At 44.1% G+C, this 111,948-nt stretch overlaps 2 protein-coding genes across 13 annotated transcripts; both read left to right on the forward strand.

Moving 5' to 3' along the window:
* The first annotated feature begins 3,945 nt into the window (after positions 1-3,945).
* On the forward strand, positions 3,946-67,185 carry ACAP2 (ArfGAP with coiled-coil, ankyrin repeat and PH domains 2). 11 transcript variants are annotated; one of them, XM_071437728.1, is made up of 26 exons: positions 3,946-4,127; positions 20,960-21,017; positions 23,476-23,595; positions 24,243-24,296; positions 27,791-27,849; positions 28,340-28,523; positions 30,718-30,762; positions 31,806-31,901; positions 36,065-36,139; positions 37,489-37,500; positions 42,712-42,824; positions 46,345-46,365; positions 49,465-49,516; positions 50,787-50,887; positions 52,100-52,205; positions 52,630-52,838; positions 53,054-53,123; positions 54,331-54,425; positions 55,704-55,888; positions 56,225-56,329; positions 56,713-56,805; positions 58,005-58,189; positions 58,517-58,626; positions 59,007-59,117; positions 59,352-59,413; positions 63,344-67,185. In XM_071437728.1, the coding sequence occupies exons 1-26, from the start codon at positions 4,075-4,077 to the stop codon at positions 63,445-63,447; spliced, it is 2,478 nt and encodes an 825-aa protein (XP_071293829.1). In that variant the 5' UTR covers positions 3,946-4,074; the 3' UTR covers positions 63,448-67,185. The 11 variants fall into 11 exon arrangements, with proteins under 11 accessions (XP_071293829.1, XP_071293835.1, XP_071293839.1 ...); XM_071437727.1 differs by having other exon boundaries at positions 3,947-4,127; positions 58,002-58,189; XM_071437736.1 differs by lacking the exon at positions 3,946-4,127 and adding an exon at positions 5,668-5,752 and having other exon boundaries at positions 58,002-58,189.
* A 40-nt stretch (positions 67,186-67,225) lies between these two features.
* XXYLT1 (xyloside xylosyltransferase 1) lies at positions 67,226-99,968 on the forward strand. Of its 2 annotated transcripts, none has more exons than XM_071437739.1 (4): positions 67,226-67,665; positions 73,216-73,363; positions 86,275-86,407; positions 98,644-99,968. In XM_071437739.1, exons 1-4 carry the CDS (start codon positions 67,270-67,272, stop codon positions 99,038-99,040), a joined length of 1,074 nt encoding a protein of 357 aa, XP_071293840.1. In that variant the 5' UTR covers positions 67,226-67,269; the 3' UTR covers positions 99,041-99,968. The 2 variants fall into 2 exon arrangements, with proteins under 2 accessions (XP_071293840.1, XP_071293841.1); XM_071437740.1 differs by lacking the exon at positions 67,226-67,665 and adding an exon at positions 67,833-72,782.
* The last annotated feature ends 11,980 nt before the right edge of the window (positions 99,969-111,948 follow it).

A 111,948-nucleotide genomic window follows, 5' to 3' on the forward strand; every position in this document is an offset into this window, starting at 1 on the left:
ACAGAAATGATTCATTAGAATTCAGCTGCCAAAGATACCTGTGAGCTGTGCTGTGTTTTGTAGTGTGCCTTTCCCAACAATCTCCTCTCCTTAGTAGGTAACAGGGTAGTCAGTTTTGGGTTAGTTAATCTTTTAACTTCTTGAATTGAGATTAATAGGGTCTTTTCACAAGAAAGAGTTGAACTGGTGATTCTGGCCAGTGTGGTAATGCTAGTTTTTCAACATGCAGAGTGCTGTTTCTTCTTGTATCAAATGTGGTCACTTGCAGAGAGTAAACAGGGGCAAAGGGTAAGCATTTAGATACTTGTGACTCGTCAAGTCACTTACTGTAGCTTTCAAATTGGCTCCTAAGAATAGGATTTCAAAACTTTAGGTTTGTACCTTTTATAAACCAGCTTGCAGTGTTAAGAGTGTTGGCCTGCGTGCACTGAGCTCTATTTCAGGCTGAGCAGCTGCTGGCCTGGCCCGCCCCAGCTGGGCACTGAACTCCTGCTGAGAGTGTGGCCGTGCTCAGCAAAGCAGTGTGGCTGTCAGACTGAGCGTGGACACGGTTAGCAGTGTGCGCAGGTACAGCAGTGTGCTCTGTGAGCTGTGCAACAGATCACTTGTACTTTGTGCTAAGTACCCACGGGTACTTCACACCTGCGATTAAGGTAGCTCTTACCCAAGCCAATGTCCTGCCCTCCTTAAGCCCCCACTTTCTTGTGTCCAAGGCCATTTGGTGCTCACCAGGGCTTCTTTGTACCTTACAAGGTCTAGAAAGCATTTTGTTTAATAAACAAACTTTGCTTACTTCCAATAAAGACCTTTCCTGTAATGGCTTCCAAAATCCTCAATAAAATTAGTATGAAGCTTTGAGGGAGGTACACAAATGCATGAACATGGTTTTAAATGAACCACGTAATGTATAGTAGGTCCCTTTATCACTCAGGTGATTTTGAGCTGCTTGGGTGATCTCCCTTTTTCTGTGCCACTAAGCACCTAAATTCCAAGTCTGATGCTATTTTGAAACTTGATTTAGTTTGGGGTTTTTTAAAGGCTTTGTTCTCTGCATTTTCCTCAGTGCATGCAAAAATTCTGTTCACGGTGCTTCTTTGTCTTCCTCAACAGAAGTGCAACCCAATGCCCTTGACACTGCTTCTAACTGAAAGGCTGGTTTACTTGGTTTTCTGTGCTTACCTTGATGCATTTTAAAAGCTAAATCAGGCAAGTTTTACTTTGCAGTAGCTCCAGAAACTCCATATAGTTTTTTTTTTACAAAGGGATGTCTGATTTCCCTCTGCTTGAGAAATACCAGCTAGAGTTCCCTGCTGAATGGGGACAAGAGAAGAAATGTGTTTTCTCTTTTTGCATTTGATGAGGACTTAGCTTGCTTGCACATCTTAATCTTTAGGTGCACATGGTAAATGCTCATGTGTACAATTCAGAGTGGTGTAAAGAGGAAACAAACACAGCGCCTACTTATGTGGACAATGAGCTCCACAGCACCATAATTGTGAATCTTCTTGCACAGGTTTAAGTCCTCAAGCTGTATCCTGTTTAGAGAAAGCATTTTCAATATGCTTCCATTAGGAAGATCACTTACAAATAAGAGCCTTAACTCATGTGCATAGATTTTATGTTTTCTGTCCATAGTTGCTTTCCCACCAACTTGTACAATTCATGGAAACTGCAGATACTTTTTCCACAGCTCACTGTCTCATGTGAAACTTGTACATCTTATCAGAACTCTTTGTTTCTGTAACATGCTTTTTTTGTGGTATTATGATGCCACCTCACTAATGTAATTATTTTGTTTGAAACCAGTGTTAAGTGTCACAACATAAATAAAACCATTGTTTTCATTACTGCCTTATGACACTAATACTAATCTAATGTTTGGCTTCTTGGAGCTCTTCAGAAGAAACTGGCAGCTAAAATTTGCAGGTGTGTTCATAGATAAATTCTTAAACCAATATTGCAATTTCCTCATGACTCATTCATTGTAACTTTGATGTAAATTGGTTTGTTCACACAGATTTTCTGGCTTGCCTAGACCTGAGAGTAGATCTAGTAACCTAAGTAATGAACTTGAGATAGTACCACAGAAAAGGTTGCATTTTTCAAGGTGTTTTTCTTTGTGTGTTTTAATATTTAAGCACAACTGATGTATCTCTTCATGGTCAACACTAAGTCATCACTCACTAGCATGGAGTAATGGAAAATGACTAAGAGCAGCTACTTCTTAGGAGGTAAAACTCTTCCTCAAAACAGACCTGGGCTCTTTTCAGTTACATACTTCAGTTGAAAAGTAAATTTAACAACATAAATGCAGCCTCAGTAATACAAATATTAACATGCTGCTTTTCCTGAGTGGGTGTACCTTGAATGCCTAATCAAAATACAGGTAGTTTGGCTAGTTTTGGTGAGGGACAGCTCACAAAAATATAGTAGTTAAATCTGTGTAACTTGTAGTTTGTTCTGACATTTCACAGTCTTAGGAAAAAAAAACCCCTGACATTCTAAATCACAACTGACTGAACCAACAAGTGTCCCTCTGCTTCTGTGAAAGGACACCTTAACTGAGGGCGGGACAGTAAGGGTACAGGAGGCATTCAGCTTTTTGGAAAGAACTTCTGTTTCCCTCCTTCCATGTTTATCATCGCAGCACTGAAAGGAAGTGGGGAGAGAGAATGGGAAGAATATGAAAAAACAAAAGAGATAAAAACAAGGGGTGAAACTTAGTGCAGATGCTGGGGTGTGAAAGCTGCAGGGGGAAGGTGGTCTCGCTGGAAGCAGGTATGGCAGCTCCTCAAGCTCCAGGAGGAGGCAAGAGTGAACATCCTCTACTTCTGTCAGCTTCTCAGCATCGTCCCTGTGACCGCGGGATGGAGCCTGTGACCTGTGACCGCTTCATCTTTGACAAGTTTAACTTGGATAGCAACTTCTACTTCTCTGTCGCTTCTTTTGAGGAGGAGTGGGGCTGCGTGGTGCTCCTATCCGTCAGTTTTACATCTGGGAACATTAACACCTAACTAGTTAAAGATCTTTTTCTGTATTCTCTTAAATGAACAGAATGTTCAATGTACAATGTTTTGCTGTCCTTCACTGCAAACTGGAGAATGCAACATGGTCCTGTTCACTCTACTTCAAAATATGATCTGCTCTAGTTCAAAAAGTATTCTCGGACAAAGGTTTGGTAAGAAACCCAAGCATGCACACTTGATAGTCCTTGACAGGAAAACCTGCGGTTTGCGTTTCTCCTTCAAAGACTCCTTTGAGTCTCCCCGGCGAGCTATTTCCTCTATCTAGAAGTGAATCCCACCGGAGAGCACCGGGGCTGGCTCTCTCTCCCCGCTGGTGGCACCCTCAGCAGGACCCGTGCCCGTCCCGCCGCCCCCTGCGCGGCGCTGGCTCGCTGGGGCCGGGGCTGAGGGCGGAGCCGCCTGAAGGAAGCCGCCGCTCTCCACCCGGTACAACTGCTCCGGGGCCCGCCCGGGCCTTCCCGCGCGTGTCTCAGCCGCGAGGGAGCCATCCCCCGTTTAATGAAGAGCTGAGATTTAAAAACACCAAGCAGGTACCGGGCTGAGCGGGGCCCGGCGCCACCCGGCCTGCCCCGCCCCACGCAGCGTCACGGCGACGAACGCCGGGCCGGGCTGTGGCCGTGGCGATCCGGGCAGCCGCGGAGACGGAGCTGCCGATTGGAGCGGCCGCCTGCCCATTGGTGGTCCCGGCTGTCACTCTGAGCTCGCTGGGGCGGGAGCAATCGCTGCGGTGCCGGCGGTTGGCTGCGCCGTCTGAGCGGCCGCGCTCATTGGGCGTTCTGCCTACTGAGCCCTCCCCTCTCGCGTTGTGATTGGTCGGCGTGCCCCCCGCTCTCGCGGGCGGTCGCTGCTGGCTGCCCGGGCCGTCAGTCGCGCCCGGGCGGGGCGGGCACAGGGCGCTCCGGCCGCCGCCCCCGCCCCGAGTACCGCCCCCGCCCCGCCCCGTCCCGCCCCGCCCGCCGGCCCTGGCCCGGTCTCGCCTCGCCCCGGGTTCGCCGCGCCACCACCGCCAGCAGCCGCAGCAGCGGAGGCAGCGGCGCGCCCCGCCACCATGAAGGTGACCGTGGACTTCGAGGAGTGCCTGAAGGACTCGCCGCGCTTCAGGTGCCGCCGAGAAGGGCCGGGCCGGGGTCGTGCCGGGGGACAGGAAGCGGGGCCGGGTGTGTGCGGGGCGGGCCGGGCTGTGCGGGCGCTGGGGGTGACAGGTGTGACGAGCTGCGGGCAGCCGGCCTTGGGTGGAGGGGCAGGCAGGGGCTGTGTGGGTGCTGCCGTGGTGTGGGGGCTCTGAGGAGGAAGGGGAGGGCGGTGTGGGAAGTGCAAGGAAGAGGGGCAGCGTGTGCGGGGCTGGGTGTGCGGGGCTGGGTGGGCAGCTTGCAGGGCTGGGCTCCTGCGGAGGCACCGCCGTGAGCAGTGAGCACTGAGCACTGCTGGGGTCACGCCTTGGAGGAGATGGGGGTGAATGGTGGCGGTGCAGGGAATGCTGGTCAGCCCAGCAATGTCAGCTGAGACTCGGGCTCAGGAGGGTGAACTCTTTGGTGGTCTGTCCTCGGTTCTTCAGAGTTGTGCTCACACTTCAGTTCCCAGCGTCTCCTGCCTGCGTTCGGTGTGGCCACTGCTGGGGTGCCAGCAGCAAACAAGCTCAGTATCGTCTTACTTCCTGTTGTCAGAGCAAGGCACGCACTCCTTTGTTTTTCCCCAGTCGAGTGACCAGTTGTCTATCATTGCTGTAGGGTTATTTCTGCTTATGTCAGGCAACATTTCCCTCAGTCTTCCCTTATGTTTTTACCCATTCTATATATGTATTTTACACCGTTGTATCTAATCAACATAATCGTGCCTCTCTTTGGGATGTGTGGCTGGTGTGTGCTTACATTCACCCAGTTTCTGTGCCTGGTATTACCCTGCTAGATGGTGGACACACAAACAGCTCCATGACGTGATGTGTCACTGCTGTGCCTGTCCTGTCCCATGCCAAGCTCATATCTCAAGCGCCTGTGGCTCTGTGGTGAGCTCTGGATGTTGAGGGAAATAGTGCTGCTCTTCCTCTGCTCTCTGGCCGTATGTTCACGCCTCCTCTTTGTATCAGCTTTAGCAATCCTGTGGTATCTGGGATGTAGAGGAAGTTGGAGAAGGAAGGTTGGTTGAATGGCTTACCCTTGGCAGAAGTTGGAGTTCCTGTTCTTCCCTGCTTTGCTGCTGCCTCTGCTGCCAGTTTGTCGCTGGCTGCTTCTCCCACGGGTTTTTTGGTGGCTGTGACATGTGTTGTTGGATCCTTCAGTGAGCTGGGTGCCCTGGCAGAGGAGACTGGATGGTTCTCTGCCAGGTTAGTGAGTTGTGTCAGCGTCTCAGTGGGTGTGAAACCTACTAAGGCTTATGGGGAGTAGAGAGAGGAAACTTCACTGCCAGAAGCAAGGCTAGAGGAAGGCAGTGGAGAGTGAGACCTCCCTTAGGGCAGCAGGCAACTTTTACATTGGCTTAGCTGTTTCACAGAACTGTGTCCTGAGCTGGACATGCTTGCTAGTGTATATACATCTGAGAGAACTGTATTTAGTGTTGGTCCATCCCATTTGGTGGCAATGCAGTTGTAGATTGGCATAATTTAACAACAGAAATATACCAGTACTATTATTATTTAATTACTCATACCTGCTGAAGTACTAAATACACTCAAGCAAACAAGAAGTTGTGACTTAAATTTGTGAGCAGAAGTGTGCTGCTGTTTCTTCAAGGTAAGGCTACTAGTTCATTTGAATTTACTTTGTAGCATTCTCCTTTTGCCCCTCTTGATTCCTTTCCTTCGAGGAAAAGAAACTGGAGAAAACCCCTTGTTAGGGTGTTCTAGTACCTCATGGTCTTTCTCCCAGTCTGATACTACTACCTTTGAATAAATTGCAGAAAACCTTATGGTGTAATCACTTGATGCCATCAAAACATCCTTCCAACCTTTAACTGATAGGAAATTATTAAAATTGCTAGGCAGAATTCCTGTAGTATTTCTGAAAAAGTTCCATATCTTTCATTATTAGTCATCAATATTTGCTGTTATAATTTTGGTTATTCTTAATGTTCATATAAATTACCCAACCCAAAGAGTAGAAACCTTCTGATTGAAGGTTACTGCAGTGGTTTTATTGAGGGAGGATAGAGACACTAATGTAGAGCAAGGTTGTGACAGAGTCCTGTGTTCTTGCAGGGGGTGGTGTGGGCATAAAGCAGCTTCTTGCTCTGTGTTCTTGTAGCAAAGCTGAGCTGCAGCTTTCTCCTGACCTTGCTGAGCAGGAGGGTGTAGCCTCTGTCCTTCCTGTCAGTATACCTGTCAGAGCTGTTAAATAAAACTGTTGGGAGGTATGTAATGAATAAAAATGTCACAGGTTACTTTCTTATGGTTGTGGTGATAACTGGGAGGACACGGGTGAATCAGAGTTCCTGAGTCACTGAACCCCTGTTTTCATGGGGAACTATTTAAATCTTTCAAAACATGCTACTACAGGCAGCTTGAGCCACATGGCTTTCCTTGCTTATCTATTTCTTGTGAAGTTCATGTTGATATTTCTTGGCTTTGAGATTTAATTGGGCCCCAAATCACAACACCTAAGGTCTGTTTCCTTGCTTAAAGTGCTTGTGGAGGGATGGTGGTTTGTAGCTGTTGAGGTGCTGATATGTGATGTGATAATAATGACTATAAAGGTTCACATCAGAAGTATGAGTTATTTCATAGCAAGGCATACCAGGTTTTTTTTTTTCACTCTACAGTAGATGATAAAGAAATCTCTGAATTACAAAACCTGAAGCAATAATGGCTTATTGTATCACTAGATTTGTAAACTTAGAATATGCCAAATCAGTTTGTAGTTGGAGATTTGATGTTTAGAAACTGATTTTTGAGGTAGTGGGAAAGGCTATGAGTTCAGGCACACTTATGCCAATGTGTAGTCATGGTTTTTTTCTAAACTTGCTTTGAAAATAGTCTTGCTGAAATCACATGCTTTTCTGTCATGATCCCCTCTCCCAAAACATGGACACACCAAAGATCTGCTGAGGAAATGCGTTTGCAGTTCGTGTCAATGACTTCCCATCAAATGAAGAAGTTGGCTGAGGAGGGGTTTTGGAGCAGCCCTTGAACAATAAGAACTGAGCTGTGCTGGCAAGTTCTGTGTACATAATCATGCATTCCTGCAGTAGTTTTTAAATATGCAAATAGCATTGTGAAATAATTCTTTCTCCTTTAAACAATGAGAGTTTAAGTTTCAGAGTTTAATGGAACAGGCTTCTACGTTGCTGTTTCATTTTCATTTTTTCTTCTTCTACCTATAAAATGTTTTTTCTCAATGAGGTATCACTGTAGCAACCACATGAATCATTGGAACTAAATTACTAGAAAGGAAAAGCAATTTTAAGTGATGTGGAAATACAGCTGCTCTAAGTAGCAGTTAACAATTTTGATAAACAGCAAGTAATAGAAAAAGCAAAATTCAATTGCTCGTAATCTATGCAATTGTAGAACTCTCTTCAAAAACATTCAGGCTGATCCAGGCTTTTTATTAAAGCTGTGGTTTTGAGATCATTTCTTTGTCCTTATCTGTCACTGTTGCCAAAGTTTAAAATTTTTTGCATTTAAATTTCTATTCATTTCCTGAGACCCCAGCTGCAGAACAGATGATGGGTGAATGAGGTAGATCAAAATATAAATGAAACTGTTGTCAATTACCATTCTTAGTAAAAGTATTTTTGGGTAGTTTCTGGGTATAACTGTGGTTATAGTGTATTCCCTTCAAAGGGACTCATCTGAGGAGTCTTCCATTTTGCCTGAGCTACAGCCCTGCTCTGGGGGCAGGCCTGTGTGTGAGGCTGGCTTGGCACTGCAGTTCCCTGCTATGTGCTGGCTTTCTTCTCCTGTGGCTTTGGCCCTGCTCTGTCTGTGTGGGGCCAGCTGAGCTGCACCTCATGCTTATCCAGGGCATGCAGGTTGAAGAGGTCACTTGTCCCACTTTCTGGCTTTCTAGATTTATGATGTATTTTTTCTCACTTCTTTTGCACTGTGTAACCAATGGTTTGTCATTAAGCATCTGTTTCCCAAATAGTAGTAAACATTTTGTCACTTAAACTATGAGTAATATAAGAAAGTAACTTATTTAACCTATTTGGAGGTTCTCAGCAGTCAGAGAAATTATCAAAAGTGCCTAACCCATGTGCTTTGGTCTGCTCATTACCTTCTGGAGAAAATGTAAAGATAGGAACATCAGGAGAGTAATCCCTTCAGTTCCAGTGGGGAAGGGTGTTGGAGGGCAGCTGCTTCCTAACCTGCTGTGAGGAGCAACAAACCCCTGGTGTTCAGCCTGGGTTTATAGCTCAGCGGGGATGTGGCTCCTCTGCAATCACTGGGGCTGCTCCTGGGGGTGAACTCAGCCACATGGCAAGTGTGAAAAGGAATGAGACCAAGAACTCTGTGTACAAAATCTGGTTTGCTCAGACTTACCTAGCTGTTTTAGAACAAATTTCCAAAGAAGTGTTTGGTCTGGGCTTTCTGCCCTTGGTATTTGGGACTGAAAAGCAAGTTTGTAACGTGCTTGGCAGGGGAGGATGGAAACTATTGCAGAAGAATAGGAAAAAAGATACAATAAGTCAAAAGAAAAAGCTGCCAAGCATTTCCTTTTGAGTTTGCATTTAGCATATCTCATACTTACGTGGTTGTTAACGTTTATAATTTCCTGTATGAGACTGCAGAAGTTCACTTTTTGTAGCTGAAGTGACGTGGAGGACAGTCTAGGAGGGGTGTCGATAAGTTACACGTGTACAACATCCCTGTCCATGCTGCTGGGACTCTGGTGGAGTTAAACTTAGTTAAACTGATTCTGGGTTTCTAGTTCTGCACTTCTGTGGGGATTACAGTGACTGTCCTGTTCTACTCAGGCTCTAGTCAATGGATTTATTTTTAAATTTGTAACTATGCCTTTCAAATATACATTAAGGAAATGATTGGCCTAAAGAAAGGGAGATGCATTTGAGCACAGTGTGCAATGTCAGAGCATTTTTTTTGAGGGAAATTGTTCAGGAATAAAGAAGGTTTGTTGAAGATCACTCACAAATACATCTCCAAAAAATCTCTCACACTGCAATATCTGAAAATATCTGAAAAAACTTAGTAGTAAGTTGTTAACAATCCTTCCTAATGGAGATTAGAGAAATGTCCTGAAACCAGGATGTCTTCATTTGGTTAGTGCACCTGCATTTTTAAAATAATAAAAAGTTGGCTGGCACAATTATGAATAACAAAGGATAGAGTTATTAATGGTGATTCTTTTTCTTTATTGCTTGATTATGATTTATATTAACAAGAGCAAACTAAAAATCTTAACTACATCTCAAATTGCTAATAGGAACTTAAAATGTTAACTTCCTCAGTTTTGGTCTTTTTACATTTTTATCTGGTAATTTTTAAAAAACCCACAGTGAGAAGGGAGCTTATAGTGAAAGTAGTGACAAAATCTGCACATTATCATAACATTGCTCTAGCACAGCAGCAGGATGGTTGCTGGAGAACTGATGTTAATTAAGCCTGTACAACTGATCTTTAATGAGTACTTGCAGAATTAGAGGACAGCTTATTTATGTGTGTGTGCGATGGAACTGTAATTATACAAGTCCTTATGGCCTTTCAGGTTTTAAATATAGATTTGAAGAGGTTTGTTCTTTAGCCTGGAGTGTCTCCTTTATGTTGGCTAAGCACATCTTATGTAATTACATTAAGAACCGAAGTTATGGAGATGGCAGTTTTGTATTTTTTGGGAGGGGAGGAATAGTAATGTTAAAATCTCTGGAAAAGAAGATCAGTAAATAGAATATTCATTGGGAAGGTGGCAACTAGCAGATAGAAACCTGTGTCTTGGGCTAGATGGACTTTTTGGTGGCTCTGTTTTTTCACTGTACATATCTGTGAAACTGTTGGCCTCTGAATAGCAAATGTGCTGATTTCAGCAATGTTTGCAGCGTCCTGTGATCTCTTTTCAGGCTTAGCTTCTTGACAACCTTGCACTCAGAACCACATTATTTAGTCAGCATTTTCCCTATTCTTACTTTGTGCAGTGAACAATATGGCTTCAATTATTGCTAACTTTTTGCTACAGTAAATAATTCTAAAAATTTCCCAAAGCAAACTCTGTTCTTATAACCTGATTTTGGCAAAAATAGGAAACAAAAACGTCTAATTTCCATTGGCTACAGAAATTACTGTTTGCAGGCAAGAACCCTTTGCCTTAATCTTGATGCAGGCCTTACTGCCTGAATCAGTTTAGTATCTCAAGGTGATGCAAATGCAGAAGTGTCATGTTTACATAGGCAGGAAATAGAAGAATAAATTCTGAGTAATTCATGGTTTGGTTGTTTTTTTTTTTTTTTGCCTCTCACTTGTACATGCAGAATTCATTTTAAGAACACATGTAGAAGTTTTAAACTGTGTAAATGCATGTGTGATCTCTGAGAGCAGATACTGCTGGTTTTAGATTTAGATATTCCTGTGAGTTTAGGTAGTGATTTAGGTGCTTTGCCTTTTGTTAGTGGCAGATTTGTAACAAAAGTTAGGGCTGAAGTTGCTGTCTGCAATGGAGGACCATGGGGAGGACATGCACATTAGTGTGTGGATAAATAACTGTAATATTCTTTTAGTACATGCAGGAGTTTTCCATACTTCTGTGTGAGGCAGTGTAAATCCTGATTTTGTTGTCACTCTTTCACATGACTAAAAGATTAGATTATGAACATGAGAAATAGTAGATATTATCATTATGATCATAAACTGGACAGTTTAAGCAGTCCAGTAGACTCAAACATTGTTTTGCCTTCCTGATAATCTTTTCAAGAGGATTCCTTGTGTATGTGGAAGAATAAGGATTGTATGGTTAATGTTTATGAATATTAGAAGCAGCCAGGCCTCAGATCTAGAGTAAATCAGTTGTTGTTGTGATGCACTGACTGTGTGAGGAGAGATCTAATTTATGGAGTGATCTCATGTATACATTTTCAAATTGACAAGACACAGTGATAAACTAAGAAAATAATTTGTTGCAAAATAGTTCCTTCAAGTTCCCTTTATGAATGAGAGGAGATTTTGAACAGAGAAGAAGATGGCTGGTAAACTTATTGTTTAAGTGGCATGCTAGTGGCATGAGTCTTTCTGGAAATCAGGATTCCTTTTTGATGTTTTAAGTTATCTATTTGATATTTTAAGACTGCAGTATTCAGGGACAATACCCTTGGATAATTTTTGTAGTTTACATTTCAATATTAATGGACATTGAAATAGTTGTATTGTGCTTTTGGACAAGAATCTAACAGTAGGTGCATGTTCACAAACTACCTTTTCATTTCATGAGTTTGTGATCTATCTTCAGCAACAGTTGTTAAAAGGAAGACCTCTGCCTATGGTTTTGTCTTGATAAACATAAAGCAGAACTAGTGTGAATTTTCATGGTGTGATTTTGAAGTTTCCAAGTTGGATATAATGCAAAAGAATTTAAGTAGTGACATGTAGTGAAATGTCTTCAGTCTGCTAAAATTTAAAAAACCATATTCTATGCAAGACAATTGCAGATATCTATCTTTCTGTGTGCCAGATGTTAAGTAAGAACACATGCATATCAAAAACACATTTCTGTGCATTTGAAATATTCTAGTCTTCAGTTTTTAGTGATCTTGTAGTTATTATTAAAAATATGTATAACTTATGTAATGCCAGAGATCACTTAACAGATTTTAGTGTTCTAATATTCAGAATGACATTGTAGATGGAAATTTGAATTCAATCCTTTGGAACAAAGGAAAAGTGTGTTGTATTCAGAGTTCTGACCAAGAATGTTATCCCTTCTGTCTGTCAAAAAAAGAGATGTGGAATATGACCTGGGAGGTGGGGTTTGGGTTTCTGCTCCTGTGGACTCTACCCAGGGAGGCACTGAGCCTCTTCCGTCCCTGTCCTGTGGTCAGACAGGGATCCCTGTCCTTGGCACAGAGGTGGTGGCTGGTGTCAGTCTGTGCTGGAAGTCCTGTCCCATCCTCTGATGCCTTCCTAGATTCCAGGTCTCCAGTGACTCCCTTGCTGCCCAAGCCACTGCTCAGTGGGCACAAATGGGGCTCTGAATGTTGGTCATTTTTGGCATAAAAAGATGTAGTTTGTGTGGGGTTTGGGGGGTTTTGTTTTGAGTACTTTGTGTAAGTAATCAGACTCAGCATTTGACTGGATTCTTGTGATAAATTTCAATGTAAAGAACATGTGGTGTTACAAAAATGCTATTGGCTTTATAAAACATGCTGTTGTTATTATACTTTTGGGTTAAGATAACCCAAATAAGAACTCATGGATGAAGAAGAAATGTCGTGTACGTGCAGCAGTGTTGGGCCTTGTGTTCTTAACTGGCACTAACAAAAGGCACTGTAAAGACTCACAGGCCAACTGGAAATGTAGCTTATATCTTTCCTAGGCTTCATGTACCATCTAAGTTGGAGTTCCTATCTATAGAAAGTGTTTAGTAAATAATGACCTAGGCCCCTTCCTTAAACAGGAAAAGGAGAATGCATCTCATCTGCTGTGTACTATCCCTCCTCTTAAGCCAGATCTTAGGCTTAGGCTCCTTACAACTATTGATCTTCATTAGGATTTGATCCCAAGCAGCTCTTGATTTGTTTTAGCCATATGTGTCAGGATAAGGTGACCTGTGCCCTGGACATCAGGGCACAGGTCACCCTGTGACCTGTTTCTGCTCTGTCATTCCCAAAGGTGCTTTAGCTGACTAATTTGTGTATCTGTGCATAGATACCAGTGTTTGATCAGATAAGGCACACAGCAATAATAGAACAATTGCATGGCTCTGCCAGACAGGGCTGCTGTTAAGGATAAAGGATAAACTGTTCAAGACCACTGAGGAATCCGATGTTTCATTGAGGATGCAGCTTCTGGCTGAATTTGTGTGTTGCTAAGTTGGACTCTGTTTAAAAAGACTACACACATCTACACACCTACTCTGTGGGATTATTCCTCAAAAGAATCTACAGGATTATTCTTCAGAAGAATCTCCAGTTTGTGGAGAATGATTTTTAAAAGTACTCATTTAACTTTATTTCTTTTGTCTAGTGTCTGATTTTGAAGAATGTATCTGCCTATTTATTCTATCCTATTTGATTTATCCCAAGAGAATGATGAAAAATGACAAGGGGAAGCATTGAACGTGCCTACTGTTACAGAATATCCACTGAATTGTAAACATCAATCTTGAAAGATTTTGTTTGAAAATATTTGGAGTTGATCTGAAATGAAAAACCTTTAACATGTAATAATTAAAGGATAGGTAAGCTTCTGTTTGGTTGAAAAACAGCTTACCTGCAGTTAGCTTTGATAGATGAATGAAATCCCAGGGTCTTTAAAATCTCTTGATGACTAAAAGTAGTGGGAGAAAAGATACTAAATGTACCCAGAGAAGCTCCAGGGCTGTGGGTGTACTGCATGCATTTTGTAGTTTTTATATTATAAAGTTCCAAATGCCTTTTTTTTTTTAATAGTTTATCATCATTTGAAAGGGACAAGGAGGAAAGGCAACTGACCTTTCCAAATTTGAGAGCAGTAAATTTGAGGAAAACATGAATATACCATATTTCTCTATTGTCCTGTTTTAATGCTTATCCACTCTTTTGGTTTGAGATTGGATTAATTTGACTGAATGCTTCAGTGTGGAGACATAAAGGGCAAACAAACTGCTTTTTGCAGTATGGAGAAACAATAAAACTACAAAATAAAACTCTTAATTTACATGTAAAATGCACTTTAGGTTACTGAGTGGGAGATCCATATATGTATATTCACCTAATATCTAAATAAAAAATTCAGGTTCAGAATTTGTGTATTACAACAAAGCTGCAGCCTTCTCTCTGACTGCCAAAGAGAGCATTTGTACTGAAATATTCAACTTCTGAAATGGACAAAAAGGGTAAATACTTGCTGAAGACTTAGTCTTCATAGCAAATCTGAAACTTCCCTCAGGTTTCAGTAAAGAAGATCGACCTGATAAAAGTGGAATTGTAGACAGCTAATGGTCCTCAGCTCTTCTGAATCGTGGTGAGCTCTGGTTACAAAGACTTTGCCAGCTTATGCTGCTTTGTACACAGCAGTGCTCCTCTAACCATGGTGTAAGGTTTAAATTAGCAGCTAAGGGAGTTACAAAAAGAAAGGGACAGATGTTACCTAATGTTTCTGAAATGGAAGCAAACCCAAGATTCATGTTAAGATCATATGGTGTCTTTTTGTTTAATTGCACAGCACTCAGACCTTTAGTTGCCTGTAGTTTACTCGGGGTTTCCTGTGTTGGTGGTTGGGTGCTGCTGTATCAGTTCTGAGCATATTGATCCTGACAATGCTGTGCTGGGGCTATGGACTGATATTTACTCATTCTGCATTGGCTGCAGGTGAGGTACATAAGGGGTGTCTTTCCAAATCTTTCCAAATTAGGATCTTCACTGCTCTTCAGACTGTTATTACTTACAGCTTTTATAAGCAAAGTTGCCAGGACTCCTTAGCATCTGACTGGTAACTCCAGATCTTGAGGCTAACAGGGTGTGTTTGTTAGATGTCCTATCTTGTATCTTTTGCAGTTGGTTGCTTGATGGTTATATTTATGCTTCCACTTCCTGACCTTACTACATACTTGAGTTTTCAAATGTTGAAATCCTTCATTCCATCTGCCGCTTCTGTGTTCAAGATCCTGGGTAGTTGCTGAGATTTAAAAGATTAAAGCAGCTCTGTGATGTTGGCAACTTTTCAGCAGCAAGGCTTCTGTCCACCATCAGTTCCTTGAGCTCCTTTCTGCGGCCCTTTTTTTGTTGCAAGATCTTGATACTGTAGTCCTACTTCTTTATCTGATAGTAAATCCTCCTGAAAAGCTTTTGGCCCAGTCTTGGATGTTGAAATCACTAGTCAAGAGTTGTACAGGACATGTATTGTGATATGTTGCACTCTTCCCAACTTGCAGTGTAATCAACTTCTTTTCCATGAACCTTTCATGGTCACCATTGTGCCCCCATCTTGTTAACAGCTGTCTTCTGATGAACAAAACACTAAAGTTGAAAGATGAAGAAAATCCTGCTTCTTAGACTCTTTGTGGAGGAAAAAGGTTGCTGGTTTCCTGCTTAGGCTTACTGTCAGGCTCTCCTGGGATAGAAAAAGCTTAGGAGAAAAATATTAGGGGAAATCATTGGGAAAATAGCACTGTTAGGCATTTCTGACAATTTACTCCAAAAGAGTATTGAGAGGAAAAGTTTAAAAATTCAAGTAGGTCCAATAGGTAGCAGAGAAGTCCTTACAGTCTGTGTGATAGACTGGGTCATGTAGACTGTTAAATGCTAGTGCAAGTTTAGTGGTAATGTGTTTGGCTTCCAGACGTGGATGTTAAGGGCAATAGAAGTTGTTCCTTTTTGAAGACTGATTTGTTTATAATGTTCATTATCTTTGAGCTGTGTGTAGTCTAGCAGTAAGGAACAAATTAAGTGAAGTGTACATCTTTAAAGGATTTGTCCTACTTGTTATATTAGACCATATGAATTATTGAGGAGGAACTAAACCTTGTAGGTGCAGTGATACCTACAAGCAGACCTTTGCTTTAACAATTTTATTAATTCAATAAATACCCTTGCTTTACTTAATTTGATTATTTTCTAAGTCTTACTTGAGAGGAGTAGAGGAATGGTCCTTTTAATATTGAGGACTTGATTCCCGTGTCTCTGGGGAAATTTGAAATGCAGACAGTGTTTGCTGTGTACCTGAAAACTTGGCTTATTCATCAACATCATAATCTTCTGTTCAGGAAATGTATTTCCATATTTCAATCTCCCCAGGCTCATAGAAAATTTCTAGGATTTCAGGGTGGGGGTTCAACTTTCTGATTAAAAGTCCTACTATTCATGTAGGGCACATAGAAATTTTTTCAAGCTATTGATAAAATGTTGTGTGGCAATGACTGAAGAATTAATAATGAAGGGATTACTAGCATGAATGAGGAATTTTATCTTAGTGTGTCAGGAGAGTTCATCATCTGTTCCTCAGTATGGAGGGGCTCTGTGCCAGTGGGGAAAAAACTCTGCAGTGCCAAACCAGGACTTCAATGGGCTCTATGACAGGCTGCAACAGTGTTCTTTCTTCAGATCATATTTATGGTTATGACACATCTCATAATTGGTAAAACTCTACTTATATCTGTCCATGCTGTTATCCAAAGTTATTAGGCCTTATTGTTCCATGTATGCCTTCTTTGTTCCTCAGTAATGTCATGTTTCTTTTTAAGTCTCTGGTTGTCTGATGCCATAACATATGTACCAACTGTATTCCTTCTTGGCAAGCTGGTTAACGTGCCTCTGGACACCCTTGTAATATATGAAGGAAATGAAATGAAGTAGACAGTGATTGGAGGGAACCCTGAGAAGCTGGAGGGTAGGTCTGCCACCCAGCAGGACCTCAGCAAGGTAGGGGAAAGCACAGGTAGAAAGCTCCTGAAGTTTAACCCAGACAAATGTGAAGACTTGCTCTGAAAAGTACCAGCCCTGTGCAGCTGTGCTGGTGGACAGGGACCTTTGCAGCCTGTGACAGCCAATGGCCCTTGGTGAGCAGTGAAGAGTGGCAGTGTCCAGTGCCATTAGTCACAGTGCTGGGTGTGCTCCCCTGGCCTGAGGCTGCCCTCAGCTGCCTGTGGCTGTTTCTGAACTCAACTGGGGGCAGTTGCTTTGCATCTGAAGGGTGATCCCAAGGTGCAACTGCTGTGAGAGGAACGGGTGGCAGAGGAAGAGACAAACCAGACCAAGCAGCTGAGCAAGTGAAATATCTTCTGTGGTACACCTGCATTTTAATTTGCCTTTGCATCACACTACAGGTCACAGTAGTTCCTCTGATTAATGTCTACTGTCCTTTTTGCTACCTGACACCTGATATAGAGGAGGAGACATTCATGTAAATCATCAGGTTCATATTCTTATCTTGCAATTATGCATCTCATTTCCAGGTTTTCACACTCAGTAGTACCTTTTCTTTTTCAATCTGTCTTGAAGGTGTAGTGGATGGTGGCTGAAATGTAAGTTGTGCATTAAGGAGCTGTTCTGCACAGAATATGTGCAAGTAAGAGAGCTGTGTCTTTCTAAGATTTGAGGACAAGACTTTAGCAGTAGTTCCACTGAAACTGCAGTGGTAAAAATCCATTATTTCCATCTCATGAGTCCAAAGATATTAATGTATTCAAAAGCCCCAGAATGAATAGCAATTGATTTTGTGACATGTTCCTGTTCTTCTGAAAGTATATTCAATAAATGAATCAAAACTTTTCTCAGTTAAAAGAAAATAAATAAACACATGCTATTGGAAAATATTTTATTGTTGGGCTTTTATCATTCTGAATATTTTTATAGTGATGTATTACTTCCAGAATTAATAATTATTAGTCAGTTGCCCACAGCACCTTTGACCTCTCCAGTTTGTTGTTTCTCAGCATCTGATTTAGAGTGACCTCTGATTCCTGCCTCCTCATTTTCAGGAACACAATCTGAAAATGCAAGATAGAATATGATGAATGAATGAGCAAAAGACTAAAGTCAGGGTGTGGCTTGAATGGCAAATAGACTTTGTTTGAAGAGGAGCTAAATTTAAAAGCACTGGTGATCACCACTCTTCTGTGAGAGCAAACAAGCCCTGCAGACCCCTGTCCATAGCCATGGTGTATGTGGTGTTCTGGTCAGCAATATGTAGTGACCCTTTTTTTTTAGAGGAGAGTTTATCCATCATAGTTCTCTTTGATTCCTGGGATTTTTGTAGTACCTTAACCTGGAAGAAAGTCTTTCACTGATCACCTAAAAGGAGTGCAGTGATGGATGTCACAGTTCAGCTGTCCTTCACATACACTGGGCTGGGTAACTGGTGACATTCTCCTCATTTTAAAAGGCTGCAAAGTTAGGTCTTGAGTTTTCTTCCATTATCTCCTGTATTCCTCGTGCACTGCAGCTGTGCAGGAAGCTGTATCTAGCAAACTGAACTTTGTTTAGGGGGGTGGTGGAGGAGAGAAGTCACAGCAGAGGAAAGAAACACATTCCTGAGAGTCCTCATTACAGAGCATGAAGAGTATGGGAGACTGCTCATTTATAAAAGTTGTCCTCCACCCTTAAGCAGCTGTTCTGGTTTTGTGCATTGCCATGCAGTATTTGAACGTCTTGGGAAGCCACAGATGTTTGACTCATACACTGGACCTGATTTGATCCTTATTGCTATTGCTGGAGCCTTTGGCTGAGATCACTGTGACTGAAATCTTGCTCCCAGCTCCCACTTCACTAAGGAGCAACAGTTTTGTTACATGTCAGGTCTGGCACTTGATCCTCAGCTGTTTCACCACCACTTCCTGTGTTTATAGCTGGACAGTGGGGCTTGGCTGTGGACATGACATTTACCCAGAATTATGACAGTTTACTGTGAACTTTATGCCTGACACAGATGTTTTAGAGAGAAATGCACCTTTGCATTCTGCGGCTTCAAAAAGTATTAAATTAAGAAAAACAAGGGCAGCATGAACATAGCACGGCTCAGATCAGCTGTTTTTCATGTATTGCTAGTCCAGGATGAAACATGAAGACAATTTTTGTAACTAGGTGGTACATAATTGGATGTATATATCTATATTCTGATAGTGTGAGGGCATCCTCTCCATTGTTTTTGTGATTGTAATCCACTTTTGGACTAATACCTGTAAATATGTTTGCATGATAATAACAACTTCTACTAGATTTTATGTGGTGGAAACAGTAAAGTAGTCATTTCTATGCAAAGAAACGTAGAATTAAAGTGAGGTTTGGCTGGAACCATACAGCTGTTCAATCCATATCCAGCTGTAGGGCCCAGATATGCCATCCCTCTATCATATGGCAGTGGTGGGAAATAGCCCAGAGAACCAGCCTGGTGCCTCAGGGGCCTGTGGCATTTCAGACTTCTGTCCGCTTTGCTTTATACTTCTTTTTGCTTGATCTGCCCTTCATTGTTTCAGTTTTTAATGTTCTGCTGGTGCTTCTTCCATTTGAGCTTATTCTGTCTAAATTTTGCCTCTTGGAATAGAGGTTTAATTACTGAACAGATGTGTTGTCTTCATTCTGCCTGCTCTAACTGCCTTTATCTCTGTTCATTTTGAATCTTAGACTTTTAGCTCATTAAGTCCTGTGGAGCTCGAACTCAGTTTAAGACACAAAAAATAATGCTCTTATCAGATCTTGCTGCAGTTCTGTAAACAACTTCTTAATCGTGCTTTTATGTTAATGCCAAAGAAACAAATAAAAATTTGTTGCACTGTGATTATAAACAAACGAATACAAAATTGAAGTCTAAATATTGAGATGCTTTTCCTTCCTTTGGGTTTTGCGTTTTTTAAATTCTCTTTAATGCTTTCTGAAACAAGATTAACTAGAGGCTTAAGTGGAAATGATTTAGTTATGAAAGAAAATAAAGAAAGTAAAAGAGAAATTGATGTTGCCTGAAATCATTCATGGTCTGAAGCTAGTGAAGAGGGAGAAGCTAACATGTAGGTACAGGGATTGCTTGGATATAAAACCTAGGACATAACTGTGGGAATGCCTTGAGGTACAAGAATTGCAATGCAACTATGTGTAGTGAAATCTGCAAAAGCTGGGAATGTCATGCTCAGTTTTTGAGATCTGCAAGCAATTGGCAGCATTTTTCAGAACTGTTCTTGTAAAAAAACTGCTTTTCCTGAACTTGGGGCCTGATTCAGTCTTTTTTTTTTTTTTTTTTTTTTTTTTTTGTGTTCTTGGCTTGTACTCATGTGAACTAGAATGGAATTAGCAAGAGACAGTAAAGCTGTGGTTGTGTGTAGTCTCTCCTCAGTGGTATAAAGTTGGCTTAAGAAATCCCTGCTCCAAATCATTCTTCCCTGCCTATATAACTTTTTCCAGGAAGAGCTGGGTTTTTCTGTAGGACTGAAATGTGAAATGTCTGATCCAATTTTCCAAAAAGCAGTTCAGAAAAATTCCTATTACTTTTTTTTCCCCAAGGCAGGCTACTACTGGTAAACAGTGTGGCTCCATGAGCAGTTATGCTGGAATGACTGAAAGAATGGGCACCCTGTGATGGCACCAGGGGCTCTCCTTGACAGAAATGAGTCCATTTGGCTCTCAAGGCAACAGCCTGAATGAAGCAGCAATGTTCACAGACTCTGAACAAAGAGTCAAAGAGTCATCCATCCTCAGTCTCATGTTTTTTTCAGGTAGCAATAAGGAAGGAGGTGTCCAAAGAAACATGAGCTTAGAAGAAGGAAAAAAAAAAAAAATCTGTGCTTTAGCAATGCTCAATGAAAGCAGCTTTTATTGGCAAGTTAAATTTGACTGGCCTGGAAGATTTGACCAGTGTAGACCAGAGGTAAATGATCTAATCAAGTGTGCCATCTGAACTCCCTGCAGGGTAATTGGCACATGGCAAGTGCTGTATTTGTTCCTAATTTCATTGCAAGGTTTTTCATTAAATAGCTGCCTTATTTGCAGGTTTGAGCCAGGAGTTCACTAAAAGAGTTAAGAAAATTCCCTCCAACTTTCTTTCCTTTGTTGTTAGCTTCAAACATATAGACTATTGTCTATACAAGAAGAGAAGAAACCTATTTTGGTGTGATAGATATCAGGATTGATAAAATTTGATCTCAAATCTTTATCAATAGACCACATTTTAGCAGTGATGTAGTTTTTCTTCTTTGTACTGTCAAATTTCCTGCAATTCTTGTGGTTCTTTAAAATCTATGCTGTTTTATAGCTGAAATTTAAGTAAAACTGTGATGGCAATAAATGAGTTAAATGAATGCATGTCTGCCCCTTCTCCCCAGATTCAGAGTATTTTTGTGTAAAATTTTAAAAGAAAACCTCTTTTATACACGCAGGGCAGCTTTAGAAGAGGTAGAAGGAGATGTGACAGAGCTGGAACTGAAACTTGACAAGGTAAGCTTTTAATTGAACAACGTTTGTCTCAGAAACATCAGAAAGTGTGTTTCGGTTTTGTATTAAAGCTCACAGCTGGCAAGTGTCAGTGGCTGACCGAGCACCCTGCTCTGCAGAGGGGAGGGATCCAGGTGGAGCTCCCAGCTGGAGGCCAGGCTGGAGCAGAGCAGCACCGGGCAGCTGAACTCGCTCCTTCCCTGGGCGGGGGCCTCGCTTGTGCAATTCCCTCCTGAGTGGCCCTCGCTGAGCCCCTGTGACTCAGCCCGGGGAGCTGCTGCAAACTCCTTCAGCTCCCAGTGAGATAAAAGCCAGGGCTTGGTCATTGCTGCACCCAGAGCCTGCTGATCACAATGGCATGCACTGGGGACATCTGGGTACCCTCTGCTTTGGAGGTTTAAAATCCATGCTGTTTGTCACTGGTAATCTCAGGCACAGCAGCCAGGTGTGTATAAATGTATATATGTATGTATATATGTATATTGTATGTATGTATATCCTTCACTGTTGTGTGGAGGACTTGACTACTGTAAAATTCATCCTGCATTTTGTCATGCTTTGTGCATGTATATAAGAAAGTACATGTAGCATCTTTTCAGCCCCTTAATATCTGTTTATTGGTTTCCTCGCCTTTGGAAACTTTTGTTATTTCTTTGCTAGTGTTTTGAGAGTGGCTTATTTTTGGTTTTCATCTGTATAAAATTGCCTTTCCTTTGTGTTTGTGCTAAATGTTTTAAATTATTTTTATCTGTGTTTTCGCATGGCAGGCAGATGTCATTTGTTTACCTCCTTAACTGCTTTTTGAATACAACCTTTTTTTCCTGCAGCTGTTGAGTTGGCTGCAGAAAGCTGGAAACAAATATAGGATGGTGTCAAGCCTGAAGACTTGTTCTTTACTACTTGTAATAGTATTTCTAGTTTTTAGTAGCTAATAATCTAGCAACTTGCTCTTGCAAAATAAATTAGGATCCTTAATTTTGATTTGGTGTGAATCTTGGTGAAACTTTTGGGTATAACGCATATTTTTACTGTAGGGGTGTGGAATCTGTTTTGGTAGATCACCCATTGTGAGCATTTAAAGGATATGAAAAATCCAATCTGCAAGTTTGGCTTTTCCACCAGTCTTAAAGTTTTTGGGGAAAAGAATTCTCATATTTCTTAAATGGCATTATTCAGGGCCTTGTAGTACAATACTAAAGTTGAAAGCCAAGCTTCTTGTGTGAGCTGAATCAACTATGGCCTGAGGGTAATAATTTGTCTAGGCTTGGCTGGTAACTTTTTCTGATCAGTTGTTCATACTAAACTTGGTTTTATTGTCTCACAACTTTGACTTTGGGCTATATTGTATGCAGTGTTGTGCTCTCTGGAAGAAAGCAAGCCCAGTTCAGGCTTGTGAATTTATAAGCAAAGGTAAAGGAAAAAGGTTAATGTTGATAGTGGGTTTTTTTTCCTGTCTGTTGTTCAAGCAACTTGGACATTCATCAGAATGAGGAAGATCATTCTTAGCTTTATGTTTTCCCTAAGGATCTGAGTCAACATAAAAATTACTGGGTAACTAAGGCAGGAAGGATGCTTGGATGGTTTCTTTGCTCCAACATAGGACCAAGTGCTTCTGTGTTGCTTTTCATGATAATTTATTTACCATCCTTGAAAGATCTTTCAGAGATGAAAGTTCAGTCTTCTGGTTTTATTCTCAGCTTGGCTCAGGATGGGGGAGCTCAGTCATAATGCACCCCATCTCAGGAGAGCATCCTGGCAATTGCAGTAACCAATGGTCCTTACATTAATGGCCCAGTGCATAAATGGTTCAAGAAGGGGGAAAGCATCCATCACAAGATACTGAGGACCTTCTTATCAGACTGCAGTTCCATGAGGCCTGAGGTGCTGACTGAAGCAGTGAGTGGTAGGGGTGGAAAGCCATAGAGATTAGTCTGTGAGTGGAAACATGATTGATTTCACCTCCTGAGATGTAACCATGGCTCTTCAGCTGTGCTTTGTGCACAGAGCCTTTTGCTTTCCTGTTCCTGTATTCTGAGTGTCTCAGGATGAAACAACTGCTGTGGGTTTCGTTTTTGTTTGTTTTGTGGTGTTTTTCCTCAGAAACCACAATAACCTCATCATTTGCTTGGGTTATGTTTTAGCTGCTGTACTTTTTGCCTGTGTAAGACTCTCTTGAAATACGCACAACATGTCAGTTAGCAATAAAGCAAGTAAAAACTAATTTTAAAAGTTTATAGAGTGGTAGCTTTCCCAATAGCATATCTAATGACCTAGAGTAGTATTTTTATAGCTGTTACTACACAGTAGAAAGCTTTTCATAGAATCTGAGGGTGAGAATGTAACTTTTGAAATTTTTATTTTGTAGCCTTACTAAGCTCAGTGTTTTCATGTTTATATGATGGTGTAAAAACCAAATCAAAATAAGCCTTCTGCTTTCTCTCTATTTATATACTCATTTTAGCTGGTGAAGCTTTGTATTGCAATGATTGACACTGGGAAAGCATTTTGTACAGCAAACAAGCAATTCATGAATGGAATTCGAGACCTTGCACAATATTCCTGTAAAGATACATTGGTTGAGGTAAGTTTTTTGAGGTGAAAGTGGAGGGAGAGAAACATAACTTAAAAAAGGCACAACATAGCAGTTGGCAAAAGAAGTAGTTGAAGTTTATGGAATTATTTGCCTTTTTGCTCTTTTTCTTTGCTATCTCTTTTAGAGTGGGGGTTTCCCAGCTGTGGTGCACTGCAGGTGTCTGTGCTGTTTAGTTTCAGCAGTGACATGGGTCTGCCAAATTTCAGAAAAGGTGTTAGATTAGTGTGTGCACAGGTGATTGCAACACGTTAACCTGGTTTTTTGAGTCAGAGTATTAAAAATTATGTGGAAAATATTAGTTAGTGTCATATTAAATACTGTAAATTAATGTTTTAGAGTATGTGTGCTTTCGATATCTTTAGTCAATTTGAATTTTTCCTGCTTTTCTTCAGTTTGGTGCTTTATATACAGGTAGATAGAAGTAACAATTTTCATGCTTGTATCTTTAATAGATTTATTTGCCATTACGGCCATGCTCTCCTTCTAGCCTAGTGGTTTTAGTCTCATAATAGTGCTATAAGGAAAATGAATTTCCAAGTTATAAAAACTGAAAAGCTGTAAACCTCTGAACTGTTGCTTTTGTGCTGTGTTTTTAATAGGGCTTAATTTAAACCACTTTTATTTTCTCTTGACAGGCCAATTTGATGAAGTTCTCTGACACCTTACAGGAAATGATCAATTATCATAATGTGAGTAGTTCTAGCTGCAACATGGCACTGATAGCTCATCTTCAGTTATTTTTGATAAGAGATTAATGGTAAAGCCTTTCTTGTTGATAGTGTTTGCAAAGTAATGGTTTAAGCGGTGTTAAATAACTCTCATTTTATACTTATAATTATTTTAATAATGTTTTGTTTACAAGGTATTTATAAATATCCCCTTTTCTGCAGATTTCCATCTTGGTTTATTTTTCATTTGGAATTTGTAAGCTTTGGTGCTCTAAGACAGTAAATACTGGATAGTTTAATCTTTTTGAATCAAACTGATGGTAACAGTTATAGACTATGAGCTTTAGTGGTCTGAAATAATGATTGTCTTTTCCATAGTTGCTACTTTCTCCCCTATCCTTTATAAATACACAAAATGAAGCACCTATGATCTGCATATAGTTTTCTTTTTGGAAGGATAGCAGATTTAGGTAAGTGTGGAGAAAGGAGAAAATGCTAGGATTTAAGACTAATTGTAATTTTTAGCATGTCAGAGTTAATCAGAAACTTCAGTTTTCCCTGGGTTGAAAACTAATTTTATAATTTTGTTATTTTTTTCCTTTAAAGAGTTTGGTCTTGTATTCAGAAGTTTGTTCTTCTGTTTTTTTCCTCTTTCATTGGCCCAACTGCTCTTTGTTAATTTCCCAGCAATTTGCTGCAAACAAACTGAAGTGTCTCCAAAGTGCTGAAAATATGCAGGACACTTAAAATGTGGGTTTTTCATACCACTGGGAGTTTAAAAATTGACAAGATAGAATGGAATGGAAGTCTGCTAGCTTCAACTTAGCTTTCTAAAAGTGTCTGATTAGGCTTTTTTTGTTTTAAATGCATGCTTTTAGAATGGAAGGGAGGAAAAGCAAAGCAGGTTAATAGCATTGTGTTTGATTTTCTTTCCATTATACAGAGTGTACAATCTAATGAAAACTGTAAAGAAGGGAGTAAGTGAACAGTGGTTCTTGGGTTGGAGAGAGAAGGGAGGGCCAAGGTTCAAAGCAGCAGTTCTGGAGCAATTACTACTTTCATGTCAACGATTTCTGAAGAGTAGATGGAGCAGATAAACCCAGGCTGTCCCTCTTCATCACACATCTTGCTGCTGGAATCCCTCTTAACCATGTCTTTTATCTGTGGTTTGCTCTTTTGGACACCTCTGACATAGGTCCTCTGTTATTGCTGTTGTTATTCTACGTGATGGTACTTGCACTGCTTTGGTAAAATTTGGCATAGCACAACTCTTCCCTTTGGGCACTTTGAAGGCAGAAAGCAAAGAACAAACCATATTGAAGAAGATTTATTTTCAGATCTAAGTAGGACCCATCTAGCTTTGCCCTGCTTTTTTTTTCCCCTCCATGCCCTCGCTGTGCTCAGGCACAGTGAGAACAAAGTGGCTTTTACCAAAGGCACAAACATCAGGAGTGAGGCACAATTGCTCTGCCAGATGTGTTGTGGTTCTGCATTGCTTTTTGTGAATCTGCTGAGTTCAGCAGGGCTTCCTGGCTCAGAGTGACAGGTGTGTTGCTGACCAAGGTGACAGAGCCAGTAGGAGGGTGAAGCTAGAGGAAAAAGAGGAAAGGAAGGATGGAAGGGGTAGGAGATGCTCCCACTGAGTTCTGGATGACTGTCAGTTTTTTCGTGTGAGGCTTTGCTACAAATAAGGGCAGGGACCAGCCTAATGCAGCATCTTCCCTGATTCAGCAGTGGGGGAGTAGCTGGGACAGCTTATGGCAAATAGCAGCTTTCTTAGACTTGCAGTGTATGAAAGGTAGTATGTTGACAAGGTTGTAAATCTAATCAGATCATGGTCTGGGCACTTCTCTGGTTTTTTAGGGGAAATGATGTCTATGTGTTTTTCTGCCCAGCAAATTTTTTCTCTTCATTACTGTAAGCAGAATGCAAGGCTCATATTTCTGGGAGTCCTCTAAACATTTGAGTTCCCATCTGGTTTTATCTTTTGGTATTGATCTTGATTGGTGCACTCCCCAGGAACTGGCAAGCTTAAATGTCAGCAGTGGGAGTAGTCCCAGCCTGACTTCCAGTTTGTCAAGAAGTTCTTTATTCTAGTTGTCTGCTTTTCTGGTTTCCCAAAGTGGGAATACAAACAGGTTCTTCCATGTGCTACTGGTAGATACAATTCTGGTTGAAAGGGTCCTCAGGAGGTGTGGATGGTTTGACTGCCTGCCTAAATCAGGGTCAGATGTGAGGTTGGAGCAAGTTGCTTTGGTCTTGAAGAGCTCCTAGCATGGAGACTGGATGCAAGGTACAGTACCACTGCTAATGAGTGGCTTCAACTCAGTCATGCTTCCTTTCAGTGTTTCTAGAAAAGAGAGATGAGCTGGTAAAGTTTTTGCTGTCAGTATTTGGCATTACATAGCTTCCCATTTCCAAATCTTAATAAAGAGTCTGAGAACATTTAAGGAAAACATTTTTTGACCTTAAACTTTGAGGTTTTGGCTTGCTTTTTCAAGAAAATTCTTTAATATTTCAAGATCTTTACCTTTTATGAGAGATTCTGTTAAACTGGGCCAACTTTATTTTTGTGATGCTGCCTTGTGTATTTCTGTTATGTAGAATTGGAGGTGTAAAAGGGTTGAAAATTGAGGCAACGTTTTTTGTCTGCACAATAAGTGACAAAAGGATTTATCCAGTAGTCATTGACCTGTTCCATTCCATCCTAAAACTCAGAGGGCAGATGTGAAGCTGAAGGAATGTGTGTTTTCATTTTCCAGTTAGAATTTTTTGGGTCATAAGAGCACATTGAAATTCTCACATCCAGGTGTGCCTTGGCCTTAAAAACTTAACAAATATCTTCGACTTTACAATTCAAATGAATTTATTATATTTTGTGCCTCCAGCCTTCCCAAATCTCAAGATATTTTGGAACCATTGCTTAAATTACTTATTCTTAAAAAGAATCAGCCATTCCTTTTAGTAGTCCAACAGTGTGTGGTTTTTTACAAACATTCATGTAAAGGAGATGGTGCTGAATACTCATATATGCTGCATTTTCAGCATTAATTTCAATCCGTGGTTTTGGGGTTTTTGCCAGAAGTTAAGAGCATGTTCTTTCTGTGGTTTCGTTTGTCTTTTAATTGTTGATAAATTGTGAAAGTCTAAGAAAAAAAAGGCTCCTTAACATTCAAAGTTGTTTCTTCAGGAACATTACTGTACAATTAACATAAATAAGCTTCTATGAAACCAGGCATGTCAGGATGAGAGAAGCTCTTATGTCTCCTTATAACCACAGGCTTTAAGAAAAGAGTAGCAAAGGATGCTTGGTTTGAGTTATTTTCGTTATTTTCTCCCTCATCTTTTATTTATTTCAAAACTACTGTGAAGGGATTTATATTTTGATATTAGAGACACAGTGGTTTAATAATTACATTCTTGTGTAATTCTGCATAATTACCATTGGTATTTCTGAAATCAGAAGGTATGAATACCTCCAAGTTACTGACCTACATAATAATGTTTTCTTTCAGATTCTGTTTGACCAAATCCAAAGATCAATTAAAACACAGCTTCAGACTTTCGTTAAAGAGTAAGTTAATTTGCACTTGTAATGGGAAAATTATACATAAAATGGAATTTTAAAAATCTGATTTGAGTGGGTAAGTGAAACATCCTTCTTGTAAATTGCCACCCATAAATTGAGAAGTGTATATTAAGGCTTTGTCAAAAATCACCCCGAGTCACTGAGGCTTTAGATCCAGCTGCAGAAATGTTGCAATAGGATGAATTACTGATCTAATTACATATTGTAATTGTCTAAGCTTGGGGGACAAAGCTTTTCCCCAGTAGGCATTAGATGTGTTCAGTTACATTTCAATTTTGTCCTTCCCTTGGAAAAGAAAGACAAGAAGCTTCTGTCATAATTTGTGGATTTCCATTCGACCCACATGTATTGAAGAATATAAAATTTGAAATAGACACCAGCTATAGCAGTCCCAAGCTTGGTCTGTCTGGTGTAGCTTTAAACTCTTTTTCATGCTTTGGAATTAATTTGTCATCCATATTTCCTTTTTCCATAGAGATATTAGGAAATTTAAAGATGCAAAGAAACAGTTTGAAAAAGTGAGTGAAGAGAAGGAGAATGCTCTGGTGAAAAATGCCCAAGTTCAAAGGAATAAGCAACACGAGGTAGAGGAAGCAACCAATATTTTGACTGCAACTCGGAAGTGTTTTCGACACATAGCTCTGGATTATGTTCTTCAGGTAAGGACAGCAATGAAAGCTTTTCAAAACCATTTGTTACATATGGTTAGAGACATGTCCTTTACAATGTTAGAATTTCTTTTTGTAAGCTTCTTGGAAGCTGTGGAGATTCAGGGAAAAAGGAAGAACTTTATCTGCAAGTAATTTCTTTTTAAATAAAATCTGAGGAAAATTAATTGATGCATTCCTATTGCTTTAATGCTCTGGTATTCAGTGCCCTTGCTGCAGTGACACAGTTTAATTTTCAAGTTGAACATTAATTATGAAAAAACCCCAGTATATGCCTGATACTTAGCTAAATGTTTCATGAGTTAGATATGCTGCAGTTTCTTATATAGATAAAGTAAAAACTGTAATCTAGCCTAGGAAATGCAAATTACCTGAACAATTCTGATACAGGACGTTGGGTATTTCTGCAATTTTATCTGTATGCTTTGGGTTGTATTCAGCTTGTCTAGATGCCTCAGAGTTTGGGATTGTGCTGTAAGGGGAGTCAAGAACTTAACTATTCTTTATCTTTTTAGTGAAAATCTCCCATACGGTGTTGAGAGGTGTTCTTTGTCATGCTGCTTTCTATTCTTAAATACAGTAGTAAATCTTCTTTTAATACTTAAAATTCACCTGCTTCATACTTATCCACAACTACAGCAAAACAGGATTATTGCAACTCAGATGGTGTGAGGGGTTGGGGGCTCCCAAATAGGTCTGAGCTTCTCCTATGATCAAAAACAGAACAGCTATTTACAATTAAGCTGGTTTTATATTAGACATTATCATCTTGATTTGTGACAGTCCAGTCAGTTGTTTAAAGCTTAATTAACTTCTCTATAAATTGCATTATGAGTTGTAAAATGAAGTGGAGCCTATCAGCCTGGGCATGTTTTCAGACATGGTGGTCAGTGGTCAATTCTGAACTCCAGCTTTTTAAACACTAAGGTCATTTTGATGTTTAACAAGTGGTGTGAATTGTTCCCCACAGGATTATTTGTACTAGCACTAAATGGTGGGGGCAGCTGGCAGCCACTATTATAGGAGGCCAGTTCCTTGTGTGTGCTTTGAACTGCAGGTTGTTTTCCTCCTGGAATTTGTATGTTCAAAGTATGAGCAGTTCCTGGGATACAGATGCATTTAGAGTAACTGGGAACAGTTTCAGCATCTCTCAACGTGGACAGAAATCAATTCAGTTTTAGGAATTGTGTCTGCTTCAGTGATTCTTCTGGGAAAATGGCTTCACAACTATGGTCTCCTTGTAGCTAGATTTGCTCTAAACTGTAATTCAAAACCTTTGCTTTCCTTTTATTTTTCTTTGCCTCACAGGCTGAGGGTTTATTCTATACAAACAAATCTCAATTATTTTTGCTGCAGAAAGTTTTCCAAAATAATGACCACTTAAGTATAGAAGTAGAATCTGGTTTTGATTATAGCTGCAGCAAGTTTGTTTATTTTGCTGAAATTCTAAACTGACATAGATGTGTTAAATTACAAAATCAAGCCTGTTTCTGCTAAGTGGGTCTTTTAAAGTAAAATCTGTAGTTTGGATTTTTAAGATTGGATAAAGAAGATAGGGGAAGTAGGTGAATGTGAAAAATTGGTCATTTTTTTTCTATATAATGTGGAATGCCCTAAGTTCTAGGGCAACACCTTTAATCAGTGACTTCAGCTAGCTTAAAAGCCCAGGTATACCCAGGAAGTTACTTATTGAACCTATTACGTTCTTGCTTGCCTGGGACTATTTTTGGAATACTTAAATACTGTGAGTCTGAGAGGAAAAGTAACCCTGCTTCCATCCTTCACTCTGCCCTGGCAGCACTGCAACTTCTGCAAGGAGTTGGTGGGCTGGCTTGGCTCATCTGCTTGAAACATCTTGAATTCAATCTCTTGAAAATGAAAACCAATTTTCCTTGAAAGTTGTATTATATTACTTCTAGCAAGCAAGTGGTGTCCTGTATTTTCCCTACTGATATAAGAAAATTGTAACTATCACCATGAAGCTCAAGCTTTGCAAGTGTTCTCTGATTGCATCACTGATGTCATGACAGAACTAGAGTGCATCTTCTTTTAAAAGTATTTTGGGAAGTCTGATATTGAGCTGTCTTCTTCCAGTGTTTTAAGATTGGATGTGATTGTATGGGGAAAATTGAAAATAAAATAAGTTTGGAATGAAAGGAATTACTTGTTTGTTCTTTTCTCCTAGATCAATGTTCTTCAATCTAAAAGGAGAGCAGAAATCCTAAAATCGGTAAGATACACTTTATCCTCTGTATATCAAATATTTTAATCCATCTGAAATTAAAAATATGACCACAAAGCAGTATGTTAAAGATTTAGTCCTTTTATTGATCAGAATGTTATCAATACATTTGGCAGTTTGGTGACTGTCAGTTTGGCCTGTACTGTAGCTGGGCATGCATGTTTAACTGTTTTTGACAATCCTTCCAGTTCAGATTTGAACACTTGTAGGTTTTCACTACTCTTGATCTGTTGGTAATTGTTCCATGGTTAAAATCACTTTGTTTGCTGAGAATTCTGCTGTTTAGGTCCGATTTATTACTTTGTAAACAGTAAATGCTACTTATAATCTATTCTAAGATGAATTCTGTTCTTTCTAAGAACAGGGCAAATTTTAATATGAATAGTATGGTATCTGCTAAATTAATATAAAGCTATACCTGCATGCCAGTTTGCTTCACATTGAATTCCCTTTTCTACTTCACATCTCTGTTAAAAGTTTATTGAGATGGACAGTGACAAATTAAACAGTGCTGTTCTTTCAAATGTCTGAAGTTGCTCTCCCATAATTTTCTTAATCTCTTAAAAAGCAGAAACTTTACTTGGGTTGGTTTATAACTGCCTGCTATTCTGCTCCCAACTTGTTTTCTATTTTAAGGCCAGACAGTCTTTTCAGCTATTATGAGTTTGAATCATTAGTAAAATATTCTATAGCCCCTCTGTACCTTACATGTCCCAGTTAAAGAGAGATAACAAAAATTTCAGGTGACATGAATTAGAACTAGTTTTCTGCCATTAAGTAGATTTCTTTTGTTTTGCTCATGGAGCTAATGCTATCAACTGATTTCTGAAATTTTTGGCTTGGTTCTGTTCTTGCTTTACTTTGCACGTTTATTTTACAACATTGGAAGCTCTATGACTTATTGATGTAAAACTATCAGGACATGAGAGGAAATTAAACATGAAATTGTAGGTTATGTGAATTAAATGACATATTTATGTGATATGTGATACCATTTTTAGGAGAATAAATATTTACTTTGTTCCCTTTAGATGTTATCCTTTATGTATGCACATCTGGCTTTTTTCCATCAAGGCTATGATCTGTTTAGTGAACTTGAGCCCTACATGAAAGAGCTTGGTGCACAGGTAACAAATTATTTTAAAAATGCGTAACTATATGCTGAAATGGAAGAAATCTTTATATATGCCAGCATATCAGGTACTTCACAGATTTATTCAACAAAAGGGAGTTGTAGTATGATACAGGCAAAAAATAAAAAATATGCTGTAATGAAAGGAATGAAAATAGTTACAAACTGAAAGTTGTCTGTTTACTAAAATTAATGCTGCCTTTAGGATTTGTATACTAAGCATAGCCATGTACTGCTCTGTGAGGTACATTGTGATATTCAGGATACTGGATTATTTGGATTTCAGAATTTTTGTATATGACCCATGTTTATAAATATATCTAATAATCAAAAATAGATTAGACTGGTTTTTCTTCTACTCATATACTTTATTTACTGTATAAATTATGCAGTCTGTATAATTAAATTTTTATGTGTGTAAATATAACTTTGATGTTAGCAGCTTAGACCATAAAATGGAAGTATGATTTTAATAAGTAGTGCAAAATTTAGTTCCTGCATGGAATCCTTCTTACCCAGTTTTGTTGTTTAAGGACAGACAATTGACACTTCTGGGTTTTCAGCAGGGGACTCATGAAAAGCTTAGATGGACCACTGCCAACTGCACACAGGAGACATTGAAAATGGTTATGCAAATAGATTGGAACATACACTATTGAAATGAAGATCTGTCTGTGGTGCAGGAAGAAGACTCAGCAGTGTCTTGACTTGCTTTTCAGTGCAAGTTATATGGGCACTTTCTATTTGCCTGAGGACTTGCAACAAGTGCTCTGATATAAACCCCTCTATTGCCACTTCCCAAACAGATCTACAAAGGAGCTAACCAAATTTTTAAGTGTCTGTCCAGATAAAAAAGCAAATAAAAAGCAAACTTTTACAGCAAACTTTTACGTTCATCTTGAGTAGAAGCGTCATTGAATGTCATTCATTGAGTGGCATTGAATGAATAAGAGATTAAATTGTTCTGAGCCGTGCAGTGGAGCAGATGGGGAGCTGTAGAAAATAACTCCAACAATCCAATGGCTGAATAGTTATTTTTCTGCTAGACTAGGCCCCAGTTGGGTCTTAATTATGTGTGGAGACATGTCAGGTCTTGGTGTAATAGGGGCACCTGAACACTTCAGGTGGATGTTACTCTTCCATAGTTGTGCCCTTTATTCTTCAACACCCTTCTAGTTGGGCTGTAAGTGTTGAACTGTAGTGTCTGGCTGTGTAACACGTGTCCTGTGGAAGAGGAGATAGGGAAAGGAGACACAAACTATGGAGTTAATAGTGGCTTATGCCATCAGCCAGGCTTCAAAGTTTCCCTTTCATTGACGTGATTGGAGCAAGAAAACACAAGGTTATTTTTGAATGTCTGGTCATGCTTTTGCTTGATCTGGTAAGGAGCACTGTGTAGCATTCATTTTGGTGCTGGTATCATAGCAACTGAAGGAGTTAAATTTAGAAAATCCATAGCTAAGAATGTTTTAAATATATTGCAGTTGGAGCAAGATGGACTGAAGACCCTAAAGTTGTACAACTTGCGCAATTGTTCTTTTGTAGCAGACCTTGGCATTTAAATAATGGATATTTTTCATGACAGAAACAGATTTGTAAATAACTGTTGAAAGTTTTACCAGTTGATGGCTTTGCAGCTTGTACTGGTTGAAGCTTCTGCCTTTAACAAAGTATGTTGTGACATAACGGGGATTTGCTGGATTTTTGTGAAAATGCTGTTAGATTCCTTCTGTTGGTGAGTGAGTTTTCATTCCTAGGTGAATTTTGTGTATGATCTTAATTACAAGTGTTAGCAGCATCTGAAGTTATAAAATTCATCTTAAATAGTGCAGTTATAGCTTTGAATTATTTTTGTCTGTATTTTCAAAATAACTGTTTTATTGTGATGGAATAGGATTTAGCAATTTTGCTTTCTGGATACTTCAGGTCAGGGTAGGATGCCTTGGGAATCAGATCATTGTATGGGAATCTTTAATAGTGTGCAAGCATAATATGAGCTTTTGCATGGAAACTATGGTTTTTGGTTCTTTTCATATGAAATGTGGTGTTAGCTTAAAAAGAAAACATTTGAATTTTCATTGAGATGACTACTCAAAAAGCTAAGTATTTTAGTCTGACTTAATTCATCTCAGAATGCCAGTTAGAGCATTATGTTTATAAAAATACATTTACCAGTAAATACAGTCGTTTGAAAAACCTAATTTTCTGAAAATTACTCAGTAATGCTATAATGACTGGGATTTTGATAGTTTAGTTGTGATTTGCTACAGCTTTTGATAGTTATATGCTGTTGGTTTCTTCTAAGACAATTGATGTGCTGCTTACCTGAGTGAAAAGGAAGAAACTCTGGTTTGAGCTTGGAAACAGGAATGGTGCAATGCTGTCTTCATAGTAAAAAAAGTAACTGGTGGAATGAGCTGCTGTTAAGAGTTTTGTTTTGGCTGTGGTAAATGTACCCTCAAATGCTTGTATTCAAGGTAAATTAGAGGTTTGCCCTACCCTGAGTGACTGCCTTCTGTTTCATCTAATGGGGTAGAAGGAAGAATTTCTTGGGGTCCATTTGCAGAATCCAAGAAACTTGATCCCTATAAAATTTTGAACAGCACTTGACCCAGTTCTCATCTTTATCACCAGAGAAAGGGTTTCCCACAGGTTGTTGATACAAAACAATCTTTGAGCCCAGTCTGTTTTAGAGGCTTGTGTTATTTTTAAGTGCTAAAGCTGCATAGATGTGGCATTTGGACACTTCAGCCTTCAATGTGTTCCTGTTCACAAATACCTGTAAAGGTGTGCAAGTGCTGATACGGCCTTTTGAGCCAGAGGGCAAGACAGGGAGAGAAGAGTTAAAAAAAGTAACAGAGTACAGAATTGGATCCAGATGTTTCAGCCTTCTGATGGCTCCATAATTGTTGGAGAATGTCTAGCACAAGGGTGTAAGGGCCTGTTAGTGTCCCTTTTCTGTTATTTATATCGTGTCAAGCAGGGCAAGTAAAAGACTGGGGAACCAGCCAGAGTTGGCAGGGCCTGCCACTGTGGTTCTGAGAGCGGTGGCGGGGATGCTCTCTGTGGGTGGATCAGAGGATCTGTCAGTCACTGTGCCCTGTGCAGTGAGTGCCCCAGCTGGGAGCTGGTGCTCCTGCTGTTCTGGCTATGGGCTGCAGCAGAGGCAGCCCTGTCCCACAGCAGGGAGAGCCGCGGGCTGAGCCCTGCACACGGTGCTGCGTCTGCACCGCTGGCACGGCGCGCTCCGGCCAGGCAATGGCAGCCTTGTGGTACAGGCTCTAGGCTGGGCTTTCAGGCAACATCTGCTTCCCTGCTGCATTCCTAACTTAAACATGAAGGCCTGGATAAAACAAACAAACAACAAAACCAAGGGAATCAAAACTGTAAAACAAAAACAACCAAAACAAGCAACTAACCACAGAAGAAAACCCCTATCAAGCTTTCTCTTTCAGGGTATCTTAAATTTCCTCTTTTTTTTTTTTTTGTGATTGTAAAAGGAAATTTTTTTTGGCTAGTGTCCTTTTTATCATCAGAGACTTTGTAAGGATACTAACTTAAATATTCTCTGTGACAATCTCAGTTATGTTCAAAACCATATTTTTATTTCCAAAATTAATTTGATTGTCTCTACCTAAGATCTCAAGCAATCTTGCTCGAGTAGTGCTGGTCAGCTGATCAAAACTATTGACACAAAATCCTAATTGAGACAGTTCTCCCACTTTGTGGAGGGAAAAATCCATAGCATTTGCTCCTTCTAGTTTTTGCTGCTCCTGCCAGTGCTGCTGCATAGGCCAGCAAGAGCAGCTAAAGCATGAGTCATCCTCCTGGGAGACTGAGCACCAATGCGGTACAGAGTCGCATATGCTTGGCACCATGCTGTTCTTTGAGACAGTTCTTCTAATGCTTACAAGAAATGTACACCTTGGTAGAGGTTAATTCAGGGTGGCAGAGCAGTGCTTTAAACGAGGCTTCAGTGGTTATTCAAGGTAAACAATTTGTGACAAAGAAGTAATTATGCTATGCAAATAAAAGAAAAGTCTTGCAATGTCTAGACATAATGTGTTAGTTCTTTTTTTTTTTGTCAGCATTGTGAAATCTACTGAGCCAAATTTCTTATGATAATTGAAAGATCCAATTTTCTGTTTCTCTTTACAGCTGGATCAGTTGGCTGTAGATGCTGCGAAGGAGAAGAGAGATATGGAGCAAAAGCACTCCACTATTCAACAAAAGGTACTAAACAGAATGTAAAAGGCAGGCTGCACACACTTTTTTTTCTTATCTGTAGCATCTCTCCCCAGCATCTCTGCATCAGAACTGCAAGGGATGGTATTTTTAGTGCAGAGAGACAGACTGACATGTCATTAAGTGTAAGGTTGGATTGCAGATACTAATTTTGTGTTACTGAACAAAATATTATGCTTAGTTTTTACTGAAACATAAATAGAACAGTAGAATTTATTTGAATGCTGAGATTCTAACATTTCAGTAGAACTCCTAATTCCTATTACCTCTTGAATTGAATAAGTTGTACAGGTTTTTGTGTTTCCATGCTGTGTGTTTGTAGAAGAGGTGTATGTGCTGCACAGCCCTACAGCAATAAGTTTCACTTTGGACTGTTCCAAATCCAAGTGCAGTACTTGGAGCTTGTGTGGCAGCTGCTGTTGCATATGAAGAACAAAAGTAAACTTTTGTAAAGAGTTGGTTCAGCTGTGCACAGATATGGTATTGAGAACTTTTAATTGGTGTTTTGGGAAAGATTTGTGCAATAATTCTTTTTACTTCTTGAGAAAAATTTAGGTAATTCATGTTGGGGGAATGACTTCTGTTTGGATGTTTCAGAAGCTCTAGATCAGTATTGGTTTTGCAGATATAATGCTAGAAATTAAAAATATTTCCACTGAACTCTCTGGTAGTGAGCTACAGGCACTTTTGAAAGGGATTAGATACCAGTTTAAAGGTATTAATGCTACACTTCTTACTCTCATTCAAATATGTTCTGGATCTGTTCAAGTGGCATAAATTTTAAAAAGTCCACCCAATAGAAATGAAATCTGATAACTAAATAAATTCAGGAATGAAAACATTCTGAGATTGTAAATTGGGTAGCCTTAGTAGGAGCCAATATTAATACTCATGGGAAAAGAGAACATCTTGGGTTGCTGCAAACATTTTTATTGGTGCATCCTGTCATCCCTTTAGGAGTTGGTGGGAAGCATTAGGATTGCTGTGAAATTGAGCAGATGTGATGATGAGGGCAGAGCTGACATGCTGTGCTTAGAGTCAGGAGATAAATGCAGGCAAGGAAGGGGAAGAAAGGGGGGAATGGGAAAGATGGAGCTTGAGAATTAATGTTGAAGGTCAGAGTTTAAGTTTTTTGGGCTTAAAGGCTCAGTTTCAGGAATGGACAGTAATTGAGAGGTTCTCTGTTAAGAGAACAGTGGTGCTTGCTGAAGGACGTAAGTTATGAGCAATTATCTTTTAATTGGCCATAGAAATAATAACTAGTTACCATGAATTATGGTCACTGCTGTTGCCAATGGTATTTACAGTCTTTGTTTTTTCTTCAAATGCTGCTTAAGGCTGCTTTACAGGTAAACTATTTCTACTAGTTTCAATTATTACTGACACTTTTAAGCTTCATGAAACTTGATAAGCCATATCTGTGTGTAATATAAATATTCTTGATTTCTAGTAGGGAGTGACAAGCACAATAATGTTCCTTTTATTGTTGCTTACTTTAATTGACAATTTCATGCTGTCTCTAAAATATAATCAGGGCAATCAGAATGTACTGTATGTTGTCCTCTTAAGTTCTGTGTTTTGAGTTGTAAGTGTTGTCTCCTGTCCTTATCAGAGAAGTCACTGTCTCATTTTGTGCTGATAATGCCTAGACTGTGCTTTATTGGAGATTCTTCTTACAGCTTGTCCAATCATTTTCTTATTTCCTTATTCAAATCACGTTGTCTGTTTTTGTCTCATCCTACCTGCTTTTCCCAACTTTCACACCAAGTTAGCTTCCAGCTCATCAGGATTTCAGAACTGCCTTAGACTCTGGATCTTTTTATCACTACTTGTCATCTGGTCACCCTGTCCCAGATGGCAACTTTATTCCCCGTTCTCTTCTCATGTCTTGTCATGTTGTTTTCCACTATGTTCCCAAATCTTCCAGTGCCAAATCCTTCCATGTTTTTTAACAACTGAAACTTCTGAAGCTTATTGTGTTGAATATTCCATGAGGTATATATGTATTTAATATACTGAAGTTCTAATCTAATGCTTCAGAATGATGCCTTTCCTTCATTGTGTGGATAAAGAGCAGTTCCTTTTCTGAAATGTATAGGTAAGTGCATACGTGCACACACCTACCCACCTACTACCTGTGTTTGCATATATGTGCATATGCATGCAGAATAATTGCACTAATTAAATAATCCATCTCACTTTTCTGTATAATCATTGTCCTTAATTAGGCTGTTGATGGAGAGGCTATTAAAAGTGTCATGGAAGGGCTTGGTCACCAATATAGTGTGATTTCTTTTTTAGCAGAGCTGATAATCTGATTTACTTTTTTTAATTGCTTATAAGTTTTGTGGTCTATTTACTCAGCAAATGTGCAGGAAACATTTTCTTAACTTTATTTTTTTCAGTGCAAGAAAATATTTTTTCTGTATTAAACTGGAGCAACACATGCTGTGAATTAATCTAGAAATTTCATGATCATTCTGGGAAATTTTTGTAAGATATTTTTATAAGTAAAGATTAATATTAAAAGAGTGGTGTCACAGTGTCAATACATTAGACATGACTCTTGTTTCCTGAGCAGTTTGCAGCCCCGTGCTGTAGCAACACGTTTAATTAAGAAAATATTTTAAAAATCAGTTGCACCTGCAAACAGCTTCATGGTTTTTTGGTATTGTGTCAGACCTAATATTTTGTTCTAAAATGAAGATGATACAGGAAAAGTATTTGCATTGAACTTCAAAAAGTTTTTGTTGTATTCAAATTCCTTTTCCATTAAAGTAAAAATCTGCTTCCAAAGAAGTGCTCAGGAAACAGCTGGAGTGAGAATGATTTGAAAATTAACATATTGAGTAAACAAGGTGATAGGAAACCAGCTGCTACTACAATCACAAAGCAGGCAGAAACCAGAGCTGCTGTTGAGAAGTTGTGCAGACTAACTCCTGTCTCCAAAACCAGAGATGTGCTTGTATTTCAAGTGACTTGTTTGCTCAATGGCACTCTCACATTCTCTCACTCTGTCTTGGGCTGTAAACCGTGTTACTTGTGGTGTCTGTTGTTTCAAACCCTTCCTTGAGGGACTTTTCAGCTTAAGTGTGACAAATATCTCTTCCCAATGGAATGGAAATGGGAGCAGCTTTCTAAATGGGAGGTTTGCACAATTAGTGCCTCCTGTTTAGTGTATGCTGGCCTAATTTTTCAGGTTAGTGTTTTCTTTAGTACTTATGCTCTCCCAATTTCTGCCTTCTTAAAAAACTTTTAAAATGCTGAGTCTCTAAAGTAAAAAATAATTTGGGTTACACATTAAATGTTAAAATATAGTTCCTAAGATTTACTGGTAAAATGGTTTGATTGGCTTTCATGGCCTGATAGCAATTTTGAAAGTAAATCAAAAGCTCTGCTACTGAAAAGTAATGGGAGGTTTTGTTTTGGGGGAACAAGAAAATCATGCACAGAGAAACAGAAAACATGCTCTGAAATGAATCAAGGATGTGTGATGAATTGATACGTTCATACGAAAATGCATTCACTGAAACACTGTCAAGAATATTAAGTGTTCTGTGACACACCAGATTAGTATTATTTCTGGAGATGAAAGTTGTTTTTCCATTGCCAGCTGGTTTGCTGTACCCCATGGACATTTAAAGAAAAAGGGTGGAAAAAAAGGCATGAAAGCATGCTGTGTGCTTCACTTATATAACCCACTTCTACATGTTTCTCTTCCAGTAGCAGTCAACCGTGAAAAATCAGTGTCAGAATAGAAGCCATAGATGTTTATTCTTTCAAAACTGAATGAAATATGTGATGTAGCACTTCGGTGAAAATTACATAATACTGGCTAAATTTTCTTAGTTCTGGTTAGGTGAAATCTACTTTAGTCCTGACACCTAATTAGTTTAATTATGTTTAAAATGAAGGCTTTATCAGTTGTGTGCCTGCTGGCAGAATACACAATTCTGAATCACATACAGTGACTGAGTTTATTAACATGTGATTCTCTTATGCAGGACACTGGAAAGATATGGGTGGATTTTTCTCCACCCCAGATTATTTTTCATGATTCATTAAACTTTTCCATGCACCAAGATAAAAATAAACTATAATGTGACTGCTTTGCTCCTATTTTTTAAATTGTAGAATAGTAGAGACTAAGATCAGAACACAGCTGATTTCGGGGTTTTTTTCTACTTTTATCCATGGAATTGAAATGGGGCATTTTTTTTTTTCTGATTGTTTTTCCTAATCACAACTTTATCAATGAAGTTTTATGGATAAAGCACTTGGAAGCCTTATTCCCTCCCCCTTCCAGCTGGTAGTCTGCCATGTTCAGTTAAGGAGATATTTGACATTTGCCTCTATACTCTTAATGTCTTTTTCTGCTCTGTAAAAGTGGAATTCAATCAGGGAAGTAATTAAAAATGACACTAAATGCATTTCATGAGAAGGCTCAGTATTTTAGATAATTCTAAGTTAGAGTGTGGCATGGTAAATGATCCATATACACCTTCAAAGCATAGATCTGGAGTCATTGGAAAAGACAGCTGCATTTTCTGCAGCAGTTCTCCAGACCCAAAGGAAAATGTGATTACATAGTAGGTTGGACAAAAAAGACTGGGGAAATGTATGTTGTCTTCAACTAGACAAGGAGCTGCAGGCATCACTGAGGCAGGAAGATGCAACTCTTTAGCAGATTTCATTATGTTTGGGAGCTGGTAAGTTAGAGTAATTTATCAGTTTTTGGGGAATGTAGGGAATGTGACATCAGCATGTCTAAGTTTGTGCATAGTGGTTTTCTCTTTTTATTTTGAGAGCTTACATGAAGTCTTTTATGTTCAGCATGTTCAGATCTAGAAAACAGGCAGAAAATCAAAGTTATTAATTGCTGAATAATAAATTTAAAAAATTGATTTTGTTTTGGTTAAGAGTTCTTTTGTAACTAGTATGTTTATTCAGATCAGTGTATGGTAGTGATGTGATAGTTCCATTTCCTTTCAGAACTCTTGCATTGATCATCTGTCAATTCAATAGTAAAAATCTAGATTTAACATTTCAACATTAGGTAATCTATCCAGATTAGCAATAGATGAAAACAGTGAATAATTTTAAGGAATTTGTGCTGTTCTGAGTGGGAAGCTTAAAGGGCCCATTTTAATATTTGTAACCATTTCACTATCATGTGTAATTAACCTTGGATTGGACCAAACCATCTGCATGTACAAGAGTAAACATCATGTGTAGCACGAAAGTTGTTTGCATCCTGGGCTGTTACCTGGGGATAATGACCATGTTGGTGTTGAAGCTACTTTTTTTATATATATTTCTTGCCTCTTTTCCTTTATGTATAGACAAATTGTTAAGAAGCAAAGTACAAAGCAGAGACTTTCAGATATACTTATTACACAAAGCTGGTGTTTGCAATTTATGAAAAGTAACTACTGTAGGTTCAGGAAAATCATAATACAAAATGTTCTGTCTTTTTAGTATTTAATTTGTTTGGTTTTTTTCTTCTGAAATTTAATTTTCAGTAATGTGTCTCTTACACCCATATTAAGGGGAAGAAGCCATATGTTGCTAGTCTACTTTAAAGATATACATTTTAATAACAGTGAAATAAAATTACAGCATGTATATTTTTTTCATTGCTGGACAAAGTTGTAAAAATTATGTCATTCCATGTGTGCTTTTTCCTGCACCCTTAGTAGATGTTAGCCTCCCACTCTCTGAATATCTGAACTCTACCTCCCTGGAAAGAGCCCATGCTGTTCTCAATGAGATGTGAAAGCAAATGATCATCACATGTGTTATTACTTAGTCTAACTTACCTTTGCTAAAGATGAGATAATAAGATAAGCAGTCAGCTTTTCTAAAGCTCAGAAAGCTGCTATTAATTGTTATTAGCTGGATTTAGTTGTTATTAGGTTGATGGAAATGCATATTCCTTTGTCCTACTTGTAATTTTGTAATCTTATCCAAGATCATAAAGAAAAAATTACTGCTAAGGTCTTGTCATCAGTGCCAGCACCATGATTGCTTTACTCTAGAGTTAACTGATAGCATCATCTTTATTTCATTACTTGTCTTCAAAGTTCCTATGCAGCTCAGCTGTCAACATGACAGAGCTGAAGAAAATGCTAAAGCACGACTGACTTTATACATATCTGCAGCAGGCTGCAACTGTTTCTCAGTTTTGACTCCTAACTTTCATGGCTTCTTTTCCTCTGCTTTTCTATCCCCTTTCTTGGGAATATATGAGAGACCATTTGAGCAGACAGTTGAAGCATCAGATGCTCTGTCAGCAATGTTTGCCCTCTATTTGGCTGTAGAGTTCACCAATACCTGAATAAGAAATTCCCCTTGTTGCAGGTAAAGTAAAAATCTTCAGCATTCTCATTGCTTAAAATTGCTTTTTTTAAAAAAGCCATCAGGGGCTGAGAGTCGTGGTTTGACTAATATGTGTTGCGAGCAAAACCTTATTCCTAGGTATTTACTCTTTGACAACAGTACTGCTCATATTTGAAGTTTTGTTTGAACTGCAGTGTGTTTTTCTTGTTCCTTTGTACTAGGATTATTCCAGTGATGATACTAAACTAGAATACAATGTAGATGCAGCCAATGGCATTGTTATGGAAGGTTATTTATTCAAGCGAGCCAGCAATGCCTTCAAGACTTGGAACAGGTAATTATTCAGAACCTCTATTTGCTGCTAATAAAAATACTGCTTTTTAACCTGAATTCTCATCTGATTCATAATCTCTGTAACTTGAGTCCATAGTTTTGACAGAACCCTGGGGTGACTCTGTTAGTTAACTTAGAGATAACACTTCACAGCCATTTTTCCTTGTTTTCTGTACTAGTTGTTTGCAAACCTTTCCCTTGTGAAAGCATATGCTAGGAAAGTGTTAGAAGACAGAGTAAAATAGAAGTTGTATAACCACTGGAAGCAGGGAAACACAGTCAAGGACTCAAATAACTTTCAAATTATTTTTCCTGAAAGTTAAGCAATGTAGTTGTTATCCTTTAAAATTCCTGTCCTGTGCAATGACTTTTGCTTAGTAGTTTTGATGGCCCTTTTGGGAATTCAAAATATATTGTTAGTCATATATCCTTAACAATGTATATTTTACTACTATTTAAATATTTTTCTTCCTGAACAGGATTTCTTTTGCATTTCCAAGGGTGTGTGCTTTTTTCAAGGCACTATATATGCTGGAGCATTTACAGCACAGCTGGATACAGTTCTTGAGTTTTAGATGTAATTTGTTGTGATAAAGAGCTCTCTATTGTCCATGTTCTGTTATTTTTTCAGTGGTGCCTCTGTTAAACTATCTGCTGGGTTTCAAAGGACAGAATGTGCATTTGAGTGGGTGTTCCCTTCCAATATGAATTATTCTGTACTTTCTTGAGCATCTCAGCACACCACAAGCTTGTAAGAAATTGGGATCACTTCAGTTAAATCCATAGACTGATGCAAGGGCCACTGGTGTCAATAAAACTGTATCTATATTAGCAAGTCATGGGTAACTAGTACAAAGGATTTTGCTTTGGACTGATTCTGGTCTGGTCCTTTGGCCTGATTATTCATCTGTAATTGTGATGTACTTTCTGGGTTAGTTTCATGCAAGCAGAATTCAGAGTTCTCCAAGACAAATCTGTGAAGCATCAGAGGATGTGAAGGGAGAACACCAGGAGATGTGGGTCAAAAGCACCTTCCTGGTGTGAGGTAAAATGTCTGTGTTAGCATACTGAGAAAAATCTCAGTAATAGGGCAGGGATGGTCCTTTATTGGATTCCCAAGGAGCTGAAAGGTCCTTTTTGCCATTGCTGATGGTGAAACTCTGACTCTGGGTTCCCCTTTTGAATAGCAGGAAGGCCTTGCTCTGCAAGGGAGGTGACAGGAGGGAGCAGCACAGGAGTGTCTGCTTCCACATGCTCTCACTCCTAGGAGTAGTGTACATGCCTCTTACTTTCAGGTGGTTAGAGAGTTTGTGTTCAATTAAAACTAACTTCTGTATGTTGGTAATTTAAATGGACACAAAGTAAATAAGGAGAAGATGTAATTAAATCAAGATACACAAAGACATTCCTTCAGATTAAGTTACAGATTTGAACGATATAATAAAAAGCATATCCAAGCAATAATTTAAGAGGGCAAAGATAAACAGCTCATTAATGAGTCAGAGCTGCCTACCTTTATTACATAATTGATACTTGGTTATAGTTTATTCTTCTGTTTATCACAGGAGCATTCGATAAAGCAAAACCTTTAACCTTTTTAGTATTAGATTCTTGATAATTTATCTCACTGAGATAGACTAGTTGGATGCTTTTAGGCAAAAAAATGGGATTGGATATGCTGTCTATAAATAGTTCTGAAATTGAATCAATCATTTAAATTTTGTATTCCACGTGTTCACAAACCATTACTAATTGCTATTAAACTACTTTTATCATACAAAAATATACATTTAAGACCTTAATGAAGACAGTTTTTAATTTCTGAATCTAGCCCCCCATTTTTGCTATGTTTTAATAAAATAAAGAAGTATTTTTATTATTTCTGAATACATTTGTAATTGCTTGCTATACTGTAGGCACAGAAGTGGTCACTGCCTGTTTCCTATGATGGAAAGTTTTAGTTGTGTAGTGTTACAGTTTCAGCTGTGGGGAATTGTACTGATTGAAGTTTACCATAAACTAGAGATTAACTAGTGACTGGAAAAACCCTATAAAGTACAAGAAAGGATTTTGTTATTGCATTAAACTGTTTTGTGTGTAAAATTTTACAAAATATTGAACGAGGAAACGTTTAGAGCATTATGTGTTTTATTTTAGGGAATTCTGAGCTAATGTCAAGACAGACAAGATACTTCTAGTGTTCTTACAGATTAAGCAGTTTGCTCCTTTATTATATCCTCATCTTTGGGGAAGGTGGATGGAAAATCAACCAGCTGAAACAAAATTAGAAGAATTTGCCTAGATATACTGGAATTTTCTGCTGTTCTGAGCCAAAGGTGACAGCACTGCTCTTCCTTGCTGACTGCTAAATGCACTGTCAGTAGTAATATGTATTAAAATGGAGGCTTCTCTTTTACCCTCCTTGCTCTCAGTTGCGCTTATGTTGGTTCTAGACCTTTTTAAGAACTCCATCAAGGGTGAATTAAAGGCACCAAAACCCTTCCTAATAGCCCCTGTTAGCAGATACTTGGCAACATTAAAAGCATGAGAGATGAGGGTATGATAGGTTTTGTGTGGGTTTGACACAGCAGAGTGATTCTAGCTGACAAATGATAGAAATGTGATGCTTCTCTGTGCATGTCTTGGTCAGTGAATCCATGGACCCCACAGTGATATTATCCTGGGAAAAGTCTGATTGCTAGGGGAGAAAAAAAAAAAGAAGACTGTATAATACAGCCTTTTGAAGGGGGGCAAATCTGTTGTGGTGAATGAAAATTTGTTTCCAGTCCAAACTAATGTCTTGCTAGCATAATGAAATTTCTTCCTGCAGCACCTGGCAGCTCGTGTTTCATCGTCTCAAGACTTTAATTATTTGGGCTTTTACATCAAGTTTCCTGTTCGTGGGACAGGTCTGTGTGACACTGGCTTCAGAAACAAATAAATGTTTGAGCAGGCTGCAAAGTAAACCCCGAGCTGTTTGCAATTCAGTGTCACTGTTTTGAAAGAGATGGAGCTTTTGTAATCTCTTTTTGTTGTGACTAAAAGGACATAATGCACACAAGTATTGCAGATAATACAGTTTACTGCAATCAAAATTATATCCTTGTACTGCAAAGTCTTAGAATAACAGGTATGGACACCTGTGTTTAGAATGAATGTATGTCTGTCTGTTGGTAAATTATACACCTTATTGTACACCAGTTTTCTTAAGGCATCAGGGCAAGAGTCAGGTGCATTTATTATGGAGCAGTAGCTGGACAGCTCTTTTGGTTCCCAGAAATTCAAATGAAAAATAAGTCCATATCATAAAGAATAAACGTGTGTAGGGAGAAAAGCATTTGTCAGACCACTAGTATGTTCCAAATAGGTTTTAGATTGGGTGCAATAGATATTTTCCTTTTTAATTCTGCTGTATTTTCAGATCATGCTAATTCTTTTCTTATTTTGCTCATTTTGCATTTTTCATCCCTTTTCCTCCTTTCCTTTATGTTTTAATCCTACCCCATTTTTTCACATGACAGGAAAAAGCCAGATCACATCAGGTACCAACCAGCTTCTTTTATACCTTCCCAATGTTTCCTTGGCACGCACAAAGCTCTTCATTAACCCTGCATTTAATTTTGATTACTTGCAATGGATGTATAAGTGACTCAGTCTAAGAAAATAACAGAAGGATTCTGCCTGGGATGCCACTATACCTGCTGCTCAATTCCTTTAAAAGATTCAGAAATATTGAGCTGGGTTTTAGCTAAAAAAGGAATTAAAGCCAAGTTTCTGCACTCAAACTTCTGAGTATACAAGATCAATGTCTTGCCTTTTTCCAATTGAAGTTGATGAGATTTTTTTTTCTTATCAACTGCATTGGGAATAGACATGTACTTTTAAATGTTGTGCATTATTAATTACTCTGTTTTAATTGTGTGCTGCTAGCAACTAGAGGAGAAAACTGTTTCTGAGAATCATAAAGCACAATTCATTGTTTTATGTAAAACTCAAAATTTGTATTTTTTTCAGTATTACTCTCAGTTCTCAGAAACTAGAATTTTTTTTTCTTTAGATTTTTCATTGTTTCCTATTTAATAAATACAGTTTTGAATGGTGTAGGTGTACATGATGGAAAACATTCCGTTTTTAAACAGGAACAACTGTATTTAACCACTATGAAGTGAGGCAGTGTAAACTACTTTAATATTCCAAAGAATGTTCTCTCCTTCACCATGGTTCTCTCTTGCTTTTGACAGAATGATACATTTAAGGAAACTTTGGTAATAATACTTATTGCACACATGATGCCTGAAGATTTTCAATTTTTTTTTAGAACCTGATAGATGTGGGTTACTCTTTAGCAGCACCTTCAGTACAGAGATTGTACCTCAGAAGTTCCTGGATGATGCTGGTGCAGACCCCCAGCAGACTACAATAAAGTGAAGTTTGCTACAGTAAAGTGAAGAGTTTGTTGATGGTATTTGGTTAATGAGGAATAACTCCAAGTTCTTGGCCTGAATAAAACTGCTGTGGTGCTGACACCTTGGAGGGCCATCTGACACTTTGATCTTGTTAGGAAAAAATTAAAATGTATTTACCCTGACATCTACTTACAAGTTATCCAAAATTGTAAATTGTTGATCTCATTCAGTAAAAGTTTATTTTAGAAAAGCACCAAAACCTGCACCCTTTGTGGCTGGAGTGAAATTGTTTTTAACAGATTTAATGTCTCTACTAGGGAAAAAAAAAGGAACTGAAATACTTTCAAAACTTCTAGACTAGGTTTTAAAGATGGCACAAATTTGTGTTACAATTTGTGTGATCACTTATATCCAAGTGATGAGATTAGAGCTTGTTTACTGGAGTAACTCATGAAATATTTAGCTGTAGAACAAATGAAGCATCGCATTAATGAAGTTAATTGCACTCCTAAGGCTCTTACTAGGGATTATGCTCCATTGCTCGTTGTCTTGGGGCAAGGCTGCTTTTTTTTCCCCTTTACCACTCCCTTTATCACTTAGGCACTGCTTTTCATGTTGTTCTCTTTTGTGTTATGTTCACAAAAAGCACATGAAAAATGACATGAGTTTATTTCCTTTTCAAGTCTGCTTTTTTGTTAAGTTTCCTATATGAATATTAGCAATAACCTGCCTTATATTTGGGGCACACTTACTGCATCTGTAAATAGTTAGTAAAGATGATCCCTTTTCAATTGCAGTGACTAAAACTACTGCTGTTAATAAATTTAAAAAATCAAGAATGACAAGAGATCCTGTTGTTGCTTTTTAAATTAAATATATCTGCACAACATTTGAAAAGATTCTTAAAAGGTAGAATCTCATCTGTCTATGAAACACTAACCTTTCTAACAAATACTAGCTTTTCTGTTTGGGATCTAACATATTTTGTATATATTAATTTTTCTTAACCATCTTTGTGCACTTCTTTCCAGGAATGGCTTGTGGTGGTTGAATAAATACATGGGGCCCTCTTGTTACTAATTGTAGTAAACTGTAGCTTGAAGCTCAACAGCCTGTGGAGAATAACAAGATCTGTTGCAACACAATATTTTGTGTACTGTTACCACTCAAACGAACTGGTAGTTCAGGAAAAAGTGTTGTGTGGTAAAGGTGGGGTATTGGAGATGATTGAGGAATGATGCTGTGGTAAACACAGGTTTGCATTATAAGCCTGAACAAAACAAGGTGTAAATTTCACTGAATTGTCTTGTACATTCCTTTCATTTTTGTCAGTGAAAATGAAACTGTGATCATTGGTTTGCTTTTATTTTGTGCATCCCAGAAGAGCTAGAAAGGCATGGTTATGTCTACTGGGTTTGTTTTTTTTTCATTCAGTGGTCTGATAAAACATTTTTCGAGATCTGAGGGGTTTTTCACCCAAAGTGTGAGTGATTTTTCCATTCTCTGAGATGTATCCTATGTGAACAGTGAGTTTGACAAGGAAGGATACGGTTCAGAGGAGTTTTTAAGCATTATATTATCTTTTGGATTTTACAGGATGCCTTCGTTAAAGCATTTATTTGATTTATTTGATTTATTTGATTTTTCTTCAAAGCTGAGGCTTAATTTAGGATCCTACTTAAAAGGTTTTCGTTGTATTTTTTTTTTTTTTTTTTTTTTAGTTTTTATATGTAGTGTTTTTATTTCAGACATGCCCAATGTAGGATAGCATTACCATGGGATAGCAACACCAAAGCATTTTTTGTGCTTTAGTAAGTAGTTCTACTCCCAGAAATATTTCAGGATTAGTTTACACGGGTTTAAGTATTTCTGTTATTCAAGCTATCTGAATTTGTGTTATCAAACAACTACTTAAAATCATAACTTGCTGCTAAAATGCAGAAGGAAATGTTCTTTAAAATGAAAGTGTTTTGTGTGATAGCTTAACTAATGTTGTCATAACATGAATGTGTTTGTTTATGACTCAAATTATTTGAACCTTGCTTTCTTTTCTGTTTTGTCTCTGCTTTCCCTTTTTTCATTAATGTCATGAAATATTTGCCAAAATTGACCGCAGTATTACTTTCCTGAATTCTTTCATGCAGTCTCTTTGTAGACTGTATGTTAGCACATCTCAGTCACATAAGCACTGTAAAATCAGTTATGTATTCTCTGGATGTCTCTTCATTTGAATAGGCGCTGGTTCTCAATACAAAATAACCAACTTGTGTACCAGAAGAAATTTAAGGTAGGAGTTGAAAACTGGCTTGGGATAGTTTGGGGTTTGGGTGATGATTTTTCTGATTGATTGGGGAAACTGCTGATGTGAAGATCCTGTGTGATCTTCAACAACCTACTGCTTTCTTCTAAATTAGTTTCTCCCATTGTAAAATGAGACTTATAGCTACACTGACAGATTCTGAGATTCCTGTGCACTGATTGCACTCATACTTTATTTGCTGTGGGTTTTGTAACCTAGTTAGAGCTTTAAAAGTTGTCGGTCCCAAAAGGCTTGTGCTCACTTGCTGGCAGTCAAATATTCCATGCTGTTCTCTGAGCAGTTGTGTTTAACTCTTTCAGGACTTGCTCCTCCAGTTGCTTACTGATTCACACACCCAATTCAGCAATAGGGGAAAAAAGCATGAAAGCTCGTTACAAAGTAGTCAGGGCTGCTAAATACATGTATTTAGTATTGAAAATGTACAGTGGTTCAGCAGTCAATATCTGCCTTGCTGCTGGTGGAAAGTGCAGCTATTCTAGGTTAAATCAGCAAGTCCAGCTCTGCCCCAAGCCATAGAACGTTTTCAGTCAGGTTTTGGGCCCCTGCTCTTTTGTTTGCTGTTCTAGAATCTGCTTTTGCACCAAGGAGCTGTAGCTGTTCTTCAGGTTGGGAAAAAATAGAGCCTGTATGGAAATAGTGGGGAAAAAAAGAGGAAAGAGCTTATGGCAATTAATTCCTCTTCACTGCAAACAGACTGGGATCAGAGGCTGTTCCTTGCTATCTGATGCTGTCAAATCAAGCAGCTTCATTTCTGTGGTTGGAAAGAAAACACACAGTTGAGTTTGAGCATGTTTGGTTGGGCATTCTGTGTTTGTGAATTCTCCTTGCTCTTTTTTTTTAACTGCACCTTTAAAATGTTGATAGCTCATAATGGAATTCTTACGAATTAAATCAAATTTTCAAAACTACTGCATTTAGCTTCTGGGGTTTTTTATGTGTCACTTAAAGTACTGCTGATTTAAGTATAAATTTTCTGATTTAATAATGAGTTAATGACATTTCTTAGAGTATCTTTCTAGTTTGAATACTGTTGTTTAAATTTAAGGTGCTGATTATTCAGTAGATTGGATTGTAGATCTCCAAATCCACTGAGTTCAAATTTTATTTTTGAAGGAAAAAATTAGTGTAACCAGGCAAATAGAATTCAATGATTAATAATTCAGGATTGAGTTATTATCTTAGTATCAACTATATTGTTTTTTTCTCTGTGACTCTCTTGTTAACTTTTGTCCCTTAGGATAATCCCACAGTGGTTGTTGAGGACTTGCGGCTCTGCACAGTTAAACACTGTGAAGACATAGAGAGACGTTTCTGTTTTGAGGTGGTTTCTCCAACAAAGTAAGGAGAAGCAGTGGAGTATATGTTTATTTAAAAATAAAAATAATTACATGTAGTTGTTTTAAAATGTAAGATTAATGTTTCTCTTGGGATAGATCAAAACAGGAAAAGTATCTGAAAAATTCTGCTCTCTGAAATTTTGGCTGAGAGTAAGTGATGCTGTGAGAAGTGTCCCTGGTATTTAGTTTACTTTTGGCATTAAAATAAACATGCATTCTTGTGCTTTTTGCATAAATGGCTTGTGGTGCAGGGCTCTGCTGGAGCTTAGTAATAGCTGATACTATCAGCTGCTTAGTAATGTAGAAAATAGGTCTCAGTTTCTCCACATTTCTGATTGGCGCAATTAGAGAGAAGCACTTAAATAAGCTGTTGTCTCAGTCATGTTAAATTATACTTCAGAATGCACTAAATGAAACTACTAAAATGAAACTACTAAACAAAAAATAAAATTATTTTTCAGCTCTAGCAGTGCATTGGTTGTACTTAGGGAATTTTGGCATCCTGCCACAGCAAGAGCAGGACATGGATTCCTCATTAGTGATTGTGAGATGTGACCATATTTAAGTTTTTGATACGAGGTCAACATGCTTTTAGGTTTGGAGGTTATCTACACTTTCCACTCCTTCTTAGATTTCTCTTTTGAGGAGATTGCTGTCTATCCTGATCTTTGCATCCCCAGTTGTGGTTCACTATAACAAGCATTTTGCTCTTGCTTGCCTGTGCTTTTTCAACCCACAAGTGTTGGAACAGTTTTATACTTCAAGACCTGTTTCTTTTACTGCTGATAAGCAAAGTAGTTCATTCTTTGTCATAGAGCTTTAAAGTTACTCTCTTGATGTCAGCGAATGAAAGTGTGTTTTAAAGGACTGATACCTGTGACTTTTGTCACAGGTGTAAAATGCATCTGAGGATATAAAAAAGAAAAATTTTGAATAAGAAAAGGAATAGGAAACTAAGCCATTGTCAGTTGTTTTGGAAGAGTCATTTCTGTGTCTATATTAGCATTACCTGCAAATAATTTTGAAATAAGGAGTTTGCAGCTCACAAAGGCTCAGCTGCTTTGTTACCTTAAAATAAATGTGTTTATTAGATGATGCCTACTAAACTTGTGATAGCAAGAAACTTGCTCCATCAAAACAGAGCCCTGAGCAATGTGCTGTTGGATGTCAGCTGCTTGGCCACCGTCTCTGAGCACTTTGTGATTTGCCACAGGAGCTGCATGCTTCAGGCTGACTCGGAAAAGCTGCGGCAGGCGTGGATTAAGGCTGTTCAGACCAGTATTGCCACAGCATACAGAGAAAAAGGGGATGAATCTGAGGTGAGTTTATCAATCCACCAAACAACTACCTCCCTTTAGATCCTGAAAATTTTAAATTCATAAAGCCTCTTTTAATGAGAGAGAAGGAAAGAAACAATCCGGTTTGTCTTCAGTGGAAATGCAATGAAATTTTGAAGGCTGTGAATTATATCTGATCTGTCTTTCACTCACCATGTTAATGTTACTGTGGTCTGTATGTTTTTTTGAGATTTCTCTGTAATGTGATTAAAAATCATAGGATATTCTTATATTCAGTTTTATGTATCTTCTAAAAAGCTAAACTTTTTTTTATTCTGTAGCTTTCCTTGGCCTTGATAGCAGAGACTTTTCTTGGATTTTAGTGTACAGTCAATATCTGTGGGACTTTAATTTCTTTAGTTTAGCATGTCTCTTAATTGGTTTGTTTTTGTCTTTTCTCTTTTAGAAACAGGAAAAGAAATCATCCCCTTCTACTGGGAGCCTAGAATCTGGGAGTGAGACCAAAGAGAAGCTGTTGAAAGGAGAGAGTGCTCTGCAGAGAGTGCAGTGCATTGCTGGCAATGCTGCCTGCTGTGACTGTGGTTTGGCAGATCCTCGCTGGGCCAGTATCAACCTGGGAATCACACTGTGCATCGAGTGCTCTGGGATACACAGGTTGGGGAGCTCCTCAGCTGCATTTCATTTGTGCATTGGCTTAATTAGCAAGGGTGGTGTTTGCCTCTTCAAAGGTATATTGAAAGAAAATTAGAGACCCTTGTTTGTAAATAGAATTAAGGTAACTGCTTTATTTGCATAAATTAATGGTAAATCTGTCTGAGGTAAGATATAACATGTAGTTACAGGTTAATGTTTTTTCCCATGTTGTTTAGGAGCTTGGGAGTCCACTTTTCAAAAGTAAGATCTTTAACGTTGGATTCATGGGAACCTGAACTCCTAAAGGTACAGTATTTTTGAAACAGGTTTCTATTTGGTACTTAGATTGTTGTTCTAAAGCCTCTGCATTAGAAAGTTCAATGCAGGAAACACATTTGTACCCAGTGTGTCTTGCAGTTTTGAGCAGAAAATGTTTATACTTGTGTGTTGGTTTATTTTAATTCATACTTTCTTATACTCCATAGTAATTTGTTCTACAAACTTGCAATTCAAAACAGCTTACAACACCTTCAGGTTCCCAAGTGCACTTTGAGTAGCAAGTTTCATCTGATACTTTCAACATATAGAAAGGCAAATCTGTTTACAAACCAATAATGTCTTTTGGAAGTGATACATCAGCCTAAAGAATGATCATACTCAAAAATTTGAATGTCAGCTATTAACAGTGAGATGCTTCTGGCCTATAGGAGAGTACTCATGCAACTGCTCTTGTGTACCAAATTTCTAGCTGGAGCCATGGTTATAAAAGTCATGTGACACTGAAATCCTGAAATCGGAATTCATGCATGGATGCATGTGTGCAACTGGATAACTCATGCAAACATTTGTTTCTAGCTGTGATGTTCTGGCACTTAGGAATTGCTTCTCTATTCTCAACAAACAAAAGACAATGTGCTTTGTGGTTAAATAATTTTTTATCAATGTGTTCATGCTGATAAAACAACCAACCAAGCCCCATGCCCACTCAAAAAAAAAAAAAGCTGTACCTCTTGTATTATTCATGTAAATATCAGAACTAAATATTCTACCTGTTATTAGAAACAAGAAATCTGTTCATTGCAATCAATAGGGTTAAATTCTCCTGTAAGTAGGCTTTTGTGTTTGTTCCTTTTCTATAGTATTATATCAGATTATGCCCATTGGGTAAGGTGGAGTACAGTTGATTGAATTGTCTCTTGCTGATGGGCTAAGAACAGCTCCTGTCAAAGCTGGTGGAAAAACACCTTTGGTAATGAGGCCTGCAGGTGTCATTCTGGTGGTTGTTTTTTCAGGCACTTAAAGAGTGACTAGATTTTTTTCTTACCTTACTCAGAATATGGTCTCTCTATTCACTGATTGTTTCTTTATTATCATATAAACCCATGCTTATTTCTGGTAGTGTACTTTATATTTACTAAGTTGTAAATATAGGCTGAGTGAGGTTAAAAACAACTGAATAGGTAGATAAAGCTTTTTGCAACTATATTTGAGTTTTTTTCATTTTGCTTTATAGCTTATGTGTGAATTGGGAAATGATGTTATAAATAGAATATATGAAGCGAAGTTGGAAAAAGTGGGAGTAAAGAAGCCACAATCTGGAAGTCAAAGGTAGTATTTTACCAGCAGTGCCTGTTGCTTCCTTTTATTGTTGCTTCCCTTAGCCTCCCCCTGTAAAAGCTGCTGCCACTTAACTGTGTTACACTCCTTTAGTGTACTCATTTCCCTGTATCTCTCCCTTTTCTCACTCTCTCTGTTTATTGGGCATTCCTTCTGTTGGTCCCTTGTGCTTCTGCTGTTCATTTGTTCTTTTTGTGATCTCACTCCCTCCTTTTGATGACAGCTCTAGAGCATCACTGTGGACATGTGGATTTTGTTTCCTCTCTGCTGGGTACCAGCTCAGCCAGCTGTACTTGGTGTGTGAGTGCTCCTGGAAGGAGCCTGTGGCTCTTCCTTTTGTTTACAGTGACTTTGTTCTTCCATTTGACTTTTGTTCCCCATTCCTCAGAATGTTCTCATCTTCCTACCTACATTGTACATGAGCTCTGCTGCTTTACAGCAGCCTTCAAATCATTGTACTGCTGTCTTCTATTTCTCTGGTGCTAATCTGTGTTTGAAGGTAGATTCCCAATGCTTTGTGCTGCTGTATAGGCTCTTAAAACTTGCTTTTTTACTACCTTTCCAGTTCTGTGCTGCTTGCTGCCCAGTAGTTTTATAGTATAGAAAACTGCATTTTGTGAAGTGTTGGCCACTTGGAGACAGTGATGATAATATAAACAAAGTAGGAGATTTGCTAGATATTCCTTCTAGGAGTAACTGCTTTTCAGCAGTTCTAAAGCAATAAATACAGCCCCTTTTATCAGTTTGACACAACTGCTGTTGTGTTTTAAGCTGATAACCTCAGGTTAATTCAGTATATGATATGGAACTGATAGCTGTGCCTACCTAGGGTTTGTTATTGTTTTCTTGTGTAATCTTAATGTTCCTGTAACAGATGCTGCAATTTATATTTATGTAAGAAACTAAATAAATGTTTATTAGTAAGTTATTAACAATGAAAAGTTGTATAAAGCTTTAATAGAGGTAACATAGAGTAACTAATGCTTATTTCATCCACATACCACTTTCCAAAGTCTCTGTCTGAAAGTAAATACATGTTTGTGAACTTAACAAAATTACTTTCTTTTGAGCCTTATGCAAAATTTAATCATGAATCCAGAAAGTGACAGTGTGCTTTGCATCTTTCTGACAATGTGCTATACGTGTGTCTTATGTGCAATGCCAAGCTACAGTTTTGGTTACTGACTTTAGTACAAAGTAGATATTCTTTTAATACATGAAAATACTAAAATATTAGCTTACTAACTCCAGGACTTTTGTATATGACAGGCAGGAGAAGGAGGCATACATCAGAGCAAAATATGTGGAAAGAAAGTTTGTAGAGAAGCAAGCTACATCAGTACCTCTGCCAGAGCCTGGAACAAAAGTTCTGCCTCCAAGTCAGGAAGAGAAAAGGCACAGTGGCCCTGAAAAATCCCTTTTGGCAGGGGAACAAGGTGCAGCATCCCACAAAGGTATTTACACACTTCTCTCCTTAGCTGTATTACCCATATTCTTTTTAAGGTGACATATTTTTATATTAATTGACTTCTGCCTCATGCAGAGACTATGGAATCTGTTTTTTAAATGGGTTGTAGCCTAGTGTAGGGTGTAGGGAAGAAAAGACTTCTTCAGACATGTGCTCTTTTACACGGGGAAAGATTTGGAATGGGGATGCTTATAACTCAGAGTCATATTAACCACCTTCTCTCCTCGGTGTTTTCATCCTCTTGGTTTTTCCAATAACGTTCTCTCCTGCCCTGTCCCTTCCTTACTGCCTGCTTTGTGCTTTGCTAACCTGCATGTCCCAGCGGTTGCTGTAAGTAGCGACGAGGCGAGGCGGGAGTCTCTGTTCTGTCCTGATGAGCTTGATTCACTCTTCTCCTACTTTGATACCTCTTCAAAACTCCGTAGTAGTAAGTACTACAGCTGTGGCGTGTTCACTGTTTGCACTAGTGATCCATTGTGTGTTGTGGCCATCTCCCTGCTTCAATCTGTTGTCTCCAGGCTGCTGCATTGCTTAGTATTTTCATGAAATAATTTAAGCTTTTTTACTTATCCTGATTTTTTTTCATTTCTAGTTATCTTTGACATTTTTTATTATTATTGTAAATGTTATGGTTACAAAATGTGACTTCGTATTTTTCTGTGGATGCATTAAGAATATTGAACAAGAACAAGCCATTTTTTTAAAATTATGTTCAGGACCAAGTATAAGAGCTTGCTTTATTATCATGGTATCTGTGAGGAGCAGGTAGCTTCAGCTCTGCATAGTAATTGCAGTTTCTCCCCAAAACAGTCCGAAGCAGTGACAGTGGGATCCAGCCAAGCACTGATGACAGCAGAGAACACCTTGCCTCTACTATATCAGCCAACAGTTTGTATGAACCAGGTGTGTTAGGTTTTGCACTGTAAGATGAAAATTTAATCACTTGGCAGCAGTTTCTTTTTCTAAAAATGATCAGTGTTGGTGAGACAATTCATGTCTGCTATCCTGGTTGAAATGCTTTTGGTAAGGGTAAAATTTGCCTGAGCGATCTTTCTTTTGGTCCTGCTACCAAAAATGACATTTAATCCTCCTTGAGTTCAAAGAACTATGTTTATTTCCATTCAGATGAGGCTGATCCCAAATGCATGATTCTTTTATAAATAAATAAATCCAGAGATAGAATTCCTCTTGAGTCACAGATAGTAGGGTTTTATGTGTTATTTGTGCATTCTTGCTTAATTTTTCTGTTTCTTATTTTTGTGGAATTGACCAAGTCTTTAAACATCATTCCTTCAACTCAGAAGTTCTGTAAGTTGGTGAATGAAATTATTTGCTAATTTTAGCATGCCGTTCTGACAGATATATTGAGTATGGCTTCTCAAAATTTCCAAAACATTTCTTTATAAAGCAGACCTATTCTTCTACATGAAAGCACTCTTTTAAGGTGTTTTAAATCCCGTAGTTCACAGATGTTATTGCAGGCATCATGTGGCTTGGATCCTTTTTGATTATATTGTAGAAATATTTATGATGCTGTAACTCACAAAAGTTTCTATGTAGCAACATCTTTATCTCCCAGATTTTACTCCATATAACCATTACTGAGATGAAGAGAAAGACTGTGCTTTAGTCCAAAAGATTATAGCCACAGCAAGTAGTTGGTAAATGACAATGGTATCTGTTAACAAAAATTAGGTCAGAACAGTATCAGCCTCATACTCAGGTGTTTCAGATATATTTGTATGACTACATCTTTGCAGAAAATGAGTTTTATTCATATCTTGCAGTTTACAGTGAAACACACTCCAGACCTTAAACAATTTCTTAGAAATTACATGGAATATGTAGATTGAAGTATATACACATGTGCCAGTAATGTGGAGAGAATGTTTTCTGTGCAGTAATAGTTCTGTGAAGAGACTGTGCCTGAATACTGGAGCTAAAGGCATCTGTGAATTCCCCTGGCAGAATGGGGCAACAATACATAACATTCTGCAAAAGCTGAGCTACCTATTGCCAGAGAAATGATGTTTTGATCAGAATTCCAAGAGGTACCTTGTTAAAACAGGAATTAGGTAAGCAATTCTTTTTCTTTTCAGAAGGAGACAAGCAAGAGTCTCCAGTGTTTTGTGACTCCAAGCAGCCTAGTCCAGGATTGCAGTTGTATCAAGCTGCCTTTGAGAAAAATCTTCCTCACATGGCAGAAGCATTGGCTCATGGAGCTGAAGTAAACTGGGTCAACATGGAAGAAAACAAAGCAACACCACTCATTCAGGCAGTGCGAGGGGTATGTGATATACAGCACTGCTGATGGGGGAGGAGAGCAAGGGAAATAATGATATTTCTGTGTCACTGTTCCTTTTGAGCTGCTTGCTTCCCTAAGGAATGATAATATGATGTTGAAGTTATGCTTACAGTGTTCTTTCAGAGTTGTTTCTGAAATATTTTTTCCTGTTAATGCTTTGTTTGGAATTCTGTGTCTAGTAGCGTTTAAAGTTGGAAGCAACTCCCTTTCGTTTCCTTTGCTGGGTGGCTCAGTGGTGGGAAGGCAGGAGAGGTTTGGTTTGATTGTAGAGATCTGGTGCTGAGTTGTTTCTTTGTTTTCATTCTGTAGGGTTCATTGGTTACTTGTGAATTTTTGCTGCAGAATGGGGCCAACGTGAACATCCGAGACATGAAGGGAAGGGGGCCCCTGCACCATGCCACAGTTCTAGGACACACTGGGTAACTCACTGCCCCACAATTTGTACATGGCCATCCTGTACTCTAGTTATTCATGGGAAGCTTCTTCATTGCCCCAGATATTCTGGTATTTTAGTACTGTTTCAGATGATAAGAGTTTTTCTTAAGCTCTGGTTGTGAGAGAGGAAATAGTATTTTGATTTAGCAGTCTCATCCACTAGCAAAACAAACGTGTTTTCTAATGTGGATTAAATAAATGGTTTGCTTACTAGTCTGTTAACATGTTCTAGATGAACTACACTATTTTGATATATATGAGACTTTTGATGATTTAAGCTAAATACATTGTATCTAGCCTCACTTTATTAGCTTTTTTCCAATATTGTCAAAAGTATTCTTCAATGTTTTTTTTTTCTAACCAGACAAGTGTGTTTATTCCTAAAACGAGGAGCAAACCAGCATGCCACTGATGAAGATGGGAAAGATCCATTGAGTATAGCAGTGGAAGCTGCAAATGCAGATATTGTAACGCTGTAAGTTGTACATTCTGTTTTCTGACTAGATAACTTAAATTTTGCTATTCTGTTTCAAGTTAAAAACAAAATAAATGTCAAAATTCCTGTACATAAAAACAGGGGGGAACAAAAGAAAAATCAAAATACTCTATCTATAGATGACCTCTTTGATGTGAGATTCAGGAGAAGTCTTGCATTATAGTTTCTTGTGCTTTAAAGATGACATTTTTCCTTTTGTTTTCTGCATGGCAGGTTGCGTTTAGCAAGGATGAATGAAGAAATGCGTGAATCAGAAGGACTCTATGGGCAGCCAGGTCAATACTCCTCTAATAACCACACTGAAATGCAGTATAAGAAGTGTATACAGGAATTTATCAGTTTACAATTAGATTCTTAGTGTCTGAGGGAAATTTAAGATTGCTTCATACAATAGTGTTTTTTATAAACGAACACATTCTAAAGCTTCATTGAAATTCAGTGGTGTGACTTTGTCAGAGTGCTTAGGGAACCTAAAAGGAGACTGTTTAAAGAGCATCATTATAGCAGTGTATATACTACAGCCATGACCACCCTATTTTGCTGGTAGTTGTCCACAGTTTTCTCCTATTGCTGTTCCATTGACATTTGTGTCATGTTAGGATTTACCTGACATTATTTAGTAGCAGCTTTCTGACTCAGCTTGCTTAGAGACTGTTGAAGAGTTCATCTTATTCCAGGACACCATTCTCCTTCCTGTGGAATGGTCCACTTTTTCTTTTTTTAAGAAAAAAACGAAAACCCTTGCACACCAATGTAAAAAATGTACATCAAATATTTCAAACTGCCTCCAGACAAAAATAGGAAAATATTATTTCCTTAAATTTTATTTTTAAATATTTTTATTTGTTAAGATACTAAAAAGAAACAAAGCAGTCATTCTTAAGTATGTATTTTTGTATGCAGAGTTTCTTTCTGTTTGGTTAAAAAACAAATAGAAGCTGGCAGATACTTGAGCCAACTCCAGCAGGAAAGTAACAAATTATATTTAATGCATATGTACAACTTTATTCTCAGGCACTCAGACCTAATTTACACCGTGTTCTGATGTGATATTTGCTTCCATAGGAAGGTAATTTAATATCATGCAAGTACCAATAATGAAGGCACACTTGATTATGAAGTTAGACAGCTAAAAACACCCTGCTGTTCCTGGCAGAAGTGAAAGGTGAACCTTATTTTTCAGGTTGAGTGCTGAGTACTCTCAGTTGATTCCTATAAAGCCCTTATGTGTTTTCCACTGAGGAATTGGGCAGGGGGGGTGTTCCCAAATTGGAGCAGTAGAATCTAGAGACTGCAGCTGATGCAATCTGATCCAGACACTTCACAGCTGCTAAGGTGAGATTGACAGTGAAGAGTAGATTTGCCACAACAGGCAGAGCTTGCCCAAAATCAAGGGGAGGCTTTCATTAGAATAACTTCTGAAATTAATGCCACAAGCTGGAGCAGAGTCCCAGCCAGAGAACTTACTGTGTCTTTGGATAGCACAGCTCTGCCCCCTTCACTCTGGTACTTGGTGCAGTTTCTTTTAAAAGTTGGATTCAATATTTGAGTGTTTTGAATGTTTTTGTGTGCTACAGAAGGGTTGTGTCAGTGTAAGCACAGAACCTGTCTGCTGTCATAAGTTGTCACAGCTTTCTGTAGTTTTAAGGGATGCAGGTCTTTCTCACTCCTTATACATGTTCAATTATCTGCACTGCCCTTACTTTAGGACTACAGTGTTCCAAAATTATGATTCTAGAAGAAAATAGGGATTTTCAAGACAATTGTATATTTGCTGGTAGCTGTGTGAGGGTAAATATCATTGTATGAGTTTGCTGTCACCAGAGTGAAGCCAACTGCCTACTTCTCAGCTCTAGCAATGCAGTTGATAAACAATTGCTCATGTAGCTAATGGCATCAAAATTTATAATTTAAATGTATATGGCTGGTTTGAGCTAATGAGAGAATGAATATATTGCTTTGCAAGGTACAGTTGGTCTTCCAAAGCATTCCTGGAATGGGAACTAGCTGCAACCAGCTTTAAGAAGTTATTTCTGGTGGTAGAAGCCATATGCACAGTAGTGCTGTTTCTGTATAATACTTGAGTGCTCATCTCCTGGTGCTACAGTATGTCTTGCTAACTCTTTGATATTAGCATTGCTACTCTTTCTTCCTACCTTTTCTTGAATGTATGATGTGTGCCTTTTGAGTTACTCTGGTGTGAAATGGTAAAGCAGTGTTACAGTATTTTTGTACATATAATCTGCACTTTAGGGAAAACATTGCTTGGAAAGGGAACTTCCAGAATTCAATTTTAAAGTAGAATTTTAAAATAATGATAAAGTTTACAGTATTAAGCATATTAATGCAACATACAAACTAAAGGGGCACTTTATTTTAGTCTATTTTTGTATCTAATATTTTTGTTATGTAATAGAGACAAAGCCAGAGCCACAATGTATCTTTCAAAAACAGCTTTTTCTTCTTTCAAGTTAATCTGAAAGAACCAAGTGTGGCAACTTGAACTGCAGTTCTCCTTCACCAGTGGAACCCACTTCTGTATTAAAAGCATAATTGCTTTTATCACAGAAGCCTAATTCTGCTTTTGCCCTTCATAGCTATTCTTTTGGTGAATGTTACAACTCCATTCTGTGCTGGTCTCCCAGAGCAAGAAGTTCTCACAAGCTGTTACAATAAAACTTGTCCTGTGCCTGCTTCATCTCTAGAACACAGAATCACTGAATGGTTTGGGTTGGAAGGGACCTTAAAGATCATCTAGTTCCAGCCCCCCTGCCATGGGCAGGGACACCATACTTGAAATTAAATCTGAAAACCAAAAGGGAATTTCTCTAGAACTGACTTTTCCTAGTAGAGCAGTATTGAATGTATTCATCTTTTAAAGTCTGGGAAGAATTGTGTTACTGGCCTGTTAAATATTTCTGGAAGGTCAGTTATTATTTGTGAAAGTGTTTTTAAAAGAATGGAGTCTCATCTCCAAAAGAATGATAGCTTTAACATTGCAAATGTGCATTAAAAAATTGAAAAAAAAAAAAACCAATGTAACTTTTCCCAGTAGTGCAAACTTTTAAGCACAAAAACATTCTTTTCTTCCACAATCATGTTAGGAAAAAAAAATGTTCATATTTGATGTACACAATGAGAGAGATTTTGGGTTGATTTCTTTGTCATGCTATTAATCAAGCTGTCAGCAAGAAACAGTAGTGCTGGGATCTTGTGTCCTGTGTTGGGAAGATCTAAAATTTGGATGGCTACATAGCTCCTGACCCAACCCAATGTTTGATGCATTAAATTCCTTTTGAAGATGAAAGGGTATGGTTAGTGTTTTAAACCAGAACTTGAGCTCAAGGCCCAAAATGCTCCAATAGATGAAAGAATGTGAAAATGAATGAAAATTGTCCATTTTAAAGTGGCAAAAGAATGACTTGGCAATGATTCAAGAAGTAATCACTCCTGAATGTGTTTTCCTGTGTAGACAGGGAGGGGGAGGAACACGTTTTGGAATATGTTGTAGTAGTAGGCTGGCGTTTAAGCACAAAGGGTGAAGATTTAAAAAAAAAAAAGAATTTTAGGGGAAGTGTCAATTGTTCTTATAGATCAAACTGAAAAATATAATGAAAGATGTAGATTAACTGAATGTAGAAATTTTATTTTTGCTGAAGTAATAGACAAAAGTAATTTATGAACAATAATTTATCTACTTAAGATTGCTTTTTTTAATATATATATTATTGTTTGCTGATTGTTTCTTTCATGGAGAATTCTGTTTGGCTGTAAGAATTCTGATCTCTGTTCCAAGTAAATCTTTATTTATGCCATAATTCTTTTTTTCTGTAAAGAATCTTGGTTAGCAGTTCCTTGCAAAAACAAGGATTTTATTCTTTAACAGCTAATAAATATTTTTTCTTTTTAAGTTGCTTTAAAGTGCTTTAACTTTTCCTTTCTAACTCTGAACTTTCCTCTGTGTGGCTGCCTGTGAGGTACTATTTCAGGTATAGTTTGGCTTTGTTTAATTTGCTTCTACAGAACATGCATGCAAGTTATCAGTCCCCCAGAGTTCACATCAGCATCACTCCATCTAGAAGCAGTATTCATACATTAATTAAGTGTTACACAGTAATTGATAGCACAGTAGGGCATTTGTGCAATGGTGGTGATGTTGACTATTACAAATGTTTAAAACTGTTTCTCTTTTCTTTTCCACCTAGGAGATGAAATTTATCAGGACATTTTTCGTGACTTTTCTCAAATGGCATCAAATAATCCAGAGAAGTTAAACCGCTTCCAGCAGTCAGATTCCCAGAAGTCTTAAGTGTCAAGAAGGAAAAGAACCTGAAGCTTATAGTGCAAGTCTTTTTTTACTTTAACAGAATGAATTGTATGCATTTTGTTAGATAGTTTGGATAAAATGACCACTCCAATGTAGCTTTAGATTGTGGTAGCTGGGGAAGTGTATGAGTTGGTTTATGTTCTCCAGTACATATACCTCAGCAGCTGAAGATGTTTCAAGCCCCTGAGTCCCTGCTGGCTGAGTGTAAAGCAGCCCCTGTTCATGGCCAGCGTTGGCAGCTCGGGGGTGACAGAGCTGCAGGGTGCTCACAGCAGCTCTGCTGCCCAGGGCCATCACTGGCATCTGTCCCCCTGTCGCCATAAACAATGTGCCTCTGGCAGAAGGTCTGGGTTGCATTTTCTGGGACTGTTTGGAAGGGAATTTGGGCAATGATTTACTGAGTTGTCCTTCCATTTGTGGGACTGCAGCTCAACAGATTCTCTTGTTCCTGCGGTGACTCTGGTTAGAGGTAGGCTGTTCTTCACAGATGTGACAGCTCCTGCTCTTCTGCAAGCTCTTTCCCAGTGGAAGCTCTAGCACCAGGCTGGCCTTTATGCTGGTGACTGCAGGTCAGTCACAAAGGGATATATCCTGGGGACCAAATTCCTAAGAGCAGTCCATTTTCCTTTGTTTTCTTTTCCTCTTAAATTAAACTTTCAGTGCAGCAAGTATCCTTCTAAATGAGCATGTGGAACCTTTCATGAAAAATAAACTTAATCCTTTTGGACATGATGTGGGGTTTATTTGTAGTATTTTGACATGAAAACTTGAAATTTGAGACATGAACGTCAATATTGAGCCAACAAAGTTTGTGTAGAATAGTTGTACAAAGGCTGTTTCTCCTTTTTGCTGTTCTCACTACAAGCCCTAAGCTCAGTATAAAAGTCTCATGTCTTGCAGCCGCTCAAAGTTTAGGACAATCAATCCCTTCTATCAGGAAGCAGTAGCCCTTGTATGATTTGCAATGATGTGTATGTTTATGTGTTGTCTAAACTAAGATGAGCACAGGAAAAACTAGAATTTCAGTGGATATTTCTGTCAAGTAATGAATGAGCACAGTCTGCAACTGGGTTGTGAGGGCAGCAAGACCATTTGCTTAATGCAGTAGTGAGCCCCACTCTGCCCTTGTGCATGTATAAATGCTGTCTCAAGATATAAGCTTATATATCAGGATATTTATACCTAGATAATAATCCTCCTAAACCTCAAACCAGCAGATGCAATTCTTTATCCTCTATTTGTCTACCCTATGGAGAGAGCTTAAACAGAGTTTTTAGGTGACATAGTATCAATGTGAGTTTTCAGTAATCCTAATAACTGTGGCATTGTTAACCTGCTGTTTAAGTGTATTTAGGAAATGAATTGGCTTTTCTCCATGGAAAGATAAGCAAAACTGGGATAAAACAAATTGAAATCTGTAAACTATGGTAAAGTTAAACTTTCTGGCATGTAAGAAAGTATTTCAAACATTTATAATTCTGCATCCAATGTGTAATAATCTGCATAATATTATTGCTACAAAATTAGTAGTGTTGTAGAATTGTCCAGTGGAATTTATTTCTAGGCAGAATAATCTTACAAGACAGTTCTTGCTTTGTATGTGGTCCAGTTATGGTAGGAAAAGCAGATTCTGCCCATTTAAAGTGCACATTTAGTCTGAATAATAAGAAACTTAAGGATATCACCTGTAAGCAGTAATTTTTAGTAAGTTGGTTTTTAAATAGCTGACTATGAAATGATAATATACTTCCTAATCAGCAGTATTTACCAGCAAATGGGTGTTTTAGTAGATCTTAGAGAAAGTAAGATTCCTGGTGTACAGATGGGACAATGTAAGATATGACTGCATAATATACACCTTAGACATAGGTTTTTCTAGATGTTTGTCTTTCCCAGCCTGGCTGGCAGGCAGTGTGTAGTGGGATTGGCTGGAATGTAAAGCTGCCTAAAGCTTAGTGGCATAATTGACAGCATAATTGCTGTCTCAGTCCAGGCTGCTGGAGAACAGGTCTGAGAGATTTATTTCAAATCTACACTGGTGATTTCCTCCCTGGCCACAAGATCTCTGTGACAAATTCTGCAGGATGATTTCTCTTGACTTAGAAGTTGTTTCCTGTAGCTCTACACATCCATGTGTTGTGTTCCTGACTCTCATCTGTCTGGGAAGCAGTGTCAGTCTGTCTGTGCTAAAGGATGAACCCCACCTGACTGACAGGTGGTGTGACTCGTCAGAAGCTCTGGAGTTTCAATGGATTAGGGAGTAGGTGTGTCACCTGTGATCCCCAGCCTTGTTCCCCTGTCCTTTTGGGTATGATAGGATGTCCATTATAAACTGCACTCAGTTAAAGCCTTTTTCAGGTGCATATAAACTTAAATTTCTGAATGATCATATTGAATTATGCCACTACCTGTGTTAGACAGTTGGAATTTGTTCACAGGCTTTGGGTGAAGGTGAATTTGGATTGCAGAGGTATTTCTTTGCTTTCACAAACAGCCCACATTGCAATCGGATGGATGCGTGTTCCAGGTGCTCATTAGTACATTGTGGACTTCAGCCTCTCTGCCCATTAGGACCTGATCCAGGAAACCACTGATATCAGTGGCAGTCTTTCCACTGATTTTGGAGATTTTGGATTGTACCATTTGTGGCTTCTAATGTTACAGTGCTAAAGGATCCTGTATTAATATTGCATTTTTCACTCTGTGGGGTTTTATATTTTACCTATTTGTATACTGAGCTAAAATAGTTTTAGAAAATGCAACCAGACCTTCCAACTGCTGTCAGCAAATCCCTGTACAAGAGGAAGTTTCTCCTGTTTTGCATTATGACATTAGTACACATATGTTGTCCAAATTACTAGGTCTCCTGGATAGAGCATAAACTTTGTAGCACTAAACTAAAAAGGTGAGAACTAGAACAAGCAGAGGGTTGATGTCATGTTTCCAGGACTTTGGTGCTTCTCTGCAGCCATCTGTTTTAAATTGTGGATGTTACCTCTGCTGCTTCATCTTGAGAATCTCAAATAACACAGTGACTTGAAACAACCCTTTGATGAAACTGCAAATAATAATATGTAAGTACAAAGGACGTGATATTTTTACAGTGTCAAAAGGACTTAGCTGATCATTCTGATTCTTCAATACATAAAGTATTTTGAGAATCAATTTTTCAGGCTACAATCTCTGCCCCATTCATTATGGACACTTTTTCCCAAGTTGGAGTTTATGGCTTTTGCATTCTGACAGCCAACACGCCTTGCTCCTGTGCTTACACAAAGGCACAGTTTTAAAACAGGGACAACTCTGGAGAGGCACCACTGGGGAAAAGGATGAGTGTACCACTTTGGTATATACCCTTTCATATGCTTGCTTTATCTTTCTGCATACGGTATTTTCTTGTTTCTCTTCCCATGGAAGGAGATGACAGAGAAGGAAAAATTCCACTCGCTTTTCTGTTAGGAGCCTAAGTTTTCCATGTTTTGACAGAAATCGCCATGAAATCCTCGTTTCCTCAAGCAGAGACGTTACTTTCGCCGAAGTAATGAACTTTTTTTTTTTCCCCTCTGCGCGTTCCTCTGTACTCGGTGTTTTTTAAGCATTCCAGCAGTAAAATGTAAAAAACCCCTTTTCCCCCTTAAGCTGTAATTGTACAGACTGTATACTCCGCCCTTCTTTCGCGTTATGTACGGCCGTAGAGTTTGTATCTAAAACTTGACTGTAGCGTGTGTGTTGTGTCATTGTCCGCGCCCGGCGCGCTGTCCCCGCCCTGCTGCCGGGGCGGGCCGGGGGCGGTGCCGCCCCGCCATGGCGGCGCTGCGGGGCTCGGCGCGCCGGGGCTGCCTGCGCTGCCCGCAGCCCGCGGCCCTGGCGGCGGCCGCGGCCGTGGCCGTCTGCGCCTTCTACTACCTGGGCGGCGGCGGCGAGACCTTCTCCAGCGCCACCCGCCGCCTGCGCGCCACGCCGCCCGCCCCGGCCGGCCCGGGGCCCCGCGGGCTGCACCTCCTGTTCATGTTCACCAAGGCGGAGCGCAACCCCGCGCTCCGCGACAAGGCGCAGGCGGCGCTGCGCTCGCTGCTGAGGCACGGCCGCCTGGGCGCCGCCGAGGTGCTGCACCTCCACCTCGTCACCGAGGGCGCCAGCCGCGACATCGGCCTCGGGCTGCTGCGGGACCTGCTGCGCGGCGCCGCCTTCCGCCACCAGGTGCGCGGGGGCCGAGGGGCGGGCCGGGCCCGGGGAGCGAGCGGGGGCTGCCGGGGGTCCTGCGGGGCCTTCCCGCGGCGCTCTGGGAACAGCGGGAAGGAGCTCCCTCAGCCAGCGGCCCATGTGCGGCTCCCAGCAGAGCGGTTCGCTCCCACTCTGCTGGAGGAGCTCCCACTGCTCCCCGGTCTCGGAAGTGAGGGGCTTGTTCTGAGTCCCCACCGCTGCTGCCTGCGGGGATGTGTCCCGGTAGAGCCCGGTGATTCTCAGCTCGTGGCCTGGGAGCACCTCCGGCACGCCACCTGTGCTGGAGAGGAGCAGTTGCTCTAAGCAGTGCTGCTCTCCTGCAGGCCCTGTTGGTCCTGCTTTTCAGCATCTCGGCACAAGGACCACGTGTGCTTGCATCTCGATGGGTTCCCGATCAGGAGAGAAGGTTGGCCTGCTCCTAGTGGCTCTTGAGAGCAGGAATGGAGAGCCTGCAGGGGCTGGAGTGCATCCACGTGCCATGTTCCTTCTTCCGGGGAAATGGTTCTGCCTCCCGAATCCACAGCCAGTGTAGTTTATGCAAGGTCAGGCTTTCCTTTGCATTAAATGGGTGTCTGAAAACTGGAGGGGTGTTAAGTTCAGAGATTCCAGGTAACCTGACTCTCCTATCCTGAGGTGCTGCTGCAGAGCATTGCTTGGAAGTGTCCTCTAGTCCTGCTGTAACTTTTATTGCTCATAAGTCCTGTATTTCTTATTAGCTGGATTCTGCCAAGATGAAACTAGAAGTGCAACCTTAACATTTTTCATACAGACACTTTCCTGGTCAATAATTCTACCATTTGTTTTCTTTAAACAAGTCCTGTCCTAGTGCTGGCCCTCAGTCAGGTCGTGTACCCATGATAGGAGACCCACACTATGCAGCTGTCTGGAAGGCATGCGCAGCTCCCTCAGGAGGATTCTTGCACTCCACAGCAGGATGGACTGACTGCCCCATGATGGTGCAGTGCTGATGTGGTGCCCAACCCACATTTGTGGTATTATGTCTCCTGGAGTGAGAGGACCCCCGGGCCACTCTGGTGTGCACATCCCTTGCAGTCACCCCTTTGTGTGGGTGGCTGCCTTACTGCCATCTGCCCCTCTGGGAAACAAACTTCTCAGCAGGCACTCTTGCCAGCCTCATTTCTCCAGAGCAACTGGAGTTAGAGTTGGAGGTGTGAAGTGATTTGTCTGTTGTGGATTGGCCCCTGTCTGTAGGTGCCTGTGGAGTCACAGTGAAACCTGGATCATGGCTTGGTATGTCTGGCACCAGAGCTGCTCTCCTGGCTGTAGGCAGGCAGCATGATCTGGAGGCCTCAGGTGAGGTCTCACTGAGATCTCAGTGGCACAGCTGCTTCTCTCTTTCCTGGCAGAGCCTGATGTACCCTGGTTTCACTGGCTAGCCTATGGTTGCCAGTGTGTTTTGGACCAGTCCATTTCTCTGCTTTTAGGTACAGAGTAGAGGCTGTTCTGCTTCACAAGCATGCAGCCTTGTCCTAATCCTGTGCCAGTTTCTAGAACGCCAGCAGGTGACAGCACCTCTTTATTCTTGTTGTAGCCTATCCCATTCCTCTTCTTTACCAGTTGGAAACATGCCTATCTTGGACTTCTGGTGCTCCTGCTAAAATGTTGAAGATGATTGATCCTGATGCTCAGCTGGCTCCAGCAGTAACCCATCTCTGTCCTTGGACCTCTTGTTTCCTGTTCCTCCTGGTGTATGCAGAACACTCTCTTGGTTCTTATGCTCCTTTCCTAGCACAGGCCCAAATATAAGGCTTGATAAAGTGCTCAGGGGGCAGCCAGAGCCACTAAGGCCAGACTGATAAAACACCCTGAACTTTACCTTTTCTTCATGAGGAAGTGATTCAGGCCCAGCTTTTGGAGCTGTCCTTGCCCTCCCATCCTAGCAAAGCTGGGATCAGTTGGTTTCTCTGTTAGTGTGAATCCCAGAGTCAGACATGGATCGTAACCTTTGGGGGAGGCTGAATCTCTCTCCCTAGGCAGATTCAGCACTTTCAAAGTCTCCTGGAGATGGAAGCAGCCGGCAGGAGCCCGGGGTCAGTGTGCAGAGAGAGAGCAGAGGGGCTGTGGGGTGCAGGCAGTGGGTGTGTGGGAACAGCTTAGGCGCTGGACCCTCCCGGCAGGGCAGGGCAGGGCTGTGCGGGCGGGGGCAGTCGCTGCGTGGCGTCACCGCTCCCGTGGCCGTGCAGATGTGGCCCAGATGTGGCCCAGATGTGCAGCGGGAGCGCAGCCGGGCGGCGGCGGCAGAGGGAGCTCGTGCTCCGCGTGTGCGGCCGGGAGGCGGCGGGCGGGCCCGGCCCGCGGCCGTGCTGCCGAGCGGGGCTCAGTGGGCTCTTACCGGGGCCTGGTGACAGCAGTGGCAGGCAGCGAGTCCCGCGCACGGCTGGCAGGGGGATCTCTGTGGCCTCTCTCGACCCCCGGCCCGCGGGAGGTGCCCGCAGCGAGCCTGGGCCAGCCTCGGCCCACACCGTGCTTACACAGAGCAGCAGCTCGCCCCGTTTCCTGCCACTCCAGGCTGTGTGCTGCGACTCCTTGTGCGATTCCTGTCTCTTACTGATTCCACTTCCTTGCCATAACCACACGAACTGCGTGTTCGGCTCTCTGCTCATCCCGGTTTCCTGTTCAGATGAGCCCCATGAAGGACACTGCTGGGGTGGATGTAACTGGGCTGTCATCAGACCATGCTTACGGAGACCTGTGAGGATGATCAACGTGGGAAGGAGGGAAAGTTAAAGGAAAAAGAAATGCAGGTTGTTTTTTCTTAGTGAATCACTAGAAAGGATCTTTCATCAGCATGACCTGTGTTTATAAAACTGTGCTTGCACAGGAAACCCCTAGAACTTTTCTTAACGTCCTCAGCAAACGTGGTTGGATTTAGCTACAGGGATTTACTAAGAGCTGTTACACAAATAAATAACGAAGTACAAAATTAGCAGCAGATTAACAAGCTGTGCTAAAATCAGCAACGAGGAGGGAAGAAGCCTTCACAGTCCCAGAGAGACTGCGTGGCCTGTGGCTGCATGAGCAAAATTCAGCTGCTCAGGAGTTTGCTTTGCAGAAGTACAAAAGATTGGGCAAAAGACATGTTTTTCCTGTTTTCTTTGGCAGGAGTGGAAAGGCAGATGATGCTGTGTCTCGAGTTTCAGGAGTATTTCTCCTATAAATTTTGTCCACTGGTGCTTGGCAGTGTGCTCACTTCAGAGGTGACTGGAATTGGTTTGGCATTTTCCCCCCTTTTTTATGTGCTGTACACACCTCAGGCTGCCTTTTCTGGATGCAGAAGGGTGGTGTATTTCTCTTCCATGCTTCTCCAGCCCAGCCAGACCCCAAAGCTGCCCTTGCCAAGCTGGGCTGGGAGCAGAGCATCACACATCCCCATGCTGGTGGTGCTCAGTTTCATGAAGAGGCTGTCAGTGCCTTTGCACCTGGAGAGTAGTGGTGGTTTGCTTGTTTGGTCACCTTTGGCTGCTGTCCTGCTTGGCATGGCCGCTGTCACCGCGATGGCACAACCGTGCAGGGCCGGGGTGAGGTGTTGCCGAATGGTAACAGAGTTTCCTCCCCTGCAGTGTCTTGGGGACTATGCTGTGCTACCCAAAGCCAGGTGTGGCTGCTGATGAGCTCTCCCAATGCACTTTCCTGGAACGTGTTGTTCTGTGTTTTTCCTGCTGTTCTCTGCAGGCCCTGGCTCCCAGCCCAGCAGCCGGGACAGCAGCACGAGGCTGCCCCGCCGAGGGACTTGCTGGCCACGGAGCCTGCGCGGGGGCTCCTGCACACAGGGCCAGGGTGTGTAGGGTGCCCTCCCCAGCACAGGGCCCCAGCTGTGCCTGTCCTCCAGCACTGCCCTCCCTTGGCTCAGCCATCCTGGCCAGTGCCAGCACAGCCCCATCACCTCAGTGTGTTCAGTACCATGGGTGCCACAAGCACGGCCCTGTATCCAGCAAGCTCCATTCTGCCGTGAGCGTGCATTGGTCTGAGCAATGTGTTCTGCAAAAAGCTGTGGAAGGAGAAGCTCCAGACTGCTCACTGCCTCAGTCTCTGCACCAGCTGAGCATCAGTGCAGCCCCTTGTGCACCCCATGGAGAGGATGGTCATTGCACCAGCACAGGCTCCAGAGCCACCTCCTCTGAAGCATTTGGCTTGGTTTAGGTTTTCTTTTAATTAAAAAAAAAAAATTAAAGCAAGTGCTTTCTCTTGCATGTTTTAAGTATATAGTGCAGGGCCCCTTGTTTTTAAGCACATGAAGTTTTAGTAGGGAAAATAAGTGAAACTGTAGACCTGTTGAAATAGTTTAGTTTGAAAGCAAGCCACAAAGATTGTGGTTTGTGTTCCGTGCTGAAGGTGGGGCCAGCTTGTGGAAGTGTCTTGGTATCCCTCAAACAAGGGCGATAGGTTCCCCTGCACAAAATTCAAGTACTGCTGCAATGTCATGTCCTTGCTGGACTTTAGTTTCATCAGGGCTTTTCGTGCTTTCCCTGACCTGAAGAAAGCAGCACGACCCCAGGTCTCCACACTCAAGTTCCTGCACTCCCCCTTATCTGCACCAGGGTCATGTCCCTCATCTCTCTTAATTATCCTGAAAATCCCTCTCATTATCTTGTGTGATTCAGTGGCCTGTATCCTTCTGTGGGTATAACGAGCTGCATGAAAGCTCCTGTCCATTGGACTTTGACCAAAATAAATTATAAGCTTGTAAAATGTCGGTAGCTGGCAAGGTGCATTTGGGGTTGCTCCTGTTTCTGGGACACAGCCACGGCTGGCGCAGGCGTGCCAGGGCCCGTGCTGGTGCATGGGCTCCCGCAGGGCTGAGGGATGCAGAGCAGGGCTGGCTGAGCACCAGCAAAACTCCAGCACAGACAGACTGAGATCCATCTACAGAAGTTGCTCTGCTGTGCTGTAGCTCCTGATGTTTGGATTTTCGTCAGCGTGCTGCGGCCTGTCCTCCCTTTCCCCCTGCAGCCCCGCCGGGACGTGCTGCAGAGCTTGCCTCCATGCCAGGCTGAGGAGCAGCAAATCTGGGCTGTGTCCCTGGCCCTGTCACAGCCTGCTTCTGTAGGAGGGAGCAAGCCTTGGTCCTCAGGGTAAGTGATGTGGTCTGGCTTGGCTCTAAACAGCAGCACACCAGAGCCTGGAGCGAGCTGTTGCCTCTTCTGATGGGCTCCATATGGGAGACCAGATATGTGCTTGCATCATGCAGTGGGAACAGACCAGAGAAACAGCCCAAAACATGGAACATACTTGGTTGTGTGAGGGGATTCAAGTCTCTGCCCACCTTACAGTTACAAAATGGCTGTGAAAGTTCTCCTTTCCCTGCACTTGGCCAGTTCTTGCATCAAGAGGATGTGCAGGGGCCAGGGCAGGCAGGCCCCTTTGTGCACTGCAGTGCCAGCAGCACTGTTTGTACTTTACCAACCTCCCCCCCGCCCCGTGCTGGGGGGGGCTGGGCAGAGGCTGCTGGAGCTGGGCCTGTCCCCACGAGCAGTGGCTGAGTGGTGTTTCTGGTGTCTCTGCCAGGTAATCGTCCATGATGTGAATGAGCTGACAGAAAAGCTGTTTCCCATCGTTGAGGCCATGCAGAAACACTTCAGTGCTGGATCGGGGACCTACTACAGCGACTCCATCTTCTTCCTGTCAGTTGCAATGCATCGCATCATGCCCAAAGGTAGGTCTCTGCTCTGCTGCCTCCAGCAACACAGGCTCTCTTTCTCTTCTGCACAGAGATGTTAACCGGTGGTATTTGAAATACAAAGCTAATAAACTTTTGGGATGGACTCCTAGGATTCTGCTCCTTTCTGCAGAGTGATGGACTTATCAGTCCAAGACCTCATCCAGGTCTCCTTGTCACATGGCAGCTCGCTCTGCTTTTACGCCCTGAGATGATAAGAGGTGAGACAGGAGCAAGCAGGCCTGTTCTGTGTGTGTTTACAGCCCCCTTCCCCTTGTGGTGCCAGCAGAAATAAGTGTCTGTGGTGTAGCTGTGCACTCTTGAGTATCAGCAGGGAGTAGTTGTTGAGTCTTTCCTCTTGGCTTTAGGGAGCTTTTGGAAAGCTTTGCTGATTAGCAGCCACTGATCACTTAAGTTTCCGTATTGTGCCTGTGCTGTTATCAAGTGCAGAAACAACAAGAGCTTTGCAGGAAAACAAGGCAACTGGCAGAAGGGGCTCAGCTCAGCTGATGCCATTTCCCTCCCCTGGCTGTGTGTAGTTGCCTCCCATGGAACCAGCATGCTCTCTAGTCTTTGGTTGCACAAATAGAGTTTTGTGTCCTTGGGCTCCAAACCCCTTCACTGGAGCTCCTGCAGCCCTGCTTGTCCCTGGGCTCTCCCTGCCAGCTGCCTGGCTGGCCTGATGCACCAGTGATGGCAGCATCCCTTCCTGGGCTGGTCACATGTCCTCCCAGGGCATGGCAGGCTGCAGGTGGCAGTGGTGGCAAGGAGCCCCAGGACCCTGCCTGGCCCTACACCTGCCCCAGGAGGAGGTGACCAGCCTCTCAAAGCTGCTTGTGGATGTCATGCAATGGTGGCCTGTTCCCACATGTGTGCATGTTCCCAGGGCTAGCACTGCTGGCACCAGCAGCTTCTTTGGCATCTGGAGCCTCTGCCCAGCTCTAATACTCCCTCCAGACTTCCTACCATGGATCTCAGGTGCACTGTTGCTGAGATGTGAGCCAATACACCTCCTCTGTGGCCCTGCTGAGTCCTGTCCTAGTTTGGCTCTACTTAGGAGCTCCTTCCTCTACTGTGCTTCATGAGACTTCCTCTGTCCTTTGTGGACTTGCCTCTGTCCTCGTGGCATGGCCTTCCCACACTAGCTTATTAAACAGTGGGGCAGTGGTGGCCCTGAAGGTCCCATCCCAGCTCACTGATCATTACTCTGTGGGCTCCAGTAAATGTGCTCTACATGGCTCTCCCCCAGACTTGGGTAATTTTGTGTGTGTCTGGTACTGTCTGCACTGTGAGCGCTTTGAAGTACACTGCATACAAATGATGGTATTAATGCTGGCTAATTCACTCCTGATTCCCTACTCTGTCTTTGCTGTGTGCTAAAGATATCCCTGTCGTGCTGCCTGCTAGCAAGAAGCTGCTCAGTCTGAAATGCCTTTTCTCTGTTCATCAGCCCTCATCTCTTGGAAAGCTTGTTTGCTGTCCCTCAGCCTGACAGGGCTTTCAATGGTCTGTTCGGGGCACAGGATGTTTAAGGAGGCATTTTTACAGTTTCGTGAGTTTAGTTTTTGTTTCAGAAGCTGCTAGTAAAGCTGATTTATATTTCCCTTGCAAGGGAGGTCAGGTTTGCTGTGCTGGGTGCCTGGTGATTTATGGGGCTGGTGGAGCTCACCAGCCTCCTCCCTGTGCAGCCAGCACTGAAGGAGAGGCACAGGAAAGGCTGCAGCTCTGCTGCCACTTGCAGGCTTGCAGGTGATGTGGGAATGGCACTGGGCTCTTGCTGCCCTCGGGACTCTGACAAGCAGTATCTACTGGGCTGAACAAGCCACTTTGCTAAGTTGGAAGAGAAGGGACCAAACCCTCTTTTTCAGGCAGTATTATCATTTTTCAGGCAGTATTACCATTTTTCCTGGTGTATTTCTTTGCCATTTCTTCTGCCTTGAATGTTGTGTTCTGCCGTGTGTGCTGTGTCTTTTTGTGCACCTCTCCAAGCACGTCTGGCTCCACAGCATTAGCCCCACTTTTTTGTGGAATCCAGATTTGATTGGAAGCTTGAGCATCTTCTAGCAGAAATGAAGGCCCTGATCTGAATACTAAACTCTCTGGTGTGTTCATTTGCATTTGCATTAATCAGTGTATAGGGATTTTTTCAGTAGCAAGCGACCTTTTTACTAAAATTGCCTGGCTTTAGTTTACCAAATATATCATTTTTTGAAGAGAGGCACTTCCACAGTATCATAATTTAGTGATTTGTTTGGATTCTATGGATTATGATGGGACATTGACTTTGCAGACTGGTGGCACTAAAAAAGGAAGACCAGGTTATTTTATTTTTTTTTAGGGACTTTTGTGGGACATGCGCTGGCTGCATGCACATTGCACTGAGGTTAAATGGGGTTTGCCACTCAGCTGCTCTGTTGTTTACTGTTGCTTGGGATCTTTGCCCAAAAAACTTCACATCTAAAACCTGCAGCTGCCAAGTTATAATATAACAGCTTCTTAGCTGGTGTAAATCATGGAACACTCTTGCCTTAAATGTCTTACATCAGTGGAGTTAATCTGATTTAAACCAGCTGGGGAGTTGGTATGCAGCACGCAGAAGTGCAGACTGCATAACTCTTGTCTGTGCTCGAGGCTCATAAATCCCGATTTAATGTGGTGTGGCCCGGCCCAGGGAGCTGGAGCAGTGCTTGATCCATCAGAATGGTTCTGATGGAAGGGGGAAGTGAGGGGAAAGTTACACAGAGAGGACAAGCAGGTTCAGGCTTAGAAGGAGCTGCCAAGATGAGGACAATGCCAGCATGAAATGGTCTTGAGACTCGCAGAGCAGTGCAAAGAGGAGGAGGGAGAACAAGGACCCAGATCTTTTCACTTTCCTTTTCAGTGGGCCCATCCAGAGGGGACCTCTTCCTTCCTGACTGGCTTTGATCCCTCTATCACTTGTCATTTTAGTTGTATAAATCAGGCAGCCCAGCAAGCTTTTTATCACCCTTCTGTGGGTACATGAAGTAGTAATGTCTGGGCAGGTCTGTCTGGGAGGCAAGGTCTGGGGACAGGCTCCTGGTGCCACAAGTGAGGGGAGGAGGAGTTAATGTGACAGAAGGGCAGCCTGGGAAAGCTGGGAACTCCCCAGGGAATTCTTCGTGCCCATTCTTGGCCCAAAGTTTCCAAGAAAAATTTATTTACCAAGTGTTCTTCCTAAGGAGCTGGTGGGCCAAGGGAGAGCCAGCAGCATCCAGCAGCTTGGGTAGAGCTTTGAAAACTTCCATTTGGTGTTCAATTCCATTGGTGTTGCTGATGGTGCTGCAGCAGGGTGGCCCTGTGGGAGAATAAGAAGCACAGGGAAAATGAGACATGACACAGAAGCAGCTTTGTGGCTTATCTCTGCCAATTTAGACAGAGGAGTGGAGTCCCATTAGTTCAGGGGAGGCTCAGAAACCTGGCTGATGGTACTGTGCTTCACATGGAGTGAGGGTGTTTAGCAGGACTTGACTGAAGATGGTATTTGACAAATTGGAGGTAGCAGAGTTTCCTGGCTGCTGAAACTGGCTGTCTCCTTGGGGAGTAGCAGCATCTCTGGGTGTAGTGATCTCCTCCCCCTGGCAGCATGTGGGGGAGTTCTCAGGGTTTCTCTCTTACTGTCCAGCCCAGCCTGAAGGCAGAAGCTGTGATAAAGGGTGGGAACATGAGCACAGGCTGCAGAGGGCTCCTGGTTAGCCCTCATGCAGCATTCTGCATCTTCCAGGTGCTGAAGATGCCTGAGTACTTGCTGCCTGAAAACTCAGGAGCTTGTTCTGCTGGTGGTAAGGCTGTTCACAGGGGGCTTGTAGGGGAACTAGGCACCAGTGGGAGAAGTGGGTAAGTCTCTGTGGGACTAAATAAAGATGTGGAGCTATGAGGAAGGAGAACAAAGTGGAATTAATTGTTATGTATTGCCAAAATTTATGGCATATCAGCATGGTCTGTTGGTAAAAAATGAAAGAGGTTTAGAGAGGGCCTTGGCTTCTGCGTCGGACAAGCCTGGCTGACTGGAACCCTCCAGGCCAGGGGGTTATGGTGTGGTCCATGAGACCACAAGCCATACAAGGCAGAAGTTTGTACAGACAATGGGATACATCAAAATTGGTGAAAAGGATGTTCAAAACAGAGTGTGGTGATCTGTAGAGCTCCTTTCTGCAGGATGCTGCAGGTGCTGGGCTGCCTCATGGAGGAGGGAATCACAGCCATCTGCTGTGTGTTGGACAGCAAGCCCAGTGTGTCCTGGAGCTGCCAGCTGTGCAGGAGCATGTCAAGAGGACACAGATGTGGGTGCTGGGGGAAGCAGGGGTGGCTGCTGGGGGTGAATAAGCAGCACTGTGTCTGGGGAAGGGACTGCCAGCAGGGAGCTGTGCCTTTGGCTGCATAGCGAGTGTCCAGACAGCACCTGTGACACATCAGGATCCATGGGAAGTCCAGTGGTCTCCCTGGCTTCAGACTAACAGGGCAATTTCTCCAGCTCATTATTAACAGCTGTACTGATTGTTAAGCACAGACCAGATTATAATGATGTTTGTCCAAGCAGCCTGACAATGACCAAGCCCCAGTCGCTTGGGGTTTGGTGCTGCTTGCAGCAGGATCCAGCTGCTGGCTCCAGCTTGGTCTCCCACGAAACTGATATCAGCCTTTGTCTGCTCTGGGATTACCAGCCCGGAGACAGAGGCCTCTGTGAACATCAGCTTATGCCTTTCCCACCAAGCAGAGCTGGAGGCAAGGCAAAGGCCAGCCAGGAGACGTGTTGGAGCAGGCACTGAGCCGTGCTGTGCTTTCTCAGGGCACTTTGCCTGTGCCGAGACCGGGCACCTGGAGCACTCCTGCCTCTGGCTGTGGAGGTGGAGAGCCTGGGAGCTGGAGGAAGGGTTAAGCACAGAGGTACCAGGAAAGCACTCTGTGTACTGGAATAATGCCTCAACCAGTAACTGTCTTCTGCTAGTGTCCCTGAACACATTGTTAATTGCTTTGGTAGGGATTTGTGCATGAGGATTCAGCGTTGCCTCTGCACTGTTTCAATCCACAGCACAGGATTGCCCAGGTCGGACTCTGTTTGCCTGTGGGGTGCCAGGTGCCCACATGTGGTGTGTCCCCTCAACAGAGCTGCACTGCACACATCCTGTGTCACACAGGGCATCAGAGGTCTCTGAGGTGGAGGGAGGTGGGGAGGCATCACTCCCCCTTCTTCCTCCTGTCAGCTGCAGAGCAATTCCTGGTGCACAGGGCAGCTGCCCACAGAACTCAGCAAATCACTGTAATAATTGTAGTAAGTGAGCATTTTGAAAGTGCGTCACTCCTGATCCTTTCCTGCTGGCTGAGCACTGCCATCATTGCTGAGCCCCACCACATCAGGGAGTGCAGAGATGCAGCTGTTGGGAGGGAGAGGGCTGGGAGGAGAGTGCCCATGTTTCACATGCTTCAGGCTTGATTGTGTGCTACCAACGGGGAGATGTTGGGAAAAGGCACAGAAAATTGAGGTCTGTGGCAGAGTCATGGGAGTTGGCCCCACAGCCATGTGCTCCCAAACCACAGCTCCCAAGGGATGCTGCAGTAGCTGAAGGGTTTGCTTTCTGGCAAGAATGTTTCCATCTTTACAGCGATGGAGGGAGCGTTAATAGTTTCTGATAACCTCCCTCCCTGCTTTGTGCCACAAGCACTTGAAAAACAGCCAGATTCCCTTCCCAGCCTGTCTCTGAGCTGCAAGCACTTATGCCAGGTCCTGTGATGGGAAGGGAAGATGTTGGAGTGATCATTTTGCAAGCAATAGGGATAGCTGTGCCAGCCATTGTTCCTCGCTGGGGTGAGCCTGTTGTGCTGGGAGAGTTGTTTTCATGATGCTTTTCAGGAGCAGGCAACAGCAGACCTCTGAGTAAGCCCACCCCAGGTAAACGCTGGAGGCCATGGCCTTGTAGAGGGGTTCACATTTGCTGAGATGAGCTGCTAGTCCCATCTGTGGGATTATGCCTGTGGGACATGCCTGTCCTGGCAGGAGAGCTCCTTGGCCCCAGCCCTGGTGTGGAGGAGGCACCAGGAAGGGCTGCTGTGATGAGGGGGATGTGGCTGCTGCTCAGCAAGTGCCTGGAAGTCTCCAGAGTGCTGCATCACAGCACAGACCCCTTCCCTGTGGCACTGCTGCCTCTGGGGCCGACGTGGCCCACAGCCCCCAGGGGTAGTGTCACTTCTCATCATTTCCACTGCCTGCCCCTTGCTGCAGTGTCACCATAGATTATTTTTGGATGTCCTAGATCTGTCAGGCCAGGGCTGGCTGCTCCCCCCACTCCCACGGAGCAGCAGGGTCTCATCACCCAGTGCTGTGGTGGGTGCTGCCCTCCTCTCTCCCCAGCCAGACCAGCTGCCCCATTCCCAAAGGATTGGAAGCTGCTGGGGGTCACCCAGTGTTGATGCCAAGGCTGCTTTCCCCCACAGCCTCTCCCTGCTCTGCCATAGCTCATTAGAGTTTATCAGGAAGAAACAAGGACAAAATCTGCCTGCAGCCCTTTCCCCCAGTGTGTGCAGTTCACTGGGATCTGAGCCCAGAAAATTTATTTTCCTGTATCTCTTTTTTGTTTACCTTTCCATCTCACCTGCTCATTACTTTACAGCTTTCCATCCACTCTTTTGTAATTTATAGCAACCTGGAATCATACCTTATTTTGTCTGATTAAAAGATTTCCTGCTGCTCTTCCTCCAGCTCCAAAAAGTGTTTTCACGCTCCTCCCCCAGCAGTAGCATATATTAAATACAAGGCAAACAGCATTTCCACCTCTATCCTGAAACCTATTGCATGCTTAGCAATGTTGCTGCCTTTGAGTCCAGTTAAGAGCCAAGGTGTTGAGTACTGCTAAATATTAGTCCCTCAGACCGTGATGGATTACAAGGGGACACTTGGATGCACAGGAAAAATTAATTTCCTGGAACAGAACACATCCATCTCCTGCAGAGTCCTCCCCTTCCCTCAGGATATGGCTGTGGGGTGTGGAGCAAGGTGATCAAAGTGATGCTGCTATCATACCTGGGAACATTGCTGCTGCTCCAGACCCCTGAGCTCATCCAGGTGCCTGCCCTGCGTGGGTGGTAGCAATGATTTGTCATCTATCTCTGGCAGACAGCCTAATTTTTTAATTAGCTGATAGGCTGATTAGCTGCTGTGCTGCAGCCACTGCTCTGCTCTGCTGGTGCCTACTCAGTGCTGCAGAAAGCTGGTTAGCAGCCAGGCTGCTGGGGCACATCACCCCTGCACTTCCCTGGAGCTCTGTGTGCAGGCAGGGAGGCTGTTTGATGGGGAGGAGGCTGCTGGGCTGTCCCAGGGAACGGAGGGGACCCTTGGCTGCATGGCAGACAGCAGGACCTGTGTTGAAGCACACAGCTGGAAGGTAAGCTGCTCTGCACCTTGGCAAGCTGTGCTGGTGCAGGGCTTTGTAGCATCATCTTCTCTTGGGAGGGTGGGCTCTGGAGCAGCACCATATCCTGGGAAGGGGGACTGCAGCCCCCCAGCTGCCAGGTCAGTGGCAGCAAGCTCTGAGGAGTGTGTCATGCTTGCACACGTGCACGTTTGCCCCTGCCTTGGCTGCTTCCTCTGGGCGAGGCTCTCTGGTGCTGCCGAGGTCAGCTGGGCAGGCAGCAGTGATTAATGCTGGGCACAGAGGGGAGGCTGTGTGTGGAGAAAACAAGGCCTGGCCAGGGGAGCACACAGCCAGAGAGGAAGCTGCTCACAACCCTGCTGACAGCAGCAGGGAGAGCAGCCAGGGGCAGCTGCCAGTGCAGGGGGTGAGCCAAACCCAGGGAGCCTCTAATGAAGGGCAGGATGGAGAACCCAGCGTGTTTGTGTAAATAAAATGTGTGCCTCCACACTGGGCTTGTTGAGGTGCTGGCATCCCTGCCTGGCACTGCAGCTGTTCTCGTGCCCTGCTGCAGCTGAGGCTTTTGGGGACAGCTGGCTGCTGCTGCTGGGCAGTACCTTCTGGGTTGCACAGGGACCTCTGGAGCCTGTCACCCACTCTGCATCCATGCTTGGCCATGGTGCTGGCTGTGGGAGTGGAGTTTTTCTTGGCCACACATCTCTCAGAGGCAGTGAGGGCGGAGGATTCTGGTTTCACAGCCAGCACAGGCAGCTTTGTGGATCCACGTGTTGCTCCTGCAGGCACGCTGCCCGCTGGAGCTGGTGGCTGCTGCCCTGCTCCAGGACGTTTATGGCCCAAGGCAGCCATCTAAAAGTCACTACTGGTCCTTCACATCTCCTTCCCTTGGGATCTTCTCCTGTCATGCTGGGGACAGCTAAAAAGCCTGACTAAAAAAACATTGCTCAAAGTGATTCAGAGAGGTGGAGGGGCAGCTGTCCAGCTGTGCCCAGCATTTGTAGACCAGCAGACCAGAGATCCCCAGCCCTTCTGACTCCAACTCAGAGAGCTTTGGTTGCTTGCCTCTCTTCCTTCTGGTGGTCCAAGTCAAGTGGCAAAATGAACAGCCACCCCCTGGCCCTTCCCCACAGCCCACTGCAGCCCTGCAACACCCAGAGCTGCAGCCAGCAGGGGACACTCCTGTCACTTGGCTGCACTGTGTCACCCATGCTGGCTGCTGCTGGCCCTGCAGAAGGTTCATTGAGCTGCTCTGCCTTTATCAGCTCCCTGTCCCAGCCCTGTCCAGGCCATCACCCGGCCACCATCCTGCACTGTCCCCTGAAGGATGGAGTGGGGTCCTCCCTCCCTGTGTTGCAGGACTGGGAGGTGCTGGCTCCGTGGGAAAAGGCAAAGTGGTGTGCTGGGGTCACACAGCTGGGGCAGCAATCCCAGCAATGCCCTCTTGAAGCACCTCTGGTCCCAAAAGTCACTGCTGTGATGCAGGGGAGGTCAAGATGCTCCCACCTGATATGTGCCAGGTTAACAGCTGGACTCGATGATCTTAAAGGTCTTTTCCAGTCTAAATAATTTCATGATTCTGTGTTGGAGGAGTCTCTCCTCGTTGGCATGAAGCTGCATGACATCCCCAGAGCTCTGGCTAGGTCCACTAAAGCAGCTCACCTCCTCCCTGTGCCCCCTGCTGCCATTCATGATCCTGCCTGACATTTCTGGGAAGAGCAGTTTCATAGAGTCTTACAATGGTTTGGGTTGGAAGGGACCCTGAAGTTCATCTGTGTCCAGCCCCCCTGCCATGGACAGGTGTGTCACTTGATCAATCAGATTGCTCATCTAGACCAAGTTTGCTCCTGTCATTCCAGTGGTGGGGTGGCCTGGGCCACTGCATACCTGCTCTATCCCTGCTGTGCCCTGGGGCAGTTTTTGGGGTCCATTCTTCCTGGGAAGGGCTGTTAGACTTGCTGCAGAAGCTGCCTGCTACCACAGGGGCTCCTGGGTGCCTTTCCAAGCATCCAGACAAGATGCTGTGCCCCTCAGTACACCAAAGGGGTGCCTATCTGTGTGCTGTTGTAGCCCCACTGGGTCCTGGCAGAGAATGTGGGGCAGCAGGGCACAGGGACATGACCTCTGCCTGCCTCTGCCCCCTCAGTGGATGAGGTTGTGGGATGAGGCATCTCTGAACCTGGCCATTCGCCTCTGGGCAGGGCTGGGGAGGTTTTGAGCCAAGCCTGGAGCACAGCCCTGCTGTAGCTGCTGATACAAGGCAGCAGTAAAAGATTATGAGCTTTAAATGGGGCCAACCTGTCCTATAAAGCTGTCACTGCTAATGGAGACCATCTCTGAATTGCACAGCTCCCCTCTCCATGCCGTGGCTGGAAGAGCTGGAGCTGAACAGAGAGGAGGGTTCTACACAGTATGGCAGAGTGAGAAAACTCCCTGCTGAGCAGAGCACTCAGCCTTTTCCCACATTTCCAGCTGGATCCCTGTGAGCAGCTTGTGCCTAAGAGAGCACGCGATCCCTCCACCCCCACATGGCAGCCAGGACAAAGGCTTGGTCGAAGGGTAAAAGAGCATGACACATCAGAAATGTTAGTGCCTGGCTCCTTGCCAGTCCCAGGCAGAGAAATCATCTCAGCCATTAATCTCTGCATGCAAGCTGCATCTGGCAAAGTGATGCTTCATGTCACCCATGCTCGCTTACATCTCAGTGTTGCAGTTCATGCTTGCTTTAACAAAAAAATTTTAAAATTTAAAAAAGGAAAAAAAAGTACTTGGTGCTTTCTGGGTCTAATTTCTTGGGGAGTATTTTCTGTGGGAAGCACAGGGCACAGCATGGACCATTGTGCTGGGGTGAGCCAAACATGGGGAGCCTCTAAGGAAGGGCAGGATGGAGAAGCCAGGGTGTGTGTGTAAATAAACTGTGTGTCTCCATGCTGGGCTCTTCTGGCACTGGCATCCCTGCCTGGCACTGCAGCTGTGCTCAGCTCAGCTCCCTGCTCAGCTGAGGCTTCTGGGGACAGCTGGCTGGGCTACAGGGACCCTCCAGAGCCTTTCATCCACTGAGGTGCTGGGGCAGGCAGGGTTGGGATTGGAGCTTCCTCCAAGCTCAGCTTTCATTCTCCACTGTGATTAACTGCAGTTGTGTTCAGCTGTAATTTTAGAGAACAATTGGATGACGTGGCTCACAGTTGATTTAATTGAAACCTGATGAGGCTGCTGTGCACCAGGGGAGTAGTGTTGGGATGCCCCTGGGAATCCCATCCCCTCTTCCCAGTCTCTTGTAGGGCTCAGGCTCCCCACATTTCTCTGGAGCTGAGATTGTGCTGTAAGTCCAAGGTCTTCTTGTCCTGGAGTTTTGTGACCAGTCTGGGTATTCTCAAGTGTGGTAATGTTTTGGATTTGGGGGTTTGCTCCTCTGTAATTTGAGCCACTGGGGAGGTTGGGTGCATGTGGGACACTTGTCTTGTTCCTGACTGCAGAAATCCACTACTCTGCTGATTCATATGCTTGAGTTGCACTGGCCATTTTTGAGGCAGTTCGGAAGGCTGGGGGAAATTGCTTTCAGGTCAAGACCTGCTTTAGCCTGTGGTGATTTACTGTGCCTGGGGTTTAAATCTCTGCAAACAGAGGATTATGGTGATGGTAAACACTAGGTAGGCCTGGGGATTGCCATACTGACAGCTGAAGGGAGCATGGCCTTTCCCTTTAGCAGATAGAGCATGATGGATGTTAAAATAAATTGAGGTATGGCCCAAGTTGTAGTTTAGATACTGTTTCTCCTTGATTTATATTTCTGCTTGGGTGCTTCTCAGTGTAAGCAGTATGTTTCTTGCTTAACCTCACAGGGCCTTTTTGCTCTTAAATGAGGACAATGTGGTAGGTATGACCAATTGCCAAGAGTCCTAGATTAGTGCAAGATCTGCAAAAAATTCAGAGCTGCTGTACAGCCCAGCATCTGCTTGAAACACAAACACAAAGCAATGAACACTTTTGAAAATGCAAAGCTGCACTCCTGTGCTGGGGGATAACTGCTGGTGCCTGGCTGCTCTCAGTGCCTCTGGGTCTCTGGTGGCTTTGGGGGCTGAAAACAGAGCCATTGCCTCCTGCTCTCAGCAGGCAGGAGTAGCCAGCAGCCTGTCCCAAGCACGACAGGGTGAGGAGATCAGGAACCATGGGCGCACTGCCCCAGCAACACCAGGCTGATGGGAAGCCCTGCCCATAGGCACAGCAGAAGGTGAGGGCAGGCAGGGCTTGTCCTCCTGCAGGTACTGGGCAGGAGGAAGGATGAAGGCTTGGTTTGCTAATTGCTCTGGAAGTGGTGGTGATAGGCAGGTCTAGCCTGCAGGGAGCTGTAAGGGGACCTGTGCATGATAAGTGGGACCAAAAGACATCGACACAGCCTTACAATCCAATTACTGCTGAGTGCTAAGCAACCTGGCCAATTTGCTCTTGGCTGTTAGAACACATATAAGTAGAGAGGGCATTACATAATGTCCTGGGGATGGCTCCACTCGCAGTCCCTGAGAAGGGCTGAGCTGGCCTGGCCAGAAGATGACCATGGCCTTGCTTGTTGCTGGATGATCCCATCTAATGGCTTGATCTCTTGTACTGTCTGCACTTGCTGCATTGCACTTGGCCTGCTGCAATCCATGCAGCATCCACCTGGGATAAGCAGTCTTGTCAAGGCACATCTCCTGCACACTCTCCCAAGTAGCATCTCCATCTTTCGGTCTTTCTCGTGCTGCAGAGGAGCCTGGGACAAATTCAAGCAGGGGCCTGACCCTGTTAAGTACCTCAGGCTCAGCGTTGAGAATGATGTCCTCTAGCCTTTCCTTGCTCTTGATGTCTCACTGCAAGTGGAAGATGTTTCCATGTCTTTAGAACCCCCCTTGCCTCGAGAGGGTACCACCAGCAGTAATAGTGTTCCAGGCTGCTGCAGATCACCAGCAGTTCTGTGCAGGCAGAGGGCTGTCATCTCTGTGGCCTCTTCCTCAGGGAAGCCCATGGCAAGCTGCTGGGAGCTAATGGGTTTGTGCAGGTGATACTGGAAGTGTCACGTGGTGAACTGATGCTGTCCATGATGGGAATTGCTTTGATATGTTGGGCCAGGATGGATGCTGTCTGGGATGGAGGTGGGAAACATTCATGGAGTTGGTAGCTGAAAGTAAACATGGAAGTTTGCAGGGCTGGCACTACAGAAGCACTTCCAGAAACAGAGAGGCGAGGTTGAAGCTACCTCTTGCTTTTGTCAGTTATTTGGAAAACCAGTCTTCTGGAAGGAAGGAGGGAGTGGATAGAGGCAGGGGGTCACCAGAAATGATTTCTGAAGTAAACACACAGTGGTAAATGCTTCATGATGGTTGAAGTTTGTTTGCTTTGTGCAGAGGTTGCAGCTGGATTGTGTTAAATGTGAGTTGCCCATGGAGTAGACTACACCAAATCCTCACTGGGTTCAGCTCCTCCAGTAGCTGGTGGTAATCACAGGTTACACTTTTGTCTTATATTGCTGACTTTTCCTCTTTGTGCTTTCAGAAATAACACGGATCATCCAGGTAGACTTGGACCTGAAGTACAAGACCAACATCCGAGAGCTGTTTGATGAGTTTGACAAATTCCCAGAGGGAGCAGTCATTGGGATTGCCAGAGAAATGCAACCAGTGTACAGGTACAGCCCCCTCCCGGGGGGGAGCAGGGAGAGGGCAGCAGGTGGCTGGTGGCTTCTCTTCAACTCAGGTTGCTCTTTGGGAAAAAACCCAGAGAGCAGTGGTTTATGGAGATGGATGGAAATGGTGGAGACCAATCCACCATCCAGGCAGGGGGCCTTAATCTGAAACTTGTAAGTTGATATGAGCAAACCATACAGTGTTGCTGTGGTTTGTTTGCTTGTTCTCACACACCATCACAAGACTTTCAGAGGCAAATTCTTGATCATCAGTGCCAAAATCCATGCCTGGACTCTAGTACATCTAGAGTACATCATGTACGTCATGTTTGCCCAGCCATGCCTGCTGAGGTGCTGTAATTGTTTGTGTGTTGGCGCTCTGAAGTTTTGGCTGAGAGTATTGCAGAGAGTAGGGATTGAGTTTGGGCAACAGTGAGGTTCTGGGTCCCTGGAGTGCATTTTCTGCTTCCTCCACTGAAGGCTGAATGGGCAGCTCTTGCTGATCTGGGCTTGCAAGCATGAAGGTGGCCTCATGGTCCCTTGCTCTTCAGACCCTTGGTCCACAGCCACTGCCAACTGTGCTGGAAACCACTCACAAAGGGGTGGCCCAGTCCTTCCCACTCATGGGAAATAATGCAAATCCCACCACTGGTGGGATTCAGGGACACAGGGATATTTCCAGGTGCTTAGAGAAATTGGTTTTGTTTAGCCATTGTTCTAAGGACGGACCTCAGGTTTTCTTTTAATCCAGGGTAGATCAGATAATTATCCCAGGATGCCTTAATGGATCTCAGCAGAGCTGAGTTTGAGCATCTCAGATGGCTTGGCTAGATTTGCTAATCCTAATGGAAAAGTTCTTGGGGAAAGATAAAAAAGCCTAAGAGGTCTGTATGTCTTTTCCTTCCCTGCTGGAAGCCTACTTCCCTACTGAGGCTCTTAGGACATGACCAGCAGCACTCTTGGGCACAGGCTGAGCTGCAAAGATCTGGACCAGCCTTTCTTGCTGCTTGTGCATCCAGATGGGAAGAGGGTAGAGACAGAAGTTCATCAACAGGAGATTGATGGTTGTTAGTCACCACCAATTGCTTCCTGGAAGCCTAAACCATATGACAGAATGTGATTGCTCGAACTACAGAAGTCACCACTATTTCGGAGCTGGAAAAAAGACATCTCTCTCTCTGTGGCATAAGTGTTGCCTCTCTCCTGATTTGTACTCTTGGCAGGAAGAGCTGGCACTAGAGGAACACGGATGCTGAGGTCTTGTCTCCATAGGGTGACACCATGCTTGGAGAGTAGAGGGCTCCTGTATCTGCTTTGGGTGTCCTTACAGGATTTGGGTGCCCAGAATGGTAAATCCAGCCCCAGTTAATCATATGCAATTGTTAGAGCTTAAAAGGGGATGGAGGGAAGAGCCCCAGCCAAGAGTGGCTGCAGGCTGTGAGGCTGTGGCCTCGGTGGGCCCAGCAGGGCAGATCCCTGTCGTTAGTGGTGCTGGAACAGGGTAAATGAAGCACTCGTTTGTCTGCAGTTAGTACAGGGTGGAATCACTTTGTTTTTGTCTCTGCAGGGTTTTGCATTATTTCAATGCATAACTAGGGAGTGGGGATGATGATCTGCTGCCTGGATGTGGTTTGTGGGACTGGGTGTGCCTGGAAGGGACTGAATTAAGGTTTGAGGGGCTCCACTGGAGAGCCTTTCAGCATGGCAGGGGACAAGGCAGGGGATCATGGGCTGAGCACTGAATACCTGACCCAAGCCATAGCTGTGTTCTCCCCCTCCTGCCACCTGCGGTGGGGACAAACATGCCAAGCAATAATAGCCCTCACAGGCTGCATTTTTGGGCTGAACTTTCTGTTGTTGCAGTTTTGACATCCTGGGTCACTTTGGGCTATGTTGTGCTTTTCTTCTTGTGTTGTTTTGATCTTCATGTGAAAACAAGTTCTTGATCCTTCTTGTCGCCAGATCACCCGTTGTGGGGCGAGCTGTGCAAACTCCAGCCTGCCCTCCTGCCAAGCCCTGCACCCTGTGGGGCTCGCACCTCACTGCTAAAAGGGTTTCCAGACACAAACATGAGCTGACAAAGCATGGATGTCTTTGTAAAAAAAAAAAATTCTTTACTATTTTTATACTTTTAGAAAGATAAAAACATGTTGTAGGTGTGAAACAACAGGTGTCAGCTCAAGCCGTGTTGTTTGCCATGTGTGCAGGCTTGAAGCCTCAGCTGGGGAAAGGGTTGTGGGGAGGGAGGAGGATTACAGGGTGATTGTGGGGTCTCTGTGTTGCCACTCACGTTTTCCTCACCATTTCACACAGCTCTCTGCAGCACTAGCATTGCCCCAAAGCATCAGAGGACCTAGCAGTGAGGGTGAATTAGCAGAGCTGTCCTGAGCTTGCTCATGGAGCTGTGGACTCGGTTCCCTGTGGCAGGGTAAGCCAGTGGCCAGAAAGCGCCTGGCTTCCATCTTTCCTGCTGTGTAGCAATGGGAAAGATGGATGGAGATTAATCCACCATCTGTTTCCATCAGCTGCCCGTTGGCTGCCTGGCTGTGGGCTGCACTTTGTGGGCACAGATTGGGGCTGCAGAAGGCTCAGGCTGCTGCACTGGTGCAATGAGCAGTGCTGGGCACAGACAGACATTCCGGGAAATGGAGGAGTAAGAGAACAGCGAATCGGAAACATCCCGGAGCCTCTCTGCATATCCTGAAGGTAGGGGAAACCTCCAGACAGCAAAACAGGATGGCACGGGAGTGTTTCCACTCGCTTGACTCATGCTGAAACAATGCCCGGCCACTGTTTGTCTTGGACAAACACATTTCTCTGAGCAACAGGATCTCCCGGCCCTCCTGCTAGGCCAGTGCTGGGATTTAACTGTTGCACAGTCTGGTGTTGGTCTGTCCTTTGGGGCCACTCAGGCTGAACTGGAGTGGCCTGTGGAGAGCAGTAGCTCCTGCTGAAGCTGGACATGGATGGCTCTGCAGTGTCTGGCAGGGAGTCCTGGATGCAGAGGGGGAGGTGGCAGGAGCCCACGTCACACGCAGGAAGTGATCTGAGGTCCGAGGCCACTGGCATCACGTCAGGTTTCTGTCTCTCCAGCCGCAGCAGGGAAAAGAGGCATCCTGTCTATGGGTCAGGCATGTTGTCCTTCCTGTGGCTGTTGGATCCATTCTGGGACATGGGCTGCAGTCAACACCTCTGTGGACAGGGTTGCAGGCAGAACTTCATCCCACAAGAAGGTGCTACTGTGGTGAGGTTGTTGAGGACACTGGTACTGTGCAGTAGCCTCCTAGATCCCTTTGAGCTTTCTATGGCAGCACTGGATTTGTCCTGCCAGGCTGTTGTTTGAATATTGGCCTGCAGAATAGCCTCTTCCCAGGCTGGCTTATGCCTGCTCATGTGTCTGCCTGCAGAGGGTTCACACCGTGGCCAAGATCAGGAGCTCTGGCTTCAGTAGGAGTGATTTTGATGTAAAGATTAGACTCTGCATCTAAAGTTTGCATCATCCAAAAGGCTTTCCATGCAAGGAGGTGCTTCTTCAGAGTCATAACCTTAATTAAAAGTCCTGTTGTCCCCTGCAGCATTTCAGCTGCTCATTTGTGCTGGCCAATCCTGCTCACCAGGCTACATAGAGTGAGTGATAATGGTCTGTATAAATATTTATGTTGCACTGAGCCTTCCGTGCCAGATCTTGGTCAAATTGAGATGTCCAGGCTCTCTGGTGCTCTTGAGCCCTGCTAAGAAACCTGCAGAGAAGCTTTGCAGATGCAGCCTGCATGGGAGCGACCAGATGGGCAGCAGGGCACTGTCCTTGGGGGTGTGTGGGTACATGCCCGACCCTGCAGAGCAGCTCAGCCGTGCTCCCAGCAGTGCAGCTGTGCCATGGCTGGTGATGGAAGCATGGCCTGCTGCCCCTTAGCCTGCTGACCAGGTGTGAGCACTGGGGCTGCACCTGGGGCATAGCAGGGTCTCCATTGGAGCATGACAATGGCTTCCTCATACCAGTGCAGCCCAGACCTACCTGTTCCTCCCTGCCAGCCTGGCTTGGCTTAGCACCTGTTCCCAGACACATGAACTCAGTGCTGCCAGGTGCCAAAGGGATAGGATTCCTCATTTCAAAACGGCCCTGTGATTGAGAGGAACAGGGTGAGGAAATACTGTGGCACTCCCCAAAATGTCCTGAAAGCTCTCAGATTACTGAAGGCAGAGCTTAAACCCCATTCTTCCTGTGTTTCCTGGTTCTAGACCGGTCCGGTCACACTGGTGGCACGTGAGAGGAAGCAGAGCAGTGGTACTGATTGCACAGCTGCCCTCAGCAGCCTCAGCCTGACCCCTGTGCCACGCCGTGCTCCCTGCTCCCATTCCCATCCCAGCCTCTTCTCTGCCTAAGCACTGCTGCTGCTGGCACTGCCAATGGAAGTGGGCTCTGGGTGCCACAGTGTGCCAGCACCACCTGGGGCCCTCAGAACTGCCCCCATCATGCTCCCTTTGGAGGTCTCCTTGGGAAGGAATGGTCTGCTGGCAACAGGGAGGACTTAACCCACAGGTCCTCAGATGGGTGCTTTTACCCCTTCCAGGTAGAAGGAAGATACCTGCTGTGAAGGTGGGCCTCAGGAGAAGTCCCAGAGCTTCACAGGTCCAGGAATGCACACAGCTGGGGCTGGAAGGGTGGCTGCTGCTTCCACTTCTGCTATTTGGTGAGATCTTTACTACTGTGCCCTGTGTCAAGAAGCTAATTAAAGCTTGAGGCATCTTGGGAATCCACAGTGTTGGAAATGATAATTTTGTCCAGTAGGAAAGGATATCTACATCAAAGGGGCAGCTACAGACTACAAAGGGCCGACACTTGGGTCCCTGTGTGGCTGCAAGGCCATTCGCCTTTGCCTCTGCCTAAAACCTGGGAACAACTCAAACAGGACATTATTTTGTAGAAAGGAAAGGCTTTGTTTCTGCTTGTGATCATGTGGGAGCTGCTGTGAGTGTGCTGTGTGTTCAGTGACATGTGTTTTGTTTGTTTGAGAGCTGCTGAAATAAGCCAGAGAAGCCCATTAGCGGGTGGAAGCAGGGCTGTGCAGCTCCCGCCGCGGGGCCGCGGCGCTTGCAGTGCTGGGTGTTTGTGGGAGCTCAGCAGCACCGGCGCTAAGTCACTTTGTCAGATGTTTGGAAGAGGAAAGGAGTTATCCTGGACTGGGAGCAGGCTAATGCTAAATCCATAACCAGGCCAGGCTGTCAGAGAGTCTGGGCTGAGACAGTACATTCTGTACCTTCTCTTGGGATCTAAAAAAAACCCCAAAGTACGGCTGACAGCTGCAAGCAAGGAGCAGCTGGATTTTGCCTGGCTGAGGCAGCAGTCGTGGTTGTAAGATGTAACACTGCAGGTGGGCTGCTTCCTGCAATGGAGCTTTCCAGAACTGGAGATAACCATCTCCAGCAGGCAGGTTCTCCTGTCGGAGTTTTCCTGGTTTTGTGGACTTTTCATGCAGGCAGGTGGCCCTGACTTGGAGACTTCACTCTTTTCCAAGGGCTTTTGCCCTGAGGAAGCAGGGAGCTGGCTTCCACAAAAGGTTCTGTTCCCCAGGCCCCTCAGGAGTAAAGGCAGGAGAGTTTGTGCCTGCCATTTGTGCCATTGTGATGTCAATGCTGCCTGCCCACAGTCCTGCAAGCCCCAAACCCTGTGCACTTTGGATTTTAAACCATTTCAAGACTTTGACTTGATTTGTAGCAAGTGCTGCTGTTCGATGCATGGGGAAAACGGTTCTAGGAATTGGTTTGGCAGTGGCTGACAAGAAGCAGCCAAAATTACAGAACAAACAGAACCTGCAAGGAACTGGAAGCAGAATTAATTCGAGGAATTCAGCTTTACCTCTGATTTAAAAAATTATCCAAGAAGGTAAAGGGTTGTGTTGTTTACAGCTGTGAATATCATTAATATATGGGACCTGTGCAATTTATTCCCACTACAATGCAAACTTGAAATGTCATTTAAAAACAATGAATAAATTGCATGAGATCTGACAACCACAACTGTGCATTGATAGCACAAATAGTAATAATATTAAGCAGCAGGTGAGCTTCTGTGAAGGGAGAGCATCTCCCCTGTTCCTGAGAGTTCCATTGACAGGCAAGGGTGTCCCAGAGCAGGCAGCCTGTGCTTCCAAGGCATGCATGAGAACACTGCCAGAGCAGAATTTATTCACAGTTGTTAATAGAAATCTGCTGTTTTAGCAGTAATTAGGGCCACAGTGTTCTACGGTGTCCCTGTGGATGGGTTGCCCCGCTTCCTGTACTGGTGCTGATAGAGGATGGTCTCACACACACAGGTCATTGCTCTGCGCTGCCACCAGTGCTGTTTGCTCTATAGATGGAAGGAAACTGCTGTGACCCAGACAGGGATTTGTGGTCCCACCTGTATTTGGAGGATGATTTTAGCACTGGCATGGGGTGTACAAATGTTTGATGGTGAGGAGGGCCACCCTTGAAAATCTGTCCCAAAGAAAGGTTTTGTTCACAAGCTGTGTTCACAAGTTGTCATTTGTCATCTATTTAAGAGTTCCCACTTTTGGACTAAGTCCACGCAGAAATGTCATCAGTGAGAATCAATTTGCTGCTCTAAATACAGGCCTTTTAAAAGTTTGGCATGTTGGCTGGGCTGTGGTAGAGACCAGCACTGTACAGACATAATTTGTGCATTGCGTGAGACTTTTATTAAGGGATTACTGATGTTCTCATTGAAGAGCTCAGTCTGTTGCTTCATCAGTATTTTCCATGGGGTGGCTGGAGGTCTTGCCTGAGCTGGACCTTTACCCTGAACCCATCAGAGATGGGTAAGGTGGTCCTGGCGTGCACACCAGCACATCCTGCCCTTTGTCCCAGGGTGGAAATTGGCATTGTTTTGCCCCAGTTTGACATTTTTCCCTGCAGGACAAGGGATATTGCTGTGTTGGCGATGCCACTGCACATCACTGGGTACATGGTGCCCCTAAGAAGCGTGGAGCTGGGATTTCCTGGATTGCACAATTCAGCCTCAGCTCAGGTGCTGTGGCATGGGCTGGTACTGAACCTGCTGCCCTGGCTCTTTAAGGGGTTTAGCAATTGCACATGGAAAATAAGCAATTAGCAACAAGGGCTGCTTTGTTGTGAAGCCGCTGAGCTCACCAGGCCGAGGTCCGGCTGCCAGGGCAAGAGGAGGGAGCTGGGTTGGATGCTGCCCTGGGTGGTTGCCTCGCTTTGTGTGGCAGAAACTTGGAAGGGCCCACCTGCATTGCTTCATTGCTGCAATGTCTTCTGGAGGAGGGAGGAAGGGGAGCTGGCCTTTGCCTGCAGGTTAATCTCAGTTGAACACAATGATGGTAAGGATCTGACAGCTGCCTGCCCCAGCGAGGATTAGCCACGAGGAGAAGGGTGCAGGGAAGTTTCTTGGCTGTGCTCTTACTTTGTGCTAAGGATGAAGGGGAAAAGCCACCATCACCCCCTGAATGGACCATGCCATCATTCCCATCACTCTCCCCTCGCCACTGCCCACACCCTCCCCTCCAGGCAGGACAGAAGCTGCTATCAGGGTCTCCCCTGTATTCTCTCCCATTTCAAGCACATCCCCTGTCCCCATCAGGACACTGCATACTTCACACTGGGGCTCCCTTCCCATCTGCCTCTTTGAGCAGCCCTGTGGGGGCCCACAGGTCCCAGGCACCACCAGGTGGGCAGCTCAGCCAGGGATTGCTTGGTGGGACCACAGCCAGGTGCTGTGTCCTCCTGCCACCCTGGGGGAGTCCTGGCAGCACACGGAGCAGGGAGCAAGGTGCACTTGTGCCTCACTGCTCATTGCACAGGAGCAGTAGTGTTTGCCAGCTGGGTAAGTGCCTGCAGCTGGGGATAACGCCGGCAGCCATCCGTGTTCTGGCTCAGGAACTGAACAGCATATTTGGAGGTACGAGAGCGTGCGCTTGTTTTAGTTGGCGTTTGGGCTGGCAGGGCTGCTGTTGGAGTGGCTCAGAGAGGCTGGCAGCATGTGCTTCTCTTGTGCTCCAGGAGCCTCATGCCAGGCTCAAGGTCCCCTGACCCCTGTGAGAGAGGCTTGCTCACAAAAGGCATCCTCAAGGTACTGGCCTGCTGCTGCTGCCCATCCTGCTGTCCCAGACAGCCCAAACTCTGGCAGCACTTGGTGAGAGGTAGGAGCAATCAGTGAGCTCCACAAGGAGCTGACTGTTTCTGGGAAGCTTATTGTGTCCAGACTCTTGCAGATTCCCTATTTTTATGGCTTTATTCCATGACTGTTGGTTTGTTTCCCCTTTGGTGAGGGAGAGGCCATGCAGCTGCATAGGCTCATGCAGTGCACACTGGCTGCACCCTGCAACCTTCCAGGAGCATCCTCTAACCACAGGCACCCTGGGTCTGGCCTGACATCTCGTTTCACTTCATGTTGTTTTGACTTGGTTCCTTGATTCCCCAGATGCCTGTGGGGGAGGCATTCCTGGAGATGTGGATTCACGGGGAAGGTGCACATCCTCAGCAGCCAGCCCAGTGGCAGCTGCACAGCTGGTGTGGCAGGGTTGTAGCCTCTTGAACATCAGATAAGTATAGGCACACAAGCCCAGTCTGCTGCTTGTGGGGTAAGTGCTTTGAGCTTGCTGCTGGTCTCCCAACTGGCAGTAACGCCTGCATCTTGCCTTTCCTGCCAGCTCAGGCACCCAGCTGCTTTACCAGAGGTTTTCAGCTTATCCCATGAAGTTGTCCCATAACCCAGAGCTGAAGTAAATGAGTGGAAGTTCACAGATTTGAACAGTCTTTCCCCACTTGTTTGCCTCTTGCTGTAGAGAAGGCCCTACAGAGTACAGCTGGTGTTGGAGTGGTCCCTCCTGGCCTGGCAGCTGTCCCCAGCAAGGTGTTTGGAAGGGTGTGATGGCAGCTTTGTGAGCTGGGGCTCGTGACCGCCGGGCTGCGAGGCAGGGGAGGCGCGGCCGCAGCGCCCTGTGCTGGGCCAGCAAGGGAAGTCCTGCTGGAAGCAGCGTTTTTTATCTGGGCTGCCTGGGCCTGGCGTTTGAATGCTTGGAAATGCTCTTCTCCAGATGTTTCCTAGCACACGCCGGCTCTGTTTATAAACAGCTCCTCAAAGCAAAGCCTGTTGGGGCTGCAGGCAGGCGCTCGCGGCAGGCCCCGCATGGCTCCCCTGCGCCATGGCACGGGGTCTGGGGCCACAGGTCACCTCTGTCCCCTCCCATCTAGATGGGTTAGAGCAGTAAACAAAAGCCCCAAATGCCTCCTCTTCCTTTCTCCTCCCTTTCTCCTAGCTAACAGCTTCCTGCTCCAATGCATCCTGGTGCTGCTGCCTTCCTGCCCAGGCTTTTGCTGCTGGGGGCATGGAGAGGAGGGCACACTGCCCTGCCTGAGCTGCTTGTTCCCAGGGAGATCCCGGCCACTCCAGGGGCCTGGGTCAGGGAGACATTTCCATTGCATCTAGCTGGGGTTCAGTTCCTTGATGATTATCTCAAGGGCACATCCTGGCAGCAAGCTCATCCAGCCCCTGGAGTTTTCCCCTTATGTTTTGCCAAAATTTGAGGTGAGTGCCAAGGGGCGATGTGAGGCAGGACAGAGTGGAGTGGGTACAGGCTGTGTCAGCTGTTTGGCTGGTTGTTGTGCTTTTCCAGCCCCATCTCCTCTGAAGAGAACAATGCTCTCATAATCATCACTCCTTCCACTTCTAACTGGGTGGAGGTGCCTTTCAGCCATGCTCTTCTCTGTCCTGGCAGGACAGAGACCAAAACCTGCTTGAAAGAGAAAAGCCAAGAAAAATCCTGTCTAAACAGCTGCTGCCAGTGGCCCTGCCAGGACACCTTTCCCTTGGTTGGCCTGAGCTCAACAGGGGCAAGGCTGTTGTGCTCAGCCGTGAGCAGGATCCCAAACCATGGGCACTGCAGAGCCACCTGCAGCTCATCACATCCTGGATCTCACCTCAGCATCACTCCCTGAGGATGGCCCTGCCCTCCCTGCCAGCCCCACACCCCACACACGGCTGAGGGAGGACAGCCCTGTCAAAGCCAGTGCTGGGAGGAAGGGCTGAACAATTGCTGCTTGTCAGGCTGTCTCCTCTTCCTGTAGAAAAGGGCATGTTATCAGCCATCCACAAGTCATCTGGGGAACAGCACTACTGAAAAACTGAGTCATGTTGTACAAATTTGCTTTAGCCCCACCATGGCCTGGCAATGCCAAGGGCCTGGGTGCTTGCAATTTTTTTATCCTGGCTGCTTGCAGTGGCTGTAATCTTGTCCCTTAGCTTGGGCAGCATGTATTTGGAGGTAAGAATGTGAAAGGAATCACAGCTTCACTGCTGTGGAGCTGGAAATATGCTCCCCTCTGTGGCACTGCTTACCCTCTCCCTCCTGTCAGCTTCCAGCATAACGTTCTGGGCAGGGGGATGGCTTTCTTGGCACTGCCAGGGAGAAGCAGAGAGCAGAGGATGCAGAGGTGGGCTTGAGCCACTCCCTGGATCTGAGCACTTCAGAAGGCTGATTGGTACATGGCTGGGGCTTGTCTTTGCAGGTTGAGCTTCCCTCTAATGCTGCATGGAGAATGTTTTGCCTCCCTTTTCTAAGGAGCAACCCATCCATGAGTTGTCTTTGCCTGTCCTCAAGACACAACTGCTCTTTGCAGAGGCAGAGCCCTTTATCCTTTCCCCACCCTTTAGATCCAATGAGCACTGCTGCCCATGAGCTCTGACAAGGCAGCCTGTCCTCCACTCCCCTTCCCTAGGAAGCTTGGATACGACTGCTTCAAGTCTGAGCCCTCCTTCCATGGAAAACTGGCACTGGGAAAAACCCTTTCCGTTCTGAATCAGGTGGAAGGGAGTGGTGTAAAGACCCTTAATGAAATGGGAAATATCCATGCCTTAATGGAAAGTTTTAAGGAAGTGATGCTGCATGATGCTTGTGGTTCTCCAGATCAGGAAATAAAAAAGATATTCACAGTTGGCATCATTAACAGATCCACATTTCTGCTGGGAAGAAAAAAAAAAAAAAAAAAAAAAAAAAAAAAAAAAAAACAGAAAAAAAAATAGATCCCGTTTCTGCTGGAATAATTCTGCTGGTGGCTGTGTAATCCTGGCTGTCACCTTGGCCAGTCTCACTGTGCTGGGACCCAGAGCACAGGCCAGAAGGATGGATTTGATAGTCTGATCCCTGTACAAGCTGTAGCAAGAGCCTGTGGGAGCTCAACATGGCTTCTTAGAAGAAAAATGTAAATTTAAATGTTTGCAGTGGAGAGCATTGCCTCTGGAGCTGTCCCAGGGGCAAATGTCCCTGCATCTTCTTACATCTGGGGGAGTCCAGCTTCAGCTTCCAAGCATGGGACCACTTTAAACATTTGGGCGTTAAATCTACCAAGTTCTTGTTGCCTTGAGCTGCATGGAGACTTGGGTGGTGTCTGACAGGTTTGAAAAGGAACCAGTGGCAGGCTTGCCTTATTCTTTCTAACAGTGTTTCTCCTAGACTATCTTCACAGCAAGGTGTAAAAAACCCCTTCTGTAACTTCACATTAAGTGTGGGGGCTGGAAGGAGAGGGCAGTGCTGGCAGCCCTGGGCTGTGAGACAGTGGTGGAGGTCATGGGTCTCTCCTTCCCTCCTCTGACACAACAGGCTCAGACTGCTGTCAGGTGCTCAGCTTTGCAGCAGAGGATGCTGTTTGAGGGAAGAAGACTTTCAGACTGAATGGGAGCAATTTTGGAGGGCAGATCCAGCTACTTGGGGAATAGCATGGGATTAATTCAATTCCTGCAAGTAGCCAGTGTATGTATGGTGAGGTATATTCTCTGACACAGGACTGAGGAAGGAGCCAAAGAAATTTCTGGGCTGCTTGCTTAGGTAATTGAAATTAGGACACTTGTGGTGGTTCACCCAAGGCTCTGGGGATGTGGTTTTGTCTCTCTGCACAGCCCTGTGAGCAGTCACGCGATCCTGTGTCCACTTGACTCACTAGAATGATGCTGGTACAAACAAAAGAGGCTTTGGGAGATGGTAAAGCAGCGTGGTTTGAAGTCTGAGCAATATCCTGTGCAGGGGGATGGAAAGAAAGGAGGCCTGTGAAGCACTGGCTGTTCTGAGAGGCTGGGTGTCTCCAGAAGAAGACAAGCATGGTGAGATCCCTTGGGTGGGTGGTAGATCCTTGCTGTGATCCAGACCTGCCCAGACTTGAGCTGGCTGCTCTTCAGGCTGCCCTCCCTGACATCCCTGTGCCTGTTCTTCCTCTCTTTCCAGGCACACCTTCTGGCAGTATCGCCGTGAGAACCCCCAAACCAAAGTGGGGGAGCCCCCTCCTGATGGGCTGCCAGGCTTCAACAGTGGTGTCCTGCTCCTGAACCTGGAAGCCATGAGGCAATCCAAGCTCTACAACCAGCTGCTGGAGCCCACCATGGTGCAGAAGCTGACGGAGAAGTACCACTTCAAGGGCCACCTTGGGGACCAGGATTTCTTCACTATGGTGGGGATGGAGCATCCAGAGCTTTTCCATGTGCTTGACTGCACGTGGAACCGGCAGCTTTGCACGTGGTGGAGGGACCATGGATACAGCGATGTGTTTGACCAGTACTTCCAGTGTGAGGGGGAGGTCAGAATTTACCATGGCAACTGCAACACCCCCATCCCTGAAGACTGAGGCACCCACTGCCCCCAGGGGCAGCTCTGACTGCAGCAGGGCCATAGTGGCTGCACTAACAGTCCCTCAGGAAGGGTGACCAGCTCTGATCCAGCATAATCCAGGGGAATCTAGGGATCCCAAGAGCATTCAATATCCCACTGCCTGTAGCCTCACCCTCCAAGAGGAAGGGCAGTTCAGTTGTTGGAACAGGCTTCCACAGCCACTGTACCCAGGGCTCAGCCCTGGCTCTGCTTGGCCAAGTCCATGGTGCCTATCTGGTGCCCACCTGTGCCTCAGCTGCTGGGGCATGGGAACAGCCATGGGCCCATCAGAGACTGCTGCTTTTGCACTAGGCAGGGCCCAGCTCCCTGGGTGCTGTGCAGCTTTGTCTTGTCTGATGGTCAGCAGGAGTGGGCAGTTTGGTTTCATTTGTCATTCCTTGGTAGCCCATTTCTGCACCTCATGCAGAGAGTTTGTCTGGTACCTCTGGAGAGCAGACACTGTCCTCAGGTCATCTTCCTTTTGAAGCATTCCAGAAAAGTGAGAGGGCTTTAAAGACTGAGAAGCTGCTTTAAATTGGGTTATTTACAAAAAAAAAAAAAAAATTGAATGCTAGATAAGCTTTAAAGCCTTCTGTTGGTTCTTCTGAGCAATAAAAGCTTTACTGCCCTATGTTGTCCTAGTGAATGTGTAGCAATAGGTTCATTTTTCTAGCTTTGCCTTTAACCTTTTATACAAGAATAAAGCTGCAGATATCAGACACGCTCGGCTGTTTTTCTGTGGCACAACTGAAGTCCTGTGCAACAGGAGGTTTCCTGCACTTATCATGTTTAAAAAGTAGTTGATGTGTATCTGCTGGGCAGTTGAGTGTGGTGCCCCACATAGCTTATCCCACATCTATCCCATGTGAGTAATGCAAATAAACAAGCTGGATATTTAAAGATCATCACCACCATTGCCAGGGTTGATTTGGAGGGTGCTGGGAGCTGCCTGTGCTATGAATGAGTGAGCTTCAGGCTGAGCACACTGTTCCTTGAATAAATGCTGCCTCAGTGAGCCTGGCTGGCTGCACAGGTCTGTGTCAGGGACGTGCATGGCTCACTAACCATCTCCAGCCCATGGCTCATTAACATTAACCACCTCCAGCCCAGCCCAGCTTGTTTCACACCCTGTGTGTGCATCTGTGTGATGTGCACGTGCAAGAGAGGCGTGGGGAGCTGCTTGTTCGTTAGCCTGATAACAGAACACACCAAATACACCAAATATGTGGCAGGAGTGTCCTGGGATCCTTCCCCCATGCCCATGAATGAACTTAATGATGTGCAGAGACAACAGGCTGTGGTATGGTCTGCATCCTGAGCCCTGCCCTCTCTGATGTGCTGAATCAATTCATTTCCAAATAGCACAAAACCTTGTCTTCAAGTATTTTCTCATTCCCAGGGAAGGAACAGTAAAGAGGTGATTAAAGGTGAGGGAAAGATGCAGTTCCTTGCTGTGTTAGACTCACATTTTCACCAAAAAACAAGGTGATCCAGCCTCACTGTGCAAGGCAAGGCAGCCAGCCTTGCTGGAGGCTGCAGCGGGGCAGGGTTTGGGGCAGCTGATGCACTGTGATGCTGCACCCTGAAGGATGAAGAGGATTATTATGGTGTTTACTGGTCAGAGCACACTGGTGGCACCAGTGACACATGGGGTTTCACATGCCAGGGCAGGACCTTGCCATCAAGTTTGGAAATGGCCATGCTGGAAATACAGGCCAGGCTGCTTGTGTCACCAGCACTGGGGAGGGGTGGGGTGATGAGCAAACATGGCTTTTACTGGGGACTGAGCAGCTCTGGGGTGGCTGTGGGTGTCATGGCTGGCCCAAAAGGACCATGATGCATGCTGCAGGGTGACACCTTGAGAGACAGGGCTGTGTGGGGCCAGGTGCCCTCCCTGCCCCACAGCCATCCCTGCAGCTGGGCCAGGCATTGTGCTCTCTACCTGCAGCCAGGGGAGGCTCTGTAGGGTTAGGAGCACTTCTCCCTCTCTGGAGTCCCAGTCTATGTGGGGGAACACCTGCATGGGGCCACTATTGCCCCAGGCTGAAACCTTTTGCTTAGGTATTTTCCCAGAAATAATTCCTTTTTTTTTTTTTTTTTGTTCAAAATCAGAGTCCACTAGGAAACTCACTGCGTTTTTTTTCAGCTAGGAAAAGCATAGTTAAATGAAACATTTAATTGAGCTTTATTGGTTTTCCCCAGGCAGCACAGAGAGCCCCGAGGCCCAGCTCCGCACACGCGCCGCCGGCCCCGGGCCCTGAGGGAGCGCGGCGGGCAGCGAGGGCCGCGCCGTGCTATTTATAGAGCCCGCACGTAGCCCAGCCATGCTCGCTGTGTAATTATCTCCCCTTCATGCCCTGCTGATTGCAAGCACTAATGAGCTCAGCTCAGAGAGGCCGTGGCGGCCTGGGGCTGACTCGTGCGGCCTTTGGGAGGGTGCTGCCCCCGGGTGTGCTGTGGGGCAGGAGCAGAGCTTGCTGTGCGTCCCTGAGGGCACCGCCTGCCCAGGAGCCCTCACCCCCACAGGCGGTTCCTGCACTAAGTGCCCAGTCGGCTGCATTTCCCTCAGTTCCTGGAAGAATGGGGACTTTCCTTCCCAACCCTTTTTGACCCTCTTGCACCCTCCTGCTGCAGCCCATCCTCAGACAGGTGTTGCTCCAGGCACACAAATTCAGACCTGAGCATCCCCCATTATGCTGGCCCAAGGCCAGGACAGCCAGCACTTAGCAGCTGCCAGTACAATCATGGTGAAAGATGCCCAAAAACCATCGAACAGCACCAGTTTGCCCCTGGGCACTGGGGATTTGCTGCGGTGACCCTGCAGCAGCAGCAGCACTGGACTGACAGGCAGCTCCTCACCTCCAGAGGGCTGGCACCGTGTCCTTGGGCCAGCGCTGGTTCCCTGCCTAGCAAAGGGCATCTGCAGACTCCAGAGCCTGCTCATGGGCTGGCTGGAGCCCCTCGGAGATGCAGCAGGCTAAAGGCAGCCCTTGGTGAGTGGCAAGTGGGGACATGCTGCTGTGACACACAGCAGTGGGGGGACACAGCTGTGGGGAGCGGGACACCAGTCCCACCTGCACAGGCAAGGGATGGGGCACAATGTGTTGGAGCCCATGGGAGGGCTGCAGTGGGCCCAGCCAGGGTCTCTGCAAGGATGTGGTGGGCTTCATCCTCAAGTTACTCAGCCTGGAGCTCCTCCATCACAGATTCCTGCTCCTTGTCTTCTCACCTGCTGGCTCACAGCAAAGTGCTGCTCATGTCAAGAGCCCCATGTTTTTCCAGGATGGAGAAGGAGATGGGAGAGCAAAGGCGTCTCCTTTGTAGCAGATTGGGCTTTGGGAAATATCTCTTTAGCTTAAGCTTTAGGGGAAAATTCAGTTTCTATGTCATTTAGCATTCATGAGAAATTGCACGTACAGAAAACAGTATTTATGATTTTTCTGCCCAGCTTTGCTTCCAGCCCTGTCCTGGAGCTGCATGAGATTTTTGCTCTCCTCTCCCTGTGTTTCGTAACACCATCAGTGTTTATTCTCTTACTCATTTGTACTTCTTTCCCATTTGAAATAATCAATTGTTAGTATAAACTCACCTAGGGAGCAATTAGTGTGAGCCTAACCCAAACAGGCGCTGGGGTGCTCCATTAAGGAATATCCCCGCCCTCCCTCTCCACAGATCCCAGAGGATACAGTATTTACTTTTCAGCTCTGCTATTCAAACTGAGCGCACTTCGACCAGCGTGCCAAGAATAACACAAAGCCTAACAACGGGCTGCAGCGCTAAGATGGAGTTCCTGACTTTACAAACCAAAAAAATAAAAAGCCAACCTATTATTTTGCCTTTGCTGAGAAATTCCTGGCAGCAGCAGAGCAGGCAGGCGCCAGAACCACCCCTCTGCCCTCAACAGAGCCACGGGCAGCGTGAAATCTGTCCTGAGGGACACAGAAAAAGGCAAAAAAGAAAAGAGCAGTAAGCCTGGGACACGGGTCAGCAACTGCCTGCTTTTCCTTTTAATGCAGATGTTATTAGCTTGCTGCAATGTTTTGTGAGCATTTCCTCAAAAGCTTTGCAGAGCCATGGAGGGACACATTCCCCAGCACCTGTACATATTTCAGCCAGATTTTCAGTAGCTCTATTTCTGACCATCACGAGCCTCTGCAGATTTAATTGCTAATTGCAAAGAAATTGCTGCCCAGTCCTGTAGCCTTTTCACTGCCAGCAGGGTTTGCTTTGTCCAGTTCTCCTCTGGAAATTATTTATTCACTAATCAGCTGCTAACAAGGGAAGCACTTGGAGCAAATTACCTTCCTGAGGTATTTCATGGGCATTAGCTGCATTGTACCAAAAGTCTCAGTGTTAATTTAGACAATTTGCCTACCTGAAGAAAAAGCTGTTACAAAGCAGAGCCTGGAGCTTCCAGAATGAGCCACAGGTCTGGACCTGCAGGAGGCTTTGGCATTGCCCACCAAAGAGGGAACGCTCAGCCATTTGTGGGGTGTTCCTGAGAGCCAGATGTGTTTTTTTGTGGGGCAGATGTTGCCATTGTGGCAGGTAGGAAACCATGCCCTGGGGTTCCAACTCCCTTCAGAACAGATGGGCACCTTTGAGCTCTTTCTCCTGGCTCATTCCTGATGGATTTGGCACCATGCAGCCCTGGCAGGGCATTTGTCCCAGTGTCAGTCTTCACCAGCACAGCTCCAGTGCCAGCTTCTCCTCCTGCTCCTGGTCAGCCATCGTTTAGCAGCAATTTGTGACCCTGCTGGGGACAATCCTGAAGCTGTGCAAGCCACGGGCTGCCAGCAGAGCCCTGTTCTCAGAAGGCACTGCATGAACTGTCTCCATTTATCACCTACAGACCTCTTGCTCTTAGTGCATTGTGCAGCTGTTGAAATGTTTGTGGCCTTTGTCACAACACATCCCCTCCTTGGAGCTGGTCAGGATAAACAGACACCTAAGGACAGGATCAGTTTAGGGAATAAATCACTTGTGGATGCCCTGTGGCACAGGGGGCTCTAGGAAATGTGTCAGAAAAAAAAGGTGCATTTTTTTCCCCTACATGCTTTTCATGCTTTTTCCTTTCAAACTCATTTCTTTTCTGTGCTAGAGGACTTTTCTGGCTACCTTGGGAACACAGCAAAGACATCTCCTTCAGCATAATCAGCTGAGCTCAAGGGAGAGGGGAGTTTTATACAGAATTCTTAAAAACACCAGCAGCAGTAGGGAAAAAAATGAATGGCATGTGAGACTGGGCCCTCAGCTGTGGAATGGGGGCATGGAGAGCTGGCCAGGTAAAGGATGCTCAGCTGACCTGATGGGTCCTATGGTCCTGCATTAAAAACCATTTTCTGGAAAAGAGGGCATAATGGTGACATGGCAGAATCTGCCACTGATGCTGAGCTGTTCAGGAGAGGGAAATGTTGAGCCTGTGTGAAGAAAATGTGGCTGATAGGGAGCAGTAGGTTATAAAATGAGAACAAAATTCATCACTGGTAGATGCTGGGTAGTGGAGATGTAGAAGGGAATGACCCAAGGGTACAGTGAAGAGCTGAGGAGAGCAGGAAGGTGATCTGGGAGGCAGCACATTCCCCAGTTCCCCTCCTTGCTGAAGCCAAGCACCCACCTGAGAGGGAGACCACAATGGGATCTCCCTCCTTGCTGCTCATGCCAAGCCTTCAGAGGGCTCCCCAGGAGCACCCCCTTCAGCAGCTGTGGGCACAGGGCAGGAAGCCACTGGTGCAGAGCAGGCAGGTGGGCTGCATGGCCAAATGCCAGGCTGTGCTCTGCCTGACTGCATCCTGCAGGCTGCACCTACTGAGCCACAGCTCTGGCCTTGAACCACCCCTGGTCTGTGCTCCATCAGCCCCCTGGAGCTGGGACAGCTGCTGTGCATCGGCCCTGGGGAATCACCCGGGGATTAAAGCAGCCTTCAGGTTATGGACGAGGGTGATGCAGCTGGGTAGGATCAGCAACGTTCACACCCTCTCCTGGGAACAAAGGAAATCTTGCTACTCTGCAGGATCTGTGCTCAGCAGTTTGGGCAACTCTTGGTGCTACAGAAAAGCAAAGGTGTCCTGCAGCAATTTTTGTTCAGTAATTGGAATAGACATAAAGATGGCATGGCATTGTAAACCACTGCACTCTGCATAAGGGAAACAGCAGTGCCTGGAGTCCAGCAGGGCTGGAGTGCATTCCAGTTTCATGATGGGAATTCACTGTAACACCTGTGTAGAAGGCAAGGAGGATGCCAACACTGTGCCAGTGTCAATTGAGAAGGCTGGCAATCCCAGGTTAGCAGCTTGATTCCCAAGTTATGCAAAAGGATAGGAAAACTGGCATAAGATTCACCAGATAATAAATTTTCCAGGTCAAAAAGATTTCATCTGGAAAAGATGCAGGAACAGATCTAGAAGAAAATTCCATGTAGTGGAAGAGAAACTGGAGGCCAGCAAACCTGCCTGTGCTGACACACCTCAGTGTTTCACATTTTTAAAGCAGCCAATGTTGCAAAAACAGGAAATAGAAGTCAGCATTATTAAAGCAAATGTAATGAAATATCCTATCATGAGTCATTTACTTTTAAACCTCAAATATTTTTCAGCAGATGCCACTAAATTTCTTTCACCAGTCATTGCTCTGGTGAAGTCTTACCAGCAAATAACAAAGAGGATATAAAATGCACAGTGTTTCATCCTCTCCTTCCCTGAAGAGCTGTGTGTAATAGGCTGCATTATCAAATAATCATAATAAGGGAAGATTTTAAATAATGCTGGGCTGAGTAGTGAGTGCCAAGGCAGTCATACATTTGTCATAAAAACACAATACAAGGTTCTTAATGAATAAAAGTGTCAGGTGGATTTGGGCTGGTAGCATCATCTACAAATCCTGAAAAATTACTCTCTGGTCTCCAGTATGAAGTTACTGGTGTTTGCAGTTCTGCAGCTCCTCCTGCCCAGGAGTTTCTGCAGCCTGTGCTCAGCCAAGCTTCCCTGCAAAGGGACCACATTGTCCTGATTCTAGGAGTGAAAAAGAAACAAAGGCTGAGAAACCACTCAGGAAGAAACCACTGTCCAATATGGGGCCTAGAAGTATTTCAATATTTTCTGGCTATCCTTTCAGCCCCCAATCCCAAAAGTCCCAGACTAGAGGGTATGGGAGGCTGGCCTGGAGCCAGGTGTCCAGAGCTGATGTGTGTCTTTTTCCCAGTTTCACTTCCATGTCCCTCCCAGGGGAGTGATGCCCACGCTGCTCTGCTGGTATGGGCAGCTCAGCAGGAGCCCAGAGCATCCTGTGCAGGCTGGGCAGGATGTGAGGCAGGGTGCTGGGGACATGCCTGTGGCTGCACCAGGCAGGGTGCACATGGGTGCCCAGGGTGGCATGGGAGGGTGGCAGGGCATGGTGGGGGAGACCTCCTGTGGCCAGAATTCCTCCTGGAGGAGCAGCAACACTAGGAAGTGAAGTCACCCTGTCCCCAAAGTCACATCTAGGGCAGGACATGGAGTCTGAAGTGCCACCGTGCTCAGCAGAGCAGGAGGGCTGTGGGCGGACATGAATTAAATATAATGGTCTGGGCTGCATTTACCCTTCTCAAAATAACTTTGCTTTTTGTGGAACCATTGTCAGAAAACCACAATTGATACTGTCCTAGTGCTCGAGCCCTTTATAGTTGCTTGTAGAATAGAAACCTTCTGGTGCTGCCAGCGCAGGGTGGACCTGACCAGAGCTAAATCAGTGCTGTGGCCAGCAGCAGGGCTGGGCTGAAGGAGGGGATGCTTGTGGCTGACCCACACAGGCCCAGGGAAGGCATTTGTCCCACGGGGCCCACACTGCAGACACCCTCTGCAGCTGTCAGCTGTGGGAGGGCACTGGGATGTCAGTGACACCCTGGGGTCCCAGCACTGCCACCAGGCTGCCCAGAGCACACTGCCCATCACATGGGCATGCACCAAGCTCTCAGGGTTCCTCCTACACACCATCTGGGCTCAGACTGTGTAACACAGTAACGTGCATGCTAATTTCTCCAAATTCCAGAAGCCAGGAGAGCAGCTGAGCCCATTAATTTCACTTGCAGAAGCTCCCTGGGAGCAGCATGATGCTGTGAAGGAGGCCCCTGGCAGAGTGCTGTGCTCTGCTGCTGTCCAGTTTTAGTTAAGAGCCAAGTTTGCCTGTTTTTTTTTTTTTAATTTTTCCCTTAGATGTCACAGTCTTTTGCATAAGGAAGATCAAACTGCGATATTTTTAACCATCCTTGTAAAAAAGTGCATATAGTGCATTGTGGGGAAAGCTGAGTCATGTACAGAGCCAAGAGGCTCAGCTTGGCAAGGGAAGATGCAGGTGCTGGCCCCAGGAGAGGGGAGCCTTTGCCCTGGACACCTGCTTTGTATGGTACAGAGCTGCAAAGCCAGGTGAGAGAGCTGATTTATGCTGAAATGATGAATTGTGCTGGAAAAGATAAATGGGCAAATGATGAGGAGCTCGTGGTGCACAGGAGTGACCCAGTGCCAAGGTGGCACACACAGGGCTCAGCAGCAGTGGGGTGGCTGCAGTGGGCACTGAAGAGAGGAGCTGCTGCCCCACAGCCCCGTGAGCCCCCCTGGGGCAGGGGCACAGGAGCTGCACCTGCCCCGCTGGCTTTGGAGCTGTGTGGAGCTCCGGTGGGTGAATGGGTGTCTGGGCTAGGGGTGATGCCAAAGGCTGCTTTGCTTCCCCTTGCCCAGCTTCTGGAGTGTGCCCAGTAGGGGCTGGGCAGCAGCACCAGTGGGATTCCAGCGCTGGCAGCTTCTCTGCCCAGTCCCACCCTCCCTGCCCTTCCACATGAGGAAATGTCTGAGCTGGGAATCGTGCCCAGGTCAGTGCAGGTGGCAAAGCACACAGATAACTGCCTTGTGCTCCCAGAGCTGAAAAAGTGAATTTTCCCCTGTAATCCCAAAATTCTTTTGATGATGAGAAAAGGCAATTGAAAAGTTTTGTTGCATAACCTTCAAGATCAAATGATGATTTATTCAGAATGTGCTTTGTGGTGTTACACAGTATATGGGCTCAGCAATTAGCTGGAAGCAAATATTCCTCCTCATTTCCTGTGACTGTGTCATTAGGATAGCATTTCACCAGTTCAACATTATCATTATCAGCTGCAAATATTGCTGAAGTTCAAACTATTTACTTGTATTTTACTTTTTATATTATCAAATATTGTTAATTCAGTTTCATTGCTGCCTTGGAAATAATCAGGCAATGTTTTTTTCTCCTTGCAAACTGCTGTAAGAAGCAAGCATTGGAAATACATTGTTATTTCTACAGCTGGAAGTATCAATGGCAAGGAAAATGCCCCTTTCAAGCAAATCTTTAATAGTTTATTTTCTGGATGAAAGAAGATCCAAGGTGTTGTATCCAATGCACATAGCTTCTGTCTGTTGCTCATCTCTGGTGTCTCCTACAACCTTCAGGGAGCTCACAGCCATACTCAGCACTGATACAAAACCAGGCTTCCTGTTACCTTCCAGCCCCTGGATAAACCTCTGTGACATTTTGGGGGGAGGGCTGGCAGAGGGGGATTTGGTGGAGACAGATAAATGTTTTTTCCATAGTTATGGATAAACATGGATCTTTGCCATAACATTTCCCTGTTCAGTGTAGCAGGAAAACTGCCAGCAGTGTTTGTGCTGGGCTTGTGTGCAAGGGTTTGGGCTTCCCAGCCCAACTCCTCACACAGTGCAAGGTCCCTGGTGCTGTTTGGGATGGCTCTCCTGCAGTTCTTCTGCTTGCACCAGTTTTGTCCTTGGTCAAACAAAGCAAATTACAGCAGAGGGGTCCCCCACCTTTTCATTCTTTTGAGTGTGGCTGGAATAGAGTGGGGAAGGCTGTGGGGTTGCTTCCTGTCCCTCTGCAATGTCCCACTGCAAGATAGAGGGACAGGGGGTGGGTCACAGCTGTCCCATAGCCCTTGCAAACAACCAGAGGGTGTTTTACTGGTTTAGGAGAAAATTTGGTCTCAGGACTCTTAACTCATTCTCAGCCCTCTGGTGCCAGTGCCAAGCCTGTGGGACCTCTCTGAGCTGTTAGCAAAGGGAGTTGGTAGGCTCCTGGTTCCCAGGAACATCACCTGGGAAGGTCCATGATGCCCTCCTGGCCTGGGGAATGCTGCAAACCAGGATGAGAACATGCTGGGGAGGTCCTCAGGACTGGAGATCCCTTCTCCTGGAGCTGGGCTTCTCAGGGCTCTGTGGATGAGGATGGAGGGAAGCATCACCCCTCATTAAAGGCCCCCACATCCTTCTCTCAAGGCCAACAGCACATCATGTTCCACAGAGTACAGTGGGACAGCAAAAGTGCTCCTCTGGCTGATCTGGAAACTGTAATTTTCTAGCAACATGAAATTTGTATGTGTGGGAGAGTGTTGCATGATCAGTGTTTGATGGGGAAGAAATGCTTTCAGATAGGGCAAAGATCTTTGGTCACAGGCATTTGATAGAAATAAAGATAGAGGAGAGCAGAATAAACAGTGATAAATGTTTCTCACAGAAAGGACAGTTAATCTTGCAGGCCTCAGATATTTTTCTTCTTTCAGATTGATGCCAGGTGAAATACCTACCAACAGTGTTGTATTTAAAGCCTTGAGAGCATGAGAGGAAACAAAACCTGCTGCTGATTGTAATAAATCCAGTAAACATTTCATCCCTGAAGAAACACTTCCCATGTGTGCTGCACAGAAGGCTTTGCATCGAGAGTCTGTGAGTATAAATCAAATTGTAAAATAGATCAAGAAGTGATGCTTTATTCTGCCTGCCCAGGTGAAAGCCCTCAACTTTGGCCATTCCTTGCTCCCAGACCCTGCTGTAGCCAGGGCTCCTCTTCTCCACTGCTTGTTCCACATTAGGAGAACAGCAGTTGGGCTTTCTGTATGGATTTATATTCACACCTTGTGAACCTCTGCCTCCAAGGGAAAAGCAATAGTGTGGAAGACAATTTCTGCTGTCAGCTTATGCACTTGCCAGGAGGAGGCAGGAATTACCTCCAGTCATTATTGGTCATGCTCATAATCCAAGAGGCCTCTTTCAAGATATGGTGGGACACAGGCTTTTTGCACATTGAATGTTAAAAGGTACTGTCAGCTTTCACAGTAATTTAAGGCTGGCACTCCTACCTGCCTTACTCTTGCTTCCAAAGGGCATCTTTCATCTTTCTTGGAAGCTTATCTTTAGCAGACATCATAAACAAAAGCCTTTAAACACCCTCACCATCTCACAGACTGGCTTCATTCAATACCTGGCCAGAAATGTCAGGTGTCCCTTTTGTCTGGGTAATGGAACATTTGACTGAGGGGAACCAGTATCTGAGGGAGGGCAAGTGCATGTGAGTGTGAGTTTGTACATGGGTGTGTGGATATGTGAGGTTCTTCATGCCACCCTGTCTAGCCTCTAAATCCTGGCAGTGTCCCACAGGAGGGTGAGAAGGTGCTTTTCCTGGTACACAGGCACAGGGGGCTGTGCTGCAGACCAGGAGCATGGATGTTTGCTCCATGTTTTGCTGGGATAAGCTGAGGCAGGAGCCTCAGAACAGAGCTGCAGGTGATTTGGGGAGGGAGGTGCTGGTGGTTACTAAGCACAGGGCAAGGAGAAGCTTGCCATGCAGTTGTTGCCCAGCTGTCTTAGTGCACCTTGGAGGAGCTTTTTAGGATACTGTGGACTTTGTTTTCCTCCAGCATGTGAGATGCTGATTCAATGTGAGACACAGATGGACATTTGGCTGTGTTTTTTCAAAGCCAGTGGAGTTTAAAAGAGAGCCATGCTTCAGCAGCAGGGCTTTTCCAGCCCTGGCACTGGTACAACCCCTTCTCCCCAAGCATCCACGCACTTAACCAAGGTGTCCCAACCTCCCTCTTCCCAGAGAACAGCCACCCTGACCTCTGTGCTGGGCCCTTCCTGGCAATTAGCAACCTGCCAAGCTAATCAACACCTCCTGGCAGAGCCCTGCCACAGCCAGGAAAAATGACTGTGCTCTTGATCCGGTGCTGGGAAGCACCAGGAGCTCCAGCCAAGTGGGCACCTTGCAGAGTGGGCTCCCTGCCTGCTGGGTGTGATGTCCCAAGCTCCCTGAGAGCAGTGGCCCTAGGGAAGGAGGCCCCATGGTCTGCAGCACACCTGCTTCTCACAGGTTATACTCTGGGGAGCAGGGAGCAGGATTGCTACATGGCTTCTGAGAAGCAATAAACAGCCATGGCCAATCTTGCCTAATGCCACAGTCTGATTTCCAGTGCTGCTGAGCTCCTCCATTGGAAAGAGCAGCCACACAAACTAGGCTGTGGGTCAGTCTGTTCCCTGTTGCTCATGAAGCACAAAGCCTTCTGCCCTTTGACTTTCAAAATACAGCACCCTCCTGCTCCCCCAGGATCGCCCACACCTTCAGGCCTGTCAGTGCTGCTCTTGGCTTTGCTGGAGATGGACATGGAGAGACAGGACAGCTCCATCTGGCCCTGCTTTGCTGTCCCAATGGCTTCATGTTGTTGGCACCTTGTAGCCACACACTGTCCAGTGTCCTCTGCAAAACCCATTGCTCAGCTAATATTCCCAAGGTGGCAAAGAAATGTCCTGTATTCCCTGGGTGGGTGTGTGGCTTCCCCCTGTTTGCTTTGCCTGTCTGCCTGTGGCTCACAGCTGGGAGGTGCCTCAGCCCCAGCTGGCTCACTGGTGGGATGCTGGGGAGGTTTGTCAGCTCCAGTGCCCAGTCTTGGTGGGACAGGGATGCAGGGGATGCTGCAGACTCACTGTAGCCATGGAGCTTGTCCAGGGAGCAGTCAGTGCCAGCAGCAGCCTATGGATCAGTGTCTGGGATTGCCATGATAACCAAAGCATGGCATGCTTGTGACACCTTCACTGAAGTGAGTGATCATTG

This window comes from Agelaius tricolor, unplaced genomic scaffold (genome assembly GCF_023055355.1).
Source record: "Agelaius tricolor isolate 1412-34295 unplaced genomic scaffold, bAgeTri1.0.p SCAF_12, whole genome shotgun sequence".
Taxonomy (NCBI): Eukaryota; Metazoa; Chordata; class Aves; order Passeriformes; family Icteridae; genus Agelaius; species Agelaius tricolor.

Coding starts and splice junctions, on each gene's coding strand:
- ACAP2 (XM_071437727.1), top strand. CDS start 4,075: ATGAAGGTGACCGTGGACTTCGAGGAGTGCCTGAAGGACTCGCCGCGC. Junction 27,850..28,339: donor CTTCAGACTTTCGTTAAAGA/GTAAGTTAATTT, acceptor CTTTTTCCATAG/AGATATTAGGAAATTTAAAG. Junction 46,366..49,464: donor AAAAAGCCAGATCACATCAG/GTACCAACCAGC, acceptor TCATTTGAATAG/GCGCTGGTTCTCAATACAAA.
- XXYLT1 (XM_071437739.1), top strand. CDS start 67,270: ATGGCGGCGCTGCGGGGCTCGGCGCGCCGGGGCTGCCTGCGCTGCCCG. Junction 73,364..86,274: donor GCATCGCATCATGCCCAAAG/GTAGGTCTCTGC, acceptor TTGTGCTTTCAG/AAATAACACGGATCATCCAG. Junction 86,408..98,643: donor GAAATGCAACCAGTGTACAG/GTACAGCCCCCT, acceptor CTCTCTTTCCAG/GCACACCTTCTGGCAGTATC.